Source organism: Punica granatum, chromosome 1, assembly GCF_007655135.1.
Source record: "Punica granatum isolate Tunisia-2019 chromosome 1, ASM765513v2, whole genome shotgun sequence".
Classification (NCBI taxonomy): Eukaryota; Viridiplantae; Streptophyta; class Magnoliopsida; order Myrtales; family Lythraceae; genus Punica; species Punica granatum.
Genome location: NC_045127.1, coordinates 43652017 through 43796195, shown reverse-complemented (window position 1 = coordinate 43796195; position 144179 = coordinate 43652017). Strand labels below are relative to the sequence as shown.

At 38.2% G+C, this 144179-nt stretch overlaps 8 protein-coding genes and 1 non-coding gene across 15 annotated transcripts; 4 read left to right on the top strand and 5 right to left on the bottom strand.

The window, feature by feature from the left end:
• Positions 1–6428: 6428 nt before the first annotated feature.
• LOC116192155 (G-type lectin S-receptor-like serine/threonine-protein kinase SD2-5) lies at positions 6429–9598 on the top strand. 2 transcript variants are annotated; one of them, XM_031520615.1, is made up of 2 exons: positions 6431–6911; positions 7116–9598. In XM_031520615.1, the coding sequence occupies exon 2, from the start codon at positions 7155–7157 to the stop codon at positions 9492–9494; it is 2340 nt and encodes a 779-aa protein (XP_031376475.1). In that variant the 5' UTR covers positions 6431–6911; positions 7116–7154; the 3' UTR covers positions 9495–9598. The 2 variants fall into 2 exon arrangements, with proteins under 2 accessions (XP_031376474.1, XP_031376475.1); XM_031520614.1 differs by having other exon boundaries at positions 6429–9598.
• A 25132-nt stretch (positions 9599–34730) lies between these two features.
• On the bottom strand, positions 34731–40034 carry LOC116206453. Its single transcript, XM_031539337.1, has 3 exons — positions 36419–40034; positions 34937–35113; positions 34731–34873 (listed from the first exon to the last, which is right to left on the bottom strand). Exons 1-3 carry the CDS (start codon positions 40032–40034, stop codon positions 34731–34733), a joined length of 3936 nt encoding a protein of 1311 aa, XP_031395197.1.
• Positions 39418–39524, top strand: LOC116193376. Its single transcript, XR_004154285.1, has one exon. It is a non-coding gene; the product is annotated as a small nucleolar RNA R71 (small nucleolar RNA).
• An 11445-nt stretch (positions 40035–51479) lies between the features above and the next one.
• Positions 51480–52948, top strand: LOC116211265 (reticulon-like protein B5). The gene is made up of 5 exons (XM_031545562.1): positions 51480–51785; positions 51916–52096; positions 52207–52348; positions 52425–52494; positions 52575–52948. Exons 1-5 carry the CDS (start codon positions 51569–51571, stop codon positions 52739–52741), a joined length of 777 nt encoding a protein of 258 aa, XP_031401422.1. The 5' UTR covers positions 51480–51568; the 3' UTR covers positions 52742–52948.
• Positions 52949–53197: 249 nt separating this feature from the next.
• LOC116211257 (golgin candidate 4) lies at positions 53198–60163 on the bottom strand. Its single transcript, XM_031545554.1, has 15 exons — positions 59718–60163; positions 58762–58860; positions 58197–58325; positions 57189–57338; positions 56880–57018; positions 56728–56792; positions 56269–56433; positions 56053–56136; positions 55764–55907; positions 54792–55088; positions 54625–54690; positions 54292–54494; positions 54136–54190; positions 53841–54026; positions 53198–53685 (listed from the first exon to the last, which is right to left on the bottom strand). Exons 1-15 carry the CDS (start codon positions 59937–59939, stop codon positions 53401–53403), a joined length of 2289 nt encoding a protein of 762 aa, XP_031401414.1. The 5' UTR covers positions 59940–60163; the 3' UTR covers positions 53198–53400.
• Positions 60164–61656: 1493 nt separating this feature from the next.
• Positions 61657–66544, bottom strand: LOC116188467 (U11/U12 small nuclear ribonucleoprotein 59 kDa protein). Of its 4 annotated transcripts, none has more exons than XM_031517860.1 (10): positions 66161–66544; positions 65619–65725; positions 64854–65035; positions 64388–64718; positions 64201–64284; positions 63935–64000; positions 62990–63062; positions 62368–62753; positions 62181–62221; positions 61657–62022 (listed from the first exon to the last, which is right to left on the bottom strand). In XM_031517860.1, the coding sequence occupies exons 3-10, from the start codon at positions 65009–65011 to the stop codon at positions 61944–61946; spliced, it is 1218 nt and encodes a 405-aa protein (XP_031373720.1). In that variant the 5' UTR covers positions 65012–65035; positions 65619–65725; positions 66161–66544; the 3' UTR covers positions 61657–61943. The 4 variants fall into 4 exon arrangements, with proteins under 4 accessions (XP_031373720.1, XP_031373738.1, XP_031373728.1 ...); XM_031517878.1 differs by lacking the exon at positions 66161–66544 and adding an exon at positions 65936–66107; XM_031517868.1 differs by lacking the exon at positions 65619–65725 and having other exon boundaries at positions 64854–65097.
• Positions 66545–90688: 24144 nt separating this feature from the next.
• Positions 90689–94961, bottom strand: LOC116206446. The gene is made up of 5 exons (XM_031539325.1): positions 93156–94961; positions 92310–93102; positions 91879–92253; positions 91379–91728; positions 90689–90775 (listed from the first exon to the last, which is right to left on the bottom strand). Exons 1-5 carry the CDS (start codon positions 94959–94961, stop codon positions 90689–90691), a joined length of 3411 nt encoding a protein of 1136 aa, XP_031395185.1.
• An 8718-nt stretch (positions 94962–103679) lies between these two features.
• Positions 103680–105036, bottom strand: LOC116211330 (probable membrane-associated kinase regulator 6). Of its 3 annotated transcripts, none has more exons than XM_031545851.1 (2): positions 104343–105036; positions 103680–104132 (listed from the first exon to the last, which is right to left on the bottom strand). In XM_031545851.1, exons 1-2 carry the CDS (start codon positions 104941–104943, stop codon positions 104128–104130), a joined length of 606 nt encoding a protein of 201 aa, XP_031401711.1. In that variant the 5' UTR covers positions 104944–105036; the 3' UTR covers positions 103680–104127. The 3 variants fall into 3 exon arrangements, with proteins under 3 accessions (XP_031401711.1, XP_031401561.1, XP_031401636.1); XM_031545701.1 differs by having other exon boundaries at positions 103680–104097; XM_031545776.1 differs by having other exon boundaries at positions 103680–104135; positions 104343–105033.
• Positions 105037–120563: 15527 nt separating this feature from the next.
• LOC116188995 (delta(8)-fatty-acid desaturase 2) lies at positions 120564–122895 on the top strand. The gene is made up of 3 exons (XM_031518478.1): positions 120564–120992; positions 121261–121534; positions 121677–122895. The coding sequence occupies exons 1-3, from the start codon at positions 120766–120768 to the stop codon at positions 122529–122531; spliced, it is 1356 nt and encodes a 451-aa protein (XP_031374338.1). The 5' UTR covers positions 120564–120765; the 3' UTR covers positions 122532–122895.
• Positions 122896–144179: the final 21284 nt, after the last annotated feature.

Sequence of the window (144179 nt, the reverse complement as noted above, 5' to 3'; positions counted from 1 at the left end):
TCGGAGGAGTTGAGAGTTTTTGTCCTCGGAGCTGGGGGTGTCCACGAGCTTAGGGTTTTTCTCGTTCTGAGGAGAGAGAGCGAGTTGAGGGGAAAGGTCCAGCTGAGGGAAAAAATCAAGGAGCTTTGGGTAACCGGGTCGTGAGAGGAGCTGTGAGCCGATGGAGGAGATCAGGGAGGCGTGAGCTGTCTAGGTGAGAGGGGAGCTGGCCAAGAAGAGGAGGAGGCTAGGGTTTTTCGGTGGGAGCCCATTAGGGTTTTTTAGCTGAGGAAGAAGGAAGTAGGGGAGTCAGGACTCAGGAGAGTCAGGGCGTGCGTGAGTTGGAGGTTTTTAGGGCCTGGGGAAAAAAAATAAAAGAGAAGACCGAGAAGAAGAAGAAGAAGAAGAAGTGGGTGGAAGGGGTAAAGGTCAGAAGCCCTGACCGACTTCTGACCGCCCCTGACCGACCTTGTCTTTGTTTTTTTAACGCGCGTAGAGTTTAAAATTCTCGTCTTTGTAATTGGATGTCGACAAAAAGATCCGGGACCGGCTTTGTGTTTAGAAAAAAATTATGGATCAATGTCATGCAATAAAATATTTTTACGGCTTTAATTTTAGTCTCGGATTATGAAAATTGATGTCGACGCATGCAAAATCCAAAGATGTCTCAAATAGCATTACTTTTTGAAAAAAATCATAAAATTGGTATTAAATTATGAAAATCCTCCATTTTTAGAAGTCGTGCGTGCTTGTGCAATTAGCTGAAAATATTTCCCTCCGATGGATGATAAAATGACGATTTTGTCCCTCTAGAGCCGGTGGACCGAAATGGGGTGTTGACACTACTTATCCCAAGGCTCAATGTGAAATCCTCAAATTGAAATGCACAATTCATCTAGACCTCTAGAACGGTGCTTTTATGGCCTCATATGCATTTTTTTCAATCTTTCAAGGTCTGTTCTCAATGAACGGAGATCGTAGGGATCTCCGGCTCGCCCAAGCAACTCAGAAAGCAATCTAAGAAATCTGGCTGCGGACTCCTAAGACATCTCCGGCTTCACATTTGCAATACCGACTTAATGGTTAATTATTCAGTCTGATTGACAATGCATATCAAAATTACTAACGTGGAATGCAGACATGAGATATGCATTCAAAAATGGCTAACTTCGCTCTGATAACCTGAAATGAGCAAAACCGGCATTTGAGCCCAAAATCACAAGAACATTTTCTTATGCAAAATGGGCAATCTTGGGCTCGTTTGAACTGTTTTCATGTGCACATTGACAATTTAACGTTCGTTTGAGCCACGAGCTTCGAACACGCTATCAATCGGGACTCAAACTTCGTCCCGACTCTCCCTCACGACCTGTGGGACCTGCAGCCAGCTAAGGGCAGCTGCAACTTGCCCTTAGCTGCCTCTTCCTTTGCCTTGTCTTCTTTTGTTCAAGAAATATCCTAAGTGTTCTTCTTCAACAATCCATCCTCATCAGCAAGCTTAAACCAAGCAAAACACTCAAGACTTAAGTCGAAAACACGATGATCATTATCTCGACTCAAATCCAAACTTCACCAAACTTCACATACCACATGTTTTTGACCCCCTTAGTCCATTTCCGAAGTTAGATTTTCAGGTTAGTTTTTCCATCCAAGCATAGCAACCGAATTGAGTTTGTGCCCAATCGGGTCAGTTTTTCCATCCAAGGTTTCCCGGTCTTATAGGTCAGTTTGAGCTGCCATAACCCTTCAACCACCTCCATATATAACCTAAGAGTGTCTAGGAGTCGAGAGATCCCAAGAAAACCCATTGGTTTTAACCCAGCAAGAAGATTCATCATGATTGCTTAGTCGGGTCAGATTTCCTAACTTTCTTTGCTTTTTCCTTGCAGATCAGGTCGACCTAATACCTTTTTCTTCAAATGACCACCACAGTCATCTCCAGGGGTCCCTTAGCTAACATGGGTCACCAACCTTGCAGCCAAAAGCCATTGAGAGCCACCGTTGTGATGTTCGACCCGAGACTTGCCTAATCGAGTATGTTCCTGGAGATACTCTGTTTTGTCCGACTTTTGTAGGGCTATATGGGTCAACCCGAGACCCTTCGACCCAAACGACGACGACGACCACCACCTAGAGGGGTCCGTTGGGTGTCAAGAACCGCTACGAAAACTGGTCGAAAGGACCCGAACTGGTCTGTCCAACGCCCAGTCGGGTCTGAAGCTTCCATTTGGGTCTGTTCAAGCAAAAACAGCCCGGAACTCGACCCACCAGTGGTTCAACTCAACTTTTTACGGTCTCATCCCAAATGTCGGGACTAGGTATAACCATTCCTGACTTAGAGGAGCTAGGAATTTTATATTTTTGATGTGTTTATGGAGTTCGAAGGTGTTTTAAGCTATTTCTACATGCAAGATCCCATTTTTATGCATTCTTCATGTTATATCATGCATGCTTATCATCGTTTAACATGTTAGCATGTCGGGAAATATTTAAATCGAAGTCGGGGAGACCATCTTGGACCAAAATAACCGAGGATGCTCACGGTTTCACCTTGAGGGGGGTGATCATGAGCCCTCTTCGGTTTTTTTGGGCTATAACCGATCTCCTTGCCCTGATTTAAGTCTTTTCCCGAGTTTTTCTATTTTTTCCGCATCCATGAAGTCGGTATCGTTTTATCGATTCCATAAGTATTTATATATATATATATATATAAGTATTTATATTGAACAAAATATTCTTCAATTATGAAATAAAAATTCCTAAAATGGGGCTTAAATTATGTATCCTAAAATGGGAGGCCTAAGGCAAGGGCTTTACTTGCCTTTCCATTGGGGTCAGCCCCGATAATGAGTGTCCGTACTATTTCATTAGATGGATTTTTCCTTTTTTTTACTTGAATCAAGTTCAACAAATCATATATAATTAGTCAACGTTATTAAGAAATATACTTACTTGTTAAGATTCCTTTTTAAAAAATATAACATTTTTGCACAATAATAGTAAAAGGCATCTCGACATATGAAAAACTGTCTATATAATTCGATCTTCTGCTTACTAAAAATCTATAAATGCTACTATTATTCACAAGCTAAGTATAATAAGCTTAAGTTTGTTGACCACCTTTTTCCGTATAAAATTCTTGTATAATTTTTAGTGTCAATTAAACCTGCTCATTTATCTGAATGTGTCACTCTCAATGTGCATATGAATATATAACTATATATATTTACGTCTATACCTATATCGATATTTATGTCTATATCTTACTTATTTATGAGAAAGAAAGTTACTTTGTCTAACTTTTTCTTTCCGATACTATTTTGTCTATATATGTTTGAATTTATTATTACCATCAGATCTAGGGGTACAATTGTAAAATTAAAAAAAATTACTAAAACTCACTTTTTTCACCAGTTTCACATCCCATACTTTTTTCCTCCTCTCTAACCTCTCCTTTTAGTTAACATGCATTTTTTGCCCATTTTTTCATTCAATTAATTAAATTATTGTTTCTATTGTTGTTTTTATTATTATTAAAGTATCACTGACTAGAAGTATGAGACATATTCTTTTTTGGTATTGTGATAGTTTAATTGGGCTTAAAATAAATTAATCACATTATTGATAAAATTTATACATTAAAACTCCATAAATTGATAAAAATATTATGTATTAAATAACTTTACTTGTAGTGCCAGTAATTGTCTAATATATGAACTGTTTAGCTAAATGAATTTTATTCTTTTTATATGTGCTATTAGATGGTATATAATATATTATCCTAAAGTTAATTTACATTTAATTGAGTAGATTATTTTTTAATATATGTTAAATACAATAATGTTTTGTTATCTATAATATTAATTTAAAAACCATATATTTTAAATAGATATATTTCTTTTAAATTAAATCTATTAATTCTAATATATCTATATATGAGTAAAATTAGCGTCTATATTAATAAATGATTTATCATGATGTAGCAAATATATTAAAATATTTGATTAGAAATCGGGTTTGTTTGGTTTTGGAGTTGGAATTTTACTCCACTCTGTCCCGGCTTAATAGAGACAAAAGTATATACTATATGTATATATTATACGGAGAATTTATTACTAAATAATTAGTTGCAATAATTGTTAGGAAAAAGTAGATGTGAGAAATTATTATTTATTAGATAACAAGATAAAAAAATATATAAATGAACGTAAAAGTATATTTGAAATTTATTATTAAAAATTAATTATAATAACGGTTAAGAAAAAAGTATGAGTGTGAATTTATTATTAAATGGGAGGAAAAGACAAAAGAATAATGATTATATTGTTGAATTGATAGTAAAATGAGTGGAGTGGAGTAGAATATTAAATTTGAAACCAAACGTCACCTAAGACTTTTTTTAAATATAAAAAGGATTAAAAGTTGATGTAATCAATTGAAGTCCGCTTATGAAAACTTAAAATCTTCTCAGACTATTAAAAGACGCCCAACTTCAAAAAACAACTAACAAATAATGACCAAAAAAACAACTGACAAATAAGTATACCAATAAAAAAGTATATGATTGGATTTAAAACTAATTCGTATTATATACAAACTTTTGGTAATATATTAATATACAAATAACATTTGAAATAAGCATGACATAAAACTTTTATATTTAAAAAATATGTGATCAAGTTTGCGTGAATTTCTATATATAATTTATCTAATGTACAAACAATTAGATAATTATATAATAGGGCAAATTACACAAAAAAACCTAAATTTTGTAAAACGTCTCAGTTTTATCCTAAATTTTATTTTGTAACAAAACAAACCATAAGTTTTCTAAATTGTTTAAAAAATGACATTCGTTACAAATTCCGTCAATTTTGCATACGTGGGCTGTTAACTTCAGACATAAATCAATAAACAAATAAGATAGGTTAAATAAAAAATGTAAATTTTCAAAAGAGTCTCAATTCCATCATAAATTTGGTTTGTAATGTAAAAAACCATATGTTTTTGCTCCTAAAGTCGGCCCCGGCTAGCATTTCCTCTCATAGACCATTTCTGAGAAATTTTTAATTTTTTTTTTTAAATTACAAATCAAAATTTGGAACTAAACTGAGACTTTTCTGAAAATTTAGGTTATTTTTGTAAAGAAAAGAGAAGATGATCATATGATGTGTAAAATTTATGGGTCCCGTGAAGTCTACGTAGGCAAATAGACGGCAAACTTAACAGAATGGTAATTGGAGGTCAAATTTGAGAAGATTTTCAAAACATGTGATTTTTTTGTTACAAAATAAAATTTATGACAAAACTGAGATATTTTACAAAATTTAGGTTTTTTGTGTAATTTGCCCTATATAATAATGACACTGATTGAGTTGGTTAAGACAAAATATTTATATATTTATCCAAAATAAGGATTATTTCATTAATTAATTATCTTATGAAACTTGAAATTAATTACTGAAAATATTTCGTTGTGTTAAAAAGTAATTATATTTTCCATAAATTAGAATAATTATTAGTTGTAGTGAAGAAAAAATTATGACAGAATCTTATGAACTTAAGCCCATAAATTATATAAAAGGTAGAAGTTAAAAACAAGAATATCAAAGACTTTTCTTTAAAAAATCGAATTTGTTTTTATTCAAATGACTGAAAATATTATTTGACAAATTCATATTAATATTTAACTGAAATATATGGTGATGCATATTAATTGAGACGGTTAATTAGTTACATATTATTATTATTATTAACTTACTCTAATTTTTAACAGAAAAATTTGAATATCAATAAATGAAAATACTATTATTTTAATAAGAAAAATGGCATTTTAAAATGTAAATAATTACACTAGTTAATAATATGGAGATACACGAAAACGGAACCATGCAAGGTATGGGAAAAAAAAATTAGTACTAGAGCAACATGATATAAATATATTATTTTTGCATTTTTAAATCTTATTAATATTCTTATCACTTTTTAAAATATTATTTCGACTTTATATTCAAACCAAATTTCCTGTGCAATGGGTTTTAGGGTCATCGCGTAGTGTAATCAAAATAACCAATGATTCAAAAAAGATATAACGCAGTAGCACACTATCTCGCATGATAATTAACAATATGTTACGATACTAAGATGATACTACTCATATTCCTTAATTAGATATTTAAAAATTTTATTTCATTGTAATGGACTCATAGATTTCTTTATTGTAATTGAAAAAAATAACTAACTATTCGGATAGCATACTAGCAACCAAACACCACCTAATATCAATCAAAATTTTACTTCTTCTACAAGGTCCTTTGCTCTTCTAAGTAAAATCCAAAATCGAAAAAAAAACTAAAAAAAGAAAAAAAAAACTCTCTAACACGAAAAAGAAGAATCAAATAATAAACAAAAAAAGAAAATCCCCAATTTTCAATGCTAAATCAGATGTCTCCCTCTCCCCCTGTCTCTCTCTCTCTCTTTGCCTGTGTAAGAGGGTAAGGAAAGGGGTAGAGAGAGAAAGAGAAGAGACCCATGTCCTGCAAAATTCATTCAATTCAATTAATTAGACCCAACTTGGCTTTTGTTGTTTCTTGCCTTTCTTCTTGTACTGCCAAATTTTGAGATCGCCACTGGGCAAAGCTGAGAGGGGAGAGAGAGACTTTACTGCTCTAACGTCACCTGCTCGACCTGCTGCTCCTTCCTCCCTTTTCCATCTCGTCCCAACCAATTCTCTCTCATTAATTGCTCGGCTCTCCCCAATCACCATCCCCAAAATCTGCCTCTTTCCTTTCAAGACGACTCCTTCTCCCCAGTTGAGACCTGCCATCAGATTTCTCTGCTTGTTTGACCAGAAATGGAAGTTGTGGGTCTGCTAATGCTTCCCGTGATCTGTCCTTTCCCAGAAGTTTGTTTCCTACATTGCATCCCCTCAGGTTCGGTTTAGCTTCTTCTGCAATTGAAGTTTGATTCTTGATTTAGCTGTTGGGTCGGATTTTGGCGGTTCGATTCGGCTGGGAATTCAGTTTGTTAGAGCCATGGAAGGATGGCATAGAGGGATCTCCTTTCTGGACTGCTCTGTTTTTGTTTCTGTTTCCGTGTTGATGATTCTATGTGGGGTTGCTATGGCTGGTTTTCAGACCGTTGGGAAGGTTAGCCCCGGGTTTGGTGGGACCCAGATGAACTGGATTGACAAGGACGGGAAGTTCCTCGTATCTAATGACTCGAACTTCGCCTTCGGTTTCATCACGATGAGCAGTGATGTCACCCTGTTCTTGCTCGGCATCGTACATGTCGGGACCCAGACCGTGGTATGGTCCGCCAATTGGGAATCACCTGTCTCGAATTCTGACAAGTTCTCGTTCAACGAGAACGGGGATGTGGTCCTGTACAAGAGTGGTACTGTGGTCTGGTCCACAGGAACCGGTAACAAAGGTGTTTCCGCAATGGAGATGCAGGATTCAGGAAATCTTGTCTTGGTCAGATCCGATGGTGGGACTGTTTGGCAGAGTTTTAGCCACCCGAGCGACACCCTCTTATCGAACCAGGAATTCACGGAGGGAATGAAGCTCGTGGGAATCGGAGCGAAGAACCCGAGCTATTCTCTCGAGATCAAGTCTGGGGACATGCTCCTCTCTGCGGGGTACCGGACACCACAGCCCTACTGGTCCATGGGGAAAGACACTCGGAAAATCGTAAACAAGGGCGGCGGGCAAATCAGTTCTGCGAAACTTGAGGCAAACTCGTGGAGCTTCTATGATAAGAACAAGAACTTGCTCTGGAAGTTCGTCTTCTCGCAGAATACCGACCCAAATGCGACTTGGATTGCAGTACTTGGGCAGGATGGAACAGTATCTTTCACAAACCTCCCTAGCACTGGCTCGGGCAGTGTCGTGACATCCCCAACAAAGATCCCAAGCAACTCGTGTAGCACACCCAAGCCTTGCGACCCTTACTTGGTCTGTCATGATACTAATAATCGGTGCAGTTGCCTCCCAGCTCTTCAATCTTACACGAACTGCTCATCGGGGTTTGTTTCTCCTCCATGCAGTCCAAAGGGCCTCACAACGAGGCTTGTCAGTGCGGGAGATGGAATCAGCTACTTTGCTCTCAGTTTCATCTTGCCTAACATTGATAATGCCAACCTTGAGAGCTGCAAATCTTCTTGTCTAAGTAACTGCTCGTGCCTCGCCATGTTCTTTCAAAACAGCACTGGGAGCTGTTACATTTTTGATTCTGTTGGGGCATTCCAGAGCTCCAGCAAGAGCTCGGACTTTGCAGCATACATCAAGGTACCGGGCAATGGAGGGACTGGGACAAGCTCGGGTGGCAGTGAGAGCAGCAAGAAGCATGCTGCAGTCATTGCTGTAATCGCTGTCTCAACAATTATCGTGATCCTCGGTTTGATATATGGAGGTTTTCGGTACTATAAGTCGAAGTCGAAGTTGCCCGAGACTCCTCAAGATGGTTCGGAGGATAACTTCCTAGAGAGCTTGACAGGGATGCCAGTACGTTTTGCCTACAAAGACCTCCAAACAGCAACTAACAACTTTACAACGAAACTCGGCCAGGGCGGATTTGGTTCGGTGTACGAGGGAACCCTACCTGAAGGAACGAGGCTAGCAGTGAAGAAGTTAGAAGGGATCGGGCAGGGGAAGAAAGAGTTCCGAGCTGAGGTTTGCATCATTGGGAGCATCCACCACCACCACTTGGTCCGCCTCAGGGGCTTTTGTGCCGAGGGAGCCCATCGCCTCCTCGCTTATGAGTATATGGCTAACGGGTCCCTTGATAAGTGGATATTTAGGAAAGACAAAGGGGAAATGCTCAACTGGAACACCCGATTCAATATCGCACTTGGGACTGCAAAGGGTTTAGCGTACCTGCACGAGGATTGTGATGCGAAGATCGTGCATTGTGATATAAAGCCCGAGAATGTTCTCTTAGACGAGAATTTCCTCGCTAAGGTCTCTGATTTCGGGCTGGCTAAGCTGATGACGCGGGAGCAGAGCAATGTGTTCACAACCCTTCGGGGCACAAGGGGATACCTTGCGCCCGAGTGGATAACAAACTATGCCATTTCGGAGAAAAGCGACGTGTACAGCTACGGGATGGTGCTGCTGGAGATCATTGGTGGGCGAAAGAACTTCGACCCCTCAGAGACATCCGAGAAGTCCCATTTCCCTTCCTACGCGTTCAAGATGATGGAGGAAGGGAAGTTGAGGGACCTCCTAGACTCATGCCTGACTTATGACGAAAGTGATGAGCGGGTAATTACAGCTATTAAGGTCGCCCTATGGTGCATACAGGAGGACATGGCCCTCAGGCCATCGATGACTCGGGTGGTGCAAATGCTTGAGGGGCTCTGTCCGGTTCCTCAGCCCCCGACTTCCTCTCCGTTAGGGGGTCGGCTTTACTCGAGCTTCTTCAAATCAATCAGCGAAGAGGGGACTTCATCGGGGCCATCGGATTGCAATAGCGATGCTTATCTCTCTGCTGTTCGGCTATCTGGCCCGAGATAACATTGAGGGAAACCTAAATCGTTCGAAACCATTTTGTCCAATTTCATGTACATTACAACAATACACATATATATAGAGAGAGGAAGAAACATTATCTATGTTCAGCTCTGTTCTTTTGTATCGCTCCAATTTTCAGTTAGAGATCTAATTACCGTATTAGAAATCTGATAAGCAATTAGCGAAACCACTAGGAATGAAATTCAGACGCAACCTTCATACATTTCCATAATTATCAATAGTTGGGCATTCTTGAGCTTGAATTAGTCGCATACCGATATACTCTGGCATTTATTGTTGAACATAAAAGAATAAAAAAAAATTGTTCTTTTTTTCGATTGCATGAGGGAAATTTTACTCATAAAAGGATATGGAAAACTTGGGTGACGGAATCGACAAGAAGCACGAGAACTTCGAGAAGAATAAAAACAACGTGAAGAAGAACTGAAGGCTGCATTGAAAGAAGAATTTCGTCAGGAGGCGGCTCTTCTAGATTCAAAGGTGCTTCAGGCTTCCGAGGAGAGATTGAAGAGGAAATATGACGCTTTATTCAACGACTTCTTGAAGGCTGGGACGATGCGAAGTAAAACTTTACTATAATTCCTTCATTAGTTTTGCACTGTTTGGACAAGATTTTCAATCGCGAATTACATATTGATGCAGTGGATAGCTAGCAAGTAGAATTGGTATCCCTGTTGAAGGAGCATCGATGTGGGGGTTCAAAACTTCAAATCACGACACAACACAATAATCACAGCCATTGTTGTTGGATGAACTATATTATTGTTGTTAGTATTATTGCTTTAATAATAAACTTAAGACGTCGCCTATGTCGGGTCATGTAACCGTACCATTCATAAATTTTTATGTAATGCTTACGGGTTTGATTACAAGTTTGATTCATCTATAATTTATATTTGTCTATATTGCAATTGGCAAACAATTTGTAAACATGCGAGGAACAAATTGATAACAAGCTAGTAACAAGCTTTGACAGTGACAACCGTTTTTTGTCCTCGTGTACTCACAGCGGGCTATTAGCTTGGGGGTTGAACTATATAAATGTGTACTCTGTCTGGGCCTTGAATAACATGTCACGACCCCCTAAGAAGGTCGCCCAACTCACATCTATCACGACCTAAAACATTAGGTCGCCCAAAGTCAAGACTTTCCCGACCCAAGTTAGGTCGACCAAGGTTTGCTTTGGGCGACCCAAAAAATTGGGTTGGCTCTAACCATTGCTTTGGGTCGGCCCGGCTCCCCCATGAGCGACCCAGAAGTTTGGGTCGTCTCGAGACATTGTACGGGCCGACCCATCAATTTGGGTCGCCTTTGGTCGGGTCTGTGGAGACCCATTCACAAAATGGGTCGTCGGGTCTATTCTGATTGTACTTTAGGCGACCCTTTTGAATGGGTTGAGAGACCCAGGGCGACCCACTCCCAAAATTCTTTTATGGGTCGCCCCAGGACCCTTCTCTTGTAGTGCTTAATTGTTCGATTGTTTTCTAATAATTGATAAGAAGGGAAAACACTCTCTAGTTCATCTCTATTAGATACATGGGGCATTTAATCACTTCCCATGTCTAAGCGAGAAGTTGCTCATGTAACTTAAATTTGATCTATATTACTTTTTTGTTTATTTATTCTATATATTAGAATTTCTTTTTTCTAAGTCATGGAAGATTCTAATCGAATTAGTAAATTAAGAAATTCTTATTATGAAATTCTATTTAGTTATGAAATTCTATTTAGACTTTGATATAGATGATATAAATTCATGTAATGAAAAAGTAGTGATAACATGAAAAGTAAAAAAGGAATAGTATTAGCTTAGTAAAAAAATTGTCAAAAATAAATAAATGTTATTTGAATTCAATAAAATGAAATGAAAAAAAAATTACTGTACTATCTAATTAAGATATTAATTATTTATAAACGTCCAATTGATCAATAGACCAAAATTATATATCAGTATATTAATAGTTATATTATTATTAAATATATTATTCTGTAATATATTTAAATATAAATATGTTGAATTTATTTCAAATTCTTCTTTTCTATGAATGTTACCTATTGAATTTGCCTACAGCAATCTATTATTTATATACTTCTTATTTAAGATTTTACCTTCTTTTTTCAAAATTTACCAGGTCGAAATCTTGATAATCAACTGTAAGTAGTAGACTAAATAAGCTAAAATGCAGGCAAAAAGGATGAAAACTACTTTTTCGGTAGATGGATGAGAACTACTTCAAAAACAAGCTATTTTATCTTATAAAATTTTTGCATCTTCGTGCCTTTTCATTTGGGTTTACGTGTCTTTCCATTTCCATTGGGTGCACTAGTTCTTTGCTAATGTGTTTCGTGGGCCCTCTTAATCAGCTTTCCTTGCAGATTGTATCCATATTGTTGAATTTTTATTAATAAAAGAGCGCCATTGTTTCTAGCGAGTGACATTACTATATTTTAAGATTGAATGTTTGAATGAAATATTCTGTTTCTATATTTATATTCTTTTGTGTGGTGCGTATGTTCCTATTTTATAAATATGATATGATTAGGTTTTAGCAATTTATAATTCCAATTTTATGTATATGGCTCTTCGTTTACTTTTAATTAAGATTTTAAATATCTTTGAACCAAAAAAAAAATTTTAATATCTTTCAAAATGTATTCTCATCTAATAAATATATGCAATATAGTAAATGATGTATATAACTGAGGAATTCAGTCTTTTCAGAATCCTTCAGAGTAAAATAATCATTTCGTGGATAAAAATTTCCATTTATTCTATATGTGTTATGTGTGTGTATATTGTGGGGTTGTGGGTGCACATTAGCAGTACTGAATTTCACTCTAATTAATAGGACAAATGTCCTACTAAATTATACACTTAAAATAAAATACATTATAAATATAGTATTCGACAAATCTTTAATGGTTTTAAGAATAAAATATTATAAAAGCTTAACTGAAACACCAATATCTGGTTGGTTTCAATAAATTTTTTGAGATTTGAGAAAATAGTATTTGATTTTATTTATTGACATTTAACCTCTTTTGACTTATTTGACAAAACTACTATTTTTGGGAGTATTAATTGGATTCATCACTTATGAATTTTTCTTTTCAACACCGTACATTTATTTATTTTTACAGAATAAGACCAACGCACTACATAAAATATTTGTAGTTTCTTTATAATATATATTCTTTAATTTTAGAAATTAAAAAAAAGAAAAGAAAAAGAATTTGGTCGAACAGAGAGGATAAAGGCCTCCAGCAATGTTGATTGGGGCAGTAGTCATTAAATGAAACAAACTGTCAGTTTTCGGATAAGCTTGCAAAGCTAATGTCATTCATTTCACTAACTGCTATATGTACAGCTTACAATCTCGTACATGAAGGAAAGGAGCAATCGAGCCTAATAATAAGATACGAAATATATTGTACGTATATATCCTAACTTACATGAAGGAAAGTCCATAAAATATGGAAAATATATCCTCCGGCTCTCCGATGGCTCCATGTGAACTCTACCCGCCTGATGGGAAGATTCGGGGCTGTCCGAGCTGGAAGTGAAGGTTTGGCTTCAATTTCTAGTATTTTGAGCATAATTTGTTGCCTGATTTATAGATTTTCCAGTAGTTTATCGAGCGGTTGGTTCATGGTTGCGTACTGGGTTTAGTCTATTGCAGGTGGGTTTGTATAATTTTCGAGTAATTTTTTTTTTTTTTTGCTTTTCCCAACTATAGAGGATTTGAGACGGAATATCGATTTATAAAATAATATGACGAACAACAGAGGTTGTCTCTAATCGGTCTGTAATAGTTACAGACGGATTAGAGATGGAATTACGTACGACCATAGACCGTCTCAACTCCGGCTTAGAATTTATAGATGGAAGTTCACGGACTCCCTGTTCGTCATACGATATTATAGACGGTTCTCTTTCTATCTGTAATCCGTACATAGAGATGAATTACGGACGGGCGCTTCCGTCTGTAAGTAGTTTTGAGATGGAAGTTTTCACCGTCTAAAACCCCGTCTGTAATGGCTATTAGAGATGGATTTTGGACAGATCTTCCCGTCTCTAATCGACTGTCTTCTAGTAGTGCCCGCCGTGTGAACTCAACAGCAATTGAGTCTAATACTCACAAAATAAAAATCAACTTTAAATACAAATTCAAAGTCATGTGAAACTCATTTAGATATTTAGAAATCCTAAATTTATTTTAAAATTTAAATTTGAATAGGGTTGAGTCCCCATTGGATATTTCCAAATCCTAAAACCCAATGAAGGTATGAAGGCGCCCGCAATAGAAATAGGGCATTCGATTTTTGGTTCGGGTCTCGATTTTCGGCTTCTTACTTTCATCCCTAGTGGCCAACTTTTAGGCCATCACCACCCTTCACTCTCCTTTTTCTTGTCCTCTCTGGTCGAAGTTTTTAACTATTTTTATTATTTATTTTAAACTTTTATTCCTTAAATTAAAAGATAAAAGATAAAAAAAATAAAGAATAAAGAATGATAAAGGATGCGTGTGAAATTTGTGTATCGCGGGACTAATTCAGAAAAAAAAAATGTATGGCCTTAAAAAACTAAAAGTTATGATCCTAGTTGGTATTTAAAAAAAATAATTTGATCAAATAAGTCAAATAGGACTAAGGTATATATATATATATATATATATATTTACAGATGAGATTATGTGTCATTTCTCCAAATTTCAAAGGAAGCTATTGCATTTTACCTTGAATTTTAATTACTAAATGTTATTCTTGAATTTTAAAATAAAAGACTGACAACAATTGAATAAAATCGTGTCACCCCATTGCATGGTCCATTTAATTAAGTATATTCTCTCATTATAAAGTTAAAAAATTGAAATTGAAAAATATATACTATAATTAAATAAATCGAAGACTAATTTGATAAAACTTTAACAATTGCGAGGTTGAAATGTTAACTTAAAAACGTCATAGTTAATTTTTGCTGACCATATGGTTCCAAATATAAATTAAATTTGGTGAACATTCTATTAAAAATTGAATTTGATAAAAAGAATTAATCTCTTTTGGTGCAAGTAATTGTCGCACCTATTTTCATCAAAAGATGGAGCCCATTGGACAATCTCTCAGTTAAATTGGAGCTCGACCCTCGCATAGTTTTACTTTAATTAATATTTTTAGGTTAAATTTACAAATTATATAATGATATACATTATATAAAACTTAACTAAGTTTTGAGAGATTTTTTCAGTGTAATTATTATAATAAGTTTAGTGTTGCCTAGGTTTCTTCCTCGGGTAGGCAAAAATTACAAGACAGTAGCAAATTGGAAGGGCGAAAGAAGGTATTGAACTGCATTAACGTTTAATGCAAGTTAAACCTCAAGGGTATATGATAAGGACATGAATTTAGAAATGGGCTTTTCGGGCTTTAAGGATTGAGGCTCGGCCCAGTAAAATATATCAGCTCATTTTTATAAGGTCCAATGCCCAATCTCGGCCCACAATAGAAGCCCAGCTGGGCACCCCACCAACTTCCTAGATCGGATATAAAAGCATTACCGACCCGAGTAAAAAGGGTATCCCGAACCGATTTCGATGGTGTCCCCCACCAGACTCTCTCTCTCTCTCTCTCTCTCTTGGAGGAAGCAGAGCGCTCTCTCTCTCTCTCTCTCTCTCTCTCTCTCTCTACAAAATCGACCCACGCCGGAACTCTAGCAAACAATGAAGTACGGGCAGGCTGTGATTCTCAATACAACGAGATACTTAGGCAATCCGGACGGAGTTCGAGCCCATCATTCTCTTCTCCACCGGTCCAACCGGTCCTGTCTTCATCATTTTCATCAATCCCTTCTCCACTGGTCCAATCAATCCTGTCTTAATCAGTATAAAAGTATTGGGTTTCGTCTCAATTAATCATTAAAAAAATGCATTGATGGAGAGCATTTGAAATGACAATTAACTATTACTCAAAAAGCTTGCTGGAAGTATTTCATTAAATGAATGAAAATTTCTCATTACATCTCATCGCAAGAGACTATTTTAATAACCTATATATATATATATATATATGTATATAGATGGATCAGACGATTAGATTTTGGACTAATATTATTGGAACTATAGATTTTTTTTATTATTGAAATGGGTATATACCTAAGTATGGAATTGCATATACATAGACACATACACATACATAAATATGTAAATACATACTTACATATATGGATATAAATATATGTAAATACTAGACTGGTGATTATCACCACCGCTAAAGTACTTGTAAGTAGAATCGATTAGAGGCCCTTTCGTTCAGGTTTTTACGTACCTGATCTTACGAAAATTCCAGAGGATAGCGTATGTGTGGAATTGAGGTTCCCGATCAAACAGATCAACACCTTGGGTATATATGTTGGTGTGCTAGATAAAGCCATGTGCGTCGTTCCCCACAAACTCAAAGTCGATTTCGTCTGAGTTTACAGTTTGAGAACTTTAACTGCAAATAATAATTGAAGAGGCAAATGATAAATTTCACATTTAATATATATAGTATATAGCATAAATGGAGGTATATCGATATCTATATATATGTTTGCAGTTCGGACCCTGTGTCCTATATTGAATAATAAAAGACCAGATGTATAACAAGAGTAAACAAAAGTTATTAGTGCAACACAATAAAGAAGTCCAAATTTACCAACACAGAAAAGGTCGCGTTTGGCATATTATCATTTGAGATTTTTGATAATTTAGAGTCCAATTGAGATAGATTCTCATTTTTATAATCACTGATAATATTCATAACTATGTTTGGTATGGACAGGTAATGTTGTTCATTACTGATAATCAATCTGATGATCTAGATAGTCATCCATGCAGAGAAAGTATATCACTAGCTGATTGTAAAAGTGAATTACATTGGACATTCAATTTACGTAAGTTAATTTAATAATTTGATGGGTCTAGAAAATTTAAAATGAAATTCTCAGTAATTCACATGGATTACCTCGTACCAAAACGCGGAGTAATTTTTTTTTTTTGCTTGAAGATGGCATTCATTAATAAAAGAAACATCAAAAATTGAATGGGCCATGTTGCATCTCTTCCTCTCTGAAGCGAATTGTCGGAGGGATGGAAGAGATGTCAATAGGACCATTCAAGTTACAAGAACCAGCCCAATGGGCAATGTTGTGGGCAAGGTAGTTATCAGCCCGAAGGATAAAAACGGCAGTCCAATCGATAAAAAAAGAAAGATCAAATAGCATAATAGGGATAATAACAGATAGTTCAGGCAGGACATGATGAGGAGACATCAAGTTGTCGATGAGGTCTTTGCAATCGCCGAGTAGAAGCAAGCTGTGAAGTCCTAGTTGTTGAGCACAACGGATGGCATTGAGGGCAGCTTCTGCTTCCCCTTGTAGGGGGTTGGTGGCAGTTGAGTAGAAAGCCCAGGCAAACTTGATGGTTCCTTTGTTGTCAGTGCAGACTACTGAGAGGTAAGAATGCTGCTGAAAGATTGCGGCATCGAAGCTGACTTGTAAGGTAGGATCGGAGGCAGCTTTGTTAGGGAATTGAATGATGGATCGGTGGAGCCAAGCTTTGTCATATTCCCTGCGTCTTCTCTGAATTGTAGCTGCTGAGTCGGAGGGATTGAGAGTGCTCGAATCCAGTCTTGTGTTATGAAGCTACCATAAGGAGTCAATACAAACGACCCCTTGAAGGATGAACCTGTGATGAATATCTCGAGGAATGTTAAGAGATTGATCAATTCCTGTGAAGAGTTTAATCCATTGCACCATGTCTATCAGGCCAAGATTAGAAATTCTGATTGGCCATTCCAGTAGTGCCCAAACTTGACGAGAGAAAGAACAATGAAGGAAGAGGTGATCGATGGTTTCCGAAGAAGATTGACAGAAGGTGCAAAGAGTGTCATTGATTGGAAATCGTTGACCAAGAATGGACTTTACAGGGAGGCAGTTTCGAAGCAACTTCCACAATAGGAGTTTGTGGCGATCATGAATTTTTAGCCTCCAAATGTGTTTCCACTCCTTAGAGGGAAGAAGGGGGGAAGGAAAACGATGTATCTGATCAGAAACGTAGGCAGAGGATGTAGTGAAAACTCCATTCCTCGCAGGGGACCACATAAGTGAGTCCAAATGTGAATTATGATCGGGAATGATGGAAGAGATTTGATGGACTGAGGAGGGGTGAAAGAGGCTATGAAGGAGGGGGAGGTTCCAGATTCTAGTACCTGGGATGAACAGCTCATGGACCCATTGGGGATGAGTTGGAGGAGTTGTAATGGAAGAGGAGAGAATGGGAGAGAAAGATGGTGAGTTGGGAACCCAAGGGTCTTCCCAAATATTGATGGAGCGACCACTTCTGACCCTAAAACAAGCACCTTTATGAATGAGATCTTTGGTTTTGCAAAGGCCTTTCCAAAAGAAAGAAGAGGTGGAATTGGGAGAATGTGACAAGAAGGGCCTGTGCTTTAAGTATTTTGCTTTTAACAAATTCAAATGTGGCTTGTTTTGGTTGGTAGTCAATGCCCAAGCATGCTTTGCAAGCAAAGCTCGGTTATGGTCATGCATTCGTCTGAATCCAAGTCCGCCTCTATCCTTTGGAACGCAGAGGTTGTCCCAAGCTTTTAGATGGATTTTGGTTTTGCCAGAAGAAGAGAAACCCCAGAAGAAGTTTGAAAACATGGAGTTGAGGCGGTTGGCGACAGTTTTTGGGATTAGAAAGGTACACATCGAGTAGGAAGGAATGGCTGAAGCGACTGATTTGATGAGCATAGCTCGACCAGCTTGGGAAAGTGATTTCGCTTTCCACATGTTGATCTTTTTCGCCACCCTATCCAAGAGGGACTGGAAGGAAGAGACTTTAGCCCCTTGGATGTTGAGAGGAAGTCCTAGGTATTTTGAATCTGGACTTCATTGTTTTATGTGGAACTTTTGGCTGAGAAGTTTCCTTAAAACAGGGGGGACATTCTGACTGAAAAACATGGCTGACTTGTTTCGATTAACCTTTTGGCCCGACCAACTCTGGTATTTGTGGAGGATGTCAAAGAAACTTTGGAGATTTTGGTCAGTGGCCTTTGCAAAAAGGAATAAATCATCTGCAAAGAGGAGATGGGTGAAAGCAGGGCAACCACGACCAATTTTAATGCCATGAATATTCCCCGAGGCTTCTTCTTTGCTAAGAAGCCGCGAGAGAGCTTCGGTTGCAAGAAGGAAGAGGAAAGGGGATAGAGGATCTCCTTGACGAATACCACAGGAAGGTTTTAAAAATCCATACAGTTTGCCGTTGATGACAACAGAGTAAGAAACCGTAGATATGCACTGTGAAATCCAATGGATCCAAGTGTCATGAAAACCCAGATTTTTCATCGTTTCAAGGAGGATAGGCCATTCGAGACGATCAAAGGCTTTTTCCATATCAATCTTTATGGCTACGAAATGATCTTTGCCCCTGTGATGGTTAAGGAAATGCATAACTTCATGGGCGATCACAGTATTTTCAGAGATATTTTTGTTCGAGACAAAAGCAGATTGAAAAGGGGATATGAGATTTGACAAAAGAGGTTTAAGCCTGGAAGCTAAGATTTTGGAAATGATCTTGTAAAAAACATTGCAAAGACTTATTGGACGGTAATTGTGGACAGTAGCTGTACGATCACCTTTAGGAATCAATGCAATATGAGAATGATTGTGACTTTTGAGTAGGTACTTACCTCCAAAGAAGCTTCTCACAGCTGAGATTGTGTCTCCTCCAATGACTTTCCAGAATTTGTGGTAAAAGATGGCTGGTAGGCCATCGGGTCCTGGGGATCGAAGGGCCCCAATGGCGAAGACAGCACGTTGGATTTCTAGGTCATCAGGTATAGTGCAAAGGGAGAGGGCTTCATTGTGGGGGATGGTTGATGGGAAGAGGGAATGAAAGTCGTTTTGGTAGGTGGGCTGAGTAGTAGAGAAAAGGTTAGAGAAGTGGGCTATGAAGGAGGCTGCAATGGTCGGGATGTCGGAGGACCAGGAGTTGTTTGGTAATTTGAGGAATTCTATGGCATTTTGCTTTCTTTGAATGACGGTGGAGAGGTGGTAGAACTTGGTATTCAAATCAGTGCAGGTGAGCCAAGTGTTCCTCGACTTTTGTCTCCACAATAATTCTTCCCGCTGGAGTAGTTCTTGTAGCTTTTCTTCAATGGTGGAGGCAAGAGCTAAATTTCCAATAGTTGGAGCAGCTTGTTGGAGGCTATTGAGATCTTCTGAGAGCTGATTAATTTGAGACTGGACATGTCCAAAAGTGTTCCTGTTCCACCTTCTCAGGGCTTTGCGAGTTGATTGGATTTTACACTTGAGTATGAACATGGGGGATCCGAAATGGGGTTCCTGCCATGCCATTTTGACAACGGAGGAGCATGAGGGGTCTCTAATCCACATTTCCTCAAATTTGAAGAGCTTTGGTTTCCTGTATTGCTCCCTTGATGTGTTGAGTAACAGGGGGTTGTGATCTGAGGAGACCGCAGGCAGGTGAAGCACGGAAGCTTTAGGGAACAAAAGTCTCCAGTCGATGTTGGAAATTGCCCTGTCAAGTCTCTCCCTAATGTTAGCAGCTCCTATTCGTTTGTTCGTCCATGTATGCTTGTTCCCAGAAAATCCTAAGTCCACTAGTCCGAGCAGGTCGATAATATAGCCCAGGCCGGTGCTCGAAGTGGCTTGGAAGGGGCGGCCTCCTTGCTTCTCATCCCCCGTAACAATGCAGTTAAAGTCCCCGATCCCTATCCAAGGGCCAGCAAAGGAATCTAGATGCTTCCGGAAGTCTTCCCAGAATTCACGTTTATTCTCCTGGTATGGGGGGCCGTAGACCAATGAGAGCATCCAAGGGCTTGGCTGAGGGTGAGAATAGACCAGAACATTGATTACGTACTTTGAGATAAGGATAGGCTCAAAGTCAATACCTTCCTTGGTGCAGAAGCAAGTTCCTCCTGCTCGTCCGGTCACTGGAAACGTGATGCAATTAGAAAAACCCAATTTATTGACAGTGTCTCACACCAAGTTGCATTGAATCTTGGTCTCCATTAAGAACAAACAATCCGGTGAGTGCTTTCTAACAAGGGTCCTTAAGGAACGCTTAGTCGCGGGGCGACCTAACCCCCGACTGTTCCAGCTCAGTACTAACATGGGGGGGTTGGGGGCAAAACGCGGAGTAATTATTCAGCAAACATCGTGAAAGAATTAGTTTGTTACGTATTTCATATACAAAAACAAAAAAGTAAATCCAAAAGCTACTTACGTAGAATGTCGGGAAGACTCCATGGGTATATTTATTCCCGGGAAGCTTTATTCTCATTTGGAAGTATCCGGAGCCGTAGATTAAATTCGACCAGAAACGACAAGCCTACGTTACAATACGCATCGAATAGTTCCATAGTTTGTGAGTACTACGTATGTAGATTTATTCGTGTAGTTGTGAATAGTATATAGTAATAGTTATAAATTAGAACATATAGATTTGGTTTATTATTGCCTGAATATTGGCCTAAGGATAGTTGAACCGTTATTCGCAGGTCGAGAACCTTCAGGTGGTCCGCTCCGTAGATAACTTGGTAATTCTCCTGGAATGTGACCATGGCTAGGGGCGGACCCAAGACCCGATGGTTAGTGGGTACAGACACGAATCTTCAACGGTAAACTTAGTAACATGTTATTTTAATAATGGATGCTTTTATATTAACATATAAATTTAATAAAAATCAATATATTAACTGAATCTTTGAAGTGTCATTGAAATTAAAAAATAATTAAAACATCTTTGACACTCCCTTTTGACATTTTTATTTTGTATTTACATAGCAAGAGAGGCTCATAGGTCTAATACCGATATTTCCTATTTCGATCTTTGAATGCATCTCATCATCAATATTGTCTAACAAATATTTTGAAAATAAGTAACTAGGTAATTATTTATTTCTAAATTTCCTATTGTATATTAAATGTAGATTTCACGTTTGTTTAAATAAACAAATAAAAAAACCTCCCCAATTGAATATAATGTGAGGTAAATGCATGAAGAATTGAAGAACATTGTTCGATTTAAATTATTTATAATGTTTTAGTGGTAAAAACTTTGATGGAGGACACAAAACTTTATTGAGAGGTGAGACGACAAGACTTAAGAGAAACATAAGATATGGAGTTGCGAGATTTGAGATTGAGAACTTAGGAAGAAACCCCAAGTGTACCTGACCGTGCCTACCAAACATATCCTGCTCATGCAAGTAAGCTCGGGTTTATGTGGGTGTACATAATGTGCGTCTGTTGTGTAAGCTAGTAATGTTACGCTCCGAAGAGATTGAAATTTGCAAGAAATTCCCTAGACCAGGCAATAAATGATCCAGAGTTCTGCATGAAATTGCCATTACTGGTCGCACATACTTCCTTGTTAGGCAGTTGTATCACACATAGGTGGAAGCACGACTAGGAAAAGGGACATCACCAAGTTTTATGAAGCTTGAATTCCAATTTCTTCATTATGCATTTGCAACGTGTGCTATGTAAGATCGGCGTGAAAGGCATAGCCGGAAGCTTATTTGGCTTGAAGTATGAATTATTGAAAATTGATGTAGGAAGGTTTGTTTGGTATTCAGCATATGGCAAACGCAGCCTCTACGTCATAAATTAGAGTTGGGTCCAAAGGGATCTATCCTAACCCACAAATTTGACGTTCCAAAGTGAAAACCAGACGTCGCAATTGCATAGACGAACATAAAAGTAGGTCATCGGTGATCAATACACGCAAAAGCAACCTTTTAATTATAAGCAAAAGCCATAAATAATTATTAATGTACATTAATACAAATGTTTGCCCACCCTAAAGACAAAACAAAGACTCGACTCTATCTTTTTTTTATCTGGTATTCTTCTCTCTTTTGAGTTAAGTTCTTAGGACATGAAATCGAATTTTCTGAATATCTCTCTCCCTCTTTTCTTTTTGGCATTAGGCAGACTAAATAGATCGGGTGTAGGTTGGTGGGTGCATTCTATCTCTTTTTTTCTTTTCTTTTTCAAAATTGAGGTTGCACATCTATACATACAATAGGTAGATTCATTGTCTGCTGTGCCAATTCCATTACCAGCACCTACATGCGTGCTTCCCTTTTGCACTCTTGGTTATAGTCCCTTGCCTTGACCTCGTTGATATTCGAAAGATAAAGCTGCACTTGCATGCAACTGAATTCGTAAAATGGATTGCCCTTTACAATTATAAATCTTTATTACGGGATGCCCCGAGATATAAAATTTGGGGTTAGGAATTTTTAGATGGAGATGACGAGGAGGGCCTGATTCAAGGTGTTCTTCGACTGCCCTTGATCATTGGTATTAGGATTAGTGATGAGTTCAACGAGTTTAGATTTCACGACATATATAGTGGTCGAGCTCGGAAAGGCGATTGAGAGTTGAATCATATTATTTTACAGGTTGGTTTTGGTTATGAGATGGAGGGGGTTGGGAGAATATTGAAGTCGAAGCCATACTGGATACTATATAACAGTTGGGGGACGAAATGTTGTGAACAAGGGGAAAGAAAGGGGAATGATAGTAAATAAAACACTATTTCGTCCCTCAATTGTTGTGTATTATCTAGTATGATTTCGGCTTCAATCTTCTCCCAATCTACTCCATCTCAGAACCAAAACCAACTAGTAAAACAATATACTTTCCCTCCCAATCGCCTTTTCGAGTTCGACCACTATATATGTCATGAAATCTCAATTCGTTGAACTCTTCAGTAAACCCTAATACCAACGATCAAGGGCTACTGGAGAACACCTTGAATCAGCCCCTCCTCGTCATCTCTATCCAAAAATTGGCACGAGTTTTATATCTCGAGGCATCCCGTAATAAAGATTTATAATTGCCAAGGGCAATCCATTTTACGAATTCAGTTACATACAAGTGCAACTGGACTTTCAATTATCAACGGGGTCAAGGCAAGAGACTATAACCAAGAGTGCAATGGGGAAGCTCTCATACAGGTGTAGGCAATCAAATTGGCACAACAGACAATGAATCTATCCATTGTATATGTATAAATGTGCAACCTCAAATTTGAAAAAGAAAAAGAGAGAGAGAGAGAGAATAAACCTACTGACCGATACCCGATCTATTCGGTTGGCCAAATACCAAAAAGAAAAGAGGAAGAGTGAGATTCAGAAAACCCAATTTCCTGTCAAAAGAACCTGACTCAAAAGAGAAAAGAAGACCGGACAAAAAAAAGATAGAGTCGAGCCTTTGTTTTGTCTTTAGGGTGGGCAACCGTTTGGATAATTCTCAAATGTGCTGCCTACTTGTTCGCTCAACTTAGTTATGGAAGATATGGAACCAAAAGTTATAGAGATGATTAATCGGTTGATAATATACACAAGTCAATGTGACTAGCGAAAGAAATATGGGATACCTGGTCTAACAAACGGGTAGTCATCACGTGTCCTCACCCCGATATCGCGAGAGTATTTTAATGCTTTCTTGGGATCACAATAACATGTAAGATTTCTTGTCACGAAAATAGCGGATAACTTGTTACGGGTCTTGTCAAAATAAGCTCATCCCAATAACTTATGGTGATAAACTTATTTTCGTGATAAAAACATTATATAATGTATGTTACAATATATGAAAATATGTATATACATATATGTTAGTTATTAATGGAATATTTGGCTTGTAGCGCTCACACAATATTAAAGATATGTATACATATATATATATATATATATTAAGTGCATTATGAGACTTTATTTAGTGTAATTTAAAATTCTTATCACAATATACATATTAAGTATGTATATACATGCATATTGAGTATGTATATATATATGTTAGTGATTATGAGATTACTTGATTTGCGGCGCTCACACAATATTGAAGATATGTATATATATATATATATATGTCTCTACATACATATACATATGTATTATGATTAATGATGAGTTCAACGAATTGAGATTTCATGACATATATAGTAGTCGAGCTCGGAAAGACGATTAGGAGTAGATTCATATTGTTTTACAGGTTGGTATTGGTTTTGAGATTGAGGGGGTTGGGAGAAGATTGAAGGCAAAACCATATTGGATACCATCTAATACTTGGGGGCCGAAATGCTATCAACAAGGGGAAAGAAAGGGGAATGATAGTACATAAAACACCATTTCGTCCCCCAACAATTGTGTATTATCCATTATGGCTTCGGCTTCAATCTTCTCCCAACTTACTCCATCTCAGAACCAAAACCAACTAGTAAGACAATATGCTTTCCCTCTCAACCGCCTTTCCGAGCTCGAGCACCATATATGTCATGAAATCTCAATTCGTTGAACTCATCAATAACCCTAATAACAACGATCAAGGGCTACCGGAAAACACCTTGAATCAGCCCTCCTCGTCATCTCTATCCAAAAATTTTCAACCCCGAGATTTATATCTCGAAGCATCCCATAACAAAGATTTATAATTGTCAAGAGAAATCCATTTTACGAATTTTGTTACATGCAAGTGCAGCTGGACATTCAATTATCAACGGGGTTAAGGCAAGGGACTATAACCAAGAGTGTAATGGGGAAGTGCCCATGTAAGTGTAGGCAATCAAATTGACACAACAGACAAAGAATCTACCTATTGTATATGTATAAATGAGCAACCTCAAATTTAAAAAAGAAAAGAGAGAGAGAGAGAGAATGAACCTACTGACCTACACCCGATCTATTCGGTTGGCCTAATACCAAAAAGAAAAGAGGAAAAGAAAGATTCAGAAAACCCGATTTCTTGTCCTAAGAACCTGACTCAAAAGAGAAAAGAAGACAGACAAAAAAAAGATAGAGTCGAGCCTTTGTTTTGTCTTTAGGGTGGGCAAACGTTTGGATAACTTAAATCTGCTGCCTACGTGTTAGCTCAACTTAGTTATGGAAGATATGGAACTAAACATTATATGATTAATTGGTTGATAACATACACAAGTTTTCCAATGTGACTGGCGAAAGAAATGTGGGATACCTACTTTAACAAACGGGTAGTCATCAAGTGTCATCACCCCGATATCGACAGCGTATTTTAATGATTTCTTGAGATCACAATAACATGTAAGATTTCTTATCATGAAAATATCAGATAACTTGTTACGGGTCTTGTCAAAATAAGCTCATCCTAATAAGTATATCGTGACAAAATAACGTTTGGTTACAATATCATACAACTTATGGTGATAAACTTATTTTCGAGATAAAGACGTTATATAATGTATGTTACAATAGATGAAGTATATAGGTTAGTTATTATGGGAATATTTGATTTGTAGCGCTCACACAATATTGAAGATAAGTGTGTATATATATATATATACATATTAAGTGTATTATGAGAATTTATTTAGTATAATTTAAAATTCTTATAACAATATAAATATTAAGTATGCATATGCATGCATATTGAGTATGTATATATATATATAAATATATATATTTATGTTAGTAATCATGAGAAAACTTGGTTTGCGGCGCTCACACAATATTGAAGATATGTCTCTACATATATATATATATTAGGATCAATGATGAGTTCAACGAATTGAGATTTTATGACATATCTGTCGAGCTCGGAAAGGCGATTGGGAGTAAAATCATATTGTTTTATTGGTTGACTTTGGTTCTGAGATGGAGGGGTTGGGACAAGATTGAAGTCGAAGCCATACTGGATACTATATAATAGTTGGGGGACAAAATGCTCTGAACAAGGGGAATTAAGGTATATAAAACACCATTTAGTTCTCTAACTGTTGTGTATTATCCAGTATGGCTTCGGCTTCAATCTTCTCCCAACTTACTCCATTGCAGAGCCAAAACCGACCAGTAAAACAATATACTTTCCCTCCCAATCGCCTTTTCGAGCTCGAGCACTATATATGTCATGAAATCTCAATTCGTTGAACTCATCAGTAACCCTAATACCAACGATCAAGGGCTACCGAAGAACACCTTGAATCAGCCCCTCCTCGTCATCTCTATCCAAAAATTGCCAACCCCGAGTTTTATATCTCGAGGCATCCCGTAACAAAGATTTATAATTGTCAAGGGCAATCCATTTTACGAATTCAATTACATGCAAGTGCAGCTGGACATTCAATTATTAACAGGATTAAGGCAAGGGACTATAACCAAGAGTGCAAAAGGGAAGCGCCCATGCAGGTGTGGGCAATCAAATTGGTACAACAGACAATGAATCTACCTAATGTATATGTATAGATGTGCAACCTCAAATTTGAAAATGAAAGAGAGAGAGAGAGAAAATAAACCTACTAACCTATACCCGATCTATTCGGTTGGCCTAATACCAAAAAGAAAAGAGGAAGAGAGAGATTTAGAAAACCCAATTTCCTGTCCTAAGAACCCGACACAAAACAGAATAGAAGACTGACTAGAAAAAAAGATAAAATCGAGTATTTGTTTTGTCTTTAGGGTGGGCGAATGCTTGGATAATTCTCAAATCTACTGCCTACTTGTTCGCTCAAATTAGTCATGGAAGATATGGAACTAAAAGTTATAGAGATTATTAATCGGTTGATAGCATACACAAGTGTTCCCATGCAAGCGCTCGATATCGCGAGTGTATTTTAATGCTTTCTTGGGATCACAATAACATGTAAGATTTCTTGTCACGAAAATAGCGGATAACTTGGTACGGGTCTTGTCAATTTAAGCTCATCCTAATAAGTATATCGTGACAAAATAATGTTTGGTCACAATATCTTATAACTTGTGGTGATAAACTTATTTTCGCAATAAAAACATTATATAATGTATGTTACAATATATGAAAATATGTATATACATATATGTAAGTTATTATTGGAATATTTGGCTTGTTGCGCTCACACAATACTAAAGATATGTGTGTGTATATATATATATATATACATATTATGTGCATTATGAGACTTTATTTAGTGTAATTTAAAATTCTTATCACAATATACATATTAAGTATGTATATACATGCATATTGAGTACGTATATATATATGTTAGTGATTATGAGATTACTTGATTTGTGGCGCTCACACAATATTGAAGATATGTATATACATATATATATATATATATATATGTATCTACATACATATACATATGTATTAGGATTAATTATGAGTTCAACGAATTGATATTTCATAACATATATAGTAGTCGAGCTCGGAAAGACGATTGGGAGTAGATTCATATTGTTTTACAGGTTGATATTGGTTTTGAGATGGAGGGGGTTGGGAGAAGATTGAAGGCAAAACCATACTGGATACCATCTAACACTTGGGGGCCGAACTGCTATCAACAAGGGGAAATAAGGGGAATGATAGTACATAAAACACCATTTCGTCCCCAAACAATTGTGTATTATCCATTATGGCTTCCGCTTCAATCTTCTCCCAACCTACTCCATCTCAGAACCAAAACCAATCAGTAAGACAATATGCTTTCCCTCTCAATCGCCTTTCCGAGCTCGAGCACCATATATGTCATGAAATCTCAATTCGTTGAACTCATCAATAACCCTAATAACAACGATCAAGGGCTACCGGAAAACGCCTTGAATCAGCCCTCCTCGTCATCTCTATCCAAAAATTTCCATCCCCGAGATTTATATCTCGGGGCATCCCATAACAAAGATTTATAATTGTCAAGAGAAATCCATTTTACGAATTTTTTGACATGCAAGTGCAGCTGGACATTCAATTATCAACGGGGTTAAGGCAATGGACTATAACCAAGAGTGCAATGGGGAAGTACCCATGTAAGTGTAGGCAATCAAATTGACACAACAGACAAAGAATCTACCTATTGTATATGTATAAATGAGCAACCTCAAATTTTAAAAAGAAGAGAGAGAGAGAGAGAATGAACCTACTGACCTACACCCGATCTATTCGGTTGGCCTAATACCAAAAAGAAAAGAGGAAAAGAAGGATTCAGAAAACCCAATTTCTTGTCCTAAGAACCTGACTCAAAAGAGAAAAGAATACGAACAAAAAAAAGATAGAGTCGAGCCTTTGTTTTGTCTTTAGGGTGGGCAAACGTTTGGATAACTTAAATCTGCTGCCTACGTGTTAGCTCAACTTAGTTATGAAAGATATGGAACTAAAAATTTTATGATTAATTGGTTGATAACATACACAAGTTTTCCAATGTGACTGGCGAAAGAAATGTGAGATACCCGCTCTAACAAACGTTTAGTCATCCAGTGTTATCACCCCGATATCGCGAGCGTATTTTAATGATTTTTTTGAGATCACAATAACATGTAAGATTTCTTATCATGAAAATATCAGATAACTTGTTACGGGTCTTGTCAAAATAAGTTCATCCTAATAAGTATATCGTGACAAAATAACGTTTGGTTACAATATCATACAACTTATGGTGATAAACTTATTTTCGAGATAAAAACGTTATATAATGTATGTTACAATAGATGAAGTATATATGTTAGTTATTATGAGAATATTTCATTTGTAGCGAGCACACAATATTGAAGATATGTGTGTGTGTGCATATATATACATATCAAGTGCATTATTAGACTTTATTTAGTGTAATTTAAAATTCATATAACAATATAAATATTAAGTATGTATATGCATGCATATTGAGTATGTATATATATATATAAATATATATATATATGTTAGTAATCATGAAAATACTTGGTTTGCGGCGCTCACGCAATATTGAAGACATGTGTCTACATATATGTATATATATATATGTACATACATATATCTATGTATTAGGATCAATGATGAGTTCATCGAATTGATATTTCATGACATATATGTCGAGCTTGGAAAGACGATTGGAAGTGGAATCATATTGTTTTGTTGGTTGTTTGTGGTTCTGAGATGGAGGGGTTGGGACAATATTGAAGTCGAAGCCATATTGGATACTATATGACAGTTGGGGGACAAAATACTTTGAACAAGGGGAAAGAAAGGGGAATGATAGTATATAAAACACCATTTAGTTCCCCAACTGTTGTGTATTATCCAGTACGGCTTCGGCTTCAATCTTCTTCCAACTTACTCCATTTCAGAACCCAAACCAACTAGTAAAACAATATGTTTTCCCTCCCAATCGCCTTTCTGAGCTCGAGCACCATATATGTCATGAAATTTAAATTCGTTGAACTCATAAATAACTCTAATACCAACAATCAATGGCTAGCAGAGGACACCTTAAATCCGCCCCTCTTTGTCATCTCTATCCAAATATTGCCAACCCCTAGTTTTATATCTTGAGGCATCCCGTAACAAAGATTTATAATTGTCAAGGGCAATCCATTTTGCGAATTCAGTTACATGAAAGTGCAGCTGGACATTCAATTATTAACAGGGTTATGTCAAGGGACTATAAGCAAGAGTGCAAAAGGGAAGCGGCCATGCAGGTGTGGGCAATCAAATTGGTACAACAGACAATGAATCTACCTATTGTATATGTATAGATGTGCAACCTCAAATTTGAAAATGACAGAGAGAGAGAGAGAATAAGCATACTGACCTATACCCGATCTATTCGGTTGGCCTAATACCAAAAAGAAAAGAGGAAGAGAGATTCAGAAAACCCAATTTCCTCTCCTAAGAACCTGACTCAAAAGAAAAAAGAAGACCGAATAGAAAAAAAGATAGAATCGAGTATTTGTTTTGTTTTTAGGGTGGACAAACGTTTGGATAATTCTCAAATCTACTGCCTACTTGTTCGCTCAAATTAGTGATGGAAGATATGGAACTAAAAGTTATAGAGATTATTAATTGGTTGATAACATACATAAGTGTTCCAATGTGACTGTCGAAAGAAATGTGGGATACCCACTCTAACAAATGGGTAATCATCAAGTGTCCTCACCTCGATATCGCGAGTGTATTTTAATGCTTTCTTGGGATCACAATAACATGTCAGATTTCTTGTCACGAAAATAGCGGATAACTTGGTACGGGTCTTGTCAAAATAAGCTCATCCTAATAAGTATATCGTGACAAAATAACGTTTGGTCACAATATCTTATAACTTATGGTGATAAACTTATTTTCGCAATAAAAATATTATATAATGTATGTTACAATATATGAAAATATGTATATACATATATGTTAGTTATTATTGGAATATTTGGCTTGTAGCGCTCACACAATATTAAAGATATGTGTATATATATATATATACATATTATGTGCATTATTAGACTTTATTTAGTGTAATTTAAAATTCTTATAACAATATACATATTAACTATGTATATACATGCATATTGAGTATGTATATATACATGTTAGTGATTATGAGATTACTTGATTTGCGGCGCTCACACAATATTGAAGATATGTATATACATATATATATATATATATATATATATCTACATACATATACATATGTATTAGGATTAATGATGAGTTCAACGAATTGAGATTTCATGACATATATAGTAGTCGAGCTCGGAAAGACGATTGGGAGTAGATTCATATTGTTTTACAGGTTGGTATTAGTTTTGAGATGGAGGGGGTTGGGAGAAGATTGAAGGCAAAACCATAGTGGATACCATCTAACACTTGGGGGCCGAAATGCTATCAACAAGGGGAAAGAAAGGGGAATGATAGTACATAAAACACCATTTCGTCCCCAAACAATCGTGTATTATCCATTATGGCTTCGGCTTCAATTTTCTCCCAACCTACTCCATCTCAGAACCAAAACCAACCAGTAAGACAATATGCTTTCCCTCTCAATCGCCTTTCCTAGCTCGAGCACCATATATGTCATGAAATCTCAATTCGTCGAACTCATCAATAACCCTAATAACAACGATCAAGGGCTACCGGAAAACACCTTGAATCAGCCCTCCTCGTCATCTCTATCCAAATATTTCCAACCCCGAGATTTATATCTCGGAGCATCCCATAGCAAAGATTTATAATTGTCAAGAGAAATCCATTTTACGAATTTTGTTACATGCAAGTGCAGCTGGACATTCTATTATCAACGGGGTTAAGGCAAGGGATTATAACTAAGAGTGCAATGGGGAAGTGCCCATGTAAGTGTAGGCAATCAAATTGACACAACAGGCAAAGAATCTACTTATTGTATATGTATAAATGAGCAACCTCAAATTTAAAAAAGAAAAGAGAGAGAGAGAGAGAGTGAATGAATCTACTGACCTATACCCGATCTATTCGGTTGGCCTAATACTGATCCCTTTGCAAATATATATAAAAATAAGCTCAAATTCTACCAGCAAGTGTACTGGGTCAGATCAAGTAATATAGTGATGAATAGAGTGTCGATCCCACAAGGATTAATTAAGTACTAAACCTATATTAGATTCTATTATTATCTAAGCAATCAAATTAAGAGAATTAACTAATTAACTACTAATCAACCTAAATCGTCACAAAGAGCAGAAAGAGAATTGTACGAAAATATATCAATTGAAAGTGGGAAAAACAGAATCCACCCTAGTTTCACTAATCAGATTGCCATCATGTTATATAGACTGATAGCTATGTGATTATTCAAGTGAGTTTATCAAGCCTTTAAAATTAAAGTCTTAAACCTCTAATTAATCAATCAGCTCCCGCATCTCTAATTAATAGTGGACTCTAAATTATAATCATACACCTTCCAGTGCTATGATTGTCTAATGCCCTAAATTAATTATCCCTAATGTCTTAGCGAATAACTAACTAGAAACATTGCATTAATCCCTGGATAATCTCTAATTAAACTAATTAACGCAGCTATCGCATTTAACTAATTAGTCTAATCAAGAATTCCTAACAAACACTATATCAACTCCCGTATCAATAGTGTTTCTAACAATTATAACCAATTAAGAATTAAAATTGAAATTATAGGAATTGCAATCATGAATCATCAACACATCTATTAATCCTATAACATGGCGACAATCATCATATTAGCTACCTAGGGTTTCATCATATTCCCACAAAAGAAGCTTAGAATATCATGGAATTGAAAACACAATTATAATTCCAAGGAGTCATTGCAATAGAATTCATATTCAACAGTAAACTCAAGATATTGAATCCTAAAACAAAAACCCAACAATTCCTTTAAGGAATTATCTCTTCCACAATTCTTCGCTTCAAATCAATTGATCCAGGTGACGGCTCCAGACAAGACCCTCTCCAAAAACTCTCTAGGTTAAAAGAATGGTGAAAGATGGCTCCCCCCCTAGGGTTTCCTAATCTTGTTATGAGGAGTATTTATATCCACAACAAAAAAAAGATTTCCGAAAGATATATGCTGGCTCCAAATTGCGCAAAACTCCTCAATATTGCTCGTAATTCCATCTAAGTCCTCAAAGACCTACAATATCAAATTACACATAATTAAGCACCGACTTCTTATAATTTCTATAAAATTAATAATAATTTAACATGAATTGCACAATAAAATATGAGTATAATATGCCCTTATCAACTTCCCCACACTTGAACTTTTGCTTGTCCTCAAGCAAAATAAATAAGACCAAGGAAAGAAATCTATCAGAGAGAGTACAAATTTTCATATTCACTGATTTAAGCATTTGATATCTCATAATTTATTACTCGTTATTTTGTGGTGCCCACTGCTCAAACCAAACTGGAAACATGTGATCAGAGTACTACAGTTGAAATTAACCAGCTAATCTAGAGAAAGCAAATTTTAATCCAAGCGTTTAGCCTAAGATTTCTATTTCAAAAGTAAATACTCAGTCCTATAAGGAAAAATACACATTTAAACTTCATAGCTGTTAGCAGGCATATAATCCCTCTAATTTTCCCTCTAAGCAAGTCAACAAGGTAGTGAAAGCATATGGTATCTGCTTCGCCCCTAGGTTTTCTTCCTTTTTATTACAAGTCTTAATTTATTTTTTTGTTTTTGCATTCAATTTTTCCTTTCTGTTTAAGAAGCAAATTTTTTTTTTTTTTCAAGTCCAATTTTTGTTTGAACTTGTGCCTTTCCGCTCTTCTCGTTATAGTGAGTTCATTGAGTCGGCACATCCCGGGCTCATCACCCAAGTGACCGGGTTTTAAAGGGACCCCTACGAACTCTTCCTCACTCTAACATTCAAGTTAGGATACTCATAACTCAATTCTTGAGTCATTGGAGTAAAGGCTATGCTTGCTTTTTTTTTTTTGAATGCTCACTAACACTTTTCAGACTTCTTTTATAGGAATCACTAAGTACAAAGCTTCTTCTACCTCTTTCACTAAATGTTAAAGTGCTATTAGAATAATTAAAAAGAGGATATACTAACTAACTTTGCTTAGAAGTAGACCTGTTTATTTTTCACTTAAGGACTTGACCGACTCTTAAACTTCAAACTCTAGGGCTAAAAACTAGGTAAATTTGATTTCTAAAGATTTGACTAATTAATTTTAACTAAGTACAAAAATCACAACAGTGGTGAGTAGGGCGCCTAAGTGAGTCAATTTTTTTCAAACAATTCCTGAACAAATGCTATCAACAGTATTCTTCGTACAATCTCTAGATTTCAATAATTAAAAAAAATTAAAAAAAAAAAAAAAAGAATTTGGCCTAACAATTGCCAGATAACTTAAGGACAATTATAATTCAAGGTGACAGGGAAGTATAACTATTTATCAACAAAGACAGGCATCAGATGTCATGAGTAACAAATTAAATCACAGAATTCAGACATCAACACTATACTCAATTTTATACTCCATCTGTTTAGTATCTCCCTTCCCCACACTTAGATTAAACAGTGTCCTCACTGTTCCTAATGTAGCTCTAGTAAAACGAAAATAAAAATAAAGAACATAAGAGAAAAAGAGATACTAGTACTTCCCCGGTTTCGAAAAATTAAGTTGAAGCAATTGGAGTTCCAACTGGTATAGCAATAGAGAGAGTCAGCAGTTGTTATCCACCCTGGCTTCAAAAACAAAAAGAAAACAACAAAAAGAACAAAAATAGCAGATAATCCATCTTAACTAAAACAATCAAATAGCAAATATCCCAAGTCTACCCAATGAGTGGGTGCTTGATAAAGTACAAACCAACAGCAAATCAAAATAAAACAAATGAAGCAAAAGAATTGAGAGCCAACAGGGACTTTAGCTCTCAGACATGGGCTGCCTCCCATGAAGCACTTAGTTTATAGTTGCTAGTTCGACTTTTCCAATTCTTCAACCGAATTTGCTAGATCCACCGTAGTGGCATCACCATCAATATTTTCCCCTTCAAAGTAATGCTTGAGAAGATGACCGTTTACTTTAAAAGTGCGGTCATCTTCTGACTTCAGCTCAACTGCACCATAGGGAAAAACATTAGAAATAACAAATGGTCCAGACCATCGAGATTTTAACTTACCTGGGAACAACTTCAAGCGAGAGTTGTATAATAGGACTTTCTGACCAGGCAAAAACTCTCGCTTTAGGATGTTCCTATCATGCCATCGCTTGGCTCGCTCCTTGTATATCCTAGCATTTTCATATGCTTCCTCTCTCATCTCAGCCATCTGATTCAATTGGAGCAATCTCTTTTCACCTGCAGCTTGTAAATCAAAGTTAAGGTATTTTATGGCCCAATATGCTTTGTGCTCAAGCTCTACTGGTAGGTGACATGATTTACCATAAACAATCTTGTATGGGGACATTCCTATGGGGGTTTTGAAAGCTGTCCTGTAAGCCCACAATGCATCATCAAGTTTTAAAGACCAATCTTTCCTAGATGCATTGACTGTTTTCTCTAAGATACGCTTTATTTCCCTATTGGACACCTCAACCTGTCCACAAGTCTGTGGATGATAAGGGGTGGCAATTTTATGAGTAACTCCATATTTTGATAATAATTTTTCAAATTGCCGATTGCAAAAATGTGATCCCCCATCACTTATAATGGCTCTAGGTACCCCAAATCTTGAAAAGATGTTCTTTTTCAAAAATCTGATTACAACTCTGGCATCATTACTTTGTAGAGCAACTGCTTCTACCCATTTTGAAACATAATCAACAGCCACAAGAATATATTTATTTGAAAAAGAAGAGGGAAAAGGACCCATAAAGTCTATTCCCCACACATCAAAAAGCTCAATTACAAGAATGCTATTTTGTGGTACTTCATGTCTCCTAGAAATATTGCCAGTTCTTTGGCATGGAGCACAAGACATAATGTAATTCCTGCAATCATGAAATACTCTAGGCCAATAAAATCCACAAGATAAGATCTTAGTTGCAGTTCTTTCCACACCAAAGTGGCCTCCTGCTTCCTTAGAATGACAGTGTTGTATTATGCTAAGTTGTTCAGTTTCAGGCACACAGCGTCTAATTACTTGGTCAGCACAATATTTAAACAGATATGGTTCATCCCAAAAATAGTATTTCACATCATGCAAAAATTTCTTTTTCTGTTGAGATGACAAACCATATGGTGTGATGTTGCTAACCATGTAATTGACTATATCAGCATACCAAGGTAATCCTTGGATTTCTGCTACATGCAATTGTTCATCAGGGAACTTTTCATTAATGGGTGAATCTAAACAATCAGATTCCAAACGGGATAAGTGATCAGCCACTACATTTTCAGTTCCCTTTGTGTCTCTAATTTCCAGGTCAAATTCTTGTAGCAGTAGAATCCAACGAATTAGCCTAGGTTTAGCATCAGCTTTGGCAAACAAATATTTCAGGGCAGCATGGTCTGTGTATACTATGATCTTAGAACCTATCAGATAAGGCCGAAACTTGTCACATGCAAATATGACTGCTAAAAGCTCCTTTTCAGTTGTGGCATAGTTCTTTTGGGCCTCATTTAAAGTTCTACTAGCATAGTATATTGCATGAAATACCTTACCTCTCCTTTGCCCAAGTACTGCTCCTACAGCATAGTCGCTGGCATCACACATCAGCTCAAACGGAAGCTCCCAATTAGGTGCAACGATCACTGGTGCAGAAGTGAGTTTCTCCTTCAATAAATTGAATGCCTGCAAACAATTGTCATTAAAAACAAAAGCAGAATCTTTTTCAAGTAAATTACAAAGAGGTCTAGAGATTTTAGAAAAGTCCTTGATAAATCTCCTGTAGAAGCCAGCATGTCCTAAGAAGCTCCTTACTCCTTTTGTTGAAGTGGGTGGTGGCAACTTCTCTATTATCTCCACTTTTGCTCGATCAACTTCAATCCCTTTCTTTGACACCTTGTGACCTAAGACTATACCCTCTCTTACCATAAAATGACATTTCTCCCAGTTCAGAAGCAGATTAGTCTCCTTACATCTTTTAAGCACACAGCCTAAATTTGTCAGACAAGATTCAAATGACTTCCCAAAAACAGAGAAATCATCCATAAATATTTCAATAAAATTCTCTAACATGTCAGAAAATATAGACATCATGCACCTCTGGAAAGTGGCAGGTGCATTACAGAGACCGAAAGGCATTCTCCTAAAGGCAAAAGTGCCATAAGGACAAGTAAATGTGGTTTTCTCCTGGTCCTCGGGTGCTATATGAATCTGATTGTAACCAGAATAACCATCTAGAAAACAATAATAATCATGCCCTGCAAGTTTTTCTAGCATCTGATCAATGAAGGGGAGGGGTAAATGGTCTTTACGGGTAGCATCATTTAGTTTCCTGTAATCTATACAAACTCTCCACCCAGTCACAGTACGAGTCGGGATTAATTTATTGACCTCATTTTTAACCACAGTCATACCACCCTTTTTGGGCACTACTTGAACAGGACTAACCCATTTACTATCTGAGATAGGATAGATAATACCTGCATCCAACAGTTTAAGCACTTCTTTCTTCACTACCTCTTTGAGAGTTGGGTTAAGTCGCCTCTGTGGTTGCACTATGGGTTTGCACTCAGCTTCCAACATTATCCTGTGAGTGCAAATCAAAGGGCTGATCCCTTTGATATCTGCAATAGTCCATCCTATTGCCTCCTTGTGCTCTCTCAGCACGCTTAGGAGCTGTTGCTCCTGATCACCTGTCAAGGAAGAAGAGATAATTATTGGCAAAGTATCATCTATTCCAAGATAGGCATATTTTAAATGGCTAGGCAATGGTTTAAGTTCTAGCACCGGGGACTGTGTCAAAGATGATACTGGTTTTGTCGCACTAGTGCCCAGCTCCTCATAGTAGCGAGCCTTGATTTCTGATACCTTCTCCACAGATTCTTCCTCATGCTCATCATCATCACTCCAATCGTCCAGATCCCTAAGGACTGATTCCATTGTATCCACACCTGCTTTCTCCTCCACAGACTCAGAGATAAGCTCATCAATAATATCAATGGTGTAACATGATTTGCCATCATCAAATTTCTTTATGGCGTCATAAACATTAAAAGTTATTTGTTCATTCATAACTCTTAAAGTGAGCTTACCTTGTTCCACATCTATTAATGCTTTACCTGTCGCAAGGAACGGTCTGCCAAGGATCATGGGCACCTCTCTGTCCTCCTCCATCTCCAAGACTATGAAGTCGACTGGAAATATAAATTTGTCTACCTTCACCAGGACATTCTCAACAATACCCTTTGGATATTTGATACTCCTGTCAGCAAGTTGCAAGGTAACATGAGTTTTCTTGCATTCTCCAAGTCCAAGTTTCCTGAAAATAGACAGAGGCATTAAATTTATACTTGCACCTGAATCGATAAGAACGTTCTCAAAATGAAAATTCCCTATAGTACAAGGAACAGTGAAACTCCCCTGATCTCTTTGTTTGCGTGGTAAGTTAGGCAAGTCCTTTTGGAGAATCATAGAACACTCTCCTGTAAGCATCACAGGCTCACTCCCATCAAACTTCCTCTTTTTAGTGAGCAGATCCTTCATGAATCTAGCATATGAAGGCATCTGCTGGAGTGCTTCTGCAAATGGAATGTTGATTTGCAGCTTTTTAAAAACATCTAGGAATTTAGCAAATTGGGCGTCCAACTGTTGTTGCTTCAATCTTCTTGGAAAAGGGACAGGAGGAACATACGGTTTCACCCCTAGTGACTTCTGCCTTGGTTCCTCCACCTTTTGCTTACCTTTGTCTTTCTCCGGACTCTCCTCCTGAGTTTGAGCTTTTCTATTGACTATTTCCAATTCCTTGCCACTCCTCAGCATTATAGCATTGACACCCTTGGGGTTCTCTTCAGTGTTGCTGGGTAAAGACCCTGATGGTCTATTACTCAATTGCTGAGAAATCTGACTAATCTGACCCTCTAGGTTTCGAATAGTGGCTTGTTGATTCTGTAGCATGGTGTCAGTCTTTTGCATATAGCTCAACATGAGCTCTTCCATTCTCGACTGACTTTGCTGAGGTGGAGCATTCTGAGCAGGGCCTTGCTTTTGGAATCCAGGTGGCGGTTTAAGTGCATTATTCTCATTCCTCCATGAGAAATTAGGATGATTACGCCACCCGGGATTGTAAGTGTTCGAATAAGGCCCTTGATTACTCCGTTGGAAGTTGTTGACAAAGTTCACTTGCTCTCCATTGGGTGAAGCCGAGGGATTTCCAGACATGCATTCAAGAGTCGAATGTGGTCCTGAACACAACTCACAAAAAGCAACCTGATTAGTATTAAAAGAATGTGCTGAGGTGAGTTTACTTACCTGGGTAGTGAGAGCTGAAATCTGGGTTGTCAAATTAGCAATAGTGTCCATGTCATTGACTGATGCCACTCTTGATTTACTTCTTTCATTCTGCCAATTATGTGCACTGGAGGCCATCTCTTCTATCAAAGCACTTGCTTCATCATAATTCTTACCCATCAGTGCGCCTCCTGCTGCAGCATCTACTAGAGACCTCAATGTATCATCCAGGCTAAGATAGAAGACCTCAATTAGGAGATTATCTGGCAATCCGTGATGTGGGCACTTTCTGATTGCCTCCTTGAATCTCTCCCATGCCTCATAAAGTGATTCACCATTGAACTTGGTGAAGTTAGTGATTTCGTTCCTCAATCTTGCAGTCCTAGCTGGTGGGAAAAATCTCCTGAGAAACTTAGATGAAAGGTCGGCCCAGGTGGTGATGGACTCTTGTGGCAGTGAATTGAACCAGGCTCTCGCTTTATCCCTAAGCGAGAAAGGAAAAAGCTGTAATCTAATAACATCATCAGTGACATTATTCATCTTTACCGTGTTACAGTATTGGAGGAATCCTGCAATATGCTCATCAGGACTCTCGTTGGGATATCCTCCAAACTGATTTGATTGAACCATCTGGATGAGTGCTGGCTTCAGTTCAAAGTTATTAGCTGGAATAGTGGGCCTTCTGATCGCAGAACCCATAATAGTAGGTACTGCATAGTCTCGAAGTGCTCTGGCAGCACCCTGTATTTGGCGGTTGATGTCATCATCTGCCATCTCAACTACCTGCAATTCTTCCCTTCTTCTGTTCTCTCTTCTCAACCGATGCAAGGTGCGCTCTATCTCAGGATCTAATGGTAGAAGTTCAGCACTTCTACTCCTGCGCATAGAATACCTGCAAAGAGAACAAGAAATAAACACACAGTAAAGTGCGCCTAAATTAACAATAGAACTAAAGGTGGTCTAATATTAAGTTAATCCCCGGCAACGGCGCCAAAAACTTGATCCCTTTGCAAATATATATAAAAATAAGCTCAAATTCTACCAGCAAGTGTACTGGGTCAGATCAAGTAATATAGTGATGAATAGAGTGTCGATCCCACAAGGATTAATTAAGTACTAAACCTATATTAGATTCTATTATTATCTAAGCAATCAAATTAAGAGAATTAATTAATTAACTACTAATCAACCTAAATCGTCACAAAGAGCAGAAAGAGAATTGTACGAAAATATATCAATTGAAAGTGGGAAAAACAGAATCCACCCTAGTTTCACTAATCAGATTGCCATCATGTTATATAGACTGATAGCTATGTGATTATTCAAGTGAGTTTATCAAGCCTTTAAAATTAAAGTCTTAAACCTCTAATTAATCAATCAGCTCCCGCATCTCTAATTAATAGTGGACTCTAAATTATAATCATACACCTTCCAGTGCTATGATTGTCTAATGCCCTAAATTAATTATCCCTAATGTCTTAGCGAATAACTAACTAGAAACATTGCATTAATCCCTGGATAATCTCTAATTAAACTAATTAACGCAGCTATCGCATTTAACTAATTAGTCTAATCAAGAATTCCTAACAAACACTATATCAACTCCCGTATCAATAGTGTTTCTAACAATTATAACCAATTAAGAATTAAAATTGAAATTATAGGAATTGCAATCATGAATCATCAACACATCTATTAATCCTATAACATGGCGACAATCATCATATTAGCTACCTAGGGTTTCATCATATTCCCACAAAAGAAGCTTAGAATATCATGGAATTGAAAACACAATTATAATTCCAAGGAGTCATTGCAATAGAATTCATATTCAACAGTAAACTCAAGATATTGAATCCTAAAACAAAAACCCAACAATTCCTTTAAGAAATTATCTCTTCCACAATTCTTCGCTTCAAATCAATTGATCCAGGTGACGGCTCCAGACAAGACCCTCTCCAAAAACTCTCTAGGTTAAAAGAATGGTGAAAGATGGCTCCCCCCCTAGGGTTTCCTAATCTTGTTATGAGGAGTATTTATATCCACAACAAAAAAAAGATTTCTGAAAGATATATGCTGGCTCCAAATTGCGCAAAACTCCTCAATATTGCTCGTAATTCCATCTAAGTCCTCAAAGACCTACAATATCAAATTACACATAATTAAGCACCGACTTCTTATAATTTCTATAAAATTAATAATAATTTAACATGAATTGCACAATAAAATATGAGTATAATATGCCCTTATCAAATACCAAAAAGAAAAGAGGAAAAGAAAGATTCAGAAAACCTTATTTCTTGTCCTAAGAACCTGACTCAAAAGAGAAAAGAATACGAACAAAAAAAAGATAGAGTCGAGCCTTTGTTTTGTCTTTAGGGTGGGCAAACGTTTGGATAACTTAAATCTGTTGCCTACGTGTTAGCTCAACTTAGTTATGGAAGATATGGAACTAAAAATTATATGATTAATTGGTTGATAACATACACAAGTTTTCCAATGTGACTGGCGAAAGAAATGTGGGATACCTGCTTTAACAAACGGGTAGTCATCAAGTGTCATCACCCCGATATCGCGAGCGTATTTTAATGATTTCTTGAGATCACAATAACATGTAAGATTTCTTATCATGAAAATATCAGATAACTTGTTACGGGTCTTGTCAAAATAAGTTCATCCTAATAAGTATATCGTGACAAAATGACGTTTGGTTACAATATCATACAACTTATGGTGATAAACTTATTTTCGAGATAAAAACGTTATATAATGTATGTTACAATAGATGAAGTATATAGGTTAGTTATTATGGGAATATTTGATTTGTAGCGCTCACACAACATTGAAGATATGTGTGTATATATATATATACATATTAAGTGTATTATAAGAATTTATTTAGTGTAATTTAAAATTCTTATAACAATATAAATATTAAGTATGTATATGCATGCATATTGAGTATGTATATATATATATATGTTAGTAATCATGAGAATACTTGGTTTGCGGCGCTCACACAATATTAAAGATATGTCTCTACATATATATATATATATGTATTAGGATCAATGATGAGTTCAAGGAATTGAGATTTCATGACATATATGTCGAGCTCGGAAAGGCGATTGGGAGTAGAATCATATTGTTTTATTGGTTGACTTTGGTTCTGAGATGGAGGGGTTGGGACAAGATTGAAGTTGAAGCCATACTGGATACTATATAATAGTTGGGGGACAAAATGCTTTGAACAAGGGGAAAGAAAGGGGAATGATGGTATATAAAACACCATTTAGTCCTCTAACTGTTGTGTATTATCCAGTATGGCTTCGGCTTCAATCTTCTCCCAACTTACTCCATTGCAGAACCAAAACCAACCAGTTAAACAATATGCTTTCCCTCCCAATTGTCTTTTCGAGCTCGAGCACTATATATGTCATGAAATCTCAATTCGTTGAACTCATCAGTAACCCTAATACCAACGATCAAGGGCTACCGAAGAACACCTTGAATCAGCCCCTCCTCGTCATCTCTATCCAAAAATTGCCAACCCTGAGTTTTATATCTCGAGGCATCCCGTAACAAAGATTTATAATTGTCAAGGGCAATCCATTTTACGAATTCAATTACATGCAAATGCAGCTGGACTTTCAATTATCGACTGGGTTAAGGCAAGGGACTATAACCAAGAGTGCAAAAGGGAAGCGCCCGTGCAGGTGTGGGCAATCAAATCGGGACAACAGACAATGAATCTACCTATTGTATATGAATAGATGAGCACCCTCAAATTTGAAAAAGAAAAAGAGAACGAGAGAGAATGAACCTACTAACCTATACTCGATCTATTCGGTTGGCCTAAAACCAAAAAGAAAAGAGGAAGAGAGAGATTCAGAAAATCCAATTTCCTGTCCTAAGAACCTAACTCTAAAGGGAAAAGAAGACCAGACAAAAAAAGATAGAATCGAGACTTTGTTTTGTCTTTAGGGTGGGCAAACGTTTGGATAATTCTCAAATCTACTGCCCACTTGTTCACTCAACTTAGTTATGGAAGATATGTAGCTGAAAGTTATAGAGATGATTAATCGGTTGATAACATACACAAGTGTTCCAATGTGACTAGCGAAAGAAATGTGGGATACCTGCTCTAACAAACGGATAGTCATCAAATGTCTTCACTCCGATATCGCGAGCGTATTTTAATGCTTTCTTGGGATCACAATAACATGTAAGATTTCTTGTCACGAAAATAGTGGATAACTTGTTACGGGTCTTGTCAAAATAAGCTCATCATAATAAGTATATCGTGACAAAATAACATTTGGTCACAATATCTTATAACTTATGGTGATAAATTTATTTTCGCGATGAAAACGTTATATAATGTATGTTACAATATATGAAAATATGTATATAAATATATGTTAGTTATTATGGGAATACTTGATTTTTAGCGCTCACATAATATTGAAGATATGTTATACAGTTAAATAAATAAATGTATATATATATATATATCTAGATACACATTAAGTGCATTATATGACTTTGTTTAGTGTAATTTAAAATTTTTATCACAATATACATATTAAGTATGGATATACATGCATATTGAGTATGTATATATATATGTTAGTAATTATGAGAATTCTTGATTTACAGTGCTCACACAATATTGAAGATATGTGTATACATATATATATATATATATGTATCTACATACATATTAAGTATGTGTATTTTGATATTTTATTTAGTGTAATTTAACATTTTTATCACGATATACTTTTCTTGTGATAAAATTTCTTTTGTAACAATAGAATTTGTCACAACGTATAAAATTTCTTGTAGTAGATGGCTCCCGTCTGTAAATTGTAGGAGACATCGGTGTGCATCCACCACATCCTGCTGAGAAAGAGATAAAATGTATTGTCCGTGCAAATGGTACAATGCTTCAATCGAAACAACTGCACCTAAAGCCCAACACGTAGCTGGTAGAAGATGGAAAAATTAGAAAATTAACCACCCAAAAGAAAATGGAAAATAACTTCCTAGTCACATTTTGGGCAAAATAAAAACCACCTCACGTTTTGTTTTTGTTTTTGGATTTTTACCCAATCAACATATATTTACTTCTAATACATACTCTACTTTTTCTCTTTTTTTGAGTCCTCCAACATTTCTTTTTTCCCAAACCAACATATTTAAATGATACTCATCAGACCATCCCCGATCTGCTGTCAGGTTAAGAATACCCGAGCGACCAAATCTGTAGTCGAAACAGGGTTAGTCCTCCTGAAGAAAAACAAAGAAAAAAATTCAATTAACGGTTAAATTAGAATAGAAAAACTATAACTCATATATTTATTAGTTATAAGTAATATATTTACCGTACACGGGAATGGATCTCCCATACCCTGTCAAATCCTACAGAAAGGATCAATTTCAAACTGGAACTACAATAACAAAACATATTTACTATATACATAATAATATTCCCTCCCTTAATTAATTTTTACTTTCTTGGAAACCCATAGTGAGAGAAAGGTTTCTTCCTTCCCTATCGGAGGCCCAACATATTCTCTTATGAATCTAGACTTACTATTCCCCAACCAACGTATTTCTTCCAGCCCGAACATATATTAGTAGGAAAAATTGCATTGGGGATGGATCTATTAGGGATGGGATTGATTATCAATGGAAAGTTTCCTAATCTTTCAGTTGGAGATTTTCTAACTGCAAAGAAATTAAAGTGTGGGAGAGTATATATAGAAATGTTTATGTATTGTAAATATTAACTAACTTATTCCAGCTTCTTCGAAGCGACAGGAAAGAGGACGCCTCTTCCGAAAGAGGGGTCAGTAACCTCTTTTAGGATGTCTAAAGTCCACTTTTGATTTCCATATAAATAATAAGGAAAAAGACAAAAACCCCCCTTATAGTTTGGGTTCGGGACAAATCGCACATTGTTCTTTTGTTTAAGATAATTAGCCCCCATGTGGTTTACTCTGTTAGACATAGAGGGTTATGGCGTCAATTTTTATTTTTATTTTTTCAGTCCTCAATCTTTAACTTTTTAATCATTTTGATCCTAAATCTTTTTATTTTATCATTCTTATCCTCAACTTTACATTTTATTTTATTTTAGTCCTATAACGAATAATTGAAGGGGGAAGGAGTCGGGGCCGCCAATCAGCGACCCCGACCCCTCCACCGAGGGCGTCGGCACCCATAGAGGACGCCAGCGACCTTAGTGGAGGGGTCGGGGACTTCGACTCGAGATCCCCGATTGATTCGGGGTCTAGGCCGCCAATTGGTTAGCCTGACCCCTCCACCGAGGTCGCCAGCGTCCTCTGTGGGTGCCGGCGCCCTCGGTGGAGGGTTCGGGGTCGTCGATTGGCGGCCCCGACCCTTTCCCCCTTCGATTTTTCGTTATAAGACTAAAATGAAACAAAATAAAAAGTTGAGGTAGGAATGATAAATGAAAAAGATTTAGGATCAAAATGATTAAAAAGCCAAAGATTAAGCATTGAAAATGGAAAAAAAAATTAACGCCGTAACCCCCTATGTCTAACGGAGCAAACCACAGGGGGGCTAATTGTCCCAAATAAAAAAACAATGTGCGATTTGTCCCGACCCCAAACCACAAGAGGGGTTTTTATCTTTTTCCCTAAATAATAAATTCAGATGAGAAATTCAAAAAAAAAACTCATCCTTGAAAGATAGTAATTTAATGCAATTCTAAGTAAATTTATATTATTTTAATAAAAATTTCGATTACAATGGAGACTCATGAGCCAGTACATGAAATAGAAATTCTAATAGTTAATAAAGAGACGAGTAGTCCAATTGAGTATCAAATCTAGAGCCTCTTGGTTACCCGGCGAAATCGTGCGCCATTGCGCTACACCCTCTTTCGATGAAATTTATTATTATTAAAAATAATTTTAATTTAAATAATTTTTAATAAAAATTTTAACTTATATGATTGATTTATTATTATTTAAGATGTAAGATATATAAATTGAATTGACTTTATAATTTTAATGCTAAAAGTTTAAAAGTTATTTTAAAAGGAAAGAATCTAATCAGCCACATTAATTTTTATCAAAATATAAACTAATAAACTAGACTATACAAATTTTATTTTAAAACATGTAGATTTAGTGTTTTTATGTAAATAAATTATTTTAATAAAGCTAGTTAAATGTGATGTACTTAATAAATATTTCATGTTCATTATTAACTTGAAATTTATCAAAAAGTAAATACTATAATTATAACTTAATTATAATTTTTAGACCAAATTAATTAATGGAATATACTCAAATAATGTAGCACAATGCATGGGGGAATTGACTGATTTTATTAACCTTTTTACACACCCACGTAATGCTTAGACCTCCATGTTTAGGTAATAACAAGAAAGTCCATATGTTATCTCAAGGCAGATCTGATGATGTGTATAAGCTTGATCACTTCATAGATGGAGTCTAGCGAAAAATGAGCCAACATAGCTCAATTGTTTCCTAAATTTCAAGGGTTTTAACCTAGTAGTTAAGGAGAAGCTCATGTATTCATTCAATCCCAGGTTCGGAACTACTTGGAACCACTAGACCACTTTTGTCGTTATCATTGGTTCCGTGTGTCGCCAGGGGCTCACGAAGGCCTAGGGAATACTAAAATGAAGCCCGAACATCCCGGGCCACCAGAAAAAAATAAAATAAAATAAAATTTTGTTTTTTTCAAAAGATGAGGTGGAGTGGAGAAGGATGTATCACCTATGTCTTTTTAGTTATTAAAAAGTAATAAAAAAATCACACCTTATTTGGATATCATTAACAAAGGGTTGGTGGAGATACGTCACCCATGTCTTTGTAATTAGATCAAAAGTAATTAAAGATCACAACCCCATGGAATCCCACTAATTTAGTGGTGTGAAAAAATAGGACTTTCAGTTTTGTTGGGGATTGAGACCCCATCAAACCCCTCGGGGGTGAAACCACGAAATTATCTCAAGGAGGCAAAATAACGAAAATAAACGTATATATGAAACTATATCAAATGTATATTAACAAAAGAGATATAAGAAGTTCATTGAACTAAAAACTAAATAATTATAAATGTCCCTTTTCGATATCTCATAACTTGAAAACCATTCAAGATTCTTTCATTGTCAATGTTATAAAATATCTTTCTCAATACAGGTGACCAAACAATTGTTCATCCAATATTCTCTCATCTTATTACGGAGGTGGTTCTTCACAATTTTCATCACTAAAAAAAATTCTCTCAACCGATGCAGTAGCAATTGGTAACATCAATGCCAACTTCATAAGTAAGTAAACCAGTGGATACGCAATATGCCTTCTTGTGGTAACCAGCTTCTGAAAAAGATCTCCGATAATTTTCAGGTTTAAGAACTCTTCATGAGATCTCATATCAAGAATGTAAGTCTCAAATTAATTGTCAAGCAACTGAATATCAACCTCAAAGAACCCCAAAGGATAAAAGCAAGCAAGTTGAATCAATTTGGACTTATCAAAAGCGGCAAAAGAATCATTTTGGCTTAAGCAAGCCACACATAGAAGTAAATATGTTATTCACCTAATCGAAACGATTGTTGAGTTCTTAAAGTTGCCAATTGATCATACTGTTAAAAAGCTCAAATCGAAAATAACTCAAGTTTGTCAAGGTTTTATCTTTTCGCTGCGATTGTGCCTGAGCCACATACATGTCATTCATATTTATTTTATCAATGTCATTTCCGTCAGAAAATATAGATACTTCACTCATAAAAAATTATCATCCTTCATTTTGCATAGCTTACAAACGCTACTTTGTCACTTTAACCAAAACCATAGCACTCACGATATCTTGATCTTTCTTTTGCAATGCTAGAGACAACTCATTCATGATTCTCAAGATAGTCTTCATTAAGTGCAAGATAAACACAAATTCAAAAGTTGGCAGAACACTTAATAAGGAAAATACTTCACCTCTTTGATCTGCAGTAAAGGCATCTTTCTCAATGATTTGGAAAACTTCCATAACCGATGAGAACATGACAGTCCAACTTATCAATGACCTATAATGAGATCCTCAACATGTATCACCTCCTCTTTGAATACTTCTCTCTTGATTTGAACCCTTACCCATTGAGAATTCACCAATTTCAAATACTTCCAAGACTCTGTTTCGTTGCTTCTCCTGAAGAAGATCTCTACACTTGTTGAAAAATGCAACAACTTGTGGTTTTCTTTTTTTGCCACGGCAACAAGAGCTAATTGAAGTTGATGAACAACACAATTAACATAATAAGTAGAAGAATTCTCTTGCATGATCAAAATTTTGAGTCCGTTAAATTCCCCTTGCATGTTACTTGCCCCATCATAGCCTTACCCTCGCACTTTAGACAAGCTCGACTTATGCTTAAAAAAACAAACCTCAATAGCCACTTTTAATGAGGAAGCAGTGGTGTCACTAACATGAACACTGCCAAGAAAACTCTCAACAACACACCCTTCCGAATTGACAAATCTTAGAACAACTGCAATTTGTTTCTTGATCGAAATATCACGAGATCTATCAAGCAAAATAGCAAAGAATTCATCCCCTAGAGCATGGAGAATAGCATTAGTGGTCTCCATAGTGCAAGCACGGATAAGATCCTATTGAATATCAGGGATGTCATTTTCATATTTCTTGGAGCATTATTCTAGACAACATTTTTTACAACATAGTTGTGACTAGCAAGAAAATAGAGGAGCTGAAGAAAGTTTCCTTGATTATGCGATTCTTATGTTTCATTATGGCCATGGAATGCCAAATCTTGAGATCGAAGAAAACGAATGCAACCAAGTGAAGCAGTTAGACGAAGCCGATAATCATTCCTTGCTTGTTCTGATTGCTTCTCAAAAGCAAATTGGATATGTTGTTGATTCATCAAAACTTTGCATCTTCTTTAAGCTTTGTTATGGGCACTATCCGAACCTCCAACATGCTCATTGAATTTTTCTTTTTCTCTTCCAATTTGTATATATTTCCGACACAAATACTTCACCGCTTGCTTGTGCTCCAATGTCCAGCATATAAGATAGCAACACAAACAAAAGGCGATATCTTTCGCAGTACTATATTCTAGCCAAATTTACGCTCCTAAACCATTTTGGAACAAAGCGCTGGAATATATTGCCGAATTTCTTTTGAGGAAAATCATGTCCTTTCAGTTGTCATGGATCTTGTTGCAAATAATGCCTTCTAATTCTATCACGGTCATTAGGATGATAATTGGAAATTATCTTCCTTAGCCCGGGATCCGAAAGGAGATCTTCCAAATTGATTTCTAAATGTCTTCTTTTTTAGCAATCATCATTCGCTCTGGCCATTGATGTTTCTTCTACGGTTGATTTCTTCTTTATAAGATATTTATCCATATCTACACAAGAAAAAAAATTCAAAAGATTCAATCTTTACTCTTATACCCACTAGATATTTACATTAGAACAAAACAAGTTGTCCAATAAATTTCAAGCACCAACAGCTCAAGGAATTTCGATGGATTAGACAGAAATGCAAAAGCATGACCCAAAAGAAAGCTTTAGAGCGGTGATCATGGGGTTGAGGAGGTATGAGAATTGAGAGAAGCAGAGATCAGACATCATAGACTTACATTTATAAAGGAAGGAGAAGACGCAAAAAAGATTACAGTTTATTGCTCTACTCGCAATCCGATCTTTCCCTCAGTCCCTCCTTTGTGGCGTTATTCTTTATCTCTACGACTCTATCTCTCTGTCGTTCCAACCTTCCAAGTTCGGTTTTGTGGCTGTGGCTCTTTGGCCTCTTGTCTCTCTGTCTTCTTGCTCAAGCAAAGGGAAGAAACACTTTAAATTGATTTTTTTTTAATAAGGAGAATCTTTTAGTATGTGGTGCGCAATGGCAGCTAGTCTTTTTTTTATTTTGGGCCAAGATGAAAAATCCTCAGAGGCTAATTCATTTTGTTTTTTCAGAACTACACATTAGGGAGCAAATACTTTGACAAGGCATATTTTATATTTATTTTTTTTCAATAGGTTTTATCTGTAGATATATTTTATAATATTTTGAGGGGGGCAATTTACATTAATTATGGAATACAAATACATTTTTATAGTAATAATATGTAAAACATTATGGGATTTGGGAGAATCTCAAGAGGCAAATTGCCTCACTGCCAGCACATTTGCTCCGTCCCCGAAACGCCTCCCCTGTTTAAAACCCCACAATCCAAACAAGAGATTCCAATCCCCATCCCACTCCACCAAATCCTACAAATGTTGGACGATTTATTCATTCAATCCCCCCCCTCTTTTTAGGTCTTCTCAAACTTCGCCCTACTTTTACCACGAATTGGATTGCTTGCTCCATCTTTTTCATTCTCGATATGCGATCATGTGGTATTCAAACCAATTTACACGTATCTCGATTAATTGAACTCTCTAACCCACCGAAAAAAAAAAACTCTAAAACGAGTTAAAAGCAAGAGTATTCAGACTCAAATTAAAGTGTCGTAACTTAATGGGTTCCACTTAATAATAAAAGAAAGAGAGAAGTCATTGGGGGGACATCATCATGGTCTTGCTGACGCTGGAGGCATCATCTGAGATTCTAATGGGAATTGGATAGGTGGCTTCATGTATAATCTTGGTATTGCCTCTTCAGTTTCGGCTGAGCGGTGTTCTTACCGGTCTCGATCTTGCTTGGTCCCTTGGTTGTCGGAAACTCATTGCGGAGACAGACTGTCCCCTGTAATTCAAGAGCTTATTATCAGCCACGGAGCCTGTGCTCCTTTACTCCGATCTCTAGTAAATGGGATCAAGACTGCAATTTGGAAGGATTGGGAAGTTATTGAGCAGCACGTTTGCAGAGAACGCAATTCTTGCACTGATTGGTTAGCCCGTGAGCAATCTCACACCATTTAAACGTCCATGTTCTCAAGTCTATTTGTAATGCCTTGTTAAGAGATTTATTGGAGCCGTCGTACCCTACCTTTGTACTGTTTAATTTCTTCGAGCATTTCCCTTTCAACCTAAAAAAAGAATATAAAAAAAAGGTCGCCAGGACTTTTCATCTCTGACCACTGTCTTGTCGCCACGTGGAGTGCTTTCGGTGCCTTATCTTCACAAAATCCACCGTCCATCACCGTCGCCACGTCTAAAGCAACTGAGAGATGTCCCCACAAACACCGTCAATTAACGCCGTCGTCACCGCCCATTCCGCCGGCCAATACCAAAATTTACGCCGTTAACCATTAGCTCCCCCCGGGGATATAAATGCCCAGCATTTGCCATTCGCATGAGAGACTCATTTGTTCTTATCATTCAATAATTTCAAAGTTTTTGTTAGCGCGAAATTGCTTCGGGCCAATCTCAGTACCGATAACAATGGCCGAGGAGACGGTGAATGAAACTCCCACAGGGGAACCAGTCTCCGAGAATGCAAGCGAGGAGATGCACGATGGACACGACGATTCGTTGTCATCCTCGTCGAACTGTGACTCGGACACAGACAATATGGCTGCCTGCTCATCGGCAGAAGCTAAGATGTACCGCCTCTTCGGAAGGGAGAAATCAGTGCACGAGATCCTTGGCAGAGGAAAAGGTACGGTCCGTGAGGTCATCAGTATATATGTTGCCGAGGAAAATAGGAAAACATCCGACGGCATCATAGAACTTATTTGCCACTTATCACCCTCATTGTGATTCTGAGTGCCCGTGATCACTTTATGCAGCTGCCGATATGCTGCTGTGGAGGAACAAGAAGATATCTAGTACGGTTCTCGGTGGTGCCACGGTGGTTTGGGTTCTGTTCATACTGCTCGAGTACCGATTCCTTACTCTCATATCCCACGTGCTAATACTCTTGCTCTCGACTTTGTTCCTCTGGTCTAATGCGATGGCTTTCGTAAAGAAGTGAGTCCGAGCGTCTATCAGTGCGCGATCTGTAATTAGTAATGGCTATAATTTGCCTCCGACTGTTGAGCAGCCACGTTTCATCAAGCTCAACTGCTCTTTTTACGCAGGTCACGGCCCCATATCCCGGGAGTCTTTATCCCAGAGGAGCCATTCTTGCAGATTGCATCTGCAGTTAGACTTGGGCTGAACCAGAGCCTTGCAATCCTACGAGAGGCAGCATGCGGGAGAGATCTCAAGAAGTTTCTTGCGGTACTTTCACTACCTTCATCCTCAATCCATTACTTCCACTTCACTCGTTAAACTAATGGCGTTTTGCATCCTGTAGATCATTGCTGGACTCTGGATGTTATCCATAGTCGGAAGTTGGTGTAATTTCTTGACGCTGCTATACTTATGTAAGGATTTGTTTTAGCAATATTTCACGACTAGTTTTGAGACAGCCGAAGCTGACTAGTAATTTGAAATTGAATCGCAGCTTTCATATTGCTCCACACCTTACCGGTTCTCTACGAGAAGTATGAGCACAGAGTTGATCCGTTAGCAGAGAGGGCAATCTCCGCCGTACGCCAACGCTACTCGAGGCTCGTAGCGATCGTCCTGAGTAAGATTCCCATGGGAGGGATAAAAAGGAAAGCTATCTGAAGAGCAAAATCCAGAGGGCTTGGGTGCTGCCAGAAGTCAGTCGTCGACCTTATCATATTTCTCTCTTTTATTATTTATTAGGACTAGCTCTAGCAAACGAGTTTTTGCAATATCAAGATGGTTTGGTTGATGAGATAAGGGAATGATTGATCTTTTTGATGTATATTGTGTCTCGACTACTGGTACCAGCATTGAATATTCTGTTGCCTCCGGCCTGTTTTTGAATGCTGCCTTTTACACGGTGGCCAGTTCAGAGGGCGGTCAGTTCGTGTCCACTTAAGCCCTACCTACTGTGTAATTCTACATTGAATCCAAAATGGATGCAACTGTAATCACGAGGATGCGGTTCAATAACAAAATGAACAATTAGTGGGTAGACTTTACATGTAGTAGAAGGTTTCAGAACCCACTGGGAATGCCTCAAAAGAGAGAGAAAAAGGGATGCAAATTGCCATATACAAAAAGACTAGGTATAGGTATATCATTATCATGATATGTGAGTTTCCAATCGCATTGGGCGCCAAACAAATGGTGATCGCAACTTTCCATTTCAACAAATTGTAAAGAACAAACAAATTGGCAACAGGATAGAATGGCAAGGATGACGATGATATTCTACACCATAGTTACATTGATGGTCAAAACATATTTAATAATCTTCAGTATCTAGGGAGAGGTCTCTGTACCTGAGATGTGCCGTCAGAGAATGAAAGGGGAACCGTGGAGAACTCCGAACCAAAGGGTTCAAACTGCCGAGCACTTTGAGTTGTAGATGAACCAAATCTCGAGAAACTTGGAGCCATATAAGGCATGTCCGGTCCACTGTTGGGGATTGGTGGATTAGCAGCTCCTGCAGCTGGATCAGCTGCCCCTTCAAGGCACTCCTTCCGCTCTTTTACGTCTGTTTCCTTGAGAAGGAAGTCGACCCATAGGTCTGCAAAGGACTGCAAAGAAGCAAGCAAGCTTAACATGAATAGAAGACAGGGACCATAGGAAAGAGAAGAAAATTCCACGGTTTAAACAAATCATGTGAAAGTTACATGTAGAATAATCACGTCAATGCAGTGACAAGTATCTCAAGAAATTTCAATGCATTTACCTGGTTTTCTGATGCCATATTGGATTGTGCTTCAGCTGAGCTTCCTCCCAGAATACCGCCAACAAGGCGACCTGGGAAACCCAAAACTCCTCGAACAACGCCTTTCCCAGCACCTTGTTGCGAAGCACCGATCCTCTGCTTGTCTTCGTCTGAAAAACCTAGCATGCGTACCATGAGATCCAAAACCTGGACAATGGCACCAGCAGTCAGGACAGTCTTTACAATGCATCACAGAAAGCAAAAGTCTGCTTTCTGCCGTAAATGGGAAAGATGATTCCTGAGTCAGTGTGACTACCTCTTTGCTGTGATTTCTCTGGAAATAGGTCACCAATAACTTGATCACGATTCGCCTGTGGAATACATAATCATCTTTTCAATAACTTCCAAAACAGATATAAACAAATCCAATTTTAAAGGATAATTCTGTCTGACCAAACTTAAGATGCCAAACCTGTCGACCAAGAAATCAGAGTCCATCGACATTCTATTGAGTCTTGTCATGCTCTGCTCAAGGGCCCGTCGCAGTTTCGCGTTGTCCTCTTCAAGCTTATTCACTCTGTTATTGCCTTCCACAAGCGCACTTTCAGCTTGAGAGAGTTTGACCAAGATTTCTTCCTTTTCCCTATTAAATGCTTCCGTCTGCTTATCTGCAACCTGCCATGAGGATATTCTGAATATTAAGGAACTGCCTTCATTTCACATATGCTCATGATTGAACGACTCCCAAACCAACTGAAAAATAGAGTAGGACCATTAAATCATAGTTAAGGAAGATAAAACTTACTTTCAGAAGCTCTGAAAGTTTAGCAGATTCTTCTCTTGCAAGAGCCAAATCTCTTTCCAAATGCTCCTAATCATGAGAAGAAATTAAATAAAAACCACAAGTGGGCAACATTTTACCAAGCACTGAATAAAGAGCTGTTGCTCAGGTCACAAGTTTACTTGTTTTACCTTAGCCTCGATTTCAGCATAATATTGGCCAAGAGCAGTTTGAAGATTCAGCAGTTCCATGTTTTTTGCATCTATGGTACTTATACAGCTAGCAAGCTTCCTGTTCAGCTCGTCAATGGTTTCCTTGCATTTCTGAAGCTCACTGTTATTGTTGGTTCTTACTTCATCCTGGCTTGCTATTGCCTGCTTTAGAGCTTTCTCCAGGCATAAAATCTGAGCTCTCTGACGCTCATTATTTTCTCGAAGTTCTTCAATAATTCTACTGTCTTGATCCATCTTTTCCGACTCCTCAGATTCCTAGACAATATTGGAGCAATAGAAATCTTCAATTTTGACTGCAGAAAGTTAAAAAATTAAACTCACTTGAGAGGTACAGAATCCCAGATCCACTTCCAGCAAAATTTCAATGTTAGGACCAGAAGAAGGAATCTGGTACTCAAGAAGACAGGTTTCCATGTCAGACTAATAGAATGATGCTGAGGATGTGAGCATAAAATTCACGAGAATTTTCAAGTGTTGAGATGGGCTCATTCAACACTGACTAAAGAAAGTGATACAGTTATTATGTTCTACATCATTGGGTATCTCAACTGTATATTCATGCTTTTTATAATTGGAAATTAATCAGAAAGATGAAAAATAACAAAGAAATTATCAATTAACAAGCTGAATACTGATCTGAAACCAAAGAAAGCTTAAGAGACATCCAAGTGTATTGTGACAATATATCAAAAGCAATGGTTTTTGAAATCAGCAGTCATCACAACAAGCATCACACATCCACAATGTAGAAAATAAAACAGCAAGAAACTCTTGTTTGCACGGGAGAGATGGACAAGTTTGTAAGCAGCTTATGCAATATATAGGATATCTACCAGATGCATATTCGTGCAATTGGCCATTTGGTTTCTATTAAAGGAATATAGCTGATCATCCCTGAAATAAGAAGCAATGTGGATTATATGACACTACCTTGTCCAGTAAATGCTGTTTAAGCCGATTCAATTCCTTCTTCACTTTATCTCTCTCTCGGCGTGCTTCCTCCAAAGATTTCTCCAAGTTTTGCAAAGATTGCTGCAACTCTTCTCTGCCAGGAAAACCAGAGACGCTTACCTCCTGTATAGATATTTCAAGAGAAACGAGAAATTAAACTTCCAATACAGAAACCAAGCATATTTGCAACCACATTCAATAATCATGTGTGGCCAGTTCAAAGGCTTAGCCAAGGATAGGGAAGAGAGATTATAAGCAAAAGAATCACCTCCCTTAGACTCCTCGTTGATGTTTTTTCAGTTGAATGGCTCATGTTCTTTCTCAAGGATGTCTCAAGTTCAATCTTCTCCGTCTACGTACAATAATTGACACCAAATGTTAGATGCACAAAAACGAACAAAATAAACATTCAAACATGCACAAAGCATGTTTCCTAGAAAAAGGGTGGTGGTGGAGGGACACCTTGAACCAGAAAAGGGCGTACCTTAAGGATTGCATTTTCTTTCTCTAGACTGGCAATTACTCTTTTCAAACCTCCCACATCAGAAACATCTACGCCCTCAACCCTATTCAACTCCATTTGCAATCGTCTCATTTCAGATAATTTCTCATTCAACTCATTGCGCATTTGGATCATCTCTCTGAAGCTCTGCAATACCGAGAAAATTTCACCACCAGAGACCGGTAGGAGAAGAAACATGAGAAACCAATTGAACTATTTTAGTGAAGAAAAGTTCTAAAAAAGCATTTTAGATGTTCACATCAGCTTTATTTCCACATTAATAGAAAAGAAAGTTCACCTGCCCTAAACTTTCAGGCACACTAATAGGAAATTTTAAGGAACATGAACAACTTTGATATCCCAGTGAATGACAATGAAAACAGATATTGCAAGTTGTTATGTCTACATCTGGTTACTACAAATATCAACTTAAACACTCACTTTGTCTTTGTCTGCTTGCACTGATTTTAGCTGATCCTGAAAAGTTTCTTTTAATCTGTGTCCCTCTAGAAATGAGAAACGAAGATCAGCACAGTAGGTAATGATATAAGATAATGCAATTTCTTCAATATATCAGAGCTAACCAAACATACCTTGTAATTTCAATTGCATATCTGCCACATTACTGCGTTCTTTCTCAAGTTCCATCTTGAGTTCTCTTAATTGTAAATCATGTTTGGCCTGTAGTGCTGCAAGGTACCGGTTTTTCTCTTCTAGTAAATCTGCAAGTTCCTAAAAGACATTGGTAATTATCGTCAAGTTCATCTATTTAGCACTTTGTTTCAGTTTAGAAACAAAATCTGAGAAACCGAGCCCTAGAACACTGAAATTCCTACAAGTATGTGACATTAGAACAGTGACATACAAATCAATGCTACTTAAGGAAAAAGTGCACCATTTACCTTTTCCTTCCCCTGATTGTAATCATGAGCAGAATTCTTGGTTCCATTGCCTAAGATATCCTGCTTTGGGACAATGCCATTACTACTAGAACGGGCTTTCCCTTGAGCCGCAAGTTTGAATTGCTGGCTGGGTGATAGCTCAACAGTTTCCTGGAAAATATTTCAGAAAACTCAGCCAACCCATGATGCTAAGACAAAAAGTAACACTTCCAACACATCCGAGAACTTCCAACTGAATGTTACAGTTACAGAAGAATTAAATTCCACTAGCAGAATATTCAATAAGGTAGCACAGATTGATCTTACCTAAAGACAACAACGAAACAGCTAAAACTATTTCAAGATTGACCTTATTCGAGATGGCATAAACTATTTTAAGAAAGTGCTAAAATTTTAAACATGGAAACTGTATATATGGGTACTTATTACAAACCAAGAGTAAAGTAACAATTATGGTAGACATTGGCCAAATAATTTTGAATCCATAAGAGGCATCTCTTCAATTTATGAACGACATTGAGCATATCAACTATCAACAGGAATATTCATGCATCACCAGAGAATTAATCTCCCTATAATCTCAGGCAATGACCAGCTTTAACCCTTAGCAAATGGCAGAATATGGCATGGCTATTGCATTGCAAGCTATCTAGGAAGTCAAAAGGAGAACATAGATATGCCATTATTCAAAAACCTAATTGGGACTTCCAGAGCACTTGATGCCCATGGAGTAACATAATGCCTCTTGGGTGCCCCAGAATATCAAGATGTCTGACAATTTCCTGAATATCAAGATGTCTGATGATTTCCAGAATTTCAAGGATTTCCATTGGTCGCTGAGACCTTCTACGGCATCAAGGATGTTTCTGTGTATACCCAAACAAATAAAACCACAAGCTAAAGATCGACCTTTTGCTACTCTTCCTATAAACAATTGTCCAAGTATAATCTAGAGCCTGTTTCCAGTTAACATTCCATTTCCATAAAGGTTTAGATTACATACAGTACCTTAAGTGCAGTTGTAGTGCTTGATGCTGCTTTGCTACTCTCATTTCTGTATCCATTCAGAGCAGCACTAGTGGCATCCAAGTTATGTTTCAATACCCCATTCTCTTTGTTCAATCTAGAGATTTGATCCTGCCGGAGAAGAAGAATCATAAAATGGTCATCACCCATAAAAAAGAAAGCTCTAATGAGAGCAGTGAAACCCATATATAAAGAAGATATGATAGCCAATAACATTTTACAATTTAGAGATTATTTAAAAACTTTGGTATATAACATTTTCCTGATTTATTGGGCTTCATTCAATATGATACCTGACGATAGTCAACAAATCATTTGTATTTGGCAAACTAAGGTTTGATAAATCAAGGCGTCTGGCTACCATAGAATAACCAAGACAACCAAACTCTAATTAATTTAGACTTCATGCGAATCACAAACAGACTTATCTTACAAATAATTAATTTATGCAACACTTACCCAAGCAGACTATTTCCAGCAAACAAGCAAAACCTATGCAGGCCATATCTATCAAGAAACAAAGGCAAACAGCTAGGGAATAAAGTACCTCTTTCTCCTTCAATAAGGCGGCATAATTTACAGATAGTGCTTTTATCTCTGCCTCTGATTCCTGTAGCCTCCTAATTTCGGCTTTGCACTGTTCAATCTGCAGGACAAAAAATGCCTTATTTTTTTACGAAGAATTCATAAAAAAAATAATCAACATGACGGCAAGAATATTTATAAAAAGTCTAGCACGTGACTAGTCAACCATTTAGTTGCATAGACAATCTAAATGCTGGAAGTAAGTCATTGTAACCTCTGATGCACTTCACAACACGAAGGTACAGCATGTTCTAAAAACACAGAGAGGCACCACTTCCTTAAGCAAAATATAAAAAGACATAATAGGAGAGACCACCGAAGATGTCAGTAGCAGCTGAAACAATGGATAATCAATGGCAACGTTAAATGCAATTCTAAATCTGTTTTTTTGCCCAGTCAGTAATGTAATTCAAATATCCAAATAGCTCAGAACAACATTTTCTTCAGACAACTCTAATCAGGCTATGGCAGTTTCTAATCTGGCCTAGCAAGCACACTTTTAAAAAAACGCACCCATAAGCAGAAAATCTACATGATACATCAAACTGATCGTATTATGCTCATGGTGGCGATCACGAACATCAAAGGAACAGTAGTTATATTATCAAGAGAAACGAAGTAAATATCAGCAATTGAGTCCAGCATCAGAAGTCCAGCTGATGAACTCAGTCTTCACAGCATGCCTAGAATCACCATAGGACTGGTAAAGACTGGCTGGAGAACTAATAGAGGCACCATGTTTGTTCAATTCCAATCGGAAATCAAGGTAGTAGAGACGAAACGTATGATGTAGATGTTCTTCGCTAAATCAGGATCAATAATAATGGCAGCGGACTTTATCATGCAGTGCGGTAAAAAGACGACTACGCTCCGCAACTAACTCATACAATTGAATCCATCTACGAACAAGACGCGTACCTCGAGGCCGTAAGCAGAATCGATCCCATTCGACATTGGAGAAGGGGAGAAGGACTTGGAATGAGCGAAGCTGTGGGAATTCCTCCGATCAGAGAACGAGGAATCATCATGTCCGTTGCTGCGGCCGTAGATCTCGAGCTCCTCCTCGTCGTCGTCCTCCTCCTGCACGCCGAGAGCGATTTTCTCCAGATTCTCCCTCCAATTCGAGAGCGGGCTCAGCATCTCTCACGCAGGGGGGAAGAGACTCGGCGGGAGAGCAATGCCGGTGAGCGGATTCTTTCCGGTCGGTGGAGAGCTCGGAGGTTCCGACAGAGAACCGGTGGAGGGGGGAAATGATTACGGAGATTCGGAGTTGAAGAAGAAGGACAAAGGTAGATCTGTGAAGTGAATTTCTTCCCTTGCTACGGAAGGAGACTCGGGGTGGAGATAAAATGGACGCGATATGAATGAAAAATCATAATTGGGGGGGCTCTTAAGTAAACTTCTTAATTATCTTTTGCCTAGAAAATCGGAAAAATAATTTAAAAAGAAAAAAACACACACACTGAGAAAATCCAAAATGAAAAACTATTTGAGTTTAGGCAACGCGGAATTTACCTGAATTTTGGTGAAATAGAAAGGAAAAAAATTATTGCAATTCTTTCGACTATAGAGAAGGAATAGTACGTGATTTGATGAAAAAGACACTTACACCTCCCTTGATTTTATAATCAAATTTTTAAATTTTAATCTAACTTTAACTCTACTCATTACACAATAAAAATCAACAACACAATTATTTTTTTATTTAATTTTTTAATTATTCAATTTAATTTTTAATATTAAATTCTCTCAACTGTCCATTACTTTTTTTCACAATTTAACAACACAATCATTACTTTTTATTAATTATTTATTACTTTTTCATACTTTTTTTATAATTCAACAACACAATCATTATTACACAATTAAAATCAAAATTCAACTTCACTTAACTCTATAACCAAACACACCATTAAAATTTTGAATGTTGCTTTTTGGGTGGTCAAGTTGTTTCAGACTATTGTTGGTGTGCTTCGACTAATTCATCATCTCGAGTGAGGAATAATGATTCATAATCTAATGACTGGGTTTGAACTCATTCAATCACCAAGTTATATCTAGTTAAATAGATTTTCTCTTTTTGGATGATAAAAATAAAATTGTTTGGTCGATGCCTGAAAATGTATTTCTCAGACACCGTGAGACAAAGATATATGTATGAGCGATTCATAAATTAATGTATATATATATATGTTATGATATAATAATAATAATAATAATAATATTATTATTATTATTATTATTATTATTACTATTATACATGGAGTATTATTTGAGATCTTCTGATGGAAACTTTCTCCAGAGGGAGGGTGAGGTCAAATTGGGCCTAAGGAACTAAGAAAGTAGGGTTTAGTCTGGACCACGAAAGTGGGCAGGCCTGCGACACCCAAGTCTACCTCGTCTAGCTACACCACATGAATATGGTAATGTGCTCCGACAGCTACGACATCGTGCACACAAAGAGATTTGTGCTAATCGATTGTCATCATCTCTCGGACAATATTTCCTGTTCTAATTGATTCAATTACTCCACTTCATAGATGCATTAAAGAATCTCTTCATTGATCAAGGAATGTCTAAGTCAAAACTTCCCTTGGAGATGAGGGTTTAGCTCTCTTTTTTCGTATTTGCAGTGCCCCGTGCATCTTCTTCCTTCTTCATTACATCTGAAATGCAGTCCGAGGTCCATGGAGAGGGTGCTATGAATCACAGGATGCCCCCCTCCTTCTAGCGTCTGTGCTCGAAGTTTAGGATCAAAGTTTCAATAGAATTCAAATTTCAATTCTGCAGTTCTTCAATGATTTCATGTAAACTCCCGGTGAATGTAACCACATGGAATAAATAAATTATGAACCAATAAAAAGGCAAACACGGAACAGTTTGGATCATAGACAGCAAAACTCATAGATCGTTTCCTCAAGATGATTTACAGAACCGTCTTCATCAGAATGACGAAAAGAAAATGGAACCAAAGCCTTCCACCGGAGCAAGACATGTGCTGAAGACGCAGATGATATAGCTTATGTATTGGCTAATTCTTGAAGACGAAAAATTAAAAGTCATGAGCTACAGGTCAGCTAAATTCAGTGGCCACCATTGTACCTTCAATCAGGAAGACTCACCAAAACCGAAACAAAGATTTCCTTATTTTGGCTTCACCAAGTAGGACGCCCAGACTTCATCCGCAGGTGGTGGTGGTTGAACCCAGTGGCCTGGTATTCGGCTGCATTGATACCAAGAAATTGTTTGAATGATGTAATGACACCCATGGTTCTATCAACAGTGCATTCCTAGTTAGAAAAAAAAAATTACAGACAGATCTCTAATATGGACCTAAGGCCACTCGGAACACAACACACAGTATTACGAGTTCATGCTCACCTTCCTCCTGGTCTTATATAAGCATCCCATGTTCTTCTAACCTGCGAATGGCAATGCATGGTTCAGTTAAAAAACGGGCCACAACTGTCACACTACAGAGTAGATTTCACCTATTCACTCTTGCAGATTCCCGTGTAATCTACCTAATTCAAGTATCCAAAACACCACACAATTGAGGCAAACAAACCTCGATGAGTGTACTCATGTCATGGTTACTCCCATGATAATAATGATAGAACTCTGCTGGAAGATTGGCCACAGAATCATAAGTTCCACCACAAGCATTCCCATCTGAGACTTGGTTCACATCACATGCAGTGCTCGTTTCCGTGGATGTAACAACTTCAGCCTCAGTAGTCTGGTCTCTTGTTTCCAAGTTTCCAGGTTTATTGTCATTTAGATCTTTTGTCTCAGGTTCAGAGCTCTGAGTGGGTTTCCTAGACACTTCAGCACTTGCAATGGCATCCTTAGCAGCATCAATATGAGCTTTAGCAGCTGCCAGGCGCTCTTCTTCCTCAACTGCAGCTCGAACTCTCTCAAGAAACTCATCATCTTCTTCGGGGATGAAATGCCCTGCAAGAACGAATCTGATCACCATCACGAAACATAGATGAAATGGCCCATGGACAAAAAAGTAAATAACAGCCCCTATTAGACTAAATAAAACTTAAATTTTGCACGTGGATTTGGAGTCATTCTCGCAACAAAGACAATGGTTTCAGAGGGACAATTTGCAATGATTCCAATTGTGCATGTGGGATAAACCTCATAAAAGAGACAATGCAGGATAGAGTAGGCAGATCACAAACCTAGCTTCTTCAACTTTTGGATTCTGATGGACCTTAACTCTTGCAATTTCTCCACAATCAGAACCAGCTCAAGCTGAAAATATCACTTCCTTTTTAAGAATAGCAAGTCAAGGAAGACAAGATAAAAGGAGCAGCAACACAAACAAATTCAAGAAAGTACAGTTGAAAAAAGTCACAGAAATATAAGGTGTTTAAAGCCAACAAAGTTTTCTCAGGACAGGAAGTCCCCTGTTTAGGGGGAACAGGCCCTGTTGTTTTTCATTTTTTTTTTCTTTTCATTTTTCTGGAAAGATAATTGTTCAAGGAAAATAAGTTAATGAAGAAACAAGTTGGGGACTGCATTTATACATGGCGTCATTCTTAAGTGTTTTATAAGGTGCATTCTCCAATGAAGTAAACCAGATGAGCCTTGGAATCATTTGACGTGAAAATAAAGTAGAAAAAATAACAACAGCCTCAATAGAACTTGAAGATAGCTGCATATGATCCACATCTTCATAAATGACTTTTCCCCCTTTCCATCTTTATGGATGCCAGCTTACCTTTTTGTGCAAATCGATCAAACGACAATATGTTCATAGCTATTTGGGGAAACATATTATTACTATCAACCTAAAGGAAGAACCTCCATAATAAACTAGAAGACATAACCAACTAAATTACCCAAAAAAAAAAACAGAAGAATAGCTAAGCATTTGCCAGTTAAGCTTTATCCTCTCTAATGATTAATGCACCATAGGAGCTTAAATCAAGCAATATGAAGACAAGAAAATAAAAGGAAAGAAGAGAGCGCTGGGCAATATAAAATAAGATCCAAGGCTTGCTTCTGATATATCCGACAATAGTAAAACAATTCAAAGGATACTTATAGATTATGGCCAATTCCAATAAACTGAAGCTGAGATCTCTGACTGAGCTGAATATCACATGCAAATTTAATCTCACCTCAGATTCCAATCTCTTTTTCTCCTCCTTCGCCTTCATCTTTGCTATTTCCTTCATTTTCTCTACCTAGATATAAAAAGAACAAGCTGCTTCAGAATCTATAAATATAAAAGCGACTCGCAAATAGAGATGATATAAGGTTCAGAAATCATGTCTAAACTTGCACATCTAACTTATGCAGTCCTTTATATATATATATATATATATATATATATTTTTTTTTTTTTCCAGAGCAATCCTAAATTCTAGCCCCAAAAGTCCAGTACCTTTCGTCTTGAAATATCCATGGCAATCTCCCTTGCCCTCCACTCATCAGCTTCTTTATCAGCTTGATCAAATCGTTGACGCTCCTAATTATTAACGGGGAACAATCAGAAATAAGCTTCTTTTTTCTCAGATTAGATAACAGCATATGCAGCTTAACTGAAGGTGTAACCTAGTCATTCAAAGCACCTGTTCTACCCTCTCTGCAACTCGTATTCTCTTTCTCTTTCTCCAAAGCTTGTTCCTCTTGGACTTATTTACTCTGTTACGCAATCTAAAAGCCGCAGATTTCTCCTCCCAGGGACTATTCTCGTCAGTAACAACTCTAAACGGCTCAAGCTGTTCCCTCAACTTTGAAATCAAAGCATTTGCGGCTTGTACTGAGCATGACTCTTGGAACCCAATGTCAAAATTGCAATCTTCAATGTGTTTCAAAAACTGATGAACTGAAGCATCAGCAGACCTACTTTTTACATCTTCATTATCTTTAATCAGCACTAACATCTCTAGCTCCTTTTGCCTGCGGAAAAAAGGAAAGAAAAATCCAATATGTTCCATATGCAGAAACAACAATTGCGCAGCTTGTGCTCCAGAAGTAATTCGAATCAGAACCAATCAAGGATAGCACGAGAGATAATAGGGGAAGCCAACTCACATTGCTCTTGCAATAGAAAGTGTTTCCTGTAGCTCTCGTAACCAATCATGGACACTGGTGCTGTCCCAAAAGGCACTTGATGGAGGACGATTGGGTGGTAAAACAGGAAACCAAGTAGGTGGAGTAGCATATTGGCCAGGAACAGCAACAGGATTCATCGTCGAAAGAGGAAAAACCAAATCCTGTGATTTTCATCAATTGCACGAGCTCAACAGGTGAGCAAGATGCTAGTGACAATCACAACCTAACTTTACAAAAATTGGTATAAGAATATAGGATATAGAGCTTGATTGGAGCTTGGAGCATCAACAATTATAGTCTTGCAACATAAAATCCAACATAAAATAAATTACTTTATTTAATTAGTTGAGTGAAAATGATTTTCCCAGTGCACGGCTTCGTAATTAGAACTTGGTTGAAGCATTTTATCAAACAGAATATTTCCACTGAACTCATTTCAATCTCCACAATCCTATGATTCACTCTGTAAACAAGCATTCCTCGTACATGACCATTTCACATCCTCACTTTGGAATTAAAGAATCAAAATAAAAGTCATTTACACTCCATCAATCGAAACATACAAGCACAGTAGCTATAATCCACAAAAAAAAAAATGAAAATCTCAAGAACGAAGATTGAACTCGGCCCATGCCATGATTGAACTACAGACTCATTAATCTCCATCAGGCCATTTCACAAACACTTGGGTTGCATGGAAACTTAGACATAGAATTCCACGGAAAGGTGTGAAATTTCCTCAACCTCACGGTCGTTGATCAGTAATTGATGCTGATTTCGGACGGCGGTCAACGAGGGACGGATTTCCCACGATCAGCACGAGTGCAACTTCCCAGAACCGGTCAAGAAGGCTGTCGAGAGAGAGAGAAAGAAGGAGATGATGAATGAAGGGAGATGCCAGTGAGGCTAGCAAGAGCAAATTGGCCGCAGCACTCGCGTCGGTAGCTACTCTACTTCCTCTCAAAGACGGGAAGGTCCATCAAATCAGAGTAAAGGTTGTCTTTTTTTATGAATTAGTCAGTAAAGATTTTTACAAAGCAAGGCAGAGAACAAACACGAACCAAAGACGCAGATAATCCTGATTCCAATTTGAGTTTTTTTTTTTTGGGTAAATTACTCCAGCGGTCACTATCATCGTCGAAAGCTCGTTCCGGCAACTCATCGATCGTCGGAGCCTTCTCTCTCCTCCATCTTCATCTTCCTTCCATTTTTTTTTAATTTTATTTTGACCAAAACAGGGTTGGAGAGACAGTTAATAAAGAGTGGGGAGGAGAGAGAGAAATCACCTGGCAAATGGGTATGGGCAATGGACTTCCTCAATCAGGATGGCGGCGCGATGATGAACTGCGGACTGGCGACGGAGCTCGAGAGAGACGGTGCTGACCTCAACGATCCACTCTCGAGTGCCAAATGCCTCCTCACCTCTCCCCTCCTCGTTCGATCCGCAATTTCTCCCACACTTCCTCTCCCTCTCTCTTTCTCTTTCTCTGAGCTAGTGTTCCTTCCTGACTAGGCTTCGAACGAGCCTTTTCCAACGGGCACGAGCTTCCAACGGCTGGCGGCAAGTTCCACAGTCGACCGACAGACGACCAAGGCTTAGAGGGTTTGTAACTTTGTACAAAGAAGAGAGGGAAGGGAAGGGGCAAACGGAAGGGAGAGAGATTTTTTTTTATATTTTCTGTATATTTTATTTGATTTTTTTAGATTTTACATTCTCTTAAATGATGTAACACACTATATATCAACAATAGTTGACGACGAGATGACGGAATGCATTACATTAAAATAAATGTGAAATTATGTATACCAACAAGTAACAGAATTTTTTTTTTTACCAAAGTGTTATGTCTATAAAACTTTTTGGACCATAGGATTAGTTACCCCAAATATTTCATGATCAAATATTTTACACTTATATATTAAAAATATTATTAATTTTATTTACAAACTCTTAATCTATATGCATTTATTAATTTAATCCTAACGGTGTATATATATATATATAATATTATGTCACTATTTATTATACTGTATTCAACTTTATAATAAACTAGTTTTCAATCATGTGCATTGCACAGGTTTATTTACATATTGTAAGTATTTACGATCTTTGAAAATAAAATTACTTCTTATGAATGGTATGAATTTTTAATAATTAATTTATAATTTATAAATTCTATGACTAATTCTCATATTTAATTTGCTTTGTAAATATTTAATTAATCATTATATATTATCCGAGATCGATATATATATTTGGTTGAAATAATAGAAACTCGATTTTATAATCTTTTAATATGATTTTTCTAATAGTATATTGCGACGTTTTCACTTAAAATACTTAATTTAAATCTTTTGTCAATTTTTTGATGCAAAGTGACTTTTAGTAATTTATAGTTCAATTCTACATTTGAAATTGTATGGATAATATCAGAATTTTGTTGTATAAAAACTTATTTTTATTTATGTAAATTAACTACAATATCTATTAATAAATATTTTTAATGTGTTGATAGCATTTACTACGGGCATTTATTACTTAGTGTAGCTTTTTTTACTGCATATAATAATAATAATAATAATAATAATAATAATAATAATAATAATATATGTAATTAACTTAGACTACTTTTTACGATAAATTTAACAATTATACTTAATTTTTCAATAACAAATAATTTAATTAAAAAATAAATTTATGTTCATGTTTTGAATAAAAATAAAATTTAGCATGTGAAAATAAAGATTTTAAACTGCAATATTATTTAAGAAATGTGCAAAATAAATTTATATATTAAAGGTGATATTTTCAATATATATCTATATTATATTAACAATATTCGACAGTTTTGAATAAAATACTTAGCTCGCGTTTGATTTGGGAGTAGAGTTATTACTCTACTTTTAACTATATTCAACTTTAAAAAAATGAAGAGAACACAAGTGAGAATATTTATTATTAAAAATTTAGTTATAATAATTGTTAAGAAAAAATATGTAAGAGAATTTATTATAAATTTAGAGAAAAAGACAAAAAAGTAATGAATAGTTTGGAGAACCTGATATTAAAAAATTTGTTATAATAATAGTTAGGAAAAATATGTAAGAGAATTTATTAAATTTAAAAAATAATAAAAAAGTAGTGATTGCGTTGTAAAATTGAGGGAGGAATAGAGTTGAGTTGAGTGGAGTAAAATTTAGATTTAAACAAACAAAGCTTTATGTTGGTGCTGAAATTAAAATTTTAATATTTAGTTGCATTCACCTTGTTTGATAAACACTGAAAGAAACGATTTAATTTAATAGATTTAATTAAAAAAAAGTATTATTTATCCAAAAATGTCAGAATAGTATTTAACGATTAGGCAAGTGGAAACCTACCTAATCATTCACTCATTTTTTTGGGGAATATCTACGGTTCAATCACTTTCAAGTGATTGTACTACATATGCAAGTAAATTACTAAAATTTGTAGTAAAATAACTTAATATTAAGTAAATTACACGTATTTTAAGAAATTAGTTGGAATAAATTACTACGTTGGTAGTAAATTACTTATATTTAGTGTAAAATGCACGATTTTCGAAGAGTTTTTACTTATAATGTTAGCAAATTACAAGAATTTTGAGATAACTTTACTTAAATTTTTAGCGAATTAGTTATGTAAATTATGCCATCGATTTTGATGATTGCACCTTAGAATCTCCCATTTTTTACTGCTTCACTCAGTAGGGGGCATTTCTTCATTAATTACAGCGGTGCCACTAAACTTTACAATTTTACAAAAATCAAATCCATTTCGAACCATAAACAAAAGTGTGTATTGGGGGGAGGATAGGGCGATTGAAGGAGAGGGGCGGTGGTGGCCTTTAACTCGGTCACCGACACCCTAATCGAGGTCGCCAGCAATGTCACTCGACGTTAGTGGCTAGGATCGAGATTGGTATCGATGTGAATTGTCCCTCTTTCTCTCTTCGGAAATCAAAGAGAGGGAGTGCAAAATTGGAGTAGTGGGGCTCCATCGTCGGCCCCCACTAGTACAGAGGAGGTTGTCGACAAACTCCTCTATGCAGGTGGAGGCCAACAACGGAGCCATCGCCACTCCGATTGCGTCTCTCTCTCTTTTCGATTTCCGAAGAGAGAGAGGGACTGCGGTGGTGGCTTCGATCCCAGCCAACGCCACCGAGGTGAGATCATCGATGATCTATCATTTAGGGTTGTGGTGGCCGAGATTAGGACCACCATCGCCCCTCTTTCTCTTCTCAGTCAAATCCCGATCTGACCTCTTTTTGTTTTATTTATTGAAATTTAAATTTAAATAATATTAATGTAAAGGGGCTAAAGTTTAAAAAAGGGAAGTTTTGTGTTAGAAAGTTAAAAAGTCCTCAAGGTTTTAGTATCTAAACTTTTCTTCTTCGCCAAACAAAATCAACTTATTTTCATACGCACCTAGTCTATCAAGTGCTTAAAATTTCAGCACTTAAAATATGCGCTAAATTTTAAATCCAGACAAACATAATCGAAATTATCAAAATTTCTAGTAAGTTGCTTGGATTTTTATAAATTACTAATAGAGAAAATAAGTTGCAAAAATTACAAAGCAAATAATACAAAAAAAAAATTGGTGGATCAAATTACACATATATCGAAGTAAAATATTCAAATTTTTGAAACAAAAGTACACAATTTTCAAATAATTAACTTTGACTCACATTTTCAGTAATTTATTTGATAGTGTGGTACAGTCAATTTTATTGATTGTACCATAGAATTTCCCATAAAGACATGTTAATGAAATTATTCTTGCTCTATGGGTTTTTACAAAATTCAATTTAATTTTTATTACATAATATAAAGAGTATTTTTTATTATCAATTATCTATATATATAGGATAACATATATTATATATTAGTACCAATAATGTAAAGGGTAAATTTTTTAAAAAAAACTTTACACTTTTTATTCTATTTTTAGCACAAACTATTTTCTTTATATGAAAATGCATCAACTTTCGATCTTCTGCTAACTTGGGATCCTCTTCGGCGCCCGTCACCCCCACTATCGGGGTCACCAGCATCTATAGACGTCTCTGGCAACCCTAATTGGAATTTGGGGTTCCTTCATTTCCATCAGTGAGGCTTGGTGTGGCAGTCGCCACCCCGAAATAGGGGTCGCCGAGTAGTGAGTACATCAATTGTTATAAGCAACCTCGACTGGGGAGGTGGCAGTAACTGACAAGGCCCCCACCCCTCAATTGGGGCTACCGGTGATAACAAAGGTCGTCAGTGGCCCCAACCACAGGGGTTCTGGCAAATGGCGAGGCCTCCATCACCAGGCCCCCATCTTCCTTTCACTTTCTCACTTTTTGTTTAAATTCCGGAGATGGAGTCCCATCGGAGGTCACCACCGTTTTTTTCTTTTCTATTTTGTTTTAATTTTTTAGAATAAATTTTAATGGAAAATTCTATGGGGGACTATTTGATAAATCTCTTTGCGTCACATGGCATCATCAAGTGTCACATCAGCAAATCCATTAAAATTAACAGTGTCGAACATCATAATAGATTAATAGTAAATATATTTTCATACAAAGAAAAGTAGTATGTGTTAAAAATAGAAAAAGTACGAAGTCTTTCTTTTCTGTAATTTAGCCTAACGTATATGGTTGGGTAAACCCTAACGTATATGGAGGTGCTTAGAAAATGTTGTTAAAAGTGAAAAACGGCCGCTAATTAAACTTTTTGGCAGCAATTTTAAGCCACCATGGAGTTGTTGCAAATGCAGGGTATTCTTTGGGGCAATTAATAAAATTGATAGCACCTTACAATCAAGTTACTAAAAATTCAAGTAAAAATTAAGTATTTTAGTAACAATTTAATTAAAACTCTTTGAAATCTATATCAATGATTTCGAAATTTGTATAACTTACTTTTGAAATTGTAATTTATTTCAAAATGCGTTTAATTTACTTTATTAATTCACTAGAAATTTAAATAATTTATTAAAATTACAATAATTTACTTTGATTCAGAAGTAATTTAGTTTGATTGTATGGTGCAACTCTTGAAACAGAACTTTCTATTTTGACCGATTCGAATGGCGTCGAGGAACAATGGGGATGCGACTAACGGAAGCCAAACTACTGGCTTCGGCCTTGCTCCTATATTGCCTAACTATTTGGTTAGCCAAAACGTGGATGTTCCCTCAATAGTTCCTATGAACCATGTCAAGAAGCCCGAGAAGTTCAATGGGTTGAACTTCAAGAGGTGGCAGCAAAAGATGCTATTCTACCTCACAAGTCTGAACCTTACAAGGTTCTTGACTGAAAATGCTGCAACCCTATCTGTGGGGGAGTCAGATGTGTAGGCTCTCAATGCGGTTGACGCTTAGAAGCACTCCGACTATCTTTGCCGGAATTAGTCTTCATGATTCCCTATATAGTGTCTATCAAGGGTTTAAGACGACAAATGAGCTATGCGAATCCTTGGACTGTAAATATAAATCAGATGATGCCGGTGCGAAGAAATTTCTCGTCGGACGGTTTCTCGATTTTAAAATGGTGGATTCAAGGACCGTAATGAGTCAAGTGCATGAATTTCAAGTGCTCTTGCATGAGATTCAGACTGACGGGATTGCTCTAAGTGAATCTTTCCAAGTGGTTGTTGCCATTGAGAAGCTGCCTCCTGGTTGGAAGGATTTCAAGAATTATCTACAGCATAAGCGGAAGGAGATGGCAATGGAAGATCTTGTTGTCAAGCTTCAAATTGAATAAGACAATAAAAACTTCTGAAAGGATCTCATCCTCCCTGCTGTTGCTAAGGTAAATGTTATGGAGTAAGGGCAAAGCTTCAAGAATAAAAAATGCAAGAAGAAGCTGGGTATGAATTGAGGAGTCTCCAAGCCAAAGTTTAAGCGGAAATGCTTCAACTGTGACAAGAAAGGTCATAGATATGCTGATTGTAGGCTCCCAAAGAGGAAAAAGAACCATGAAGCAAACATGGTTAATGAGATGACTCGAGATATGACAGACATCAACCTATCTGCTGTTTCAGAGGTGAACCTCATTGGGTCCAACCCGAAGGAATGGTAGCTCGATACCGGTGCCACCAGACATGTGTGCTCAAATAGAGACATGTTCACTATGCTCGAACCAGTCACTGGGGAGAGGATCTATATGTGAAACTCTGCCCATTCTGTTGTTGAAGGTCAAGGCAAGGTGGTCTTGAAGATGACTTCAGGAAAGGAGCCGACTCTGAACAACGTATTGTATCTGCTGTGGTTTCAGAGGTGAACCTCATTGGGTCCAACCCGAAGGAATGGTAGTTCGATACCGGTGCCACCAGACATGTGTGCTCAAACAGAGACATGTTCACTATGCTCGAACCAGTCACTGGGGAGAGGATATATATGGGAAACTCTGCCCATTCTGTTGTTGAAGGTCAAGGTAAGGTGGTCTTGAAGATGACTTCAGGAAAGGAGCAGACTCTGAACAACGTATTGTATCTGCTGTGGTTTCAGAGGTGAACCTCATTGGGTCCAACCCGAAGGAATGGTAGCTCGATACCGGTGCCACCAGACATGTGTGCTCAAACAGAGACATGTTCACTATGCTCGAACCAGTCACTGGGGAGAGGATCTATATGGGAAACTCTGCCCATTCTGTTGTTGAAGGTCAAGGCAAGGTGGTCTTGAAGATGACTTCAGGAAAGGAGCCGACTCTGAACAACGTATTGTATGTACCTGAGATTCAAAAGAATTTAGTCTCCGGGTCATTGCTGAACGAGCATGGGTTCATGATGATTTTTGAGTCAGACAAAGTTATTTTGTCCAAGTCTGGAATATACGTAGGAAATGGATATGTATGTGATGGACTTTTTAAGCTCAATGTAATGATCATAATCAATAAAGAATTCTGGTTCTTCTGCGTATTTGATTGAGTCTCCTAATTTGTGGCATGGAAAACTAGTTCATGTTAATTATAATACTTTGCGTAGATTAATTAACTTGAATCACATACCTACATTCCAAATTGATTCACAGCACAAATGTGAAATTTGTGTTGAGGCAAAATTGACAAGGTCACCCTTTCAAATGATTAAAAGGAACACCGAGCGACTTGATCTAATTCATAGTAATGTATGCAATTTAAAGTTCGCAACAACAAGAGATGGTAATAATTATTTTATTACCTTTATCGATAATAGTACAAAATACTATTATGTGTATTTGTTAAAAAGCAAAGAGGAAAAGACCCCTTATGAATTATTCAGAGGTAGGAGACTATCCTACGATCACTTGCAAGCGTGGGGGTGCTTGGCAAAAGTAGTCATTCCGACACCAAAGAAAGTAAAGATCGGTCATATGACAGTGGACTGCATCTTTATTGGCTATGCACATAACACTAGTGCTTATGGATTTCTTGTGCATGAATCTAAGATTCCCGATATACACAAGAACACGATAATGGAATCAAAGAATGCATCTTTCTTTGAAGATGTATTTCCATGTAAACTGAATGAGGCATCGAGTTCGTAGAAACGAACCTCATACACTATGAATGGTGGACTTCATGACGTAGATCATGAAAGCCAGGGTTCATATCAAGAGATTGAACCTAGACGCAGCAAAAGAGCTAGAATTGAAAAAACATTCGAGAATGGTTTTCTGACATATTTGTTAGAAAAGAAACCAAAAAGCTATGTTGAAACAGTAAAATCATCTGAAGGACCTCTCTGGAAGGAGGCAATCAAAAATGAAATTGATTAGATTATGCAGAATCACACTTGGGAATTAGTGGATCTCCTCACTGGTTGTAAACCTTTAGGAACCAAATGGATCTTTAAGAGGAAAATGAAAGCAGATGGATCCATTGATAAGTACAAGGCCAAGCTTATAATTAATGGATACAAGCAAAAGGAAGGCTTGGACTATTTTGATACTTATTCTCCTGTGACGAGAATAAATTTCATTAGGATAATACTTGCAATTGCGACACTGCGTAATTTGGAAGTTCATCAAATGGATGTGAAAAATACTTTCCTAAATGGAGATCTAGATGAAGAAATCTATATGGAACAACCCAATAGGTTTGTGGCTCCAGGAAAAGAAATGAAAGTCTGAAAATTGGTTAAATCATTGTATGGATTGAAACAAGCGCCAAAGTAGTGGCATGAAAAATTCAATAATGCAATGATTTCTAATGGATTTAAGATCAATGAGTGTGATAAATGTGTATACATTAAGGAGACAAAAAATGGTTACGTCATTTTATATCTCTACGTGGATGACATACTCATTGTTGGTAGTGATGACAAAATGATCAAATTTACGAAGAATATGCTGAATTTCAGATTTGACATGAAAGATATGAGACTCGCGGATGTGATTTCAGGAATTAAAATCATAAGAACATCAGATGGACTAATTTTGAATCAGTCACACTACATAGATAAAATTCCGAAAAATTTTAGTAAAAATGATTTTGGAATCTCAAATACTCCAATAGACAATAATCTTCATCTATCAAAGAATAGAGGATAGAGTATTACTCAATTAGAATACTCGCGGGTCATTGGAAGTTTGATGTATTTGATGAGTTGTACTAGACCGGATATTGCATACTCGGTTAATAGACTCAGCAGATATACAAGTAATCCAAGTGGGGACCATTGGAAGGCAATTATCAAGGTACTCAGATACCTTAGATACACTCGAGATTACGGACTACACTATACTAGATATCCAGTTGTCCTAAAGGGGTACAGTGATGCAAACTGGATATCTGATATAACGGATTTGAAATCCACTAGTGGATATGTGTTCACACTAGCAAGTGTAGTAGTGTCATGAAAGTCCTCGAAACAAACTATTATCGCTAGGTCCACAATAAAATCTGAGTTTATTGCTTTGGATATATGTGGAAAAGAAGCTGAATGGCATGCCCTATTTCCTAGAGGACATTCTTAAATGGAAAAAACCTGTGCCGCCAATTTGTATTCATTGTGATAGTCAAACGGCAATTGGAATGGCACAGAGTAATATGTATAATGGTAAGTCTAGACATATACGTTGTAGACATAATACCATTAGACAACTTATCTCAACTGGAATTATCTCTATTAACTATGTGCAGTCAAATGATAATATAGTGGATCCGCTAACTAAAGGGTTAAGTAAAGAGCAGTTTGAGAAGTTGTCAAAGGGAATGGGTTTGGAGTATATTAGAGGAAAGGTTTTATAGCAGACACCCAACCTAGCTGACTGGAGATCCCAAGATCTAGGTTTAATGGGACAATCAAGTTATAGAATTGAATTAAATCACTGTGGGGAAGAAAATTCGTGGACCATTCCTTGATGAAACAGTGACAAACAGATAAGGTTAGCACTTTAAATTGCTTTAATGATATGTGAAATCACCTATGTAAGAGAAAAGTGGGGCCGCTTCAGAGAAGAATTTCTATGGACTTATTTCTTTACAAACTCTCGCAGAACCAAGATGGTATTTCATGGCCAAAATGGACACAACAATGAGAACCGAAAGGAAGTTAGTTGATTCATGTGTGAGGTATGTGTCATCTTTACACAAAATAGCAGGACAGTTCAAGGATATCATGTCTACTGAACAGATAGTAAAATACATGCATTTCACAAGGGAGAGTTCAAGGGTGGTGACACCTACCTATCCTATGCAGGATTCAACTATTGAACACTCTCAGTAAATTAAAATAAAAACAATTTTTCATTCATGTTGGGGATTATTGGGAAATTACGGCATTGGTGATTGAGAAATTGTTTCTCATTAATGAAATGAATGTATTGAATGGTGGTTCGTAGAATTTGAAAGAACTTCATCCATCCTTGAAATTGAAAGGACACAATCCATCCTTGAAATTGAAAGGACACAATCAATCGTTATGCATTGAACGGCACCATCAATTGCAAGGAATTGAAAGGACACCATCAATTCTATAATCATCATCAATAGCATTTATTCATTGATCGATTGTCTATAAATTGAAAAACCTCCCCTCATTTTTTGAAAAAAAAAAAAAGAAAGAAAGGAAGAGAAGACAATTGCATAGTTAAGTGAGAGTGTTCAACTTCGTTTTCTGGTTCGTTGGGGTGCAGATAGCTCGTGCTGCTAGTTGCACTTGATGTCGTTTTATCTTGGAAAACAGATGCCCACGTGACCTCGAGCACACCCTAAGGGGACGAATCTATTTCTAGGGGTTTGTGTGAAATACAGGACTCGACTTTCTCGTGTCCTTTGATCTTTCGGTTTCGTCTTTTTATCGGTTTGAATTTTCAAATTCTTATATTAGTGAAATTCATTTAATTTTATAGTATTCTATTTATTCAACGTGCTATTCAAATTGTCGTTCAATTTAGTTACTTATTACGGTTAATTAATTCCTACGGCAACCACTTTAAAGTAATGGCACCACATACCTTCGCATATAAATCATAGTGGTTTTTTTTAGCTGTCACAAATTATCAGCCAAGAACTTAGGTTGTGTTGGGTAGATGGTAATCTATGTGGATTACCGGGTATCTTTTTTAAAATTCCTATGACCCACTAGTTTACCATGCTTGGCTGGAAAAAATTATTGGGAATTCGAATTACCCTGGTAATCCATATTACCATCAAAGTGGCTATCTAAATACTCATGTGAGAATAACCTTTAATACTCGATCTCCCGACTGAGTTAGTCAAACCCCATTGGGCTTATGTATACCAGGATACACACAAAAAAATACCCTACCAGTCGTTCATTCTCACGTCTGCTCTCCCTCACACCTCCTCGGCTCTTCACAGCTCCTGTTTCTCTTTCTCACGCATCCACCTCAGATTTTCCCCCATCTCCAAATTTTGTAGCTCGAATAATTGAAAGTGATTGGGAATACTTCCGAATGAACGATTTGTTTCTTTCACTTGCAAGGCTATGTTCTTCTTATAAAATTTATTTCTGGGAATGTTTATGTTGATTTCGCCGGTCTAATTATAAAGTTTGGATTTATGAAGACAAACTCAGATCTGCCGAGTGGAAAAGAAAATTAGAAGAGTGCGTGAGGTTGTGGTACAGACATGAGGAACATTGAGAAAACAAAAACTGTTCTGTTTCTTCTGCAAAGAATGGACAATCTTTCATCATGCAAGTATTATGAAGAGGCAAAAGCAATTAAATATCTGGCAATTTTGATTTGTTTAATTTAATTAAGTATTAGGTTTGCTTTTTTTAAACAAAGAAATCATCTTTTCCTTTCCTGTTGAATATGATAAGTACGTATAGGTTCAGACTAGCGTTTGGATTTCTCTGTTGGATGCTCGGGTTGGATCTGCAATGTCAAGTAGCTTTGCTTCTTGTTATTTCTCTTGAAGGTATTTTGGTAAAAGGAAAAAGTTTACCCGGTAATCCTTTTGTTATAACAAACAAGGTAGTGCAGATTACTAGTGAGATTACCAAACACTGCTATATAATATTACTAGCTATTTAAAATGTGGTAATCTATCTCGGTGATAATCCAGATTGCTAAGCAATCCACCAAATGTAACCTAGTAATGTGATTGAGGGAGCATATGAGTCCGCCAACTTCAAAGAATTATGTAATTAGAGAAAAAGCCTAGCCATCTATCTCTACTCATATGGAATGAGGAGTCTGTTGCTTGTATCGAGTGAAATGCTAGGGGCTCAAATTTTTTATTTGATTTATAACTAATACAAAAATACTCGCATCATAGGAAGGTGAATTAATCAATTTACTACTTGTGATACTAATACCGGTTCTTCCCTTTTGAATAAGAAAGATTGACTATAAATTCTTTTCAAATCAGCTATTTCTCTCTTCGTCAGGGGTATTGCTTTGGTCGCAAGGAATATGTAATAGAAAATTTAAAGAAAAACTATATATTTAGTCCTTAAAGTTTGGTTGCTTTTTTATTTTAATTCGTTTTCTAATTTTTTTTGTTTTACATTTTTTATCTTTGAATACTTTTATGTTTCTGTCTTCTTCTTTTTTTGGCTTCGTTTTCATCCAATAACTTGATTACGCCTTTTATCAAATTTTTTATTAGAGAAAATTTTAATTTGATCATCGACCTTTTATAACTACTTCTTTATCCTAAATCTTTTTTTTCTTAATATTAAACATTTTGTTTCTTTTAATTCTACCGCTCAATTTTCATAAAAATACCCATAGAACATTTTTAAATAAAAATTTGGTTTTTTAATTTCTAAAATAAAACAAAAATGAATTAAAATAATAAAAGGAAAAACGTAAACATACTCGAGAGAATGAGGGGGGCCGAGCGTTTAGGCTGTAGGCAATCTTGGTAGTGGCAGTGGTGATTTGCGTTGGTAGCATCCATACTTGAATTCATAAGCAAAGAAATGGAAAGATACATGAAAAACAGAGGCGATGTGGCTCGATAGCCACCAACCACGCTTGTGAGGTTGTCCATGACACTATGCAATGACATGGAGACCTTGATCTAAGGAATGACGTCGTAAAGTACAATAGTGGGTGTGATTGCGAATAGAGGTGTTAACAGATTTATAAGAGTAGGCCTAAGGTGACCTCTCTTAGAGTGGTGGTGCTCGTTGTCGCCCCCTATTGCCGTGTCTCTCCCTCTCAAGTTATCCTCCTGCTTTTAATAGTTAGTACCACTCAAGTTGAGGTTATCAATACCTCAAACTCCAAGTAGGTCCATAAACTTCACATAATTATTTTAATCGTTATCAATTTATTTTTGTAATAGTAAAGAAAATATTTTTATTTCAAAATATGCCATATCAGTTTTCTTTACAAATATAGAATGATAGAACTTTGAAAAAAAAGAAGTTTAATGTTGAGGCAAAATTAAACCCAAAAAAAAAAGAAAAAAGAAATAGCAACAAAAGGTTGAGGACCAAAATTAAAATTTTCCTACTAATTATTTTGATAACAGGACTTAGACAAAAAGTTATTCAATTGTATTGGACGAAATCGAACCAAGGAAAAGAAAATAGATTAAAATAGAAAAGTATTTAAAGGTATAATATATAATAAATAAATAAATAGAAAAAAGAGTAAAACAGAATAATAAATAAACTTAAAGGACCAAATGTATAGTTTTTTTCAAAATTTTAACTTCACATGGGTTATATCCACAACTGGTTATGTGATACAGTGAACAGGAGCGAAGGTTCTAGAGACTTGGGAGGCAATTGGGACAATGAGCAACTGTCGTCCGATGATCGGATGCCTCCGACATGAAAGTGAGACAAAGTGCGAGTGTTACCTAACCCTACACATCCTTTCTATGTTAAGCCAGCTGGACGGATCATCTTCGACATAGCGGATATGTGCATTCCCAATTTGTTATTCCGTGGGACAGTTGAATTAGCTGGGGGTTATCAATAATTGATGGCTTTTATAGCTTTTCCGGTATGGCTCCAAATCGTTTCTTGCCGTGCAAGTTTGTCGACTGATGAAGCAAGCTCGTATGAATTTTGGGCGTTGTTCGCCATTTTTCTGATCCAAAGGAAGTCGTATGTGCTCGGATGCTGATAATTCGGAGCACATCTGTTTCCCTAACTGCTAAATTGTGTTTCCTATGCCGGTGAAGAGGACTTCCTTAGTGATCTGCTAAGTTTTCAAATTTACGAATAGATTACTATCTTATAAAAGTACTGCATACTATCATCGGGTTTTAATAAAGTCCATTACATCCTATTCTCAATGAAAATCCCATCCGATCCAACGTCGTAGTCCAAACACGGACATCTATATGTAAAGGCAATGTCGTAACTACTTCGTGAATCACACTCCTTAATCGAAATCTCCATCATGGTGACAGCTCCCATTCATATTCAACTCGATCAGCACTGTCTGTCACAAGTCACAGCCAGATCGACTAAGATTTGCGAGTGCATTCACTGCAGAAGACAAATCAGTAAACCCTCTAAAACGTTTTGGTCCCCCCCACAACACCTCAGCCCGATGCCTCAGAAAATCGATGTGGTCATGTCTCTCAAGACATGATCTTGTGGTGCTGCCTCGTGGTGTAGAAGTTCCAACAGGAAGGAAAACAAAAGAGAACAGACTGAAACAGAAACATGCCAGACCATCAACATTGGCCTTCTCTCCTATCATAATCTGTCCCTGACCAGCCTTTTTGTCTATAAACTCTGACCTCTTATACTCTATTTGCTATAATATTTCTAATGGTGTCCAGAAAAGCTAAATCCGACATTTTCGGATCGTGTTTCAGCTCGGTAGAAAAGGTCCAAAGTCGAAGAGATTCAAGTTGTTCGGGAGAGCATAAGGATTATTAGGGTCATGTGGAAGTTTAGGCCGGGATCTCCTATGGTGGACCAATATCAGATCAAGAGATAAGATTTGAGTTTCTATTATTACTATTTTTATAATTTGTGTTCATAGGCAGGATACAGTGTATATATGTATATATATATATATATGCTGCGTTTTGGTTTCAAAGTAGAATTTTAAAATCAGATTTTGATTTTGAAAAAAAATTGTATAAATAGAGTTCACCATTTGATTTTGTATGAGTTATTTTGTTTTATTGTTGAAATAGAGTTGTATAAATGGGGCTCACTTTTTGACTTTGTATGAGTTATTTTATTTTGTTGTTGATAGAATTAGATTAAAGTTGTAATTTTAAAATCATATTTGCAAACAAACAAGCCATAGATATTATAAATATGAGTTATATTGGAATTCCAATTCAAACTCTCCAAAAAACATTGGGTCCTCTTTGGGGACAATCCGTTCCATTCAATAATCTGAACTAATTTTGTTTGAGTAACATGTAATTGAGAGAATAAAAAAAGACGGTACAGTGCAATAGCGCGCGCACCTTGCCCGGTCTAGCCCCGTTTGGATTCAAAGATTCCTGATTTTAACTTTAACTTTAACTTTAACTCAACACACTACACAACAAAAATACACATTTCTCAATTCAAAAATTTTAACTTTAACTTTAACTCAACACACTACACAACAAAAACACATGTTTCCCAAGTCAAATTTATAATCACATCTCATTTGTCCTTTTCCACGATCAAAATCAAAATCAAAATTAAAGTAACTTTAACTCTGAATCCAAACGGCCTCGAATCCAGGTTCAATACTCGGGCGACTACACGTGTCCTTTTATTTACTATTATTATTTTTATTTCATTATATTATATTAACGATCCTCCTTTATAACTGAAAAAAAATAACTAAGAAACTAGTATCGTATAATGATACATACTCCTAAGAAATTCTAAATTTGATTTTTGTCAGTAAAATTTCTTGTACCTCTTTAATCTAGAGCCTTACTCAGCTGAAGCCTCTATTCCTACGAATCCGGAATTCATATTTCCCCCAGGCCATATATGTGTTTGTGTGTGAGAATTGCAATTCTTAGTACAAGTGGAGTAGGACTCATGAACAATGAAATGCCAAATCTGTACTCTCCCATGCCAGAAATGATTGACAAGGATAGATTTGGCAACAAAGAGGCTTGATCTGATTTTGCCATCCCTAGACTGGTCAGGAAAGGGCTCGGACCGCAGAGATGGACGGAGAAGAGCGGCGACATGATGAACCACTGGACCATCCATCCATCCATATGTCCATATAATCCATCCATCCATATCCATATATATAATAAAATAGACTCCACTTTGCATTAAATTGAGTTATAGTTAGTAGGGTTAAAATAGTCAATTTATAATTACATAACAGTAAAATATTCAATTGGATATTATTATTGTGCGCACCCGAATTTCATCTCGTCGGGGCACGCGTGCGCGCGCCTATGCAACGCGGCTTGGGAGTGTCCACCTTCCCGGGGACGCGCGACGGACGCACGTGAGAAGGAGTCGCCACTTGCCATTTTACGACCCGAAGGTCGAGGGCCGGCAAGTTACCCGGGTCTAGGGGTACGGGGTACACCTAATTGCTAAGGCATATGGTCTGCGAAACCCGAAGTTCCGAATTCGGGGGTTCTGTTACATGCGAGCCTATATCTCGCATGCCCTATCGGTACTCTAGCTTGTCTAGGCTTGCCATTTTAATTTAATTACCGCTTAATTAGGTTCCGCTCATCTTACGCGTTTTGACACCGTAAATTCGAAGAAACACTCCGACCGTCCACTCTCCGACCGGGATTCTTACATGAATAAATGTACAACATAAATCCTTACATTGTCCTCTCAAATAAATAAAATACAAATTACAGCAACTGAATCCCGGTCGAATCGCGTTCGGTTATTATTCCACTCGTGCTCACCGTGTGGTTTGAAAAGACCGGAATTGAAATTAAGATGCACTCAGTGTTAGGGGGGTAGACCCCGTGATCTACGGTGGGGCGTTGGATCCCCTATGGGTCGCATCCTAAGGGATCGAGCTCGATCCGCATAACAAAACAAGTGCAAGAATGTAACAAAACGGGCATAAATAAGCAAACAACGGGATTTTGTTATTGCCGAATTTACGTGAATTAACCGATTATTAACCGGGGTATCTTGGCATACAAATCCTACCCTAAAACAAACAAAGTAGGTACAAGGTTTGAATCGATCAAGGATCGCATCGGGAAGGTATTTCGCATTTGGCATTATTTTATGAGGACCTGACGTACGTGACGTCTGTTGTCAAGCCTTGTGTTTGTGGGTTATTTTTAGGGTTGTTCTATGTTGTGACACTACGGTTGTTACAGGTTATTACCAAACATTGATTCCGCCTGTACATCCTAAAACCTAGTGCCTATCCCACTATTGCCCATTTTGTCTTAGCCGAGTATACAATTAATTCGGTATTTGTATTTTGAGCTAATCCACCTGAACTAACTACCCGAGACTATGCTAGAATAACAAAAACTCATCGGTCGGATAGGGCGGGCTATGCAGATGAACCTGCGCCTAGATAGGTAGCCCATCCCTACCCTGATACCGCATGTTTCTCTTATTCTAACCCTAGGGGGGTGTCGCTAGGTTGCAAATAGACGATTTTGCCCTTGAGATAAAAATTGTTTTCGGGAAAGAGAGATTACGCGGTGCAGGCCACCTCGGCCTGTGACCGGCGCTAACCGATCCCCTGGACCTTCCAGGGTTGTCAAGAACCCTAAAAGAGCCAAAAGATCGGTTAATCTATCCGGAAGTGATCTAAGAAGAACTTCCACGTCCAGACCTGAGTTTCCTGAAATCAGGTGAGGCCTCGAGTCAAGACGCGCAAGTCCTTCCTAGACATCCATGTCACATCGAACTACGTGTCTCGAGTTTTATAAAATTTGCAAGTTTTGAGAAGGGCACCAACGCATGTTTGCAACCTATCGACGCGTGTTACCGGTTTATTACCAATTCGTACAAAATTATTAGGGCCAAGTGAATTAATTAATCTTGTGAACGTCCAATTACCCCGTTAGTGAAATTATTGATTAAATTAATTAATGTTTTGCCAAATGCTCTAAATATTCGGGTTTCGGATCGTCGAGCCGATCATTGATGGACTGTCCGATGCGAATCCTAATTCCAGATCGCCTTAGGATTTAAAAATTAATTTTAAGTCGAGTTTGCATGATTAACCCGATTCATGAGAGGTTTCGATTTAAACGATAAAGCATTTTAAGCACAGATCAAGAGCATATCACCACATCAAGCACGGCGAACATACAAATTTACATAACCGGTGCCGCCATGATCATGATAAACACATACAAACATACACGCAAACACGATATCAACGAAATCGATAAAACGGCACCGATTCATGGAAAGCGGAAAATCATGCAAAGTACACACGTTGTCATGCCGTATACGTATAATTACAAGAATAAAATATTTAAACATGGCATACGCGCTGTCGGTCGGTGATCCAAGTAGGAAAGGGCTGGATGTCTTTGGAAAATGTTCAGGAATGATTTGAAAATTCCAAAAAGTTCAGGGACTAATGTGAAAATTCCGAAAAATTCAGGGACTAATTTGAAAATTGCAAAAAGTTTAGGGACTGATCTAAAAATTCCGAAAAGTTCAGGACTGATCTAGAGATTTCGAAAAGTTCAGGGACTGGTTTAAAAATTACGAAAAGTTCAGGACTGATATGGAGATATTAGAATGACCGGGACTTGACTGGAAACAATTTTAAAATTCGGGGCAGATCTGAAAAAATAAAAATGCGTCCTCTGGACTGAAATGAGACAAAATGAAAAGTTCGTAAAATCGAGTTCGCGACGAATCCGATCACCCACACGATCCAATAACACTCATTTCACATCATATTCATCCAAGCAAACGTAGATATTTGGCAAATGAGCCCTAAACATGCCACTAATAAGAGGATTTACCTAGTTCGGGAGATTGGGGGTGAATCTGTAAAATAAAAAAATTTAAAAAAAATTTAAAAACGCCGGACGGGTTGGGCTGCTAGAGGGGCCGGATTGGGCCGGATTTGGCCAAACTGGGGTATCGGGCCGAACTGGGCCTTTGGCTGCTGAACTGGGCCGATGAGGGCAGACTGGGCCTGACTGGACCGCGGTTAGTGGGCCGGACCGGACCGCGATGGCTGGGCTGGGCTGGCGTGCGCGGGCCGAGCTGCTGGATGGCGTGCCTGTTCAACCCGAAAAAGAGAAACCGACCCGGTTAGCAGAACACGGAAACTCAGAGGGAGAGAGGAGGCGGTTCGGCGGCCGAGCCGTGGGCGAGGCAGACTCGAGCTGCGGGTTCGGCGAGGGAGCTGGAGGTTTTTTTTTTGGCCGTGGGCGAGCTGCTGGTCTCGGCGTGGGGTCGAGCTGTGGATCTCGGCAGAAAGTCGAGATGGGATTTTAGAGAGAGTTCGTGAGCTGAGGGGGTTCGAATCCGGGAGCTGAGGGCGAATCGTCCGAACGAGCTGAGGGAGAGCGTGGGCTGTAGGAATTTTTCCGAGAGAATCGATGAGCTTCCGGGATTTTTTTCGTCTCCGCCCCCATTTTCGTGTGAGCTTCCGGTTTTGTTCCGGAATCGAGAGAGAGAGAGAGAGAGAAATCGCGTGCACGAAATCCATTCGCGTGTGAAGAGGAAGACGTTGGCGTGTGCAGAGGAGTTGGCGTGTGGCAGGCTCGGGTGCAGCGGCGCAGGAGGCTCGGGTCCGTCCCTGCCAGGAGGGAGAAGAAGAAGGAAAGAAAAGAGAAAGAAAAGAAGAAAAGAGGAAGAAGAAGAACAGGAAAATAAATGATGACAGAGGAGCAGCGATCAGAAGTCAGTGACTTCTGACCGTTGCTGACTTTTTTTTTTTTTTTCGAATTTCAAAATCGACGCGCGTATAAATTTAAAAATCTCGTCTACTTGATCGGACGTCGGAAAAATAATTCGCGACCGCCATCACGCTTCGAAAAATTTGATGATCGATATTACGCGATAAAATTATTTTCAATCTCGAATTTTGTCCCGAATTTTGAAAATTGACGTCGATGCACGCGAAATTTGAAAATGTCCCAAAATAGTATTATTTTTGAAAAATCATAAAATTGGTGCTAGATTAGGAAAATGTGCTATCTCCGAAAAGTCGTGAATACTCGGGTAATTAATCGGAAATACTTCCCTCACGGGCGGCAAAAAAACGACGATTCTGCCCCTCTGAAGCCGGTGGACCAAAATTGGGTGCTGACAGCTTGCCCCTCTTTGGTTACGTGCTCGGATAGAGGGTGCAGCCAAAGATAATGAGAAGCACCCGTTCGGTCTTGACGACCACCTGGCCATTCTCTCAGATGCAACGGACTTGTTTGTGGGAGGAAAAAGACAAAGGAGTCATGGCAAGCAAATGCAGGGCTAAAGTTCGTAAAGCAATAAATGTGAACACGAAGTCCTAAAAGCGATAAAGGTTGACACGAAGTCCGGAAAGCAGTAAAAGTGAATAAGAATTTTAAAAAGCAGTAAAGGTGGACACGAAGTCCTGGACGCAGAGTCCGAAAAGCAGTAAAGATGGACACGGAGTCCTGGACGCGGAGTCCGAAAAGCAGTAAAGATGGACGCGGAGTCCTGGACGCGGAGTCCGAAAAGTAGTAAAGATGGACACGGAGTCCTGGACGCGGAGTCCGAAAAGCAGTAAAGATGGACGCGGAGTCCGAAAAGCAGTAAAGATGGACACGGAGTCCTGGACACGGAGTCCAAAAAGCAGAAAAGATGGACACGGAGTCCTGGACGCGGAGTCCGAAAAGCAGTAAAGATGGACACGGAGTCCTGGACGCGGAGTCCGAAAAGCAGTAAAGATGAACGCGGAGTCCGAAAAGCAGTAAAGATGGACGCGGAGTCCGAAAAGCAGTAAAGATGGACGCGGAGTCCGAAAAGCAGTAAAGATGGACACGGAGTCCTGGACGCGGAGTCCGAAAAGCAGTAAAGATGGACATGGAATCCTGGACGCGGAGTCCGAAAAGCAGTAAAGATGGACGCGGAGTCCGAAAAGCAGTAAAAATGGACACGGAGTCCTGGACGCGGAGTCCGAAAAGCAGTAAAAATGGACACGGAGTCCTGGACGCGGAGTCCGAAAAGCAGTAAAGATGGACACGGAGTCCTGGACACGGAGTCCGAAAAGCAGTAAAGATGGACACGGAGTCCGAAAAGCAGTAAAGATGGACACGGAGTCCTGGACGCGGAGTCCGAAAAGCAGTAAAGATGGACACGGAGTCCTGGACGCGGAGTCCTGGACGCGGAGTCCGGAAGGCAATAAAGATGGACACGGAGTCCTGGACGCGGAGTCCGAAAAGCAGTAAAGATGGACACGGAGTCCTGGACTCGGAGTCTGAAAAGCGGTAAAGATGGAATGTAGAAGCAATGACTAATGTTGGGGGACGACGCAGGGCGCCGGAGGGCGAAGGCCATGATCCGTTGGATTTGAGCTCATATTGTGCTTATGACGGTGCCGTGGCAAGCGTTGTTCGTCGCTTGTCGCAGGATTAGGCGTTGTGTGTCTCCTTGAGGGTCATCCGCTCGGATTGGGATTTCGTCTTGTCGCATAAGGCAGACATGAGTCCGTCAGGAAGAGACACCTTTCAGGATCCGAATGCTCACACCTGCACACAAGGAATAGCGGCTAACGGTCGTTGTCAGTCACGCAATACCGCTGGAATTACGATGTGCAAAGGAAATCTATGTAGCGATACTTCGGGGATTTGGACACAGTGGCCATTTGAGGGGCGGCCGTGTCCCCGAATGTGACATGTACTTGACTAAAAGAAAGGCTTTTTTACAAGGAGGGGCATGGCCCGCAGAGTTTTGAGTAAAGGTAAAGGGAGGGATCTTTAGGATCCTACAAATTAAGGATACGACGATTCGACCCCATTTCGAGGCATGTCTCGAGCCTGGAGAGTCGAAGAGAGTTTGCTTGCGTCGAGGACTGCCGAACCACTACTAGCTGTAGCTTCACGCGAAGTGCCGCTGTTCTTTCGTGGTCAAGCCGACAATTGCCCCTAATTTTTGCCTAGGCCGTAGGATGAGTAACGACCTAGCGGGGTATTTTATATGACTTTTCTCACATGAGTGCTCACCTTTTGCTACGATCGCCCCTGTCCGGGTCTGATCGCACCTCTCGGTTCCTCTAACTTTTGCCTAGACCGCCCTTTGCGGGTTTTCGGCCTAGCGAGAAATTGATTTGCGCTCTCCTTTTGCCACGACTCCCCTTTGCGGGATTTTAAGTCGTGCCCCTCGTTCCCTAACTTTTGCCTAGGCCGCCTCAAGGAGGTTTTCGACCTAGCGGGAAAATTTCTTATTTTTCTCTCTGAAGTATCCTTAGATGAGAAGAATTGAATGGACAGGACACGTGCGTGATAAGTAGAAAATGTGGTGAGGTGAAATGGCACAGAGCCCAAAGGAAGACAGAGGAAGATAAGGGCCTGGACGGTAGCCTGAAACCTCCGAGAACACAAAGAAACCGCCGGATGACAAAGAGGCCATTAAGGGTAGTATTTCTTAAGGGCATCGGCATTGACCGGGAGTGTGTTTTCGGTCCCGTCCATATCGCTTAGGATAATTGCCCCTCCGGAGAAGACTTCCCTGACGACGAAAGGTCCATCATACTTGTATGTAAACTTGCCCCGAGAGTCAGGTGTGATGTGCAAGACCTTTCGTAGGACGAGATCACCGGGGCGGAATTCGCGGTGGCGAACCCTTGCATTGAACGCTCGAGCCATTCTTTGTTGGTAGCATTGACCGTGGCAGAGCGCTGTTAGCCGTTTCTCGTCAATGAGATTAAGCTGTTCGTAGCGCTGCTTCGCCCATTCTGCTTCTTCGAGCTTGGACTCGGCGAGGACCCTTATGGAGGGAATCTCCACTTCGATTGGGAGGATTGCTTCCATGCCGTAGAATAGGGAGTACGGAGTTGCCCCGGTTGAAGTGCGGATGGACGTTCGATATGCCAAGAGCGCAAAAGGGAGCATCTCGTGCCAATCCTTATAGGTCACCGTCATTTTCTCGATGATCCTCTTGATGTTTTTGTTCGCAGCCTCCACCGCACCGTTCATTTGGGGACGGTATGGTGTGGAATTGCGGTGGTGTATTTTGAATCGCTCACAAAGCTCATCGATGATCCTGTTGTTCAGGTTCTTAGCATTGTCGGTGATGATTGTTTCGGGGACTCCATATCGGGCGATGATGTCGCGCTTAAGGAAACGTGCCACGGCATTTGCGGTGACCGAAGCGAGCGTTATGGCCCCACATTGAAAAGGGCCACGGGGCCGCCATCGGGCGTAGCTCATTGGGGGGTGCTTTGATCTGATCGGCATAGACCTGGCACAAGTGGCAGTGTCTGACGTGTTTGGCGCAGTCGGCCTCCATGGTGGACCAAAAGTAACCTAGGCGCATGAGTTTCTTGGTGAGCATGAGACCGCTCATATGGGGTCCACAATTCCCTTCATGTATCTCTCCCATGAGGCGTTATGCCTCGTTTTCGTCAACACACCGGAGTAGCGTGGCGTCGAAGGAACGGCGGTAGAGAGTCTCTCCGCTCAGGAAGTAATGCGCTGTGAGTCGCCTAAGTGTTTTCCGGTCCCGACGGTTGGCAAATGTCGGGTATTGGCCAGTTTGCAGAAAATGTTTGATGTCTTCGTACCATGGCTGTTCATCGGTCGCCTCGATTGTGTCGCAGTAAGCCGGGCCTTTGGCAATCTCGATCTCAAGTGGCTCGATGAGGTTTTCTTTTGTGATGCTCACCATTGATGCCAGTGTCGCAAGTGCATCTGCAAACTGATTCTTGATACGTGGCGTGTAGGTGAACGAGATTTTCTCGAAGTTCTCCGCTAACTCCTCGAGATACTCGTGGTATGGTACTAACTTTGCGTCTTTCGTCTTCCATTGCCCTAACGTTTGGAAGATTGTGAGCATTGAATCTCCGAACACTTCTAGCTCCTTCACCTTGAAATCAATCGCTGCTTGCAAGCCAAGGATGCATGCCTCGTATTCGGCCACATTATTGGTGCAGAGAAAATTAACTTTTGCTGCAATCGGGTAATAACGTCCGTCCGGGGATATCAGCACTGCGCCGATACCAGAACCGGTGGAATTCACCGCGCCGTCGAAATACATCTTCCACGCGGTCCCATCCTCCTCCTCATCTACTCGGAGGATCCCTTCGTCTGGAAAGTCGGAGTTGATCGGCGTGTCATCCTCGATGGGAAATTCCGCCAAATGGTCTGCAATTGCTTGCCCCTTGACTGATGTGCGGGGCACATACTCGATGTCGTACTCCGTCAGTTGACAGCGCCACTTTGCAATGTTCCTCATGGAGGATGGGCTACCAAGTAGATATTTCAGGGGATCCGCTTTCGACAGCAAGCGGATAGTGTGATAGAGGGTGTACTGTCGAAGTCTCTGCATGACCCACACCAGTGCGCAGCACATCTTCTCAATCTCCGGGTAATTGGATTCCCCTTCAGTAAACTTCTTGCTCAGATAGTAGATGGCATGTTCTGCGCGTGTGGACTCATCTTCTTGTCCCAGCATGCACCCCAATGATTGCCGGCGCACCGTCAGGTAAAGAATGAGAGGTCGACCTGGCGTGGGCGGGACCAACACCGGCGACTGAACTAAGTATGTCTTAATATCGTCAAAGGCCTTCTGACAATCGTCGTCCCATTCAATTGCTGCATTTTTACGAAGCAGCCGGAAGAGGGGTTGACACTTATCTGATAAGTTCGCGATGAAACGCGCGATGTAGTTCAGTCGTCCTAAGAAGCTCCGTACCTCGCGCACTGTTGATGGCGGAGGTAACTCCCTAATCGCTTTCACCTTGTCAGGATCGACCTCGATGCCTCGTTCGCTGACCACAAATCCTAGCAGTTTTCCGGATTTCGCGCCGAATGTGCACTTGGCCGGGTTGAGCCTAAGCTTGTACTTCTTGAGACGTTCGAAGAGACGCCTCAGATTGACGAGGTGATCCTCTCCCTCCTTGGACTTTGCGATCATGTCGTCGACGTAGACCTCGATCTCCTTATGCATCATGTCGTGGAAGAGCGTAACCATTGCCCGTTGGTAGGTTGCCCCGGCATTTTTGAGCCCGAAGGGCATGACCTTGTAGCAAAACGTGCCCCACATCGTGATGAAAGTCGTTTTGATCTTGTCGTCTTCAGCCATCCGGATTTGGTTATACCCCGAAAAGCCATCCATGAAGGAGAACTGATTGTGGCGCGCGGTGTTGTCGACCAAGACGTCGATGTGAGGCAGAGGGAAGTTGTCTTTAGGACTAGCCTTGTTGAGGTCCCGATAGTCGACGCAAACCCTGACCCTTCCGTCCTTTTTCTCCACGGGCACGATGTTTGCCACCCATTCAGAGTAATTGCAGACTTCTAGGAATCCCGCATTTATCTGCTTGACGACCTCCTCCTTGATGCGGAGGAGAAGGCCGGCTCGCTGCCGCCGTAGGTGTTGCCGTTTGGGCGGGAAGTTCTCTGTATCGAGTGGGAGAGAGTGCTTGACTATCGACGGATCTAAGCCCGGCATGTCGGCGTAGGACCAGGCAAAGACCTCTTGGTACTCCTTCAAGAAATCGATCATCCGAGCTCGTTGTGTTGGATCGAGGCCCGTCCCGATCTTTAGCGTGCGAGGTTCCTCTTCAGTGCCTATGTTGATTTCTTCTGTTGGCTCAACTGAGGTGAGTTGACGGTTCTCGAGGCGGTGCAAACTCTCCTCTATCTCAGGCACTCGACCGTCCTCGTCGAGCCCTTCCCCGAAGTATATGGGTTGGGGCTCTTCGAGGAGTTCTTCGGATGGGTTCGAATCGACGCGTCGAAGATTTGGATTCGAGTGGAGCCTGGAAATTTAAACGAGTCGTCTTAGAAATATTTAAAGTGCTGCGAATGAGTAAGAGAGAAGGAAACGAAGGAGACACGAGAATTCAAAAATGCATGTAGGGATTTCATTGAAGGTGGGAACATTGATGCCATAACAAAAACCCCTCTTCCGTCGTGTGGCTTATGACTTTGCCGACACGGGAAACATCGTCTACAAAGATAGCCTTACACATCGGCGATTACAGCCGAGTAGCGCGGGACTGAGGTCCAGTTGTTGAGCTCCTCATTCTCCTGCGCGAGGCGGATGTAGACCCCTGAAGGAGTCTCCTCGGTGACGGCGTATATGCCTGGCAGATCGACAAGCGCGTCGTCTAAATCCGAGGAGGGGCCGTCAAGAGTACCTCCGACGATGTGCTGTGATCCTGAAAAGAAGTGGGAGAGTGGCGGAACTGGGGTGCCCCTGTTGATCTTCCCGTAGTACGCTGCGAGACGGTGGAGGCGCTTGCCTCTACGGGCTTCAATAATCTCGTGGCAGGAAGGGCGAAAACCGAGTCCCCTCCTGTTCTTGTACTCTTCGATCTCGATTGGGCGGTTGATCCCTTGCCCACGTGCTCCGAGTCCGGAACCCGGAATGTAATTATGGCGCAGCAAGATCTTCCCCACCATGCGGTCGGCGCGGGACGGACCGGCCTTTCCGTAGTCTCGGATGACGGAGATGGTGTCGAACGAATGGAAGGGGAGGTTCTGATCGTCCCCAATACTGATATAGGGGACAGCCGTCTCCTTATAAATCGCATAGTCCTCCTCACCTTTGACCGTGATGAGTCGCTCTTCCACGATGAACTTAAGCTTTTGGTGCAAGGTGGAGGGGACTGCGCCCGCAAAATGGATCCATGGCCTCCCGAGCAGCAAGCTGAAGGCATTGGGGATGTCGAGCACCTGAAAAGTGACATTGAATGAACATGGACCTACCTCGATCAGAAGGTCGATCTCTCCGTTCACCTCTCTCCGCGAGCCATCGAAGGCTCGAACCGCTGTCTTGCTTGGACGAATACGATTCAGATCCACATTCATCTGCTTCAGGGTGGAAACAGGGCATACATTGAGAGCCGAACCATTGTCGATCATGACCCGGCCTACCACGAAGTTATTGCACTTACAGACGATGTGCAACGCCCGCGAGTGTGCGTACCCTTCGGAGGGAAGCTCGTCATCCGAGAATGAAATATTGTTGGAGAATATCGAACCAACGGTTTCTTCAATGAGATCTGGAGCCGTCCCTTGGGGACCTGTGCCGCCGTCAGGACCTTCAGGAGCGCTTCACGATGTGGCTCCGAACTTAAGAGAAGGGCGAGTAGTGAAATGTGGGCCGGAGACTTGCCCATTTGTTCAACAACCTTATACTCGCTTGCCTTGATGATCTTCATAAAAGCCTCGGCTTCCTCTTCGGTCACCTTCTTTTGTGGGATCGGCGTAGCTTCCGGGGCGATTCCTAATGTCGCAGCAGGCGCCTTTCCTTTGTTCGCGACCTCCGGGTTTTCATACACTCGTCCCGAGCGCGTCACGCCCATGACGCTGAATTGACGCTCGAGGTTCCCGACACTCCCTTCGTAGGTCCACGGAACCTTGCTATCTTGATATGGCTCTCGTGCGGGGACATCTATCACGAATGGGGCGGGCGTGGCATCAAACCCCGCGTACCCTATACCGGTTTCCGCAGGCACATATTCGATTACGAACGGGGCGGATGGCTCCTGCCCGGTCTCGTACTCCCCTATGGCGCAAACACTGATCATGTTAATGCTGGGTCCCGAGCTTGACCCGTGATCGGGAAGAGGATTAACTTGCACGTTCGGAGGTTTGACGGCGTTGAACGTGAGTTGTTTGCCATCAATCATAGCTTGGATCTTCTCCCGCAGCTTCCAACAATCGTCGGTGGTGTGACCGGGTGCGCCCTGATGGTACTCGCAGTGCCGACTCTGATCCTGAATGGTGGGGTCGAAATCGGGGTTAGGCGCTACTGATTTAATCCTATTGCCTGCGAGGAGTTGCCGGTATATGTGGGAGAGCGGGGCCGGAAGGGGTGTGAATTGTCTGCGCCGCGGCGCAGTGCTTTGTTGGTCCTGCGGGGCCGGAGCCCGTTGCACCGGCTGAGGAGTTCTCGAAGCCGGAGGCCTGCTTTGTTGGATCGGAGGGGGAATAGGGACGTAATTGTGCGGGGCCGGCAACGGAAAGGAGGCCGGCGGGGGGAATAATATACTTGTTGCGCTGGGAGTTGCTGCTGATAATGCACCGGAGGTGGGGCATACGCCTGAGTGGTCGGTGGTGCGGGCGTGTAATTGATGGAATACTGTTGGGGGGCTTGGCGCCCTGAGTTAACAGCATTGACGGACGCGTCTTTTCCTCTCCTGTTTCCCGCGGAGGGTGTCCCAGTAGCAACCTTCTTCGAGGACTCTCCCTCTTTCTTCTCGGCCGGTCCTTCTATCTTGCCGAGCTTAACGCCGATATCAAGCTTCTTCCCGGCGTCGATAAGGTTGGAGAACGAAGACGTGTGAGCCAACAGGTGCAAGTAGTAGGCCCCTTTGAGGGTAGAGTGGAATAATTGGATCTGCTGCGCCTCACTGATCGGGGGGACATGTTTCGCCGCTCTAGCCCTCCACTTTACTGCGTAGGCCTCGAAGCCCTGATCCTCGGCCATCTCCATTGTACTGAGCTCCAACAGGGTCGGGGGCGTTTCTGCACAGTACTTGTACTGGTCGATGAATTTGCCCGAAAGGTCCGTCCATGTAGGGATATCCGCGGCTTTCAGTGACATGTACCAATCAAGAGCCGCTCCCGCCAAACTGTCCTGGAACGTGTGGATGACGAACTCTTCGTAGTCCCAGTACTGCAGCATCTTTCCCCTGTAGTGACGGAGATGGTGACGGGGGTCGGTAGTGCCATGGTACCTTTGGAATTCAGGCACCTTAATCTTCGGGGGTAGCCGCATACCCGGAAAAAGACTCCAATCGCAATCGCCGGCATCGAGGCGAGGACCACCTGATTGTAAGGCTTTGATGTTCTCTTCCATCTTCTTCAATCTCTGCTCCTGCTCAGTCCCCATTTCCGGGAGAAAGTTTGTCGGTGGAGCTATGGGGACAGCCTGGGTTGGCGTGCCCGGTTCAGGGATGGGAATGTTTAGGGGAGGTAGAGTTGGGTAAGAAAAGCTGATGTGGGGTTGTGGAGCTTGGAATGGGACAGGCTCGGCTGTGTGAGCAGGAGCGTGGGGGCTCTGTGCCGGGAAGACCATCGGCGGAGGAGCCGCGTAAACCGGTGCCGGAACCGGTATGGACATCGGCGGCGGTACTAGAGTAGTCGGGTTCGACGGTGGAAGAGGAATGGCTGCCGGGAGAGTCACCGATGGCGGAGGGACGTTAGCTGGGAGGCCCGCCGGTGCGTGTATCGCAGGCGCTTCAATACCTTCCGGAGCATGGGTCGGCGGGACCCAAGGGTTTGGGTCGACTGTTGGCCCGTACCCCGGAGGCGGAGTAGAGTTCGAGGAGGTGCGGTTTGGAGCTCTGAGTAGGGCCATGAGCTCGGCCATGTCGGCAGCCATCTGATTGACCGTGCCCCTTAATGTGGAGATATCGCCTTCCAGTGCGACGATGCGGGCCGCACCCTCTGTAGAGGTGGACGGTGCTTGGGCTTCCGATGTTGGGACTGGTGGCGGGATTTCTCCCGAGTGTACCGGGGGTGCGCCTGCAGGAGTTAGTGGTGGCAGTGCTTGAGTCATGGACGGTTGATAATAAACCGGCGTCGGTGGAGTGTTCTCCTCGGAGCTAGCAAGCTGATTGTTCTGTGCCATCTTCGATTGCAGACGAGTGAGATAACGGTGTGGCGCCAGTTATGGTTACCTGTATTAACAAGTGTGTAAATATATACGCAAACGAGTTACGTTCTAAAAATAAAAACGTGTGACATAATAAATAAGGGGATGACGTGCATGAGATACATGGATTTGAAAACTAATGTTGTCACTCGCATTGATTCAAAAGGTTTCTAAGATACAATGCAATTAAAAACAAGCCCTAAATCGTTCTTCCACCGCGCTCAAGGTGCGAGTGACTGTTGCCGTGGAGAGCACCGATTCAGGTGAGGGCCTGGTGGAGGCGTCTATTTTAAGGGGTGTGTGGACCTCCACGGGCTCTCTTCCTGAACCTCTCCAAGGCGACATTCGCTCGTGCCAGCTCCTGTTCGCGCCTCTGCAGCTTGGCGCGGGCCTGGGCAAGCTCTCTCTGTAATTGTCGTTGATCCACAAGCTGCTCGTCTTTCTCTGCGACTTCCCGACGAAGGTGATCTCTCTCGGCCCTGAGGTTAGCAAGCTCTGCTTGAATGGCCACGTTCGGGGTGAAAGACGCTCCCGTTGGTCCGTTATCTTCAGCTCGTGGAGAGTCGGCGAGATCCTCGTGTGCTGTAGGACCCCACCGATAGAAACGGAGGACATATTCCTCGGTAGCCTGGAAATCCTGTTCTTCAAGGGTTGGATGCTCGGGGAAATACGGACGCTCGATGACCACGGTTCGCCACGCGTCCAAAACCCGTTCGATGTCTCTTTGGCGATCCACGGATGTCTGATCCTCCCGCCAAGTGTGTTCGAATTTAGCCCGTGCCGTGTCCTCGGGGACTGTCTGCAGGCTGCCAAACTGCCTCATCACTCGTGCCGGAAAATATGTGGTGGACCCCGCATGACTCACGAGTGGTACTCCGTTAAAATCAGGGCACCTAAGGGCTGCGGGTCCGGGTGGCATCCACGCGGCTCGCCACTTAAAGCCCCTAGGTGGTATTTCGCGAAAAATCTTGATCCACTCGGAAACCTTGCGTTCTTACACACGTATCAGAGATAATAACTGCGAAATGATCGACCCCGAGCGACTGAAAAACAGGACTGGCCTCACGAGACCGAAGGGGTTTGCATGACTTTGAAGCCACATTTGTAAGAGGATTGGGGACCCTCTCAACCTACGATCAGCTGTTCGTGTGATGCGGTCGAGGGATCAGATAGTCTCGACCACTAGGCCTACCTCATACTCGCGGCCTCCGACCACTTGGAGGACGACGCTAGCTAAAGTTGCGTCTATACGATCAGCTGCGCGAGGGAATAAAAGAGTCCCAAAAATCAAAAGTAAAACTGCATGACACAAATTCTTTTGGAAAAGATCCCCTCGGACCACGCGTGATTGTGAATCGATAAAACGGAGTAGTTTCGCAGTTATTATCTCTGTACCGCCGGAATATGCGAGTTCGGCCTGCAGCGAAGACCTTTGCACCCCGAGTAGGCGCGAAACTAGAACTGGTCGAGTAGTCTGGAAATTAGGCTCTATAATTCCGTGAGTGACTGTGGTCCGGCCGATGAGGGTCCTATACTCCTCAATAGTAGGCGCGAGCTCGGTGCCTTGGATGTTGAAGACGGCGTGTGCTGGATCCCAAAACGTTACAGCAGCTCCGAGAAAATTCCAGTCTACCCGACGAGCGGACAACAGAGGTACATCTCCGACGAAGGTGGTGATGTAGTCTTGATCAATTCGGCGCAGGCTTATCCATATGCGGTTGATTTCGTCCAGTGGTGGTGTGATCCTGTCGAGGCGCGGAAAGGAGGCCGGGCGCGACATCCCTTACCAAGATGAAAGGAAAATCGACTTAGGACTCATCAATGCGAGTGACACCCTAATTTTGAAAATTATATGATGTATGCATGCGGAAATGTAAATGCCCACGGCTTAATTGAATTACAAGGTGTATGTACATGTCTCTCGAAATTGGAAAAGACTCAAATGGCGCGCAGGCCGACTCAATGGACTGTCGTTGAAGCCGAGTTGGAGGATGGCATGAAGCTCCTGCAGAATGCATGGTTTTAGTGCTACAGGGACCGTGCTACGTAAGGATGGGGGCTCTCGACTCAAGGGTGTTAATTCCTTGAAACCGAGCGGGATTCTTTTCAAGGCCTAAACGGCAGTCGAACTGCGCGCCGTACCCCTACTTCGAACCCCTATCTAACCTATGCTCCTATTACCGGTCGTGGGACGCGACCCATAGGTACCTAGAAGCTAGTATGATATGCAATGCATGTGCGGGAAATAAAAGTGCGTCAAGTAGATAAGCGGGAAATGCGGAAAGCGGTAAATAAACAAGCAAACAAAGCAAGCGGGAACGAGCCCGAACCCTCTAAGTGTCCCCAGTGGAGTCGCCAAGCTGTGCGCACCCGAATTTCATCTCGTCGGGGCACGCGTGCGCGCGCCTATGCAACGCGGCTTGGGAGTGTCCACCTTCCCGGGGACGCGCGACGGACGCACGTGAGAAGGAGTCGCCACTTGCCATTTTACGACCCGAAGGTCGAGGGCCGGCAAGTTACCCGGGTCTAGGGGTACGGGGTACACCTAATTGCTAAGGCATATGGTCTGCGAAACCCGAAGTTCCGAATTCGGGGGTTCTGTTACATGCGAGCCTATATCTCGCATGCCCTATCGGTACTCTAGCTTGTCTAGGCTTGCCATTTTAATTTAATTACCGCTTAATTAGGTTCCGCTCATCTTACGCGTTTTGACACCGTAAATTCGAAGGAACACTCCGACCGTCCACTCTCGACCGGGATTCTTACATGAATAAATGTACAACATAAATCCTTACATTGTCCTCTCAAATAAATAAAATACAAATTACAGCAACTGAATCCCGGTCGAATCGCGTTCGGTTATTATTCCACTCGTGCTCACCGTGTGGTTTGAAAAGACCGGAATTGAAATTAAGATGCGCTCAGTGTTAGGGGGGTAGACCCCGTGATCTACGGTGGGGCGTTGGATCCCCTATGGGTCGCATCCTAAGGGATCGAGCTCGATCCGCATAACAAAACAAGTGCAAGAATGTAACAAAACGGGCATAAATAAGCAAACAACGGGATTTTGTTATTGCCGAATTTACGTGAATTAACCGATTATTAACCGGGGTATCTTGGCATACAAATCCTACCCTAAAACAAACAAAGTAGGTACAAGGTGTGAATCGATCAAGGATCGCCTCAGGAAGGTATTTCGCATTTGGCATTATTTTATGAGGACCTGACGTACGTGACGTCTGTTGTCAAGCCTTGTGTTTGTGGGTTATTTTTAGGGTTGTTCTATGTTGTGACACTACGGTTGTTACAGGTTATTACCAAACATTGATTCCGCCTGTACATCCTAAAACCTAGTGCCTATCCCACTATTGCCCATTTTGTCTTAGCCGAGTATACAATTAATTCGGTATTTGTATTTTGAGCTAATCCACCCGAACTAACTACCCGAGACTATGCTAGAATAACAAAAACTCATCGGTCGGATAGGGCGGGCTATGCAGATGAACCTGCGCCTAGATAGGTAGCCCATCCCTACCCTGATACCGCATGTTTCTCTTATTCTAACCCTAGGGGGGTGTCGCTAGGTTGCAAATAGACGATTTTGCCCTTGAGATAAAAATTGTTTTCGGGAAAGAGAGATTACGCGGTGCGGGCCACCTCGGCCTGTGACCGGCGCTAACCGATCCCCTGGACCTTCCAGGGTTGTCAAGAACCCTAAAAGAGCCAAAAGATCGGTTAATCTATCCGGAAGTGATCTAAGAAGAACTTCCACGTCCAGACCTGAGTTTCCTGAAATCAGGTGAGGCCTCGAGTCAAGACGCGCAAGTCCTTCCTAGACATCCATGTCACATCGAACTACGTGTCTCGAGTTTTATAAAATTTGCAAGTTTTGAGTAGGGCACCAACGCATGTTTGCAACCTATCGACGCGTGTTACCGGTTTATTACCAATTCGTACAAAATTATTAGGGCCAAGTGAATTAATTAATCTTGTGAACGTCCAATTACCCCATTAGTGAAATTATTGATTAAATAAATTAATGTTTTGCCAAATGCTCTAAATATTCGGGTTTCGGATCGTCGAGCCGATCATTGATGGACTGTCCGATGCGAATCCTAATTCCCGATCGCCTTAGGATTTAAAAATTAATTTTAAGTCGAGTTTGCATGATTAACCCGATTCATGAGAGGTTTCGATTTAAACGATAAAGCATTTTAAGCACAGATCAAGAGCATATCACCACATCAAGCACGGCGAACATACAAATTTACATAACCGGTGCCGCCATGATCATGATAAACACATACAAACATACACGCAAACACGATATCAACGAAATCGATAAAACGGCACCGATTCATGGAAAGCGGAAAATCATGCAAAGCACACACGTTGTCATGCCGTATACATATAATTACAAGAATAAAATATTTAAACATGGCATACGCGCTGTCGGTCGGTGATCCAAGTAGGAAAGGGCTGGATGTCTTTGGAAAATGTTCAGGAATGATTTGAAAATTCCAAAAAGTTCAGGGACTAATGTGAAAATTCCGAAAAATTCAGGGACTGATGTGAAAATTCGAAAGGTTCATGGACTAATGTGAAAATTCCGAAAAATTCAGGGACTAATTTGAAAATTGCAAAAAGTTTAGGGACTGATCTAAAAATTCCGAAAAGTTCAGGACTGATCTGGAGATTTCGAAAAGTTCAGGGACTGGTTTAAAAATTACGAAAAGTTCAGGACTGATATGGAGATATTAGAATGACCGGGACTTGACTGGAAACAATTTTAAAATTCGGGGCAGATCTGAAAAAATAAAAATGCGTCCTCTGGACTGAAATGAGACAAAATGAAAAGTTCGTAAAATCGAGTTCGCGACGAATCCGATCACCCACACGATCCAATAACACTCATTTCACATCATATTCATCCAAGCAAACGTAGATATTTGGCAAATGAGCCCTAAACATGCCACTAATTAGAGGATTTACCTAGTTCGGGGAATTTGGGGGTGAATCTGTAAAATAAAAAAATTTAAAAAAAATTTAAAAACGCCGGACGGGTTGGGCTGCTAGAGGGGCCGGATTGGGCCGGATTTGGCCAAACTGGGGTATCGGGCCGAACTGGGCCTTTGGCTGCTGAACTGGGCCGATGAGGGCAGACTGGGCCTGACTGGACCGCGGTTAGTGGGCCGGACCGGACCGCGATGGCTGGGCTGGGCTGGCGTGCGCGGGCCGAGCTGCTGGATGGCGTGCCTGTTCAACCCGAAAAAGAGAAACCGACCCGGTTAGCAGAACACGGAAACTCAGAGGAAGAGAGGAGGCGGTTCGGCGGCCGAGCCGTGGGCGAGGCAGACTCGAGCTGCGGGTTCAGCGAGGGAGCTGGAGGTTTTTTTTTTGGCCGTGGGCGAGCTGCGGGTCTCGGCGTGGGGTCGAGCTGTGGATCTCGGCGGAAAGTCGGGATGGGATTTTAGAGAGAGTTCGTGAGCTGAGGGGGTTCGAATCCGGGAGCTGAGGGCGAATCATCCGAACGAGCTGAGGGAGAGCGTGGGCTGTAGGAATTTTTCCGAGAGAATCGATGAGCTTCCGGGATTTTTTTCGTCTCCGCCCCCATTTTCGTGTGAGCTTCCGGTTTTGTTCCGGAATCGAGAGAGAGAGAGAGAGAGAGAGAGAGAGAAATCGCGTGCACGAAATCCATTCGCGTGTGAAGAGGAAGACGTTGGCGTGTGCAGAGGAGTTGGCGTGTGGCAGGCTCGGGTGCAGCGGCGCGGGAGGCTCGGGTCCGTCCCTGCCAGGAGGGAGAAGAAGAAGGAAAGAAAAGAGAAAGAAAAGAAGAAAAGAGGAAGAAGAAGAACAGGAAAATAAATGATGAAAGAGGAGCAGCGATCAGAAGTCAGTGACTTCTGACCGTTGCTGACTTTTTTTTTTTTTTTCGAATTTCAAAATCGACGCGCGTATAAATTTAAAAATCTCGTCTTCTTGATCGGACGTCGGAAAAATAATTCGCGACTGCCATCACGCTTCGAAAAGTTTGATGATCGATATTACGCGATAAAATTATTTTCAATCTCGAATTTTGTCCCGAATTTTGAAAATTGACGTCGATGCACGCGAAATTTGAAAATGTCCCAAAATAGTATTATTTTTGAAAAATCATAAAATTGGTGCTAGATTAGGAAAATGTGCTATCTCCGAAAAGTCGTGAATACTCGGGTAATTAATCGGAAATACTTCCCTCACGGGCGGCAAAAAAACGACGATTCTGCCCCTCTGAAGCCGGTGGACCAAAATTGGGTGCTGACAATTATATAACTTATATTGAAAAAGAAGTAATTGATCATATATAGAACTAAACCATAAACTATTGGCATGTGAAAGAAATTAAAATATATGAAATTGAGCGTAAAAATGTATGAATCAAATTTGTAAGAGAAATTTCAAAAGAAAATACTGAATAATTTAATTAGTCCAACTTCTTCGAATACTAAAATTTTAAACTATATTTTGATATTTTTCTGATTCTTAAAAAGTATATTATTTTTAATATATATATATAATTATTATATAAATGAAATAATTGTATGAAAAGATGAAACTGCTTATAATAAAAAGATAGAACACTAATAAAATAATAATTTTTTTATAAAAATTTTCCCAATATATAACAATAAATCACTAATTCTACGAATTTATTGTCATATAACTAAAATTGACTCCTATATTAGTAAATGATCTCTCATTAGTGAACAAAATTTTAAAAAGTTCAAGAGAGTTAATTTAATCATGTAAATTTCATTTACTTAATTGGATGTTAAACCTAATTTCTATTATGAGATTAAAATTGTTATTATTATTATTATTATTATTATTATTATTATTATTATTACTTATGAACTTACAATAATATAAAAATGAAACAAGGATGTCACAAAATTTGCATGTTTAAAAAATGGATAATGAAGTAAATTTGTATGAACTTATCATAAGGATGTCATCTACCATAAAACTCTCTAACATACTTATTATTGAATAAATATAAAATATAATGCTCTCTAAGTGGAACTGTTTGTTGCAAAATAGAAAAATTAGTCTAATTTTATTATCATGAACTTGGAATTAATTACTAAAAATATTTTATTGTGTTAAGAAGCCAAAATATTTTCCAAAATTCAAACTAATTTTTATAAAAATGACATACATGTTTTAAGCTGATAAATAAAAATAAAATTTTCAGAAAAGTTATGGTCTTATAAATGAAAAATATTATATAGTTCTATGAGCGTAAACTCATAAATAGAACAAAAAATGACATTTTAAAAATAAGAATCTCATAAATATTGTTTAAAAAAGAGCAAAATGAAGTTTTATTCTAAGTACTAAACTTAACATATATCAATCTACATTGATAATTAACAAAAATATGATAATGCATATCAATTGAGATAAATAGTCTCAAAATATAATTATAATAATCAACTTGCTAAGTGGCAAAAAAATAATTAACTTGCTCTCATTTTTAACAAAAATATTTGAAATTATGTTTAATAATTGAAAATTTTATTATTTTTAATCAGAAAATCCGTGTTTCAAAATATATATAATTATAATAAGAAATGGTATAGGATTATGTGAAATGAACTCGTGTAACGCACGGGATAGAATTAGTTTTATTTATTTTTGCTGAAGTTAATTAAATAGTTCTGAATTATGAGGGTATATTGGATACCTTATCCTGTCACTTCATTTGGAGGAAGAGAAATGGAGGACGAGGGAGAGTTCGCCTCACCTCGCTTCCTCTCTATTCAAGCAAATGGTTAATGTTTGAACTAAGACGGCTTGATTTAGCGGTTTGGTGTTTGTTTTCCTTAAGTTAACTCCTGAATTCAAGTCTTGTTAAGGAAACAAATTCATATTTGAAAGAGTTTTGATTTCTTAGTGAACCGACCTAGCTCGAACTGAATATCATGATGAACATATGGTTAACGTAGTCTCTATTTGTTCTAGAGAACTAAATATAAAACTAATTTTAATTTTCAAATTTTCTATTCTGTCCAACCAAATCAAACAAATTTAATCCGAACCTTTAATTTTAATCCTATCAATTCTACTCATTGTTATAGCAAGTCAAATCTGACATAAATCCCACCTCGCTAAAGTCCGAATATGAGTGGTAATTTGTACGGTGAATTGTGATTTTGTTGCTTATTTTTTTTCATATCAAGGGAGTGCCTGGATCCAATTCGTAACCAAGACCAAGAAGATGACATTCATGGACTGTCTTGAGATCTTGAAGCAAAATATGCAATTCTTTTATTGGACACATCACAAGCAACCCAACTGGAAACACTCAACAAAGATCGTACTTCTTTTTTCTTTTTTCTTTTATTAAAGAAAATCCCGTATCCGTTTTAAATTATATACGAATGCATATGCTGTCTTAAATTTGCGCATAAACGTTTTAACTAAAAACCATCTTCAGGTCGGGTTCATTTATGCGTTTCAACATGATGAGGTATGCCCAGCCGAGATTACTAGCCATCAATTATTCTGGCATATCGTGACGTGAGCCTCGCCTAGCCGTGGCCTTGGTCGAATATTACTTGGGTGGGGAAGGGCACAAAATATGACACAAAAGAACAAATTAAACAAGGACGACAGGACCATGTGAGGGCCCATCGTTGGAGCAAGATAAGCTTAACAAATGCCGTTCTCACTCCATGACTAATTGCTTGGCAAAAATTTCTTTCCAAAAAAAAACAGAGAGAAAAAAAGAAAGAGAGGATTTGGCTATTGGCTTCACAAAATGCCAAGGCCGTGAAGCCAAACAATGTACAATCTTCAATTTCTGCCTCATCTCTTCTAACAGAAAACAACAACATCCACGTAACTTTCCATGATGTGACCCTTATATGGTCCATGAAGAATCTTCTTCATATTTATGAAATTGAAGAAGAAGAATTATGTTGTTTACACTGAAATTCAAGGTGGTATGGAGGCCCCTAAAAGGGACAAAGGGACGACCTTTGGACTCATTCTGGAGCGATCGCTCGATTCGTTTTCGCCTATTTCATCCCTCTTTGATCTGACTTCCCGAACCTCGTTCTTCTTTTCCCTTTCGCCTCATCCAGAAAATCGGGATCAGTCACGCTTCTGACGGTAAAAATAAATGTAAAAGAACCAAAGGTTAAGAGAAGCAATAAGATCCTTCCGCTTAATCCAACGTAAATATGCATGCCCAGATCCTAAAGCCCGGAAAGTTTTCCCGAATGTCCGAATGGTCTCATCAAAAGGTCTATGATCATTCACCGAAAGAAAAGGTCTATGATCGATCAAGTAAAAACTAAAGTGTCTCCGTACCTATTGACCTTTTGCAATGAAGAACTGCCTCATAGATTGAGCTCTCAACATCGCTCCATTCACCCGCGGAATAGGAAGCTACACTATGAGAAGGAGATGCCTGGGGTGAACCGTGCCAGCTCCTTACTTCGCGTACTCTCCTGTCGATATCGCCTACTCTGACACTCTTCCTCAAGTACCCGTCCTTGTGGCACAGCGGCTTAATGCATCGAAAGCATTTCCGTAAAACTAGTTTTGACGATCTCTTCCATCTTCGGATGAATTTATGCTTGATAAGGCCAGTCGAGGTTGTAGATATCTGGGCAGAGGGAAAGGCAGGAACCGCTAGAATAGGTTCCGAGTATGCCGAAGTCCTGGCCTTTGGAGACTCCGCCAAGATAGGCCTTATGATGCCGTTTGAGAAAAGCTCATCAGCGTGAACAAAAGTAGAGGTGGGGCAGGCGACGGAAACGTTGAAGTTGAAGTTGTTGGATCCCTCGAAGCATTCCTCCACTTCATCGTGCGGGTAGACGTACTCGAGAGGGTGGTCGAGGGACGGCCTTTTGTTCGATAACCAACTGTATGAAAAGCTTTCGATGGCTAAAGGTTTGGAGGTCTCCATGGGAAGGCCGTTTAGCTCCAAGCCAGCTCAGGGAGGAAGTGAGGGGAAATTTAAGGATTTATGTAATGTTTCGGAAGGACAAGGATAGCACAAATGTCGTACGCAGAACTCTATTATTATTGTGATCAGGATGACCACAAGAGTTTTAAAATTTTAAAATTATCGTTGTAAAGGCCAAGCATGAGACAAGAAGAAACAGTAAAATGGATAGGGTTGAGTTAGTTTCTCTATCGAGACAGATATGCCTCGATTGGATATTATGAGGTTGAATTGGTAGGAGAGTTTGTTCCCCCTCTTACAGTAATTTTATGTTCTACGTTAAATTATTATATAATTTGAGTGCACTCTATTATGACCGAGAAATTGAGTGCATTATTTTTTTCGGTATTAGAGAGACCCATAATATTACTACAATAAAATATTAATATTAATAATACCTAATAAATGAACATTGATAGTTTCATCCTTAGAATCGAACATGTAACTTCTTGGTTGGCAGACGAGTGCATAAACTACTGCATTACATCCTATATCTCAATTCAATGTATATCAGAACTAGCAGGTGCAACTGTTGGCTAATCCACATGTAAAAGTATCTCGACATTTTGGCCCAATTGATGGCCGCTGCCAATAAGTTGGTATCTTCTAGTCTTTTAATAATAAAAAATGTAAAATTATCAATGCATATTCATCCAGGTGATTTGACATTTATTCTTTTAAATTTCGGATTCGAATCTTGTAAATGAAAAAATCTATAACTTAAAACCCTTTACAGATTGACGGAGCTCAAACGACATAAACATGACTATTCGTCGAATAATTAACATCATTTTTTAATTGGTACCATTTGATTGTTGTTTTCTCTTATGGTCAATAAAAATAATAATTAAACAAAACACTCGGAAGACGAAACCCTTGAGGTCACATGCCAGGTCAATTGGCCCAATTTATCCGTCTAGGGCATCACAGAGGGTTTTCGGGACTCTGGGATTAGTCGGACGAATCCTGGACACTCCCAATTAGCAAAAAAAAGAAGTAAAGAGCATGGGAAAATACAATGTTTCAACTATAAGGGAAGCTTATGGCCTAATATAAGAATATAAATAATAAAATTAAATAAAGAGGCACATAAATCTCACCGATGAGATAAACATATGACCTAGCATAATAATAAAAATAACAAAGTTAAATAAATGGACACATATATCTCATTGTTAAGGATTAAACCCGACACCTGATTGTTTTGGAGGGGCTGGTGGTACCATGCCAAATCCCCGTTTTCAACCCAATGCTATTTCATTCATTATTTATTTATTTTTTTGCCGATATATGAGGATATATCTTGCCTTTTTTGCCCATTTGTGGCGATATACTTGGACCAATAAAAAATAAAATTACAATCGTTTATATCATGAAGGATTCATGAAGAGCCTACTAGTTGTTAGGTTACTACTGGTGGGTGGATCCCATTTTATTCAAACACCAAGGTGGGAAAAGAAAAAAAAATCATACTGCCAAGACTGCCTCATCAACCGTACGTGATCATACAAGTTTGACACCGATGGTGAATTATTATTTTATTTTGGTTTGTTTATGTATCAAGTTCATGGCGTGCGCCAGTTAGATACATAACAACTTTATTATAATATGCATATATATACATATATAAATATGTCAATCATAAATATTATCTATGTATAAATTGGTGCTGCCGACCAGTTTCTTACGAAGCATAGACATAAGCATGTTTCTCATGAAAATAAAATATCATCATATAAATATAATATGCACATACATATATATATATAGGATAATGCTACTCATCAAACGAGTAACTTATAAATTTAAAAATAATAAAGGAAGCCATTCATACGTAGCCTCAAGGGAGCAGCTGGTACCATATAGTTTCTACAGTACCAACTCATATGCTCCCCATGTGGCATCTCATTAATATCATAAGCTAAAAAGAGGAAATTAGGGAATTCGGTTGATTATCGTCGATGCGATACATATTTCCTTCAAAAGGCGAAACCAGCCGAGACAGCGGTCCCGACCTCGGTCGGAACTTGAGACAAAATTGCTACAAAATTCTGGACACCAAAACAAATGGGTGATTGAGGTGAAAACTGACTAAACATCAGAAGAGGGGTCCCCCGCTTCATATATTTGTCCCTCCTTAGTGAGAAGGCTGCCTGCAACTCCATATGCACCCCACATGTTCCTACGTTCGATTTTTGCGTTCTTTCGTCTCAAGAGGGCTACAAGTTAAAGCTTCACGGGCGAGTCGATCATATCTCCGAACCAGAATCATATCGTGCTAAGGAGATCCATAAGCGTGCATGGATGGAACTTGGCTTCGATTCCCATCCATTACCACTATCAGTGACCAACAGATGAAGAAAACACAGCGTTCGTTATTCTTATCTTCCATCTTATCTGAGCATATCTCTCCTTTAACAGAATTATAATTAAGGATTAGTAAGCTAGGTGATCATAGAACCTTTAAGAATTTGGGATGCTCTCGGCGTATAATTTAAAAGATTAATCTGGTTAAATATGGTGTGATTTATTTATTTATTAATCGAGCGTGGGCTAATTATAAAGACCAATTGCTTGGAATCAATTAAATGAGAGGCAAACACGTAGACGACGTATTGAACTTGTAGACTTATTCTTATACCATGTTAAATTGTTATTGAGTTTATATGGATTTAGGCTCATCTCCACCTTCAAAGGTCGAGCAATCAAGTGGTTGAAATCAAGTCTCATAAAAACTCAACTATTTTTTCTCTCTCTACTCCACTTGGGACGTTCAGATTACTTCTCAATACTCACCCTCAAATAGCAACATGTGATCTCTTTTTCATATTTGTCCATGCCAACTATGTACCCTTAGACACTCGTCATCAAATATTGACTAGTGCTCGGATGAGCGGGGACTAACATGAGCACATTTTTTGCTATTGATGGCATGGCATGAGCTATGGACATTCGAAAACGTAGCCCGCTCTGATGCTATATGATAATTTAAAAGGTTAACCGTGTTACATATGTTTAATTTATTTGTTTATTACCCAATAAAACCACTTGCTAAAGGAGGAAATCCCCTAGATCATGCATAGTAAAAGGGCTCGAGATTTACTGAAAGCATCTCATGACCAGAATTAAGTTGACAAATGAGTGAGAATTAGTTTCAACAAACAGCCTGAGGACACTATGATTCCTCAATTAATTTTATTTTAGTTCGATTACGGTTTTCTAATTATTTACAGTTTTACACGATTCAACCTCTCATTCTCGCCTCTACCCATCCTGTTACATGGATTAGGACAGCTCCACGTGATTGCATGACATCGACAACATAAATCATTTTTATTTTTCTGTGGTATATATCATTTTGATTTTTAGATGGGTAAATTGCACGAGGTATCCCATGATTTTGTCACTTTTTCAAATCTATTTCATGATTCAAGAATTACCTAAAAAAAACCATATCTTGGTGCCCAGGAAGAAGAGTCAGTGAGCGCAAACTGTGATTTCCCACTGAAAACGTTTGTTTGGACCACGGTCCCATATCTTGGTGTGAAAATCATAGTGACCGTTAGCTGGTCAGCTTTATCAACAGCGAAGACATCTTTAGGGGACGTAAAGTAATTATTTTTTATGTTAGCTGGTCTTCATGTTACATAAAGTAATTATTTTTTATCTCCTCTTTTTTAAGCCGGCGGGGGAAGCTAAGCATTGCCCTTCCCAAGATTATTAATGGTGGAATTCAATTGAAGCAGATTATTGGAATACGTGTCCCAAGAGAACATTCGAATTTCCAGAACTTGAGGAGGGGAACCATGAATGAGGAAACTTTTGGATTTGTTGGTTGAGAATTTAGTGCTGCATTTATTTTTATTTTTTTTAATTTCAGCTCTCGAGTTCCGATTATCAGCTGAGTTTCAGATTAATTTGCTAGATAGCCCTTCTAATAGTGGAGCTTTGTTGTTGGTGCGTCTATCTGCACTACTTCTACGGTGATCCTGGGTCACCGTAACACCCGCATCCCAGCCGTGTATGGCATGTGGGGCTCGCATCACACTCACCATTCAACGGCCGGAAGGGCAGGGTCATGGTGACCCCCGGATTCTCTTAGAATTTTTTTGTGAATCTGATATTTCAAACTCTCTGATTCGATTGATTGATAGTACTTGTCATGAATGTGTTGTTAGGGTCAATTTGTGATGACTTCTCCATGTAATGACATCTTTATTTCGCGTTAGTTCTGCCAGCTTGTGGATCCTGTAACTATACATATTAGATTATTGAACCCATGCATTGCACGTGTTTTGTAAAAAAAAAAAACTCTTATGAAATGTTAGATATTAAAAAATTGTTAGTATTGATTTATAGTTTATATTAATATAAAGAAAAATTATCTTTATACTATATAAATTTTAATACGATAAATCTCATATTCATGTAAGATAAAATTAATTTAAGAGCTTATAGGCAAATCGTTCATGTAAAGTATTTCACATACATGATCTTAATTATCGATTCAATTTATAAAAAGATAATCATAAAATCCCAAAAATACAAAATTTCTAACCTTTGGAAGAAAGATTAATAATCACAAAGTTTATAAAATTATATGTTAAGTATTCACAATTGTCATTTTTCACTCATATTTATGCATTAATTTTTATAAATTTGAATAATTTTAAATAAAATGACTAATCATTTTAACAGGATATTAACTTAATTTAAATTTTATGAGGCTAATATCTATATTTAAAATATTTATTCACCAATAAAGTTACTTATAATATTATAATAATAATAATAAGTGATTAGAATTCTTTTTAATGTTTCATTTTTTTTATATATTTTCTTAAATTACAATAATAAGGAATATTATTCAATTTCTATATAACACAATAATTTATTAAGACAATTACTATTCTACCCTTATTTAATAGAGATATTTATAGTTCAACCCCTATTTAACAGTGTGGGATTACTATTCTAGCCTTATTTAATATAAATATTTACAATTCAACCCATACTTAATAGGGTGGGATACAACTTTATATACATAATATATATATATAGATTGGGAGTGTAAGTAAAAGTCCGGTAAACTGAAAAATCCGAACCTACCCAAACCGAAATACCAGTACCTGAAAAACCAAATACACCTTATGGGCGGTTTTTATGGTCGAAGAAAACCTACCCAAAAAAGAAAAAGCGGGACCGACCGGTAAAACCTTGCAGTAGCCGAACTCACCCAAATTATATATATATATATATATATATATATAGGATGAATAGGATATAAATAGTATATATATGTATACTGTTTCAACTTACATTTCTAAATGTGCACAAGTAATGTATCATGAATGATGATGATCTTTGGTAGTTTCTTATATAAAAGAACTTATCTCCCCCACTACCACTTCATCATCATCAACATGATGGTTTGCATGATATAATTTCTTGTCATTCATTCATCTCCACTATTATAGTACATGATTTGAAGGAAAAACATATATATTTGTTTTTTTTTTGGGTAAAAAAGTTATAATATATAGTTAGGGGAAAAAAAATAAAACAATAAGAACATCAACACATACTCTTTTTTATTTTTAGGTCCCCGAAAAAACCGAAGTTATGAGCAGTAGGTTTTTTCTCTAGAAAAACATGTCCGAACTAAATGGAGACCGAAAAATTTTAGGAAACTCCACCCATACCCACCCATTTACACCCCTAATATAGATAGCTACAATTATCATCAGGGAGGCATAAAAAGTTTTGATCTTGCATGCGTATAGTTTCAATCTAGTTAGACTAACCCTTTGTTATCGAGAAACTTTTTAGTGATTCTACCTTACCTCATGGCATGAGAAAACAATAATCAAATTGTAATAAACTAGAGAATGATTGTTAACACTATATAGCAGCAATTGTTTATAAATTGATTACTCTATATTACTATATAAAATTATTAACAAAACGATTAATATATCAATGGTAATTGCCACCAATGAGGATGTTCTAATATATGGAGCGATAGCTTTTTGTTTGACATTTCTATGCTCCTCTACCCGGGCTTGTAGTTATGGATTTTTTAAAAATAAAATACAGATAGGCCATAAATAAAATGTTTGACTCAATATCTACCGAAAAAATATGATGATCTACGGAAAAAAAAAAAAGGTTTGACTCAATACCTTTAAAGTATTAGTGTAACAGCATGTGCATTGGTACAATAGAAGTGATAAAAATCATGTAAGAAGACAATTGCAACACAAAAATATTGAGTTACGAAACTTTATTGTGATATTCTATCACTTCTTTCAAGAACATCATGAACTATAATTCTTTTTATAGTTTCCATTTGCTCCCTAGTATTACTAGAATTTACTTGAACATAATAAATGCTCCAAGTAAAAACACAACAAATGCTCTCCGGTGTAAGAAATGCTCTCCAGTGTAACAAATTTGAAGGAGTGGGCCCATAAAGGAAAATTATCGAATTGGGCCATTGATTTACAAAAATAGAAAACCATGCTTCAAGAAAAGAAGGCCCAATAGAGAAAATCCTTCCCCCCTACAGATCGACGACAGAAAAATATATGGCAAATAGGATGGTTATTTCTCCGATTTTAGGGGCAAACATAAGAAATTTAATAAAAAATCTAAGTGTGTCCTGTAGAAAAACTTATGACAATAATATACACATAAGTTCATAAACATAACAAAAAATAAAAATTAAATATAAAAATGTCATAAGCATTCTTAAAATAGAAAGGCAAAAGAAAATTTTATTTTAATTACTAAATTTGATATATATGACACATCTATATTTTCAATCAACTTAAATATATGATGCATACTAATTGAAACAATTAGTTGCAAACTATCATTAGAATAACTAATTTACTCTAATTTTTTTACAAAAAATATTGAAAATTAAAATTAAAAATAAAATTGGTGTTTTAAAATATAAATAGAAGTAATTACAAGAAGAAATGATACATAGATATATATAAAGTACCCGTGCAACGCACCAGCCAAAAACACTATACAAAATTTACAAATTAGTTTTACTCTTCTCTTTCTTATACTACATTTTTATTTTCATAAACGGATCCGATAAATTTATTCCATCATTCCAGACTCTCCTAAATGTTTTAAATTAGTAGTGCCGTCGCGCTGCAAATTTAAATGTAAAAGGATGTACACGTTTTATTTAGAAAATATGCAATTCTCTGAACTCTTTTAGCTAAATTAAAATCATTATCTCGTAACTTTGTTTGTTATGGCAAGGAATCTACATGGGATCAAAAGATCCAAAGCAGCAACCCCTGCAAAATATTGCTTCTTAATAGTTGCTTATGGGACAGAAAAAGTGCAAACATGCAAGATGCATGTCTATTTTCATCATCATGCAAAAATATGGATAAATTAGGACAATAAATATATTTATTTCTATTTAAATTAGATAAATTCTAAATAGACAAATATATATAATAATTTTTTTTAGGATGTTGTTTATCATATTTACATCATCACAATATTTATAGATATAGAGTTGCTAGAAAATATTATTTGCTGGAAATTTACAGTGAAAATTCTAGTCAATAATTAACTAACATTTTATTTATAGTTAATAATTAATTTCTAATGTCTTAATCGAGATTAATAATGGCTTTCGCCTTAATTTTGGGAATCTCCTCTTCGACTTCCACGTGATAGATTACTTACATGTTATATGTCAAACGTGTCAAGCCGCATTCTCAAGGAGATCACGGCGAAACCACCAACCAACCTCATTAAACTAGAGTGTAGCACCACAATCCCAAAAGTCCATACTTCTAGTCTACAGTTGGATTTCGAAATAGAACAGATCGCATGGGTGAAAGATCGGACAGTTATGCGGCCCAAGGATTTGACCGCTTGAATTCTTCCCAAATAAGCATGTCTGACCTATTGATTTGATAAGCAGAACGGCTTGGAAAACCGATTCCGAGAAAATAATGGGCCATGACTAACAAAGCAATGCAAAGTGTGCTTCTCGACCTTAAATGGCCAAAAAGCGAGAACCAAGGTCTGAACCTAGATTCAGGAAAAGTTACCCCTGCCCGGAAGCCAAGATAGGTAAAGATCATCGGATCGGCATCGAACAACCCCGAAAGATTAATTAGGTTTCGTTTCAGAAAGCGGAATATATGCAAGAAAAAGTAAAGATGTAAAGAAAGGTAAAGGGGACAATAATGTAAATTGCTATAAAGGAAAATATAAGTAAATAGTACGAGTTTGATTGATATTCAGCGACGCTTATAAATGAAAACGGATTCTATATATATAGGCCTAACTCTAGAATATTGTCCAAGATACTGTAATCGGGAAATATCTAATGAAGAATGAGAAACTAGCCCACTAGAGAAAATCGTACGATTGTGAAGAATATTCTTCTACTAATTTAGCAATTCTAATAACCTAATATAAACCTAATAACCTAAGCAAATATGGAAGTCAACTAACTTGGTAATGAAATTTCTTCCATTCTAAAAATTAGCTAAACTTGGAAATCCATCCAAAGATTGGCTAAACGTGTATCTACCCCATCTTCATTCCATGTACACTCCTTGCTAACTCACGACCACCCTCCTTCGGCTTTTGCCGTCTTTCACCATTCTATCGGCATTCCATGTACATTCCTTGCTAACTCAGGACCACCGTCCCTAGGCTTTTGACGTCTTTCCATTCCATTGGCCGGCCGAATCGGATGTTGCCGTGGATTTAAGGATTTGACAATGCATTGACCTTCAGGCGTGGGTTGTCTCCCCTATTAAACTTGGCGACTCTAAATACACTTCGTAGGTTTCATCGATCCATAACGCTTCTTTGACTCATTTACTCGCAAATGGCCGAAAATGGGTATAAACAATGATGCAGTAGTTGCTACTTGCTAGTTGCCAGGTTCTCTTTTCCTTTTCTTTTTTTTTTCCTTTTTCTTTATTTTATAATAATTCTTATATTGTTTCTACTTTGTTAACTATTTTGCGATATATCGGTACCACAACAGCTAAAAGTCAAATAACATAAATAGCACGTGAGCCAAATTTTTGTTAAAAAAAATTCATGGTAGGATAGATCTTATATAAAATTGAAAGTTCATATTTTTACGGTTAAAAATAATAATTCATGATATATCTAAGATAAATTTCACGATTTTACTTGTAATTTATCTTATTTGTTCTTAAGCTTAAATTTTTAAAAAATATGTATTTCCAATCCGACAAATTTTTTTAGTGCAGTGACTTCTGAAGCTACGCCATCATGGAGACTCGAGGACACTTAAAGCAGCACTGTCATAGAGACAGGGGGTTTAGTCCATCGGTACTCACCATCGACCACCCTCCACTAGGTTCATGGTTCCACTTTGCGTAACAAATAAATAAATAAATAACTAAACAAATAAATAAACAAGTAAATAAATAAATAAATATGTAAATAAATAAATAAAAAGGCGTATGAGCCCTGAGCATATACACCCATTTTGACAAACAGATTGAGTAAATAGGCAATTTGATTCATGACTTTGGAAGATTGCATTACTTGAGTCCCTAATAAATTTTTTACATAAGTTGAGTCTTTGAATTTTTCAATTTGCATCAATATGGTTATCGTTACATTATTTAGGTCTCTATCATTTCAAAATTGCATCAATTTAGTCCTTCAATTTATCAATTTGCATCAATTTGGTCTCATGTCACATTAGATGGGTCCTTATTTATTCAAAATGCATAAAGAGATTCTTTTTTATACATCAATTAGGTCTTTCCATTATGGCAATGTAACTGAGGAGTATGTTACATCGTTTAGACCCTTTCTTTTTCCATTTTCTTTTCCTTTTAATAGAAAAAAAAATGAAAAACAGTAAGGGGCCTTTGACTGGGGGCTCCCCTCGCCATCGAGCTCCCCTAAACAAGGTCGTAGAGGGAGAGCCCCCAAACACAGCTGCCCCCTCTGCTCCCAACGACGACCTCGCCTAGGGAAGGTTGCCAGCGGGGGAGCCCCCATTAGAGCTTCCCCCTCTCTTTCTCTTTCGAAAAGGGAGGGAGCTCCGGTGGGGGTAGAGGAGGGAGCTCCGGTGGGGGTAGAGGAGGGAGCTCCGGTGGTAGCTACCTCGTCGGCAACCTCCTCCCAAGGCGAGGTCGTCGATGGGTCCAGTACCCTCCAGTGACCTCGCTTAGGGAAGGTCGCTGGCGGCGGAGTCCCTCAATCGAAGCTCCCCCTTATGATCCCTCTCTTTCGAAAAGAAATGGAGAGGAAAGGGCAACTCCGACTAAGGGCTCCCCCCCGGCAACCTTGTCTGGGGGAGATCGATGGCGCAAGGAGCCCCCAATCGGAGCTCCCTTACTGTTTTTCTTTTTCTTTTTCTTTTTTCTATTAAAAAGGAAAAGAAAATTAAAAAAATAAAGGATTTAAACGATATAACATATTCCTCAGTTAACGCTGTTATAATGGAATGACCTAATTGATGTATAAAAAATAACCTCTTTATGTATTTTATATAAAAAAAAGGACTTATATGATGTGACAATGGACCAAATTGATAAAATCAATGACTAAATTGATACAATTTTGCAATCATAGGGACCTAAATGATGTAATGAAGATCATATTGATGCAAATTGAAAAATTCGAGGACTCGATTGATTTAAAAAATTTGGAAGGGACTAAAGTGATATAATCGTCCAAAGTCAGGACCAAATTGCTTAGTTACTCCCAACAGATTATTCCAAAATCTACCCCAGGTTGAGCAACCGGGAAACAAAAGATGGGCCCCAAATTTTCTCCAATGCAGTTCACAATTGAATGACCTCACCCACCCACAAATGGACGACAACCCCCTGCTCATCATAATATTCACTTGTCAATTGTTTTTTCTTTTTCTTTTTTTCCAAAGCCCATGGTTAAATTCAATGAAATAAAAATTCTTATAGGTATAGTTAATAAAGAGATATGAATAGTTGTATAACGAGTTTCAAATCTAAAATCTTTTATTTATCAGTAAATATGCATGTCATTGTATTTACACTCTCTTTGATCACTTATCAACTTGGTATGTGACATACTATATCCTTTGGTCACAACTCACAAACAATCAGACTAGCATTTACTGTTATACGGGTCTTCGTGATGCGAGGTCCATCGAGATTATGTTGGAGTTGGAACATGCAAACTTAAGTGTGACGTCTAATGGATACGGGTTCCTTCTTGTACCCGTACCGAAAGTATGCTCCATCAAGCTTAGCTGGATTTTGCTTTTTCGGGGCCAGCATACTCTATGAAGCTGAAACTGCCCTTTTTAAAATTTAAAAAAAAAAATTCTTTTTCATAGAGAAGAAAATGCACTTTCATTAACTACAAGATATATATATTCACCCATTTGATTTTGCAAACGATTTTTAAAATTTTAATTCTAACTTTAACTTTACTCACTACACAATAAAAATTAACAATATAATTATTACTCTTCCTTTTTTCTTTAATTTTTTAACCATTTAATTCAATTTTAATACTAAATTATCTAAACTATTTTTTATTTTTTCCATAATTCAACAATACAATCATTACTTTTTCATAATTTTTTTCATAATTCAATAACACAATCATTACAAATTAATTAAAATTAAAACTCAACTCAACTTAACTCTAAAACTAAACACACTGATGGAGTCCAATTAATCCTTTTGCCCCAAAGCTATGCGTATTCGCTCGAAACACATAGATATCGTTTGACGAATTCCAAATCTTCCATTCCTTTTCCCTCGACCCGAAAATTGAAATAGCGAAAAGTTCCAAATAACGCATCATGATTCGAGCTCTAAGGAACTCATTATTGAATTTCCATTGTTTTAGAGTTTGTGTGACTTTAAACCGTTAGGCTTGATTATTGAAAATATTAATCTCAAAAGGAAAAGATGAACGGATACTCATTGATTTGTTTGAAATTTGAGTATCATCACTTATCCGCTTGAGCTTTTAAGTGGACGTGAACTTAAGCCCATATAAATTTAATGGAAATTCAATATGGCATCAAAGCCTAAACTACTCGTATTTGCGTCCATGCACGGATACACAGTAACACCACATCAAACCTTGTATGTCCACGAGTAGCAAAAAAAACTCAGTTGGGTATATAAGCTTAGTGAAAATTCAATACCTAGATCTATAACTACCTGAATATCACGAAATATTTACTGTGCATATTCATAGCCATTCACCTCGCCTTTGTTAAATAGCTCGAACCGCACTCGATAGCACTGCACTCAATAGCATATCATGACACCGATAGAGGTCATAATGGTAAATGTCGCTTGACTTTTAAGATCTCTCCCCGGCAGGCAGAGGCAGACTTTTCCTCCCTCTCCGTCCTCCCTACGCTTACCCTCCACTCCCCTGTCTTGGATAATAAATTATTTCCCGAACTCAGTCCCACCGCGTTAACCTCGAACCAAGTCAATCATAAGCTGACGCAAATATGAAATTGTTATACATTGTGGCTCGTTTAATGCCGACGACTAGGTCAGCTGTTACAATTCACCGCTAACCTGACGAACTGAATTCATGTGATAATTTTCAGTGTTGTCGATAACTTCACATTTCCCTTCTCCCCATCCTCCCTCAACTACCTCCCTTTTAGAATTTATGCACGGGATGGACCGAGTGGAAGTTGAAGGGACAATTGGCCATCGTAAAACTACCATATCTTAAGAAAATGTAGATCTTATTTATCAAATTTTAATAAAATTTCTTATATTCACTCATTAATTTTAAAAAATATAATCCGTTGGTCTTTTCAAAGATCTTACCTCTTTTAATTCGAATGTTGCGTCAGTCCGTGTTTATGTACCTTTACAATTTGGAAATTTATCCAGTGCTGAAAATTGTGTTCTTCTAGAAATACCCATTTATTGGGAAAACAAATAAAAGGGTGTGTATGATACACGTGAGCTCATATTCTAATATCGACTATCGAAAAATGCATGGAAGTAGGGAAATACTATTCCACCTCGCTATATGGTTCATTGCTCGATATATTTGCAATTTTTATTGTCCGATTAGTTCCATTCATAAAGTCTCTCCCTTCTCATTCTTTCGAGAAATCAAAACAATCCACCCCCTTAAGATATTGCAAAAGTAAGCAAGCTGGTCTCTACCCTTTGAGGGACCCGATTTCGATATATACCGAATCGACTTCTTTCATGAAATTCACAATATAAAAAGTTAATATTATAATTATGAGAGCTCCTTCTATATGTTTGTAACTTTTGCTGCTCATATTATTATATAAGTTATATAGATTTGTTGAAAAACTCATACTTAGGGCTTCACTTTCCCATTAGAAGCTAGAAAAGCGCACCCCCTTTGAGATATTAATTTGAAAGGGAAACAAGCCGGTATGTACCCTTTATGGGATCAATTCCGATTTTATTTCAACCGTCATGTCATATTTCTTATGAAATGCTCAATATGGCGCAAATATATAAATAAATAAATAAATTACTCACAAATAATCGTCATCGATGTAGAAAAAAATTCATTTTTCCTTGTCTACAAAGCGGTATTTTTTCGTTAATAAATTATAATTTTTCTTCAGGTTTGGTAGATCTATCTTAAAAGCCACTTTATTCGAAAGGCAAGAGTAAATGTGCTGGATTTCTTTATTCAGAAGCACATGTTGGCTTGGGAAGTTCTATGCTCCCGTTGGGATATTCAATGCTCTATGTTTCTCGTTTTGGTAGTGGTGTGCTTGCGAGCGCGCGCACACATAAATAAATAAATATATATATAAATATATTATGTAAAATTTTTACTTGGACTTATACAGACTTAAACCCATTTATAATTCAAAAACTTAAGTTAATAGGTTACTAAACTAAAACTTCAATTGAACTTGTGGTTTCTTTCTCAATTTTTTCATATAAGATAATATCTTAATATATATATATATATATATATATTTATTGGTGTGCATTTTGGTATCTAGAAAATCAATCGACTCCTTACTAGTCTAGTTCAATCAGGTCGGCTCGCTAGGAAGTAAAATTCTCCCAGTATAGGTTTTCTCCATTCACAATACTCGAAATCGAGACCTTGCTTAATAAAAAAATAAACGCGGAACTGGTTGAATTAATCTAAATCGATATATATATATATATATTCCCACCTAATTGAATAAAAACAAAAATGGAAAATAACTATGTATATTTTCCTTATCTTGTTATGGACAGACAGAGTGTAAAAAGTCTTTTTTTTTTAAGAAGCTTAACGGCAGCAATTATAATTCAATGTTAGTTAACATATGCATTTTCCTTCGAAAATCTTTGCTTGAAATATCAGAAGAGATGTGGCAACCGACTATTGCTGCTGAAAATATTGAAAGAGTTACTTTTAAGAAAATAATAATAAAATTAAATTTCGATTGTACCAATCGTGTGCCAGCCAATCACACGTAGTAATTAGTAACTAGTGTGCCCCCTTATTTGTTGTTGGAAAGAAAGCTTATCTTTCCAGCTATAATAATATTGGAAAAATGAGATTTATTCATTTATATTTCTATATTCCAAGAGAAATAATATTCGCGTGGATTAGAAACGTTTCCAAACCAAGAAAATCTTAAATAATTATTGTTTCCAACAACTTACCGTATAAGAACCAATGAAATACTTTCATAAGTTTTATAACGCACTATTTACATTATTGAACTCATTGACCCGTTTGTTGTATTCTTCTTGGTACTTCTCCATACCAAGTCTCACCAGGTTCTTAATTTCAGAAACATGTCGATGCAATTTATGTTTCATTATTATTCTTTTTTCGAGCTCTATTAGTATTATAGTTGTTGCGGGTTGCTACGAGAGCTGATTCAGAGGATATCCTTTCATAACATTTCCGAGTAATTCATCTTTTCTTTTCTTTTTTATATAATTATTATACTCCTATTGACCGGCCTCTCAAATACTGTGAAAATTGATCTTTTTTTTTTTTCTGGGTTATATTGTAAATTACAATAAAAATACAAGAGAGAGTATAGTGCTACACACCTCTCGTTTGGTGACTAAATGGTCTTAGATTAAATATTCGGTAGAACTACTTGTGCTCCTTTATTTAATATTTATGATCGGAAAAAATAAAAATGCTTTTTGGGTGAATAATAAAAATATATTATAATTAAAATGATCCAAATGGTTGAAGGCAATGTATATCTTCGCAAATATCTCAAGCCTCAACAAACGGGTCAACAAGAGGTTATGAGGGGGTAAACAAGTCAGTAGCAAAAATACCATAGAGATATTTCAACGTGCTCCGCTCCCACGGTCCAACCCATGATCACACGGTCCAGAATCCAAGTCCAGATAGCCGGCCGACCGATCGACACCAATCAACGGCGCAGATCCTCTGGGGCCTTGAAAATCACGTGACCACGAACCACCCCCACGCGTTCGTTTCGATTAAATTAAGATTTCGGAGTAAATTAAGAGAATTCCCGTAAAATCGAGCGTTTAACCGCGGCCTTCGCTGTTAAAGGCAATCTCAGCGCTCCCCTCCGTTCACACACCAGCGAACCTCTAAGAAACAGAGCGCCTCCCTCCCATCCCAACCCCTCCCTACAAAGCGAGTCCATCCCCTCCTCGTTTCGGTTCCGATCATGTCCCCGACCCCGAATGCGTATTGAGAGCATCGGCATTTCGAGCGGGAAGTAAGGCGGTGTCGCGCTCGCGGATTAGAAACTCGCAAAAGTCTCCGGTCTCGATGGGCGGGGACAAGGGCGAGATGAAGTACATCACCTCGGAGGAGCTCAAGGGGCACAACAAGCCCGGGGACCTGTGGATCTCGATCCAGGGCAAGGTCTACGATGTCTCGGATTGGGGAAAGATCCACCCCGGCGGCGAGGGCCCGCTTCTGACCCTGGCGGGGCAGGACGTGACCGACGCCTTCATCGCGTACCACCCGGGCTCTGCCTGGCATTACCTCGACAGGTCCTTTCTCGAGCTCCATTCTGGTAGTTTAGATGGATTTAACGGCTTCTATGTCATCGCGTGTTACTTCGTTGCTAAGAGAAAGGGTCGGTTTCATAGATCCCCTTTGCATAGAATACGGATGGTGTTGTGAACTGCAGAGACATTGGTGTGGTCGAGAAATGTTTTTTTAGCTTGTAGTTAGATGCTAAGGCTGCAACGATAACGCCTCGAATCAATCGACCCGAATCCCATTGTTCTTAACTTTTTCATGATTTGTCCGGTGCAGGATGTTCACGGGGTACACTCTTGAGGACTTTGAGGTGTCGGAGGTATCCAAGGACTACAGGAGGCTCATGGTCGAGTTCTCGAAGTCGGGCATCTTCGAGAAGAAGGGGCATCACGTGATGTACTCGTTCATATCGGTGGCGGTGATGCTGTTCGCGGCTGTCTACGGGGTTCTGAGGTCGGACAGCACGCTGGTTCACTTGGGCTGCGGCTGCTTGCTGGGCTTGCTCTGGATCCTTAGCGCCTACATCGGCCATGATTCCGGGCATTCCCAGGTATGACTAATTTTACATGACGAAACATTTAAGCTTATAGGTCTAATCATCGTGATATAAATTTATTTATTAGACCATAGTATATAAATTTGTACATGATATATCGATATGTATACAATCTTGATGTGTTTTGTATATGCAGGTGACCCCGAGCCCAAAGACAAACAAGATCGTGCAGCTGATATCAGGCAACTGTTTGACGGGGATCAGCATCGCGTGGTGGAAGTGGACGCACAACCAGCACCACATCGCGTGCAATAGCCTGGACAACGACCCGGACCTCCAGCACATCCCGGTCTTTGCAGTCTCAAACCGCTTCTTTTCGTCCCTGACGTCCCGCTTCTACGGGCGGAAGCTCACGTTTGATTCTGTGGCCCGGTTTTTGGTGAGCTACCAGCACTGGACCTTCTACCCGGTCATGTGCTTTGGGCGGATCAACCTCTTCATCCAGACGTTCCTCCTGCTCTTCTCGAAGCGCCCCGTCCCAGATCGGGCTCTCAACTTCTTCGGCCTCCTTGTGTTCTGGACGTGGTTCCCGCTCCTGGTCTCCTGCCTCCCGAACTGGCCAGAGCGGATCATGTTCGTGCTAGCAAGCTTCGTTGTAACCGCGCTCCAGCACATCCAGTTCTGCCTCAACCACTTCTCAGGAGACGTGTATGTGGGAGCCCCCAGCGGGAATGACTGGTGTGAGAAGCAGACCCATGGCACGATCGACATCTCGTGCTCGAAGTGGATGGACTGGCTCTTCGGCGGGCTACAGTTCCAGCTGGAGCATCACCTCTTCCCGAGGCTGCCGAGGGGGCAGCTCCGGAAGATCGCCCCAATTGCCCGGGAGCTCTGCAAGAAGCACAACCTCCCGTACCGGAACCCCGGGTTCTGGGAAGCCAATGTCACAACCATCAAGGTCCTTAGGTCCGCCGCTCTGCAAGCACGGCAGCTCACCAGCGGCCCCGTGCCGAAGAACCTCGTCTGGGAGGCCATTAACACCCATGGTTAATCCGACCTCCGACGACAAGAACTGGAACCCGATCCAATTCTTTCATTCATCCATCCCATCATCGTTTGGATTAGTACTCTAGTACGTTGGTTTGGACTGCTCTTGTCGCTCTCCCGGATTTATACACTACATTTTCTTATGAATTTTATATTTAAAAAAAAAACATTGTGTAGGTAAATATTTTTTTCCTGTATTTTTCCTTTAACGTATCAGTCGTTCACATCGACTACATTTTTGATCTGATATGGACCATACGATATCCGATCGAAGATTAGGTAACTCGGCCGAATATTACATATGTAAGTGCCCTTTGAGTAAAATAGTTGTTTTCTCAGAGATTTTGAGTTTGAGATTTCGTTATACATGTTCTACATGTTGACTCCTTTCCTTATAATATTTTTTATTTATATATAATCATGTATTTGAGTTGAGTAGGCAGCAATGCATGTTTCACAACGGTGATTAAGTCAAATTATCGTAATGTAATTTTGAGTAATCATTAAGAAGATTAATATAAAATTTGACATTTATCGATGAGATTATCAGCGCTGGTCAATTTCAAGTCACTATTTGAACTCGGAACACATTATACACAGAGTCTTGACGAGAGGGGAGGATAATTGAGTACGGGCCGATTTTCTCTCCGCACTCGAATTCAAAAAAGGACCACTAGTTCCCTAGGCCAATATGGACCAATTCGGTTACCATGATATAAGCTTACACTTGTTCGAACAAGTGAAATTTATTTTGATACCATCTAAAATTACTTTCAGTGGACTTATAAGCAATTTGACATATTTTTAAATAGAAAACCCGAGTTGATAAGTTGTACCAAATCAAAAAATAATAGGACAAAACCGAATGCTCTGTAATCACGATTACGTACGTGATAATTCGACAATTGGTTGGTTCGTAGTTCGTTTTTTGATTTACCTAAATCTAAAATGGTGGTTCTAAACCACCGTTCAGCTTATCAGAGGGACCCACCGGTACCCCTTGAGAACAAAAGAAAGGAATTTTCGTTAGTTTGAAATTCACATGGATTATGTTATGTTATTGTTCAGAAAAAAAATCAAAAATTCACATGGATCATCGGATTTGGGCCCCACGTTTCCAAGGGGCAGCAAAAATATCATGGAGTCTCCTAATTAATCAACTTTAAACATAAATATCGGATTCGATAAAAAGACAAGATAGTATGCTTTATTTGACTACTCTGACAGCGAGAGGCCCATGCTAAAGCCCTAATTCATATTCTCATAAATGGAATTTGGGACAGCTGTAACGTTTTCGAATTGAGACGAAGAAGATTCGTATCGGTGGGAATCGCTACAATATCATCCCCTCATCTATTTTTCTATATTTATTAATTTCTTTATAGGTCCCATCGACTTGGCTTGTAGTCGAAAGAAAATTATAAAAAGAAAAAAAAATTAATCAGAATTAATTTAAACGGTTCGACACTTGTTCTCTTTTAAATAAATATCATATTCAAATATTGTGAATGAATGAAATTCTTAATTAAAGGAGTTTCACTCTTTAACGAAGCGATGATATTCGAATTGAACTAATTATAAGTCGTTGGATTTCTAAATATGGTAGTACACGCAGAAAATTATAAAAGAAAAAAGACCGATTAATGCTTTCTCTTGACTTTCCCGGAAGGGCCATTTCTTCTTGAAGTAATCGGCCAAAAGACAATTTCCACCGACTGACTCTCCAACGCATGGAAACGACCGGTGACGCATATATTCGGGATTAAATAAAATAAGGGAAGGAATTGATCCACGGCCCCGGATCCACCAATCGTTATCCGGATCCGTCCGATTCGCGCTTACCGCATTTGCACTTAATTACTTAACGAATAAGATGCGTGCGTAAATTCTTCGTTGATACCATGAGCCCGATTGATGGACTCCATCTATATCCTACGAGGTGTCGTACGCGTGTCCCATTCGTTTAATAAAGCTTTCCTTCACGCACTATCGACGAAAGCAATCCACGAAGCTTCATCATCGAGGCAAGTTGGAGGCTCGGACCTTTTCCTTCATGCGTGAAATTGAGGATTGTGACACCACCCCAATGATTTGTGGGACCAACCACGACTGTTTGTTTTGTTTGGGGCCGTAATCTTGGCCAATGGTTTGCAAATGGTGGGACCGGAGGATACAGTAGGCTCGGGTGTTGGCTCAAATGCTTTGTAGCGCGTTTATTTTGTAAGTAATTTTTTAAAATTAAATTTTAATTTAAAAAGAGTGGTATAAATGGTTATATATAGAGTTCACCATTTGACTTTGTATGAGTTATTTGATTTTGATTTTGAAAAAGAGTGGTATAAATGGAGTCCATTCTTTGATTTTGTATGAGTTACGAGAGGGGATTACCCATCCCGACTCATTCAAACCGGTCATGAGGGCCTCGGTCTTCGAAATGCCGAAGTCTTGCATATGTTAATTCCATCCGTAATAATGTCAGGGGAAGAAGCTAATCATATCGCTACCATAACAAAAGGGGTCAAGCATGAATTACCGCAATTTTGTTAGGTCTAAGGTGTGTTTCTTGTGCTAAAATTACGGACTTTGATTAATTAGAATTAGATTTTTGATCCATTTATTATTATTCAAATTTCAAAAGCATCTAATACAAAGATTACAAGATGCACTAAGAGCGATCGTGTAGACAACGCTTATTTTAGATAATTGTTTAATGATTTAGTTACAAATCAATTATAAGTGAAAGGGGGAGGGAAAAAAGATGAAGGAATTTTTTTATGATTCTAGTTGAATGGAACAAACGAAGGAATGATTTATTTAATATATAGATATATAGATAGTGGGTTATTAATTTATAAATGAAATAATTTTTTTTAGTTTTTCATACCATTATAGTTAATAGTAATAATCTAAAGGGTAACTTGCACTGTTGGTCCAAAAAGTTTTATAAATGTTTCGATATGGTACAAAAAATTCTTTTTGCTATTTGATGGTACAAAATATTTCAAAGTTATTTCAGTATAGTACAAACAGTGTCAAGCCGTCATTTACAAGACTGTAAATTTTATACAATCATGTAACTTACGTAAAATATTTAGTACTATTAAGTTACAACTTTAAAATATTTTGCACCATCATGTAACATCCCACAAAAATCGATTTTGCACAATCAGCGTCGACTTGACGGCGATTTTTAATGAATAATTTCATTAAAAAAACTTCTTTCAACTTATAATTTTTTTTCACTTTTATCCCTCTAATCATTTTTCAATATTACAAGTCTCATATGTTTTTCTCGTTCTTCCCTTTTCAAGTATATTAATTTCGTACCAAAGCATGCGCTATTTATATGGTAAAAAAGTTCAATTATAATTGCTTTAATATAATATTAACTTAAGATAATTAAACAGGTACTTGTCCATGTACCATGGCGAGTAATGCGGGTTCTTCCTCCCAAAGGACCTACTATTGGGTCAAAATAGAATTAACCAAAATATTGGGCTACTATAGCAATATATTATAAAAAAAATTCAGTTCTTAACTATTTATTTTAGGGTTTATTATCTAAAAAAACATAAACATTTCACATTTTATTAATTCTAGCACGAATTTCTTTTTTGATCTAAAAACACATAAACTATTAATTTGGTATCAATATTAGCGCGACTTCCATTTTTTTGATAGGTGGGCCTCAACGACGACCACAACCCACGCAATCGGGGTTGCCTATGATGGCGAAGGTCTCCGGTGACCCCAATTAGGGAGATGGTGGTCGCCGATGAGACTTCTACCACCTAGCCCTTTTATTCTTTTCTCGATTTTACTTTTTTTTTTCAAATTCGGGCAATGAAGGCCTCAGGACCCACCACCACCCCTATAAGGTCGTTGGTGACCTCGGCTACCTCGATCGAAGGTTGTGGCCATTGATTCTAGTTTAAATTAACAGAAAAGTTGAGACGTGCTAAAATTGATATCAAATTGATAGTTCGTGCATTTTTAAATCAACAAAAAAGTTCGAAATAAAATTCGAAAATGTTTGTATTTTTTAGGCAATTAACCCTTTATTTTAGGTAGATTCTACAATGAAACCTCAAACTTGTATTCCATGATAAATATTAATTTCAACAATTAGATTTTATCAACTTTTAATCTCATCCGTCTATTATTTATAAATTTTGCTCCTAGTATTTCTAATGCTTTATATTTTCATTTCACGATCACTGTTCTCGAATCTTTCCGCCACATGTACCAATCACATTCCATCATGTCACCCATCATTGACACGTCACCTACATATGCCACGTCCACATTCATCCTGACACGTGTACCAATCACGGTATGCCATGTCACTCATGACTCTACCATGAACCGATTTATTGACCCGGTTTACAAAATCAAATTTTAGAAAATTAAACAAAAAACCAATTTTTTTTTTAAAAAAACAGAACATACAGTTTGTCTTGAGAAAGAAGGGAGGGGGCGATAGTGGCTCATCTAGTGCCGGCTACTACTCGTTCAGACTTGGTCGCCAACGCCGGAGGCAGTGGTATCAAAGCCGAATCATAGGACATGCATGTGCTCGATTGAAGTCGGTAAAGGCTTGAATGTACTAACTTAGGCGTTAATTCGAACCAATGTTAGGGATTCAAGTGGCCACCCACCGTGCTGCTGTTTTGTGTGATTTTCACGATGGATTATCATACTATTATGATTCTGAGTTGCATCTATAATTCAGGCCTCTCATGATGGTTCGAATGAATGTGATATTTTCGGTTTAGATGTCTTGTCAAGTTCCGCTTATGAGGAGTTATAGGATCGATTGTAAAAGTTTAAGGTTGTGTTTGGTTTGAGAGTTAAGTTTTGATTTTAATTGGTTTGTAATTATTGAATTGTTGAATTATGAGAAAAAGTGTTAAATAATAATGAATAGTTGAGTGAAAGTAATGATTGTGTTGTTGAATTATGAAAAAAGTAATGAATAGTTGAGAGAATTTAGTATTAAAAATTGAATTGAATGGTTAAAAAAATTGAAGAAAAATTAGAAAAGTAATAATTGTGTTGTTGAATTGAAGATAACTAGAGTTAAATGAAGTAGAGTTAAAAAATATTTTGAAACCAAACGGGCGATAAATTATTTACATTAGATTACTTGTAAGCTTCGTGAGTAGACTTCTTGATGGATTATCATGCTTGTATGGTTCTAAGTTGCAAGTATAATTCGGGCCTCACATGGTGGGCCGAATGAATGTGATATTTTTGGTTTAGATGCCTAATATAGTTCCGTTTATTTACATTAGGGTGTGTTTGTTTCAAGTTAATTAAATAAATGCTTACGATTTAGTTATAAGAGAAAATGAATGTAAGAAAGAGGAAAATATGAGATATAAAAATATAAATTATTTAATCATTAAGTAAAAAATCACTCCATGAAATAAGTAAAAAAATTAACTTAATGAAATAAATCTTTTTTAAATTATTGATACTCTTTATCTCTCACAAAACTTTTTTTATTCTTATACCTCCTTTCCATAATTAGTAAAGCACTTAATTTTTTCAAATACAACTTTATTATTTCTAGGTCCAGAACTTCCAATTAGCTGCCGCTATTGCTTGAGGTTTCCCAAGCATCCTTTTTTATTCTTTGAAATTTTTCTTTTTGAACATTGATCAAGCATCAAGCTGCAGTAGACAGAGACGAAGCCGCAAGTAGTTCATGTTATTAAATTTTATTAAAATAAATAAATAGAATGAATATAAAATAATGAAAGAGGTCATCAGAAAAGTCAGTTGGATCATGATGAACTCGGTCCGGAAGTGGGGTCACCGGCCTCCCGCCCCGCTACAATTGATGTACATATAAAAAGAAAAAAGAAAAAAGAAAAAGAGAAAAAAAGAGGAAAAAGAAGAGGAGAGCGTTGGAGCTGGGCAAGTGGACAGGGGACGGCTCCAACGAGTGTCTGGGTAGAGACGGAGTCTGGACAGAGGAGACGGAAGAGGGAGTGGAGGGGTAGAGAGAGAGAGAAGGATTTTATAATTTCATTTTATTTTATTTCAATTGAAATTAAAAAAAATTATGTATTGTTTGTGCCACGTGGGATGTGCATATGACACATCATCTACCACGTTAGTAAGTGCTAATGGCATTAGTGGACTGTTGATGGAACATAGTTGATTGATACAAATTAAAACGTTTTGTATCAAAATATTACCATAAAAAGATTTTTTTTAATCAAATTGTTACATTCTAAAAAGGTTTTATATCAATGGTGAAATTTTCCCTACAGGTGTTTGTAATATATAAATACTAGAAACTTACCCATTTAAAGCATGACCTACTTGAGCGTACCGTGCTTTAACTATAACGATTTTTTTCCAATACGCTTATGATGGATTAATTCGTAGAGGTAGAAAAAAATTAAGGGTGAAAAAAGAGAGTAAGAATTGAAAATAGAATTTGGAAAGAAGAAATAAAATAGTGATGCTACCACGGTTGGCTATAAGAAATAACCACCGTGGTTGTTTCTTTTCAGCCATTAACTTGAATTATGATTGATCTGGGCGTATATGTGTCCAAAATTTTTTTTATCTAAAGACTCACCTATCAAGATTTGACTTTTAATATTTTAAATATGCATCTTCCTGACGATGTCCAATCGCGCCCGTAAATGGCTTGAGTCGGGTTTAATATTAAACTGGACAAAATCTACTGATTCAATGAAATAAATAACAATTTAATTTATTAGAAAAAGAAAAGAAAAGAATTTAAATTAAATAAATTTTGATATCTTTGTACGCTCTTATACCCTATTTTCAACCGACAAACCAAATCAATCCACCAATCGACAATTCACCGGTCGAACCTTACTAGATGAAACCGAAAGTAGGGGAGGCTGAATTGCAGCACCGGGAGAGGCGATGATTGTTGCTGTTGTTATCTAATTATTACAAACACCCCTCTGGGATCAGTTATAGGCCAATAACCCTTTTCTATCATTTTAATAATTTTGATACTCAAGGGACCACACTGAGGTTTGAACCTGCAGTGCCAAAATCATGACGGTAAATCGGATACACTTTCTTGACATTCTTCGATCGACAATCCGGTAATGGATTGAATTATCGATTTAATTTTAGGGATTGGTGGATTGATTTGGTTTTTGTCCATTGAAGTAGGGAGCTGAACGTACTAAGATATCAAAATTTATTTAGTTGCATCATTAGATTTCTTCCGATTTAATATCGAACCGGATTTGAGCAGTTCGTGGTCGCAATCCTGTGTCGTCGAGAAGATGCATAGTCGACAATATCAAACGTTAGAGATTGATGGGTGAATCTTCAAGTAAAAATAATTTGGATACGTGTACTACTTGAATTAACCCTAATCCGATTTAACAGCTGAAAAAAAAAATCACCGTGATTGTTTTTGACGGCCAATCGTGATAAAATCTTCCATTACGGCTATTGCATAGTCGGCCCCGACATAGTTCCAACTTAGCCAGTAGAAACCCTTCATGTCATTTTCGCCAACTCGCTGCAGCTCTTAACTATTAATTCAACTAATCACGTGAGCTGGTAGATGTCCTCCTCAATTTTATCCTTCCTCGCAAAGACTTGTCTTCAAGTCAGACTATTCTTCTTCGTGAAAAGCCAGAGAGAAGTTGGAGGTGTTGAAACCGTTGAGACTCCCGGTAGATTGACTTTGTATGCATTCACCATTCACCAGACCGATTCAATTCTCGAACGGGCGATAGCTGTAGATTGATGCAGCTGAAACATTATATATGTTTTCTTTTTTTTCCGATTGTTATCCTCGAGATTCTGACCGTACACGTGTTCTAAAATTTTTTACCTTAAGATTCACACATCATAGTTTTGATATTAATATTTTCAACCATGCTTCTTTTCATCGACTTTCGTTCTCACCTATGAATGAGCCGGACCCGCTTTGATATTAAACTGGATCAAAATGTACCGGTTCAATTAAATAAAAAATAATTTAATTATTTGAAAAAGAAATAATAAACGAACACTAAACATATACTAAAAACCATCAACCTGACACGTTTACTCCTAATTGCACAAGAAGCAAATTCCCAAATTAAAAGAAAAATTCAATTAAGTCAAATCCCTAAAATTAAAAGAAAGTTCAATCTTATCGATGCTCGGTACCGCCCCCACAATTGCCCGTCCCAAATTGAAATACCTTCTGGAAGTTTGATGCGAGGCTGAGCTCAATTCAATGGGGGATCTTTGAAGAGGTAGAGGATTGAATGATCAACATATTATATATATATATATATATATATATAAAGGATTGATTGATTGGCCATTGATGGGTAAGTCCGCTCAAGCCTCAAGTGGGTTCCTCTGGTCGTAAATTGGGAAGAAAGGGGGGAAGACTCCGCTCTCTCTCTTCCCGGAAATAATATAAGAGAAAGTTCACTGGATGGTTCCTGTTCCCGAACGATTTCTTGGATGAGAACGATTTGCAAATTAATGTTTTCTCTTTCAATTTTAGGGATTCGATTTAATTGAATTTTTCTTTTAATTTGGGAATTTAGTTCTTATTCAAATGAAAATATACGTGTTAGAAAGACAATTTTTAGTTTTTTTAAGTAATTAAATTGCTTTTTATTTGATTGAACTAGAAAATTTCGGTTCAATTTCATATCGAAGCAAATCCGGCTCGTTCACGGATGAAATTGAGTGTCAACGAAATGATGCGTGACGGAAAATATTGATATCGAAACTATAAGGGGTGAATCTTAAGATAAAAAAAATTTATGACACATGTACGACCATGATTTTACATAAAGAGAAAAATAACTGTGATAGTTGTTTTTACTACCAACTGTGGTAGTGCCGCTCATTGTTATCCACCATCCACTATCCAAAAAGCATCTAATTAAACTTCTAAAGATTTTACGGTAGTTGACATCCAAAAACAACCATCACGATTGTTTTACTCATTGCCGTCAGATCTCCTTACTTAGATATTGACCATACACGTGTCTTAAATTCTTTTGGTTTAAGATTCCCCTCATAATTTGACAATCCATATTTTTCGGTCGCGTATCTTCTCGTCAATGCTCGATCTCATCTGTGAATAAACCAGATCCAGTTCGCTATTAAATCGACGAATCATATTGGACAATCAAATAAAAATAATTTAATTACTTAAAAAAAACAATAACGAAACATAGTACAACATCGTCTTATGTTCATCTTCTCCGATTGAACAAAAAACAGTTGAGTGCAACATGCAATCTCGAAGAATCCGTCGACAATCGTCACCGCCCCGAGGCTTCCCGCCCTTCTCGGCTGTACCTCCAGCTCCAAGCTCGACTCTTCCCCTTCCTCCCCCTTCCCTCCCAGCTCTAACCCTATTCATATACTCAATTTCATGAATCTTTATTTACTAATAACCATATGCTCAATTTCATTTACTTGAGATTGTGATAGCGTAACATTGGAGGCAGTCTTGCGAAAATTTATGGAGATTTGAGGTTCAACCTTCTAATTCACATGAATGATTATGGTTTATGAAGCAATGCAATTCACCTGTTAGTTATGTGGAAGGTGGGCCTTTGAATGAAGCCGAATGGTCCATAAACAAATTTCTACGTGATGTTTTCTTTGTTTCGTCAATCTTTTGGCCATGTCGTAACAATGACTCTGTAGCTAACAGGGATAGAGGCAGAGCCAGGAGAAAAGGGAGAGGAAGGGGAGGATTCGTGCTCGGAGCTTGAGGCAGAGCCGGGAAGGGCTGGCGGCCTCGGAGTAGTGACGATCATCGACGGATTCTTCGAGATTGTATGATGCCTTCATTTGTTCTTTGTTCAATTGGAAAAGATGAATAAAAGACGACATTGTACTGTACTTTTTTATTGTTTATTTTTCTTAGTAATTAAATTATTTTTTATTTGATTGACCAATGCGACTCGTCAATTTAATAGAGAACCAGATGCGGTTCGTTCACTAACGAGATCGAGCATCGACGAGAAAATGCGTGACTGAAAATATTGATTGTTAAACTATGATGGATGAATCTTAAACCAAAAGAATCTAAGACGCGTGTACGATCAAGATATTAAGTAAGAAGATTTGACAATCAAAAATGAAATAACTGCGGTGGTTGTTTTTGGGAGCCAACCATTGTAGCACCGCCCATTAAATCACATTATCGAATATATCATTTAATTTTTACATTGGATTGCTCACAGAAACTATGATGAACCATGCTATTATTGCTAAGTGTATGAGCTGCAGGAGAAATAATATTAGAGGTGGGAAAGTGCGTCGATTGGCTGAATTTGGGTCGAATTGAATATGAAGCTCATTTTTAATGGACTCACATAATTACCATTTTCACCATTTAGCAAATTTTCTCTCTATACATACTAGATTGATGCCAAGCGCGGATTTAAGGTAATTTTAAATATTATACGACTGTCGTTTTTATTGTTGGGAAGGGATGTACTCAACCAAACAATAACGCAGCGATTAATCTTTCTCCCCTACTAGTGTAATCGAGATAGGAACTAATCAAATCAACCAACAAGCAGTAAAATAAAAGAACACCAATAATTTTACGTGGAAAACCCCGATGTGGGGAAAAACCACGGGACCAACTCCGAATCAACGATCCACTATGAATGAAGGTTATACAATGTCTTTCATCAAGGGTAAACCCTTGGATCACCAAACTCAAGAGAAACACTCTCTTGGATCATCCAAACACTAAATTCGTTATCCACACCAGGTGGTTCACAAAGTCAGCTGAAACAGCACCTACAAACCTCTAATAGGAATTCTGACCGTTCAGAACTTAGCCCCACGTGTTGTGAAGCTGCTGTCAAAATTTCGTCCCAATCGGAGTTCGTTTGACGTCCCGATCGAGGGTTGATCTAGCTCTGGTCGCACAGAAAAACAGCTCTCTGTTCTCTGTATTCTACTGCTTCTCTATACTGTTCTGCTGTCTCAATTCTGCCGCCTCTTACCCAGCTAATTTAGCTGAAAATTAACCCTAACAAAAGTGGGTTCTTGGGTTTATTAAAGCCCGATAAAAGCCCAATACAATTTGAGTCCAACTTCCTCCAAATTGGAGGGATACCCAACAGTTTTTAAGATATTAATTTATTGAATGATGCAATCTTTTCATAAAAATACACAGGCTGGGGCTATTTCCACACCTATTTTGACTAATACACTTCATTTGTTATTTGGTGTACTAAGGCTCTGTTTGGATTGTTGATGTGATTTTAAAATCCCGATTTTAACTCAACCCTAAATTTTTTAAAATTTCAAAACGACCCTCACTTTTTAAAATTTCTCAATTTTGCCCCACCCTTTCTCTCCCCTCCAGAACACTATTCATCGTCTTCCTCTTCAAGCCACATTGTTCATCGTCCCTTCCCGATCCCGATCCCGATCGAACGGCTTGAAGATTTGCCTTAGCTGCTCCTCCGAGTAGGGAGACTTGTAGGGGCTGGGGAGGACTGAGGGTGCCACGAGGGCCATGAACTCGGAGAACTCCACGGGCTGTTGTTGGTTTTAGGGTTTCTAGGTGAGTGCCTTAAGCTGCTTGGGGCTAGGCTTGAGCCCTACCGATCGGAGGAGCGAACCGAGCTCGAGCTGGGTGAGGCTGCCGTCTCCGTTCTTGTCGAAGGAGCGAAAGATCTCGCGGAGCTCCGTGATCTGGTCCTCGTCCATCTTCACCGATAGAGGGAGAAAGGACATGGGAAGAGCAGGAGAGAGAGAGTTGAGTGTGGAGAGAGATAGAGCTTGAGGTATTTTTTAAAAATTAAAAATTTATGGATTATATTTTAATTTTTAAAAATTTAAAATCAAACGAAATTATAATTTAACTTTGAAACCAAATGCCCTCTAAATTACCCCTAATCCCATGTTTATGACAACTAACAAATATGGCTAGACGCTCTAATTAACTAACAAATAATTCCATCTTTTCCTTTTTCTTTTTTTTTCTTTAATTCAGGCATTCAATTTTGTAATTTACTATATGTAAACTATTATGTCTTTTATGGAAGATAGCTAGATTTCCTAACATTATTATGTTAGATGTGTCTTAAATTATTGTATGATTCGGTGGGCACCCTGGTATCTGGAAGTATGGCCCCGACTAATCCAATTCACACAAGATACTCGAACTCGAGACACATTATTTAAGGGGAATAGATGCCGAACCGCTTGAACCAACTCGAAAAAATTCTTATGTAAAGATTTCAAATCTAATTTATCTAGAACTTGATTACTCTTTTATAAATCTCGATGCTAAAATATACAAAACAAACCAAAGTATCTATATTCAAGTAAAGTAGTTTTCACTAAAAGTAAGAAAAGATCGATCATTGTAAATAAATAGGAAAATCTTATAATCTGGCCCAATAAATTAATTTCTCCTGTAGTATACTCATCAAATCCACACAGACACATAATTGAGACTCGCGATCATCGACCATCAAATTAAACAGAAGTTCTTTATAACAACGTTAAACAAATTCTTGTATATGCTTTTTTCTTGTGAAACTTATTAATTGCAAAGTAGTTTGAAACTTATGATTGGATTATGTAAGTTTGTGGGATGGCAACTTGAAGCTTATGATGTGCTCTTTCATATTTTTATTTTTGATTTTACAATTTTTTTGTTATTTATGTTGAATGTTCATTGTAATTTTTATGGTGAATTTTTCAATAATTCTATATTAGATATGAGTTGCTTTTGTAAGTATAACTTAATATAAAAGTTCGTTTATTTCATAAAATTTTATGATTTTTCTTTTGATGTTATGATCATATCATGAAGACGATTAAATCAGGAATACAAATTATATGTATATGATTTTATGCAATTTAATGACCAAAGATAATAAATTAAAAATGGAAATGATAGACTTGGTTGAGTGATTTGTGTTTCCATATATATTAAAGTCATAAATAGGCAATTGAGGGTAATTAGGTACAACAAATAATAAATGGAGTGTATTAGCCAATTAGTTGTGGAAATAGCCCAGCCAAATATATATTGTACAATGAAATCATTAAATACAAGGAACTGGAATTTTTTTCTTTTTTATTTTCCATGTAGAAATGGAAATGTTGGATGGATTCGATCATTGACGTCAACGAGGGATGTATTAATTTTCAACACGGGGGGTGTGGGGGTGGGGGTGTTGAGGTGGGGAAGAAAGCCTGGAGAAAGGAGAGGGGAAAGAGACGATGAGTGAAAGGAGGAAAAGAGAGAAAACTGTGAGCTGTTAATTGTCATGGAGTAATTAATTCATCATATTGTGTTTTAATTTAACGATTATATTTTTTAATGAAATTGCAAGAATGACATTTTTAGAAATCAAGAGTTCGATAAGAAACTTTCTTTCTCCAATTTGCAATAATATATATATATATATATATTTATATTTAACACTAAATGCATACCTGATCTACATGCGATTTTTCGTAAAGTTTGCTGATACACTTTTTCAATCATGATCTTAACATATTAATTTGTTACATGTACTAATTGAGTAATTTTAGATAATTGTAAATATAAAATTTACATTTTCTTCAAGTAAATTTATTAATTACTAAGATTAATAGTTAGTGAGGTTAAAAGAAAGAAGAGAGAAGTCGGAAGACAGAAGTATGAGGGGTAGTTATTGTCTGAATTTACCGATTTAACTCTATCTTTTATTTCATCTAATGGTTCTTAATTTAAAAGATATTTGTTAGGGACATTTTTGGAAGTCGAAAGTTAGACGAAAGTTTCCTTTTTCCATTTCAGTATGATAGATATATTAAATTATTAATTAAAACAAAGAAATCAGAATTCTTAATTCTCTCCTCCGTTTAGTGGATAAAATTTTTTCAGGATCAAAGAAATCAGAATGATTTTTGCAAAGAAGAAGAAATCAAGCTCTGCTTCTGTATTACTCTTGTATTGCATTTTCTTTCTACGTTTTTTAATAATTGAGCCTGCATAATCTTCTTCAATATCTTTTTCTTGGTTTTGTGCATCTGATTTAAGATTACCTCGGCCTGCAGATTCTTTTTCTTCTTGATTTCGATTCAAGACGAGACCGACCCTTTCACAGGAAAGCATCCATGTTGGTTAGCCGATTTGGGGGTTTCAAATGGGGTCATGGTGTTTCGATCGGGTTCCTTTTTCCTTCTGATCCAGGTCAAATCTCGAGTTTTCGGTCGGGTCAAGGGTGCCACGTCAGCATTTAACGGACACGTCGACGAAACTAACGGCGTTAACTCCACGTTGTCGGTTTCGTTACGGCAATGGACGGATATGACCACCGCTGCCACTTTTCCAAACAATTTAGGACTTTATTTTCCGAAGTGAAACTTTTAGGATTCAATGTCAAAAAATGAAAAACATTTAGGACCAACAGTGTCATTCTCCCATTTAAAAAGATATTTGTTAGGGACATTTTTGGAAGTCGAAAGTTAGACGAAAGTTTCCTTTTTCCATTTCAGTATGATAGATATATTAAATTATTAATTAAAACAAAATTAATTGTTTCCTTGGAAATAAAAGATGCCAAAAAATATAAGGGTATATTTTAAAATTTGAATATTGAAAAATAATATAGCGTCTTATCTTATATTATTATATAAGTGAAAGACCAAATTTGTAACTATTGTTTTATTTAGAGGATGTAATTAAAAAGTCAAGAGTAATTCTTATTTTTAGTTTAAGTATAACAATTTAAAATAAAAGAAGGGAATTTAACGACTGTATAGTCCACTTAATATTATTCTCTTCTCTTCTTTCTCCCATGAGTCAACCTCCTCTTATTTTGCTCTCTCATCTCAACCTCCTAATCCTATGTTCTATTACATTGTTTTTGTTTTTGGAAGGTTTTACCATAGTTGGCTACAAAAAATAACCATTGTAGTTGTTTTCTTTTCAATCGTAATAAAAGATTTTACCATGGTGATTGTCTTGTATAGCCAATCATGATAGCATCACCCAGTGGTAATTTGGTTGGCAAAGCTCTACCTCTCGTATTATATCATTAGGAAAGCTTAGAAGTCTAATTCAGTCCTCCCTAATTCGAAAAGGCCTAAATATAGATTATTTTCTTCAACTAACCAAAACACAACAATAAGCATGAGTCACCTACCTGGCTACAACAACCCCCTTTACCATTATTCCAATTTATGCTCCTTTATCTGGCGTTTCTGATTTCAATTTGTACCAGATTTATGCGAATTTCATCACTGTATTTTTTCTCCAGATAGAAGTTCATTAATTACACTAAATAAAAAAAGTAAGTATGTGTTTGTCTCAATTTAAAATTAACCGCTGAAATTGATTGCTAAATTTGAAGTACTTAATGTAATAAGTGCTTAATAGAATATAAGTCAATCTTGTGAATCCAAATATTTATTATGAATCCACCCTAATAAATGGGGTAGAATAGTCAATGTCTTAATAATTAATATGTAATATAGAAATTAAATAATTATTATTTTAATCCCTTATCATAGTTATAAGTAAATAAGTATTCATAAATTTAAGGATTTCATTATGAAATAATTATTCATAATTTTAAGGAAATTGAGAATTATTTAAAATTAAAAATAATTTGTTTAAATCATTGTTAGCTTTGTGAAATTGCTATTAAGAATTCTCTGATAGAACCTATTTTATAAAAAAATTATTCAAACTCAAGAAACCTAATGCATGAAATGTGATTAAGAATATAAACCAGTTTAATACTAACTTTAAAATCTTATAGATGTTACGAATATTATTCTTTCATTAACTTATTGAAGTTTATATAGTATAAAAAATAATTTTTCTATACACTAATCTAAATTACAATACAGGAGCAAGGTCATCGGAGGTCTTTGCGATCTTCAGTGGGCTCATTGCGGTGTTGTTGTTAGCATTGCCTTCAACTCCCAAATCAAGAGTGCGGTAAAAAAAAAAAAAAGTAAAGGTCTAGGTTGGGGCTTTGTCAGCCACAGCCAGCCCCATCGGTGAGGTCGCTGATAAGTTGCCGACGCGGTTGATGGTCGCCCGCAAAGGTTCCCCTTGCAGATCCTGTTGGATATTATTTCTATTTTTTTCATTATAAATTTATTAATTAAAGATAAGATTACTTAATGGGTTCATCATTCGTTACTAATGATTGTTTAATTAAATTCAATTTGAAGCCACAAAGACAAAAGCTTGAAAGAGAGAAAGGCTTAATAGATAAGAGAATATTGTGAGCATTCATATAAACGAGTACGAAGTACTTGATTCCTATCGGTTAGTGCAAGACTGTTAGGGAACTGATTCGAGTTGGAGCTAAGTTAAATCCAGGGAATAGTGTTGCACATTGTGGGAGCCATCGACTATCTTCAAGAAGCGATACCGCACCAATTAACCCGGATTTGAAATATTATATTTTTTGGTGTATTTTTACCGACAATTTGAAGATATGTCTACTCCGATGTCGATTTTCGCTGCTGCTTCGATTTTGCTCAGACTAATTCATGCTAAGATTACTCGTTTCAATGAAAGCAATTTTCATTGCTGGGAAGAGAAGATGGCATTCGTGTTGAAGCAACTGAAGGTTGACTATGTGCTCGTGGAGCCGTGTCCAAAGAAGCCTTTTTTGCTCGATGCCACTCCAGACGATATTGTTGAAGTTGATGTTGCGATCTAGAAATGGATCGATGATGACTACTCCTGTCATCATCATATCCTCAACTCTTTATTTGATCGCTTTTAGGATGTCTATTTGAAGGAAAAAAAGCAAGCCAAGGATCTCTAGGATTCACTAGAAAATGTCTACCTTGCGGAAGAGGGGTAGCAAGAAGTTTCATGTAAGCAATTACATGGAATACAAGCTTGAATATGGAAAACCGATCATTAAGCAAATCCAAGAGTTTTAGAAGATTGTTGACTCAATCTCGACATCACCTCATCCGGTCTCAAACTTGATGAAACATCCCATGTTAATGCTATTATTTCTAAATTGCCCACTTCTTGGCATGACTATAGGACCAAGCTCATGCATAGGATTAAAGATTTGACCATTGACTACCTGATGTATCATTTGAGAGTAGAGGAGGAGTCTAGAAATCAGAATCTAAAAATTGAGCTTGCAGTTAATGCCAATGTGGCAAAACACAAGCGGGGGTGGAAGAAGGGGCATGTCAAGAAAGATTCCAAAAGGAAGGGCCAAAACTCGAGAAGAAAGAACCTATCACGGGTAAGGAAATCCAAAGGTTTATTTTTTTTGTAAGAAACCCGGACACATAGCCAAATATTGTTGCAAGAGAAATGGCAGCAATAACTTCAAAGATAAAGGGAGACGATGATGTTTTGTGGCTATAGTGACGGAAGTCAATATTGTTGATATAGCCATTGATTGGTATATCGCCAGTCGTATTTGTTGTAACTATGATTTGTTCAGTAACTATGAGCTAGTAGATGGTGATATGCATGCACATGTTTATGGGAAATTCATCATCTTCCAAAGTTATAGGATAGGGTTATGTGGAGCTAATTTTTACATCAAGGAAACAACTGGTTCTCAGAGATGTCCTACATGTTCCTCACATAAGGAAGAATCTTGTATCGAGTACTTTGCTAAGTAAGCACAGATTCAAAATGGTTTTTGAGTCAGACAAATTTGTCCAAACTAAAAATGGAGTTTTTGTTGGAAAGGCTATACTGTATTTGGGATGTTTAAACTCAATACTAAAAATGAAACCACTTCTGCTTACATTATGTCCTCTGTTGATATTTGGCATGTGAGGCTTGGTCATATTAATTATAATACCATAAATCATAGGACTAAACCTGGACTAATCTCATCTAACAATAAAACAGAACTTGATAGAACCTAATAAGTGTATTTCATGTAGTAAATGTTAGGTCACAAGGTTATCTTTCAAGAGTGCAAAGATCTTCCGAAATTCTTGACCTAGTGCACAGAGATATTTGTGAAATAACTAGCTTCCTATAAGGAGGAGGGAAATGCTATTTTGTCACTTTGATTGACGATGCGTTTTAGTACACTTATGTTTATCTTATCAGAACAAATGATGAAGCTTTTTATTTTTTTAAAATATATAAGACTGATGTTGAAGTTTTATTTGACACAAAACTAAAAGTTGTTTTATCATATCGTGGTGATGAATCTCAAAATGTAGAGTTCACTAAATTTTTTCGAGAAAATGGAATTTGATGTGAATTTTCAGCTCTTAGAACTCCAAAACAAAATGGAATTGTTGAAAGGAAAGGCAAAACTTTAGTAGAAATGGTGAATACTATGGTTGTTTGTTCTGGATCTCCTGATAATTTATGGGGAGAAGCTCTTTTGTCTGTTTGGTATATTCTTAATTCAGTTATGTAGAGAAAAATAGATATCTCTCCATATGAAATTTGGAAAGGGAGGAAGCCAAATCTCGAATATTTCAAAGTTTGGGGTTGCCTTGCTCTAGTGAAATTACCGAACTTGCAAGTTTCTAAAGCTTGACCTTGAGGTATGGATTGCATGTTCATTGGATACTCTTTGAATAGTAAGGCATATCATTTCCTAAACTTGGAATCTCTACCTCCATATACTATTGTTGATTCTATACATGTTGATTTCCTTGAACATATTTTTCCTCTTATAAAGACGCTTTAAAAGGACGCTTGAATTTGTGGGGGAGGATAGTCTCCCTGGAGTTAAAAGAAAAGCTGTAGACATTCCAAAGAGTGTTGAACTTCGAAAAAGTAAGAGAAAACATATTCCAAAGGATTTTGGTCCTGATTTTTATGATATGAATCAGATTATTTGCATCATGGAGAATGATCCTTAACATATCAAGATGCCATGATATCTCCTGATGCAGCTCTTTGAAGGAAGCGATTGATAATGAACTTCATTATATTGTATCTAATAACACTTGGACTTTGGTTGATATACTAGTAGGGTGCAAACCAATTGGATGCAAGTGGATCTTCAAAAAGAAGTTCAGCCCTAACGGGTCGTTAAACACTTATAAAGTACGGCTAGTAGCCGAAGGATTCAAGCAACGCGAGAGATTTGACTATTTTGATACTTATGCTCTCGTTGCAAGGATTTCAACTGTAAGATTATTAATATCATTATCTGCAATTCATAACCTTGTCGTTCATCAGATAGAAGTGAAGAAATTTACATGGGGCATCCAAATGGATTTTGTTTTACTAGGCAATGAATATAAGGTATGCAAATTTAACAAATCTATATATAGTTTAAAACATGCACCAAAGCAATGGCATGAGAAATTCAGAATTGTTCTATTAAAGAATGGTTTCATGATCAATGGTGCGGGATGTATGCATTTACAGTAAGTTCAAAGGTAATGCTGGCATCATCACTTGCTTATATGTTGATGACGTGCTAATTTTTGGGACATACCTTGATAGTGTTGTGAACACTAAAAGATTTCTTTTGTTGAATTTCGACATGAAGGATTAGGGTGAGGCCAATGTAATTCTGGGAATCAAATTTATCAAAAGTGATGACAAGATTGTGCTTACGCAATCAAATTAAATTGAGAAGGTTCTGAGAACATTTGATCATTACGCTGCCCCAATTCCTTTTGATTCCAGTGCGAAACTAAAGAGAAATGAAGGCAAGTGCATTTCTCAGTTGTGATATTCTCAAATTATTGGCAGTCTCATGGTTGTCATGCATTGCACTCGACCTGATATTACCTATGTTGTTGGACAATTGAGCATGTATACTAGTAATCCCGAAGAAATACACTGGAAAGCATTAATGAGAGTTTAAGGTATTTGAAAGGTTACCTTGCATTGTGGGATTACTTATGGGAAATACCCTGTTGTGTTAGAAGGATACAGTGATGTATCATGGAATGCATCTCTTAATGATAATACTTCTGTCAGTGGATGGATATTCACAATGGCTGGTGGAGCAGTTGCTTGAAATCCAAGAAACAGACATGAACCGATGTCAATGATATCAGTATACTTTGATAATCATGGAATTTGAACTTATAGTTCTTTCCTTTATTGCAGAGGAAATCGAATGACCGAGAAATATATTGGTTAATATTCCAATATGGAATAAACCGTTGCCAGTGATATCAGTATACTCTGATAATCAAGCTACTATAATTAAGGGTTATAGCAATATTTATAATGGAAAATCCAGATCCATTCGTGTGAGGCATAGTCATGTGAGAAGTCTTATTTGCAACGGAGTCATGGCAGTCCAATATGTGAAGCTAAAGCAAAATTTGGCCGATCCTTTGATGGAAGGTCTTGAAAGAGAAAAGATTGTTGAAACAACAAATGCAATGGGATTAAGACGTGTGATGTCGTATTGTAATTAACTGGAATCCAACATGTCTCTAGGTTCAATGCCCTGTCAACCTAGTCTCCAGGCTCAATGGGAAGAACAAGTCAATGTATAGAGGTTGAATTCTATTTCTATCTTTTTCTTTTTCTTTTTTCCTTTGAAATTGAGGGTGAGAATTATTTCTCTTAATGAGTTTGTAAACTTACAAGTTGAAAAAAGATAGGATTCCCCTTGACAAATTCACGTTTATGAGTGTTGAAGCTAGTTACAGGTGGCCTCTAGAGCACTTAGTATGATTGGGATTAAGCAGATATTATAAAAGTGCTTAGCTTCACAAGTACAATTACCCGTAAAATAATGCGTGCACCTCAAGATTTGTTTGTGTAAGTTCACAAGTTCAAAGCTTTATGCTACTTATGTATTTCAGCAAATTTTATCTTGTTGTGCTATGTGGAGGTTCAAAGCCGAAAACTATCTTCATTTATGCACATTACTGGAATGCTCAGAAATTAACTAGAATAATTTTAAATTAGTGGGGGATTGTTGGATAATTTAAATTATTTCTATTTTTTTCATTATAAATTTATTAACTAATGATAAGATTACTTAATGGATTCATCATTAGTTCGAATGATTGTTTAATTAATTCAATTTGAATAATCCTACTATATAAATGGCATTTCGTAGGATTTACAGAGGTGTGGAATGGAAGCCACAAAGACAGAAGCTTGAAAGAGAGAAAGGCTTAATAGATAAAAGAATATTCTAAGCATTCATATAAATCGGTACGATGCAGTCGGTTCCTATCGGTTAGTGCAAGACCATTAGGGAATATATCCGAGTCCAAGCTAAGTTGAATTCCGGGGATAGTGTTGCACATCTCCTTATACATTGTGGGAGACATCGACTATCTTCAAGAAGCGATACTGCCTTCTTAGTCCGGATTTGAGATATTATATTTTTGGTGAATTTTTACCAACGGATCAGTTAGGAGGACAACAAAGAGGCGAGTGAGGCATAGTTCTGAGTACTATGTCTGAGGGAGAGAGAGGGATGGCGTGAGAGAGAAAGTGGTGACGGTGGGAACATTATTTTCTGAAATTTTTGAAGGGAATTCATTTTCCCCACTTTTGCTTTTGAGATGTGCTTTGACCGAAAATAATTTTTGGTTGACGAAAGAATATTGAGTCTCCAAGCACCCGAAAACACAAAAATCACTTTCCTGTAAAATAATTTCATTGAAACAAATGGAGCCTACAGTGGTGTTTGATAAATAAAGTGTATAATAATTAAAAATTGATTAAGGATAGAAATGTATAGAAAAAAGT

Excerpts from the sequence above, each read along its gene's own strand:
- LOC116211257 (XM_031545554.1), bottom strand. The coding sequence starts at position 59,939 with ATGCTGAGCCCGCTCTCGAATTGGAGGGAGAATCTGGAGAAAATCGCT. Across the intron at positions 56,793-56,879 it reads TATGCAATTGAAATTACAAG|AGGGACACAGATTAAAAGAA; the intron begins GTATGTTTGGTT and ends TCTCATTTCTAG. Across the intron at positions 53,686-53,840 it reads ATATGGCATCAGAAAACCAG|TCCTTTGCAGACCTATGGGT; the intron begins GTAAATGCATTG and ends GCTTCTTTGCAG.
- LOC116211330 (XM_031545701.1), bottom strand. The coding sequence starts at position 104,943 with ATGGAGACCTCCAAACCTTTAGCCATCGAAAGCTTTTCATACAGTTGG. Across the intron at positions 104,098-104,342 it reads TCATTGCAAAAGGTCAATAG|GGAAAAGAAGAACGAGGTTC; the intron begins GTACGGAGACAC and ends ATGAGGCGAAAG.
- LOC116192155 (XM_031520614.1), top strand. The coding sequence starts at position 7,014 with ATGGAAGGATGGCATAGAGGGATCTCCTTTCTGGACTGCTCTGTTTTT.
- LOC116188995 (XM_031518478.1), top strand. The coding sequence starts at position 120,766 with ATGGGCGGGGACAAGGGCGAGATGAAGTACATCACCTCGGAGGAGCTC. Across the intron at positions 120,993-121,260 it reads GCCTGGCATTACCTCGACAG|GATGTTCACGGGGTACACTC; the intron begins GTCCTTTCTCGA and ends TGTCCGGTGCAG. Across the intron at positions 121,535-121,676 it reads ATGATTCCGGGCATTCCCAG|GTGACCCCGAGCCCAAAGAC; the intron begins GTATGACTAATT and ends TTGTATATGCAG.
- LOC116206453 (XM_031539337.1), bottom strand. The coding sequence starts at position 40,034 with ATGCGCAGGAGTAGAAGTGCTGAACTTCTACCATTAGATCCTGAGATA. Across the intron at positions 35,114-36,418 it reads AGTACTTGGGCAAAGGAGAG|GTGAAAAGAGATTGCTCCAA; the intron begins GTAAGGTATTTC and ends TACAAGCTGCAG. Across the intron at positions 34,874-34,936 it reads TCGCTTGAAGTTGTTCCCAG|TTGAGCTGAAGTCAGAAGAT; the intron begins GTAAGTTAAAAT and ends CCTATGGTGCAG.
- LOC116206446 (XM_031539325.1), bottom strand. The coding sequence starts at position 94,961 with ATGGCACAGAACAATCAGCTTGCTAGCTCCGAGGAGAACACTCCACCG. Across the intron at positions 91,729-91,878 it reads GACGGCTGTCCCCTATATCA|CACGTGGGCAAGGGATCAAC; the intron begins GTATTGGGGACG and ends CCGGACTCGGAG. Across the intron at positions 90,776-91,378 it reads AGCTCAACAACTGGACCTCA|AGAACTTCCCGCCCAAACGG; the intron begins GTCCCGCGCTAC and ends CACTCGATACAG.
- LOC116188467 (XM_031517860.1), bottom strand. The coding sequence starts at position 65,011 with ATGAATCCTGTTGCTGTTCCTGGCCAATATGCTACTCCACCTACTTGG. Across the intron at positions 64,001-64,200 it reads TGGATATTTCAAGACGAAAG|GTAGAGAAAATGAAGGAAAT; the intron begins GTACTGGACTTT and ends TTTTATATCTAG. Across the intron at positions 62,222-62,367 it reads ACATGAGTACACTCATCGAG|GTTAGAAGAACATGGGATGC; the intron begins GTTTGTTTGCCT and ends TGCCATTCGCAG.
- LOC116211265 (XM_031545562.1), top strand. The coding sequence starts at position 51,569 with ATGGCCGAGGAGACGGTGAATGAAACTCCCACAGGGGAACCAGTCTCC. Across the intron at positions 52,349-52,424 it reads ATCTCAAGAAGTTTCTTGCG|ATCATTGCTGGACTCTGGAT; the intron begins GTACTTTCACTA and ends TGCATCCTGTAG. Across the intron at positions 52,495-52,574 it reads CTTGACGCTGCTATACTTAT|CTTTCATATTGCTCCACACC; the intron begins GTAAGGATTTGT and ends ATTGAATCGCAG.